Source organism: Aquarana catesbeiana, linkage group LG05 (assembly GCF_042186555.1).
Source record: "Aquarana catesbeiana isolate 2022-GZ linkage group LG05, ASM4218655v1, whole genome shotgun sequence".
Classification (NCBI taxonomy): Eukaryota; Metazoa; Chordata; class Amphibia; order Anura; family Ranidae; genus Aquarana; species Aquarana catesbeiana.
This window is the reverse complement of record NC_133328.1, coordinates 651067455-651186478: the sequence shown is the minus strand read 5'-3', so window position 1 is coordinate 651186478 and position 119024 is coordinate 651067455. Positions and strand designations below refer to the sequence as shown.

The window sequence follows — 119024 nt, the reverse complement described above, 5'->3', positions numbered from 1 at the left end:
CTCCTCCCAATCCCGTGATGTTTTTTTAATTTTTGACACCTTCTGTATGAGTGAACCCCTCAGGTATGCCTTCAGTGCATCCCACATCACCCCCTTCGATGTGGTTCCCGAATTAAGTCTTATAAATTCCTTCAATTCTGCTATTACCACTTCCTGTCTCTGTATTACTTCCAGCCAAGCTGGGTTCATTTTCCATGTTCTATATACTTTCTTGTGTCCCGGGTTTACCGAGACTATAATCAGGGAATGGTCTGATACTCCTCTGGGTTGATAAACTACATTATTTATTACTTGTGATGCTAACCCGTTACCTAGAACCAGATCTATCCTTGACAATGAAGCACAGGAACTCGAGTAGCATGAAAACTGTGAGGCCCTTGGGTTCCGTGTTCTCCAGATGTCGGACAGCCCTGCTTCTTGAAGAAATTGTCTCATCCGAATTTCCTGTTTTCCTTGACTTTGTTTCCCCAGAGGGAATCTATCTACTTTCCTATCCAAGACTACGTTGAAGTCCCCGACCACTATAACTGGTAACTCAGTCTTGTCAATTATAAATTCCATGAGGCTGTGCAAAGCATCCAGTTTAAAAGGAGGGGGGATGTAAATATTAGCCAATACATATTCCAAGTTCTCTATTACACATTGCAGGTACACATACCGCCCTTCTTCGTCTACTCTGCACTGTCTGCAAGTGAACGCTACCCCACTGCCAATCAAAGTCGATACTCCTCTTGAATAGGAGGTATACATAGAGTGGAACTGGTGTTGATATCTTCTATTCCTCAAGTTACTTTTTGTGTCTTTTGTCAGGTGTGTCTCTTGCAGGCAGGCAATTTCAACCTTAAATGTATCTAAACCATCAAATACTGCTGCCCTTTTAACAGGGGAGCCCAACCCTCTAACATTCCATGACCCAATGTTCAGAACCATGATTTATTATTTATATTTATGGTCAGGAGATCCTGTAGTAGGGGGAGCAAAAAAAAAAAAAAAAAAACCCACCCCTAAACCCCCTCCTCTAGATAAAATGTGCCCTATTCCTTTGTGTTTCTGAACAACTAAGGTGCTTATCTCTATTAATAAGAGGGGTTTTTCCCCATCACTTTTTACTTTAGTATCTTCAAGTCCTAAAATTTTACTCATAATTTACATATCACACGTGTTTATTATGACTGTTTTTATATTTTACTAGTATGCCCTGTGTTACCCTGTAAGGGAGTATACTATTTATTGTGCAACAACATTTCCTTATGATCCTGTGATTCAATCGTGTCCTTTTCTGTATCTTCTTACTATATTCATTACCCTCCCCTTCCCACCTCCCCAATCCCTCTCCCCCCCCCCCCCACACCATTCTAGGTCCCCCTTGAAGGCTTTTTTAATGACCGTCACACACTCCTCTACCCTTTCCCTACTTATTCCTTTTACTCCCCCACTCCCCCCCACCCCCCCACCCCCCCACCTTCCCTTACTCCCTTTACCCAAACAAAAACCCATCTCTTATTCTATCTCAACCCTGTGAGTCCCCCCACCCCACTTATACAAAATTATCGCTTTATTCTCATTCCTTCCCCCATCTATGTAAATCCTCTCTAATTCAACCCCTGTTTATTTTGGTGACAGTTGATCTTTCTTTTCCTCAAGCCATGCCCGCGCCCTCTCCGGGGACTCGAAGATCTGACTTCTTCCAAGTGCATTTACCCGAAGCCTAGCAGGATAAAGAAGAGCGTATGTAATATCAAACATTTGAAGGCTTCGCTTCATTCCCAAAAATTCTACTCTACGCTTCTGCAGTTCGGGTGAAAAATCAGGATACATTGATATCCTGATTTCATTATAGGACAGGTTCCCCCTTTCCCTAGCCCTTCGAAGAAGGGTCACCTTATCCTTATAGTTTAGAAATTTCAGTAACAAGGCTCTTGGGGGGCTTCCCTGAGGGGGAGGTCTAAATGGAACTCTATGTGCTCTTTCAATAGAGAACTGCTGTGAAAATGTCTCTCTTCCAAAAGTTTCAATTAACCATTTTTCCACGAAACCTATCGGGTCTGGTCCCTCACTCTTCTCAGGGAGCCCTACTATCCTCACATTGTCTCTCCGAAGTCTGTTTTCCATTTCGTCAAATTTTTCCATGAGCCTTTTTATCTGGTCTTTCTGCGCCTTCATCTCTTGTTTCATTGGGTTCAAGTCTTCCTCCATCAAGCTTATTCTCCCTTCTATTTCTGTCACTCTTTCTGCTATTTTCTTAAGATCGTGGCTTACATGGGATAGTTCTTCCTTAATGTCTTTCATTTGATCTGACATTTCGCTCAGAGATTGTTTACAGGCGTTAATTGCTGTAAGGATTTCTTTAAGAGATGGCTCTCCTTCCGTTATATGAATCTGGGTACCGCTTGTTTCTGTTATTTTCCCCACTGCTCCTGCACCTTTATTTGAGGGATTCTTTATTGTAATACTACTTGTGAGCGTATTCATCTGTCCCTGGCTCTTCCTGTCCGTCGCTGTTTTGCTTTGTACCTGTTTCAAGTTTCAGAGTTTCAAATGTTTCAACTGCAAGTATCCTGCGATAGTCTTTTCAGTATAATATTATATAAGATGGTACAATGCAATACAATATGCTACCGCCCCGTTTCAGGTCACCGGCAAGTCCCACAGATTTTATTGCTTATTTGCCCTTCTTTTCAAGGTAAGGGCATAAGGATGGTATTATGAGATATAGCAGCACTTCAAAGTAAGGGCATGGGGCTGGTATTATGAAACATAGCAGCGCTTCCTTCATTCCCACTTTACATTTAATTTCCAATCCCCTCTCAGGCGACTCACCCCCCAGATGAACGGCTATTTCCTCCAGATTCACCGGGTCAAGGCTTCTCAGTAGCTTCGGTGTCTCGTTTGACTTTCCTTTCAGTGCCGCTCTCAGCGGTCCCAGCGGTCCCAGCGGTCCTTCCCTGCTGACACCTTGACGTCATCTCCCACTGAGAGTGTCCTAGCTCGTATTCCCTCAAGAGTATATCGCGGCTTTACATCCGGGTCTCATACGACTCCAGCGGCACCCGATGAGCGACGAGGATTCCCGAGAATACCCGAGGGTGTTGAAGGGGAGAATACCTCAGCTCCCTAGGTGGGAGAGCACCACTTGGAGGGACAAACGGCAGATGGGCTCACACGTCACCGATCCTCAGCGTCCGCTAGTTCGGGCGACAGATAACTGGGAGCAGGCAGCGGGTAACCGATACTCAGCGCTACGGGTGCATTCCTCCGGCCATATACTCCTGGGGTTTACCAAGCCATAGGCGGGGTGGGGAGAGCTCACACGCCGCTCCTCACTGACTCACTCCTCCATCCACTTCCGGCCCCGCCTCGCCGAGGATGTAGCCCCTGATGTGTCGGCAGGGGGAGGATGTAGCCCCTGATATGTCGGCAGGGGGAGGATGTAGCCCCTGATATGTCGGCAGGGGGAGGATGTAGCCCCTGATGTGTCGGCAGGGGGAGGATGTAGCCCCTGATGTGTCAGCAGGGGGAGGATGTAGCCCCTGATGTGTCACCAGGGGGAGGATGTAGCCCCTGATGTGTAGGCAGAGGGAGGATGTAGCCCCTGATATGTCGGCAGGGGGAGGATGTAGCCCCTGATGTGTCGGCAGGGGGAGGATGTAGCCCCTGATGTGTAGGCAGGGGGAGGATGTAGCCCCTGATGTGTAGGCAGGGGGAGGATGTAGCCCCTGATGTGTCGGCAGGGGGAGGATGTAGCACCCTGATGTGTCGGCAGGGGGAGGATGTAGCCCCTGATGTGTCGGCAGGGGGAGGATGTAGCCCCTGATGTGTCGGCAGGGGGAGGATGTAGCCCCTGATGTGTCAGCAGGGGGAGGATGTAGCCCCTGATGTGTCGGCAGGGGGAGGATGTAGCCCCTGATGTGTCGGCAGGGGGAGGATGTAGCCCCTGATGTGTAGGCAGGGGGAGGATGTAGCCCCTGATGTGTAGGCAGGGGGAGGATGTAGCCCCTGATGTGTCGGCAGGGGGAGGATGTAGCCCCTGATGTGTCGGCAGGGGGAGGATGTAGCCCCTGATGTGTCGGCAGGGAGAGGATGTAGCCCCTGATGTGTCGGCAGGGGAAGGATGTAGCACCCTGATGTGTCGGCAGGGGGAGGATGTAGCACCCTGATGTGTCGGCAGGGAGAGGATGTAGCCCCTGATGTGTCTGCATGGGGAGGATGTAGCCCCTGATGTGTAGGCAGGGGGAGGATGTAGCCCCTGATGTGTCGGCAGGGGGAGGATGTAGCCCCTGATGTGTAGGCAGGGGGAGGATGTAGCCCCTGATGTGTCGGCAGGGGGAGGATGTAGCCCCTGATGTGTCGGCAGGGGGAGGATGTAGCCCCTGATGTGTCGGCAGGGGGAGGATGTAGCCCCTGATGTGTCGGCAGGGGGAGGATGTAGCCCCTGATGTGTCGGCAGGGGGAGGATGTAGCCCCTGATGTGTAGGCAGGGGGAGGATGTAGCCCCTGATTTGTTGGCAGGGGGAGGATGTAGCCCCTGATGTGTCGGCAGGGGGAGGATGTAGCCCCTGATGTGTCGGCAGGGAGAGGATGTAGCCCCTGATGTGTCGGCAGGGGAAGGATGTAGCACCCTGATGTGTCGGCAGGGGGAGGATGTAGCCCCTGATGTGTCGGCAGGGGGAGGATGTAGCCCCTGATGTGTAGGCAGGGGGAGGATGTAGCCCCTGATGTGTCGGCAGGGGGAGGATGTAGCCCCTGATGTGTCGGCAGGGGAAGGATGTAGCCCCTGATGTGTCGGCAGGGGGATGATGTAGCCCCTGATGTGTAGGCAGGGGGAGGATGTAGCCCCTGATGTGTAGGCAGGGGGAGGATGTAGCCCCTGATGTGTCGGCAGGGGGATGATGTAGCCCCTGATGTGTAGGCAGGGGGAGGATGTAGCCCCTGATGTGTCGGCAGGGGGAGGATGTAGCCCCTGATGTGTCGGCAGGGGGATGATGTAGCCCCTGTGTCGGCAGGGGGAGGATGTAGCCCCTGATGTGTCGGCAGGGGGAGGATGTAGCCCCTGATGTGTCGGCAGGGGGAGGATGTAGCCCCTGATGTGTAGGCAGGGGGAGGATGTAGCCCCTGATGTGTCGGCAGGGGGAGGATGTAGCCCCTGATGTGTAGGCAGGGGGAGGATGTAGCCCCTGATTTGTTGGCAGGGGGAGGATGTAGCCCCTGATGTGTCGGCAGGGGGAGGATGTAGCCCCTGATGTGTCGGCAGGGAGAGGATGTAGCCCCTGATGTGTCTGCATGGGGAGGATGTAGCCCCTGATGTGTCGGCAGGGGGAGGATGTAGCCCCTGATGTGTAGGCAGGGGGAGGATGTAGCCCCTGATTTGTCGGCAGGGGGAGGATGTAGCCCCTGATGTGTAGGCAGGGGGAGGATGTAGCCCCTGATGTGTCGGCAGGGGGAGGATGTAGCCCCTGATGTGTAGGCAGGGGGAGGATGTAGCCCCTGATGTGTCGGCAGGGGGAGGATGTAGCCCCTGATGTGTCGGCAGGGGGAGGATGTAGCCCCTGATGTGTAGGCAGGGGGAGGATGTAGCCCCTGATGTGTAGGCAGGGGGAGGATGTAGCCCCTGATGTGTCGGCAGGGGGAGGATGTAGCCCCTGATGTGTAGGCAGGGTTGCTCCTAAATTTACCTCCAAGGTGTAGTTACCTTGGCTCATTGTTAGGGATTAATTGAGTTCACCCTAAATCTGGAATTGCTGCACTTCTCTCTTCTGTCACTATGTGGCCGGGCACTTGGTGGCATTAGACAAGGGCAAAGCAAGGGCAGATTAGGAGTATATGGGGTATCTCAGCCAATGGGCAGGGGTTTTCTTGGATCCCTTGGCCTGCTGGGAGAGCCAATATATTCGGGTGGAGTCAGGTGATCGGGGTTCTGTGCCACCTGGACGGCTGTCTGGGTGGACGTGTGTTGTATTGCCCTGGGCTGCTAGGCCGGAGTTTGGGCCTATCCCGGGCATATATGGCTGCTAGGCTGTCTGAGGGCCTATCCAGAAGCAAGAGAACAGCGTAAGGTTGGGATTGGGGCTTGCAGTCCAACTATAAGTGACGGTTCTGCCGGCCGGAGAACCTGTCATGGTCGGAGGTAGAGGGGAAGCTGTCGCCACTAAGGGACCAACCACCTTATTACCAGGGACCACAGTGAGTAACTGAAACAAGTACCGGAGCAGTATTCTCACCAACCGGGGACGGTGGAGAATTGGGAAAGTGTCAAGCCAGGGACCCAACCAGCGGAGGTGACGCTTGCAGAGCAGCCTTGTGTGTCAAGCCAGGGACCGAGCAGGCCAGCGGGGTGATGCTTGAGGAAGATACTCAGTAAGAAGCAGTGACATCTCCAGCTTTCATATTTAGGGGGGGCAGATGGGGGGACAGGGACAAAAGTAGGGGGGCAACTATAAAATGCAATTTTATATATATATCCCACAACGGGCCCTTTCACATGTTCTGCAGTGAGCTCCCTTCCTCCTGTATTGGGCCCCCCCCAGGGTGGCAGAAAACAAGAGATATATGTCACCAGCATACCAAGAAAATATAAGGGTCCAAAGCAGTGGGAGAACTATCAGGGTTGCAAAGGTTGTCTTGCCTCCGGGCCCTGGTGTTCTGCCACTGTGGGGTTCCCCAGCCTCCTCTTGCTGTCCTGCTCCTGCTATTGACAGCGCTGGTCTGGCATCTCTTGGAATTTACAGGCTGGTCCTCCTGTCCTAAGGACGGGAGAAATCAGTCTGTTTTTTCAGTAACTGAGAGTCCTGGTGGAGTCCTTCCTGCAACTCGCTTTTCTCCCTGCTAATAAGGATGCAGGGAAGGAGCAGATGGGGCGGCCGTGGTTGTGTTAGCGCTTGCATTATGCAGTGTCAGCGAGCAGAGGGAGGGGGGAGGAATCACTTGCAGGAGCTGACTGGGGACGTCTCCCTCTCAATAGAGACCGTGTTACTCCAGCGGCGGCCCGAGTAAGATGCGGCGCATCCACTACGAATGCAAACAAAAAGACATTGCCTTTTTGGAAAAAAAAAAAATGTATTTTTGTTTTTTTTTATTGGGGGGGCACATGGGGGGGGGGCACAGCATAATGTTGGGGGGTCAGGGCCCCCTCTGCCCCCCCTAGGGACGCCATTGGTGAGAAGGTTGGAAGAGCTCAGGAGATCCGGTGGCAGTGGATCAGTAAGTCTAGTGAGGAGAGACTGGGAGCTCAGTGGAGTGAAGATCTACAAGAAGTGACTGTAGAGGAAGTACAGTAGTTTGTTACAACTTGTGTTAGAAGCTGTTATTAGACTGTTGCCATAGGAGACAGATGTGGCATCTTGCTGGGTGCCTGTAGAAGTCTCGGAGTCTGCTAATTCACATGGCAACAGCTAAAGGGTGTCCTGACCCTAAACCCTCTTTCCCACAGTTCTTGCACATTACTGTTCTGTCAATAGCAGGAGGGGTACACCACTGTGTTATGTCCAGACTGGGGGTTTACCTTTGGGCACTATGAAAGCACTGCTCATTCCACATTATCGGGAACACCCCGCAACCAGCTTTTAGAATGGTTAAACATTTAGCTAAAATTAAGACCCAACTCCAGCCATAATTTTTGGTTGGAGAGGAGAAGGGGTGGAGCCTCTTTTGGAATTTCAGTACTCTCATGAAATTCCCTTAAAAGGGATCTCTGTGAACAAAAAAAAACACAATTTCCAACAAAATAAAAAAGATTTAAAAACTCTGTCATCATTCTGCTGCTGCCCCTGTGGGGGAGATTTCCCCTCACTTCCTGTCCAGCTGACGAGTGTCAGGCAAACCCGCAAGGGAAGAAACATTTCCTCTTTGGCATTGGTCTCCAAACTGCAGCCCGGGGCCCGGATGTGGCCTGTTGCTTGCTCTTATCTGGCCCTTGGGGCACTATTCCACCAACTGACCCGAATGGTGGGGCACCATTCCCCCTGCTGACACCATCAATGGGGCACTATTCTTCCAACTGATGCAAACAATGGGGCACTTTTCCTCCCAATAAAACCAATGATGGGGCACTGATTGCAAGGCATTTTCTACTCCCACTGTCCACATTCCACCCCCCCCCCTCCCCCAAACCCTGGACGACAGTAAACTGGCCCTTTCCTTAGAAAGTTTGGGGACCCCTGCTCTATGGGAACACAACGAAGCTCCAATCCTTCTTCAGTCTATCTAAACCTTGTGGTTGGAGTTGGGCCTTAAGAACCCTGTTCATTGCTTTCTTTTTCTTGTTTCCTAAGCCTTTCACACTTTACCCAGTGATTGGAGTTCTCGTATCCCTGGTCTATGACACCCCCAAGTATGGCGGCGAATGTCCAGGATGCTGGGACCTAAAATCTTCTACTTTCCACTACATGTCACTCGCCAAAGACTTACATTAATAGGGTCGGTGGTCCAGGAGAGTGTCGGCAGTCGGAGTGTCTCTTCCCATCGCTCTGGGCTGTAATATGCGGCACTATCTTCTGCACTCTGAATTTATTGCTTTATAATAAACAGTTACTGATTAAGAGTCATTGTGAGCCATTATCAGCCCCATAACCTTTATTACCCTCCTCCATGACTCCAACATTTAATCACCTTCCTAATCCGCAGGGATCAGCGTCTAAGTTAAACATTTGTTGGGAGGGCGGTAAGAGTGTCGGGAAATCAGCGATCTTATCAATTCTGCAATGTCACTGCTAGAGTAGCCGGATTTAACCTTCTACTTGATGGAGACACACATTCTCTTCTCTCTCCCACTCTCTCAGGTGGTCAATCACAGGGATCTCTGGACCGGCTCAGCCACAGAGACCTCTGGAAAGGCTATACCAAGGGGGGGGGGAATACCTGGTCTGGATGTCCAGGTGGCAGAAGAAGTCCTAGGGGTAGGTGCACCCTCTGCTGAACAAAGTGGCCATCCTACTTGAACTTGCTGTCCCTGACAAGTTTGTAGACCATACAAAGTCAACTTTTGCAAAGTGTTTGAGTAGCTTTTTGAAGTTAGACCTCTGGGACAATCAGGGCTGCTGTTAGAAGCCACAGGGCCAAAGTGATGTTACACACGGCAAAACGAGACTCGGTGCCAGTGGCACTTGAGGCTTTAGCCTTTGGGAAACCAAATAAGAAATACCCAACCTATAATCTTCTCCAGAAAATCTGGAACAAAATCAGATACATACAGGGAGTGAGGGGTACACGGAGTTTAGCCCGATATGGTCCAATGGAACTTACCCCGAAATAGCACAGCTACAGCATGGGGGCCTTATGGAAGAGATATGGGGTGATATACATTCGGGAAATTTTTTAAACTGTATTCTACTGCTTTTTGAGGTTCTACAGGATAGACATGGCTTCCCATCCACTATGCGGTTCTACTACATGCAATTGAAACATGCCCTGAAGGCACAGAACAGAGCCTCTGAGTGGTCTCCTTCACCAACACCATTGTTTAACCTAGTCTTGAGAGCTGACAACACTAAGGTTGGTTTCATTTCATTTCTCAATGCTATAATATGCTCCTGCAGAGTTTTCTGAATAAAAACCCATTAAGAATGATGGATAAGTGGGAGAGAGATGTGGGACAGATAGATGGTGACAAGTGGGAGGAGATTTTACAGGCGGTGCCCACGAGCTCGCTGTATGTATCGCAGAGGCTAACACAACTATATCTCATCTTGAGGGTGTATTATACCCCGCATAGGTTACATAAAATGGGTCCCAGACCTACCCCGTTGTGCACTAGATGCAAAAGGGATCATGGCGAGCTGATCCACCTACTGTGGAGGTGCCCGAAGCTTCATTCTTATTGCGGTGGAGTGGTGGATACCATTAACAGGCTAATTCAGATCTCTATGCCCACTGACCCAAAACATTGTTTGTTAAATATATTGGAGATCTTCGAATGGGAGGAGAGCATCAGAACAGCGGTTACCAGGACCCTACTGTTAGCACGTAAGATGATAATGCTCCACTGGATTTCAGAGGACCCTCCCAGAGTTAAGGAATGGATTTCCGCAGTTGGGAATATGATCAGAATGGAGAAAATGGTATATCCACACAGGGGGTGCTTCCAAAACTTTGAGAAGCTTTGGGGTCCGTGGCTAGATGTACCTGGATTGGTCCCGGTGGATCTGGTGATGGGTAGATTGTTGGGTTTGAATGCTGGTTAAGTGCAAGTGTATGGATTATTGGTCAAACTGGAAAGAGAAGATGGGTCACTGGGAAGAACGGGAGAAGCAAAAAGTACAGGCCGGGAATAAAGTGTGTTGTGCCTTATCTATGGTGGAATTACAGCCAATATGTAAAGAGATCTTACAAAATATGCAATGTAACTGTGTATTGTTGAAGCCTGGCTATGTATGCTTATGTTGAATTAAATAAACTTTTCTTTGGATTAAAAAAAAAGAAGCCACAGGGCCCCAAACAGCCAACCTGACAGCCCCCCCCCCCCCCCCAATAAACACAGTTTACTATGCTGCACCTTTTGCCCACTTTCCATATTGAAGGATCCTATATTTTCACACTTAAGGAGCCTACAGTATAGCCTTGAGGATCCTTAAGCATTGGAGTCTTGGCTTGAGTTGTCACAGTTACCCTGCATCTGGATGTCATAGACTGGTACATCTAGAATAGGTTGCTGTAAGACAATTCTTGGGACTTCGAAGACTTCCTCCTATGGTGTTTTAACTTGCCTTACTATTGTGTGCCTTTGCGCTAAACTTGAACTGTGCCTTCTAGTCGCAGGCTAAAATCTGATGACACCAACAACTCTTGTTCCACCCATGACTTTAAGAAACCGTTGAACCTCCCACAGGCATTACTTCCACTCCCAAAACCAAGACACTGTGGTGTGCTCTAGTTCTTCAGTGGAGATGGTACCCCAAAGGTCGTTGGCCCCTGAGAGTACGGTGGAACACGACGTGACAGGATGAGTGACCTGTTACAGAATGCACTGTGTGATCATATTGCCAGACCCCTTCAGCCAACTAGTGGTTCCATCTCTTCGGGTTACAGTTGAATCTCTCATATGCTCTGTTGCCCTGCAGTATGTGCCCTTGTGATGTCTAGAGAGGGACACCACTCCTGAAAGAACTTGCTCTCAAAGCAGGGTCCCTGATCCTATTGTATTCTCTGTGAGTAGCTGTAGGGGAGGCAGAAATGCTTCCAGACCATTTCGGCAGCGGTCTAATTACAAGCACTGTTACTGCAAATTATATAAAGAAGTCTACAATTACAAGCATAGGATGACAACTGTCTTCCGATCTGTTATGAGTAATAAAGTGGACAATCGGTACTTCCAGTGGGGTAACGGTGCCAGGTCAGGGGTGGCACCCTGACTTCCGCCTCTTTCAGCACTGAGCCGACCACACAGAGATCGCAAACTTGTTCAGTCAACCGGAACAGACCCTCACACATGGCTTATCACTTGATCCAGGAGAATGTCTTGTGAAAACCCCAATGTTCTGCTTCCAAGTGCATTCTCCCAGCCACAGAAAGGGCTTGAGCTGTTGACAACACAACCAGCAAGGTCACCAATAAGTCATGGGTTAACATCATTGTGTGGTACAGTATGCTATCTCTCAATACAAGGCTGGACCAGTCACTCAGCAATCTCTTTGTTTCTGGCAACTGCTTTGATCGCTGGAACTGGGCCACTGTTATAATTGTGCTGCCTCGATTGTGGTTGGGGGCAAGCACTGGGTTTTCTCTCTGGGCTCCTGCCCAAGTATACTCTTCTTGTACATTGAAGAGGTTCATCTGAAGACTACCCTTAGGGCTTCCTCCAGTCAAGTCTGGGATTTCTTCCTTTTTGGCTTCTTCATCCATGTCCTCATGGGTCCGGTTTAGAGGATACAGGGCAGGGTCTCTGCCTCCTGGTTGCTCTTTCCAGGGCAATAGAGAAAGGAGAATTCAAAGTTTGCCAGGCAGGCCACCCAATATTGTTCTAAAGTGCCTGTTTGGAGATATATCAGCGGACTTCAGACTTGGCCCTCAGGTGCTGTGCAGATTTGGTGACTGCCCACACCACATCACAACACACCACATCAATGCCAACAGTTCCAGTTTAAAAGAGTTGTCATTCACAGGTTTTGGTTGAATGTAGACTGTGACTGGGGTAGCTAATAAACTTTTTCTGATTGTCTTCTACTTGTGAAAGCGTGATCCCTTGGGTTCTAAGTCTGTTTGTTAACCTTAACAGGGAAAAGGTCAGCAAAGGCCAGTACAAGGACACAACATAGGCTGCTGCTTCAAGAACTCAAATGCTTCCTTTTGTTGTGGTGCGGATTCCACCTGTGTGTCACCCCCTTCTGACCAACTCTGTGTCAGAACTTTTGGATCAGGGCAGAATAGGTGTGCATAGTGCTTGATGAATGTAAAATAATATCCTGCCAACCCTAGAAAAGTTCTGACTTCAGTCCTGGTCACCAGGGGCTTCCACTCTTGTATGTTCTTGATTTCTTGAAGCATTCTTTGCTTGGAGATGACAGGTTTCAGAAACTCAATCTCAGGCTTGAGTTGGTGGCACTTCTTGGGTTTGAGTTTTAGTACATTCTGTGCACCAGTATGCACTAAAACTCAAACCCAAGAAGTGCCACCAGGCCAGCACAGCATCTAGATGGGTAATATGTTCCTCAAAGGTGGTGGTGAACACCACTACATCAGCTAGATGTACCTGCCACCTTCAAGAGAATGATGGAATGGTGCTCTGTGGACATGAACCCGCAATGTATTATGGTTTATCTAAGATATGGTTTATTTAAGATAAACCATAATACTATACAGGTTCATGTCCATAGGGCACCATTCCATCATCCTCTGGAAGGTGGCAGTTGCATTATATAGCCCAGAGGGTATTCTTCTGAACTGACACAACTAACGGGTGATCAAAGCAGTCCTTGTGAGATCTGCCTAGACAACAGAGATCGGGCAATACCCAGGTGAGGTCAAGCATGGGGAAAATTTTGGGCTGTCCTAGAGCAGAAAGGGATCTTTAGTCAGAGGAAGAGGATAGACATCCCTCATGGTAGCAGGATTCAGACGCCTATAGTCCACACAAAAAAAAGGACAAGTGCCATCCATCGTCTGCACAAATATGGGAGGTTACTCTCAATTGTCCCTTGTTGCATTATCTGTTCCAGCATTTGTTTGACTTCTGATGGGGACCCTGATGCAAAAGGGCCTCTGATGGGGACCCGGATGTAAGAAGGAACTCATGGGGACCCTGATGTAAGGGGAAACTCTGGAGGGGACCCTGATGTCCCAACGCACATATTCCTGAGAATGGCTGTAAATGTAAGTGGGTGCTGCAGCGAAAGCGGAAACCGAAGACTTTGAAACAAGAAATGTCACCAGGATCTCCAGAACCAGTCCAAAGCTTTATTCAACGATTACATCAAAGTGGCAGGGGTGATGTTTCTGAGTCTTGCAGGACCCCTTGATCAAGCATGATCACACACTTGTCAAACCCAGCACATTCCCTATATTTCTGGAGATGGATGAAACATTTGCATCTTCAGGAATGTATATAATAGAGAACGTCGGTGGAAAATAATCAGAAATCAAGAAAACCTCTGAGAACAGCACAAGAAAACACAGGAGATTTCTAGAATACTTTCAGATGGTCTTCAGGTTCTAGGTCTGAGAACTTTTTGCCATTGCTCCCAGTGAACAGACAGACAGGTTCTCCTTGGGCATCTGATTCATTATCTTCACTATGACAATATACTGTATATGTGTAGCTGTCTGTTGGGTAATTGTTAAGGATATGATTAAGAGCTCCAATCGAGCCCAAGGTTATCTGCTGCTGTCTCTAATTGGAAAGTGTGGCTATGCATGCATATAAAAGTAAACACTCTTAAACACGCTCAGCACCGTTACTTTTTACACTTCTGATTTATTCAAGGCGGTGCTAATGTTTTATACACACAAATACGTCATTGCTATGTTAGTCTAATAGGTACATCTCATTGGTTAAGATAGAAAAGAAGATGGAGAATCTTCATAACGAGGTTTGGCTGTCCTTGGTTTTATCTTCAGTTCCGCGTTCTTCTGATGTGTGGGATGTAGGGGGTACCCGCCATCTTTAGAAAATATAGGAACAGAGCAAACATGTATACTTATATAATGAGTAAGGAGAAAAATATGTATGCACATTAAGAAAATAGACATTTTCAGATTATTATTATTATTATCTACATCACATTCCTTCACATAATGAGGACCAGTGGTGTAACAATACCCACAGCAAAGTTCATTCTTGTTTTCTGTATCACATCTAGATAAGACTATACTGCACATCAGTGACACATTACACGGGCCACATATTAACCACCAATGTAATGTAATGAATGTAAACACGGCTCGGGTCCCGCAGAGACACACACGCTGGCACAGTTCCAGTTTATGGGTTAGACTTGGAGACTCATTGAGATAAGCAAATCCGCTGCATATTGACCCAGATATGGACTCAGCATTAAAGGGAGGCTTATGGAACCCAACAAGCAGAAGTTCACCAAGTGCCGATCCTGTAAATACTAACATGCACTATGTGCAAACTTTGCTCCACAAGCAACCAACTGGCAATAAACTTTTATTTCTTGTTTTTGAAAATGAAAAATGATTTGCTGACTGTGCTAAACACAAAGCTAATAATTGTACCAAGCCTCCTCTGTATAAAAGCCTCCTCTTCTGTTACATTGGAGGTCCTCCTACCTTCAAACCCATAACCTAGAAATAGTGCAAACTGGGGTGGGAGACCAGGTAAAGGACGACCATACTGGGAGAGGAGGCTGCTCCCTCCTAAATATTCCTCAAAAGTTTGGGGACACAATATAGTTACATAGTTGCATAGTAGGTGAAGTTGAAAAAAGACACAAGTCCATCAAGTCCAACCTATGTGTGTGATTATATGTCAGTATTACATTGTATATCCCTGTATGTTGCGGTCCTTCAGGTTCTTATCTAATTGTTTTTTGAAACCATTGATGACCCCCGCTGAGGCCACCGGCTGTGGAAGGGAATTCCACATCCTTGCCGCTCTTACAGTAAAGAACCCCCTACGTAGTTTAAGGTTAAACCTCTTTTCTTCTAATTTTAATGAGTGGCCATGTGTCTTATTAAACTCCCTTCCATGGAAAAGTTTTATTTCTATTGTGGGGTCACCAGTCCAGTATTTGTAAATTGAAATCATATCCCCTCTCAAGCGTCTCTTCTCCAGAGAGAATAAGTTCAGAGCTCGCAACCTTTCCTCATAACTAAGATCCTCCAGACCCTTTATTAGCTTTGTTGCCCTTCTTTGTACTCGCTCCATTTCCAGTACATCCTTCCTGAGGACTGGTGCCCAGAACTGGACAGCATACTCCAGGTGCGGCCGGACCAGAGTCTTGTAGAGCGGGAGAATTATCGTTTTATCTCTGCAGTTGATCCCCCTTTTAATGCCAATATTCTGTTTGCTTTGTTAGCAGCAGCTTGGCATTGCATGTCATTGCTGAGCCTATCATCCACTAGGACCCCCCAGGTCCTTTTCCATCCTAGATCCCCCCAGAGGTTCTCCCCCCAGTGTATAGATTGCATTCATATTTTTACCACCGAAATGCATTATTTTACATTTTTCTACATTGAACCTCATTTGCCATGTAGTCGCCCCTCCCCTATTAATTTGTTCAGCTCTTTTTACAAGATTTCCACATCCTGCGGAGAAGTTATTGCCCTGCTTAGCTTAGTATCATCTTCAAATACAGAGATTGAACTGTTTATCCCATCCTCCAGATCGTTTATGAACAAATTAAATAGGATTGGTCCCAGCACAGAACCCTGGGGACCCCACTACCCACCCCTGACCATTCCGAGTACTCCCCATTTATCACCGCCCTCTGAACTCGCCCTTGTAGCCAGTTTTCAATCCATGTACTCACCCTATGGTCCATGCCAATGGACCTTACTTTGTACAGTAAACGTTTATGGGGAACTGTGTCAAATGCTTTTGCAAAATCCAGATACACCACGTCTACGGGCCTTCCTTTATCTAGATACACCACGTCTATGGGCCTTCCTTTATCCAGATACACCACGTCTACGGGCCTTCCTTTATCTAGATGGCAACTCACCTCCTCATAGAAGGTTAATAGATTGGTTTGGCAAGAACAATTCTTCATGAATCCATGCTGATTACTGCTAATGATATCATTCTTATTACTAAAATCTTGTATATAGTCCCTTATCATCCCCTCCAAGAGTTTACATACTATTGATGTTAGGCTAACTGGTCTGTAATTCCCAGGGATGTATTTTGGGCCCCTTTTAAATATTGGTGCTACATTGGCTTTTCTACAATCACCTGGTACCATTCCAGTCAGTAGACTGTCTGTAAAAATTAGGAACAACGGTCTGGCAATCACTTGACTAAGTTCCCTAAATACCCTTGGATGCAAGCCACCTGGTCCCGGTGATTTATTAATGTTAAGTTTACCAAGTCTTATTCTAATTCCGTCCTCTGTTAACCATGGAGGTGCTTCCTGTGTTGTGTCCTGAGGATAAACACTGCAGTTTTGGTTACTGAAGCCCCCCCGATTCCCTCGTGAAGACTGAGGAGAAGAAAAAATTCAATACCTTCGCCATCTCCCCATCCTTTGTAACCAGATATCTTTCCGCATTCTTTATGGGGCCAATATGGTCTGACCTCCCTTTTTTACTATAACAGCTTGTAGGCAGGTAGAGTTTTATGCTGCCCTAGTCAGGAGGGTTAGTGGTAATTATGTTCCTGGTACTTTATTTGTGAGCTTTTCTGGGTCCGACCCACTGTTTCTGTGTATTATAAAAGGTACAGGGGTCCGGACCTGAGGGGCTTGAGAACAAGGGAAAATCGGTTGCTGCTGTCACTGTTGCTGGAGTCCATCAAGCTAGCCTGCTGAATATGCAGAGACCGGAGTGCCAATTAGTAAATATCAGGCTTCAGGATCTTTCTACAGCCTTGGGGCAGTGGGGAAAGTACCAGGGCCACAAAGATTGCACTTGCGACCAGGCCCTAGCATTCCACCACTGTCGGGGGGCCCCAGCAGGGTTGCTGGTGGCAGGGCTCTGAGCTGAGCATGCCTCTCTCATTACAGCCCAGAGCCTGCACTGACAGTTCCCCCTCTCTCCAATGGATGGGAGAGATTGGATCTGCCTCTTCTCTTCCCACCCTCCTCCTCTTATGTGTGCACCGTGGGAAGTGTGAAGCTAGGCAGCTAAATTTCATCATTCACACTTCCCACGGTGCACACAGGAGAGGGACAGGAGGAGAAGCAACAGATCCAATCTCTCCTCTCCCATCCATGGGAGAGAGCAGGGAGGGGGAACTGTCAGTGCTGCATGAGAGAGACGTGCTCAGCTCAGAGTCCTGCTGTGGAGGCACGATGGGCACTGATAGGCGGCATTGATGCGCACTGATAGGTGGCACTGATAGGCAGTATTGATAGCCAGAAATGATGAGCACTGATAGGTGGCATTGATAAGCACTAATAAGCGGCACTAAAAGGTTACACTGATAGGTGGCATTGATGAGCACTAATAGGAGGCACTGATAGGGTGCACTGATAAGACTACACTGATAATCAGTGTAAACAATGTACTGACAGACTTGCTGGTTAATGGCTCTCCTTTCCCCGCACAGACTCAGCGTGGGTTTAAGTGTTGTTTACATGTGATCAGCTGATCACATGGTAAAGGGCTGCTGTTATTGGCCTTTTACTGTGATCTGTGATCAGCTGTGGACACAGCAGTCACAGAGTGTGCTGGAGGAGCACCCCAGGGGGCACATAGGAGGCAGGGTTTTGGGATGATGTCCATGGATGCCCTCCTAGAACTGGAAGCCCAAGGCTTGGATGGAAGGGTGGGGGGGGGGGTCAGGGGGCCTTTCATGGTATCTTGCACCGGGGCCCTGAAGGTTCTAGTTACGCCTCTGCCTAGGGCGATTGCTGGGGCCTGTAGTCTGCCCTGAAGATGCCAATCCTGGATACTGCTATCATGGACTCAACCAGTTATGGACTCTATTCTGTGCGGGTATGCTGGGGCAGCTACAAGCCTGAGGTAGGGTTTAGTTTAGGGAAAGACTGCTGCCTTTGTTTGACTGTCATGCCACATCATTTAAATAAAGCTTTTGAAACTTTGTCTTTGCCTAGTCTGAAGTTACTAAAGGGGTGTAATGCAACCGGCACACATAATCTACAGCACAGGTCATTTATACACATTGGGGTATGAAGACAGCAGTATAACAGTTAATAAAGTGGGGAGACACAAATGGTTGCCAAGGATAATAGAGGTTCCACATACAGCCTTTCTTTAAGCGTGTAAATGTGGCACATGGGATAGCTTCTAGCAGGAGGAGTTGTTGTAGTCACTCTTTCTGTGAGAGGTCCGTCTCCCATAGCCACAGGAGCAAATCAGCACCACAGAAGTCCTCAACATGTGCACAGGCACTGAAGAGGAAGAGTTAAATGAAGATCAAGCATAGAATTAGTTCTAAGTGAACGGCTGGACCCCATAGCGTTACTGGGAGTGAGGTAGCGGTGATATGCTGGAGAGGGCATTGGCTTTGCGTGCCCCTCCTAAATGCATCAGTGACTGTGTCGGTGTATAATACATCGAGAGGGCTTATGGAAGCTCAGTCATCTGTTCAAGAAAAGGTACCCCATGTGTAGAGCAGTGACCCTATCTAGGGATGAGCCGAACACCCCCCTGGTTCGGTCCGCACCAGAACCTGCAAACGGACCAAAAATTTGCACGAACATTAGAACCCCATTGACGTCTATGGGACTCGAACGTTTGAAATCAGAAGTGCTCATTTTAAAGGCTTATATGCATGGTATTGTCCTAAAAAGGGTTTGGGGACCCGGGTCCTGCCCCAGGGGACATGGATCAATGCAAAAAAAACTTTTAAAAACGGCCGTTTTTTCAGGAGCAGTGATTTTAACCACTTGCCGACCGCCTCACGCATATATACGTGAGCAGAATGGCACGGGCAGACAAAATCACATACCCATACGTGATTGCCTTCCCGCGGGCGGGGGGTCCGATCGGACCCCCCCCGGTGCCAGCGGCAGTCGGCATTTGGCTAGGAGCGATGAGAGACGAGGGGGGAGACCATCCAATTGTGGCCACCCCCCTCGCGATCGCTCCCAGCCAATGAGGAACATCCCCTGCCTGTGTGTAGTACACACAGGCAGAGGATGTGATGTCATCTCTCCTCGGCTCGGCAGTTTCCGTTCCGGCGCCGAGGAGAGAAGACATGTAAGTGCACAACACCCACACACAGTAGAACATGCCAGGCACACAAAACACCCCCGATCGCCCCCCCCGATCCCCCCCCAATCACCCCTCCCCCCTCCCTGTAACACTGACACCAAGCAGTATTTTTTTTTTTCTGATTACTGCATGGTGTCAGTTAGTGACAGTTAGTGTGGTAGGACAGTGAGTGTTACCCCCCTTTAGGTCTAGGGTACCCCCCTAACCCCCCCTAATAAAGTTTTAACCCCTTGATCACCCCCTGTCACCAGTGTCGCTAAGCGATCATTTTTCTGATCGCTGTATTAGTGTCGCTGGTGACGCTAGTTAGGGACGTAAATAATTAGGTTCGCCGTCAGCGTTTTATAGCGACAGGGACCCCCATATACTATCTAATAAATGTTTTAACCCCTTGATTGCCCCCTAGTTAACCCTTTCACCACTGATTACCGTATAACCGTTACGGGTGACGCTGGTTAGTTCGTTTATTTTTTATAGTGTCAGGGCACCCGCCGTTTATTACCGAATAAAGGTTTAGCCCCCTGATCGCCCGGCGGTGATATGCGTCGCCCCAGGCAGTGTCAGATTAGCGCCAGTACCGCTAACACCCACGCACGCAGCATACGCCTCCCTTAGTGGTATAGTATCTGTACAGATCAATATCTGATCCGATCAGATCTATACTAGCGTCCCCAGCAGTTTAGGGTTCCCAAAAACGCAGTGTTAGTGGGATCAGCCCAGATACCTGCTAGCACCTGCGTTTTGCCCCTCCGCCCAGCCCACCCAAGTGCAGTATCGATCGATCACTGTCACTTACAAAACACTAAACGCATAACTGCAGCGTTCGCAGAGTCAGGCCTGATCCCTGCGATCGCTAACAGTTTTTTGGTAGCGTTTTGGTGAACTGGCAAGCACCAGCGGCCTAGTACACCCCGGTCGTAGTCAAACCAGCACTGCAGTAACACTTGGTGACGTGGCGAGTCCCATAAGTGCAGTTCAAGCTGGTGAGGTGGCAAGCACAAGTAGTGTCCCGCTGCCACCAAGAAGACAAACACAGGCCCGTCGTGCCCATAATGCCCTTCCTGCTGCATTCGCCAATCCTAATTGGGAACCTACCGCTTCTGCAGCGCCCGTACTTCCCCCATTCACATCCCCAACCAAATGCAGTCGGCTGCATGAGAGGCATTTTCTTTATGTCCTCCCGAGTACCCCTACCCAACGAACCCCCCCAAAAAAGATGTCGTGTCTGCAGCAAGCGCGGATATAGGCGTGACACCCGCTATTATTGTCCCTCCTGTCCTGACAATCCTGGTCTTTGCATTGGTGAATGTTTTGAACGCTACCATTCACTAGTTGAGTATTAGCGTAGGGTACAGAATTGCACAGACTAGGCACACTTTCACAGGGTCTCCCAAGATGCCATCGCATTTTGAGAGACCCGAACCTGGAACCGGTTACAGTTATAAAAGTTAGTTACAAAAAAAGTGTAAAAAAAAAAAAATATATAAAATAAAAAATAATAGTTGTCGTTTCATTGTTCTCTCTCTCTCTATTCTCTCTCTATTGTTCTGCTCTTTTTTACTGAATTCTATTCTTCAATGTTTTATTGTTATTATGTTTTATCATGTTTGCTTTTCAGGTATGCAATTTTTTATACTTTACCGTTTACTGTGCTTTATTGTTAACCTTTTTTTGTCTTCAGGTACGCCATTCACGACTTTGAGTGGTTATACCAGAATGATGCCTGCAGGTTTAGGTATCATCTTGGTATCATTCTTTTCAGCCAGCGGTCGGCTTTCATGTAAAAGCAATCCTAGCAGCTAATTAGCCTCTAGACTGCTTTTACAAGCCGTGGGAGGGAATACCCCCCCCCCCCACCGTCTTCCTTGTTTTTCCCTGGCTCTCCTGTCTCAACAGGGAACCTGAGAATGCAGCCGGTGATTCAGCCAGCTGACCATAGAGCTGATCAGAGACCAGAGTGGCTCCAAACATCTCTATGGCCTAAGAAACCGGAAGCTACGAGCATTTTATGACTTAGATTTTGCCGGATGTAAACAGCGCCATTGGGAAATTGGGGAAGCATTTTATCACACCGATCTTGGTGTGGTCAGATGCTTCGAGGGCAGAGGAGAAATCTAGGGTCTAATAGACCCCAATTTTTTCAAAAAAGAGTACCTGTCACTACCTATTGCTATCATAGGGGATATTTACATTCCCTGAGATAACAATAAAAATGATTTAAAAAAAAAAATATGAAAGGAACAGTTTAAAAATAAGATAAAAAAGCAAAAAAATAATAAAGAAAAAAAAAAAAAAAGCACCCCTGTCCCACGCAAGCGTCGGTCTGGCGTCAAATGTAAACAGCAATTGCACCATGCATGTGAGGTATCGCCGCGAAGGTCAGATCGAGGGCAGTAATTTTAGCAGTAGACCTCCTCTGTAAATCTAAAGTGGTAACCTGTAAAGGCTTTTAAAGGCTTTTAAAAATGTATTTAGTTTGTCGCCACTGCACGTTTGTGCGCAATTTTAAAGCATGTCATGTTTGGTATCCATGTACTCGGCCTAAGATCATCTTTTTTATTTCATCAAACATTTGGGCAATATAGTGTGTTTTAGTGCATTAAAATGTAAAAAAGTGTGTTTTTTCCCCAAAAAATGCATTCGAAAAATCGCTGCGCAAATACTGTGTGAAAAAAAAAAATGAAACACCCACTATTTTAATCTGTAGGGCATTTGCTTTAAAAAAATATATAATGTTTGGGGGTTCAAAGTAATTTTCTTGCAAAAAAAAATAATTTTTTCATGTAAACAAAAAGTGTCAGAAAGGGCTTTGTCTTCAAGTGGTTAGAAGAGTGGGTGATGTGTGACATAAGCTTCTAAATGTTGTGCATAAAATGCCAGGACAGTTCAAACCCCCCCAAATGACCCCATTTTGGAAAGTAGACACCCCAAGCTATTTGCTGAGAGGCATGTCGAGTCCATGGAATATTTTATATTGTGACACAAGTTGCGGGAAAGAGACAATTTTTTTTTTTTTGCACAAAGTTGTCACTAAATGATATATTGCTCAAACATGCCATGGGAATATGTGAAATTACACCCCAAAATACATTCTGTTGCTTCTCCTGAGTACGGGGATACCACATGTGTGAGACTTTTTGGGAGCCTAGCCGCGTACGGGACCCCGAAAACCAAGCACCGCCTTCAGGCTTTCTAAGGCCGTAAATTTTTGATTTCACTCTTCACTGCCTATCACAGTTTCGGAGGCCATGGAATGCCCAGGTGGCACAAACCCCCCCAAATGACCCCATTTTGGAAAGTAGACACCCCAAGCTATTTGCTGAGAGGTATAGTGAGTATTTTGCAGACCTCACTTTTTGTCACAAAGTTTTGAAAATTGAAAAAAGAAAAAAAAAAATTTTTTTCTTGTCTTTATTTTCAAAAACAAATGAGAGCTGCAAAATACTCACCATGCCTCTCAGCAAATAGCTTGGGGTGTCTACTTTCCAAAATGGGGTCATTTGGGGGGGGTTTGTGCCACCTGGGCATTCCATGGCCTCCGAAACTGTGATAGGCAGTGAAGAGTGAAATCAAAAATTCACGCCCTTAGAAATCCTGAAGGCAGTGATTGGTTTTCGGGGCCCCGTACACGGCTAGGCTCCCAAAAAGTCCCACACATGTGGTATCCCCGTACTCAGGAGAAGCAGCTAAATGTATTTTGGGGTGCAATTCCACATATGCCCATGGCCTGTGTGAGCAATATATCATTTAGTGACAACTTTTTGTAAGTTTTTTTTTGGTCATTATTCAATCACTTGGGACAAAAAAAATTAATATTCAATGGGCTCAACATGCCTCTCAGCAATTTCCTTGGGGTGTCTACTTTCCAAAATGGGGTCATTTGTGGGGGTTTTGTACTGCCCTGCCATTTTAGCACCTCAAGAAACGACATAGGCAGTCATAAACTAAAAGCTGTGTAAATTCCAGAAAATGTACCCTAGTTTGTAGACGCTATAACATTTGCGCAAACCAATAAATATACACTTATTGACATTTTTTTTACCAATGACATGTGGCCGAATACATTTTGGCCTAAATGTATGACTAAAATTGAGTTTATTGGATTTTTTTAGAACAAAAAGTAGAAAATATCAATTTTTTTCAAAATTTTCGGTATTTTTCCGTGTATAGCGCAAAAAATAAAAACGGCAGAGGTGATCAAATACCATCAAAAGAAAGCTCTATTTGTGGGAAGAAAAGGACGCAAATTTCGTTTGGGTACAGCATTGCATGACCGTGCAATTAGCAGTTAAAGCGACGCAGTGCCAAATTGTAAAAAGTGCTCTGGTCAGGAAGGGGGTAAATCCTTCCGGGGCTGAAGTGGTTAATGATGATTAAAGTAAAAAAAAAAAAAAGTGAAATATTCCTTTAAATATCGTACCTGGGGGGTGTCTATAGTATGCCTGTAAAGTGGCACGTGTTTCCCGTGCTTAGAACAGTCCCTGCACAAAATGACATTTGTAAAGGAATAAAAGTCATTTAAAACTGCTTGCGGGTTTAATGTAATGTCGGGTCCTGGCAATATGGATGAAAATCAGTGAGACAAATGGCATGGGTACCCCCCAGTCCATTACCAGGCCCTTTGGGTCTTGTATGGATATTAAGGGGAACCCCGCACCCAAATTAAAATAAGGAAAGGTGTGGGGCCACCAGGCCCTATATACTCTGAACAGCAGTATACAGGCGGTGCAAACAAGACAGGGACTGTAGGTTTGTTGTTAAGTAGAATCTCTTTGTAATTTTGAACATTTTTAACGTGTTTAGCTCCAGCCAAAAAATCTTTTTTAAGCTTTTTGGAAAACATAGGGAAGGGTTATCACCCCTGTGACATTTGTTTTGCTGTCTGTGCTCCTCTTCAGAAGATTTCACCTCACTTTCTGTCCCAGTGACAAATGTTTTTAGAAAATTTTGGGGGTTTTAGTGAAACAAGGACTGGTGATAAAGCATCAGTGGAAAGGAGAAATGTTTTTCCCATATTAACTCTTACAGGAGAGAATTTCCCTTCCTAGGGGTAGATTTCATCTCACTTCCTGTTGTCTCCTTCCGTTTGCAAGTAGGAGTCGTTTGTAAGTTGGATGTTTGAAAGTAGGGGCCTGCCCTATATACTCAGCAGAAATTTGGGCCTTAGGTGTTGGTGTTGCCACAACACTGTAAGCCCTCACAGGGCCCTGCTGTGAAATATTAGATCAAGAATTGTAATTACATGCCCCTGTTGAACAGGGGCAGAAAAATTAGGCCTTAGGCACTAGTGCTGGTGCCACAACACTGCAACCCCTCACAGACACTCTAGTTGGAACGCAGGAACGAGCCCTGCTGCAAAGAATTACATCAACAATTGTAATTACACACCCCTGTTAGACAGGGGCTGAAAAATTGGGCCTTAGCCACTGGTGGCAGCGCCCAGAAACAAAAATATTCTTACAAGCTATCAGCATGATCATTGAGGAGGAAAAGGATAGTCACTCAGCATAACAGGATAGTCACTCAGCATCAGCATAGGCAACCTTGAAGGGATGTGACATTTCAAAATGAATTATTCGGTTACATCAGCATCAGTTGCTTGGTATCTGGTGGTGATCCAAGACCGATTCATTTTTATGAAGGTCAGTCGATCGACCGAGTCGGTGGACAGACGCACCCTGTGATTGGTTACAAAGCCTCCAGCAGCACTGAATGTGCGTTCCGAAATAACGCTGGATGCAGGACAGGCCAGTAGCTCAATTGCATACTGTGCAAGCTCTGGCCAGTGATCCATCCTCAAGACCCAGTAACCCAGAGGATTTTCGGTGGGAAAGGTGTCCAAGTCAGATCTTGCCCCTAGGTATTCCTGCACCATGTAAAACAGACACTGGCGATGGTTGCTGGAACCGATCATACCTTGGAGCTGCGGACTAAAAAATTGTCTGAACGCATCGGTCAGACGGCCACCTTCTCCACCGCTCCTTCTGTGACTGATCAAAGCCTCAGCAATACGTTGTCCAGGAACAGGAGTTTGTAACCACCCAGTCTCTGGGAATGCGTTGCACAGACCTTTCTGCAAGGCCTCCCAAAGATGTTTCATCCTCTGCTCCCTCTGCGACGGCAAGATAAGGTCTGCAACCTTACCCTTGTAATGTGGATCAAGGAGGGTTGCCAGCCAGTATTGATCCCTCTCCTTGATACCACAAATACGAGGATCCTTACACAGGCTTTGCAGGATCAGGGAGGCCATGCAGCATAGGTTTGCTGAGGCATTCAGTCCGGAGTCCTCTGGGTCACTAAGGACAACATGGTCCTCAGCCACCTCCTCCCAGCCACGTACAAGTCCATGTGTTTCTTGGGACTGTAAATGATCCCTTGAAGACTGCTGCTGAGTGCCAGGCTCCATCTCCATGCTGATACAATCCTCCTCTTCCTCCTCCTCCTCCTCGTCCTTTTCCTGTGTGATCGGCGGGCACGCAGGAACACTGTCTGGATAAAGGGGGCCTTGAGAGGTAAGGAAGTCCTCCTCTTCCTGCCTCTGTTCTGCCTCAAGTGCCCTGTCCATTATTCCGTGCAGCGTGTGCTCCAACAGGTGGACAAGGGGGACAGTGTCACTGATGCATGCACTGTCACTGTTCACTATCCTCGTGGCCTCCTCAAATGGTGACAGGACAGTGCAGGCATCCCTGATCATGGCCCACTGGCGTGGGGAAAAAAAAACAAGCTCCCCTGACCCTGTTCTGGTGCCATAGTCGCACAGGTACTCATTGATGGCCCTGTAAGCCCGGATACCTGCCCAAAAACCGCTGCACCACCAAGTTAAGGATGTGAGCCAAACAGGGCACATGGGTCAGTTGTCCCTGTCGGAGGGCGGAGAGGAGGTTGGTGCCATTGTCACAAACCACCATTCCTGGCTTAAGTTGGCGTGGCGTCAACCACCTCTGAACCTGCCCCTGCAGAGCTGACAGAATCTCTGCCCCAGTGTGGCTCCTGTCCCCCAAGCACACCAGCTCAAGCACCGCATGACATCTTTTGGCCTGCGTATTTGCGTAGCCCCTTGAACGCCTATGGAGCACTGCTGGTTCCGAGGACAAAGTACAGGAAGAGGCCATGGAGGAAGAAGAGGAGGAGAGGGTGGAGTAGAGAGGTGTGTCAGAATCTCCAGTAGTGGCATTTTGGAGGCGTGGTGGTGGAACAACCTCCAACACTACTGCACGCTGTCCTGCATCCTTCCTAGTTGCCAGCAGAGTCACCCAATGCGCCGTGAAACTTAGGTAAGGTCCCTGTCCATGCCTGCTGGACCATGAGTCAGCGGTAATATGCACCTTACCGCTGACCGCCCTGTCCAGCGAGGCCAAGACATTGCCTTCCACATGCCGGTAGAGAGCCGGAATCGCCTTCTGTGAGAAAAAGTGGCATTTGGGAACCTGCCACTGAGGAACCCCACAAACTCACGGAAGGGGGGCAGAGTCTACCAACTGAAAAGGCAGCAGTTGAAGTGCTAGCAATTTTGCCAAGCTAGCATTCAACCGCTGGGCATGTGGATGGCTGGGAGAGAACTTCTTTCTGCGGTGCAGCAGCTGGGGCAGGGAAATTTGCCTGGTACAATCTGACGTCGGTGTACCAAAAGCAGATTGCCCACAAGTACTTGGCTGTGACACACCTAATTCTACACCTTCATTCCTCTCAGTGCAGGTCTCAGAGAGGACTGAAGGTCTAGTGGGGTTGGAAATCTCAGTTGATGAGGAGCAAGGAGAGATCCTCTTTGTTCTTTGGTGTGGGTCTTTTAGATACGCTTGCCAACGAACTGCATGGCAGGTCAACATATGTCTGATCAAGCATGTGGTGCCCAAGCGGGAGATGTTTTGGCCACGCGAAATACGCTTGAGACATATGTTGCAAATAGCAGCGGTGCGATCTGATGCACTCGTCTCAAAAAAGGCCCACACCAAAGAACTTTTGGAATAACGCGCAGAGACAGCAGCGCCCTGCACGTGCGGAGCTTTGGGGTGTGATGCAGTCAGTGTGCTGCCCTTAGGCTGGCCCCTGGAGGGCATCCTGCTTTGTTGGTGATGTGCCTCCTCCTCCTCCTCCTCCTCCTCCTCCTCTCTCCTATCAGGCACCCACGTGGAGTCAGTGACCTCATCATCCCCTCCCTCCTCATCACTGGAGCAAACCTGGCAGTATGCTGCAGCAGGGGGAACATGACTGCCAGATTGCTGTCCTTCTTGGGCACCCCCTCTGTCTGGACTCACGTTACTGCCTTCCTCTAGCTCAGTATCATCATCAGAGCCTTCTAAACGCTGGGCATCCTCCTGGAGCATGTACCCAACACTGTGGTCAAACAGTTCGGGGGACTCCTCCTGAGCCGAGGGAAGAGGCCACGTTTGCAGCTGCTTTACCAGAGAAAGTACCCTGAGCATGAGTGAGAGAGGATGAGGAGGATGAGGACAGCTTGGTCATCCACTGTACCAAGTCTTCCGCATGTTGCGGCTCAACACGGCCAGCTGCCGAAAAAAAGGCCAAGCGTGTCCCACGGCCACGTGCTGATGAGGATGCACCGTCTCCACGACCAGCACTAGACACAGAGCCTGCTTGCCCTCTTTTATTGGCTTGTGACTGTCTGCCTCTCCTTGTTGGCCTTCCAGACATACTATTGGCCTGCAGTGAGATGTAGCTGCACAAAGCTGGGATGTATATATATATACTGATTATACTGCAGCTAGCAGAATCAACTGCCTGCCTGTAGTATTATTAGTATGAGAACACCAGCAATTGTCTTCAGGTACTTATACTGTAGGTGCAACTGTGCAGGGTACACAGTACAGTAACTGGAAATACTGTAAAAACACCTGCCTGTCAGTATATTAGGAAGAGAAGAACAGTATCTAGCTAAACTGAATGCAGTGTATATATATATATATATATATATATATATATATATATATGTATATATATACACACACACAACACCTGGGATGCATATATATACAATACACTGCAAGTGCAGCTAACTGACTCGACCTGCCTAATCTATCTAACTTAAATCAAATGACACTGTCTCTCTCTCTCTCTCTGTCTATCTCTCTCCACCGCAACACACTACACAGGGCCGACGTGCAGGCAGCCTTATATAGTGTGGGGCGTGTACTAAACCCCCTGAGCCATAATTGGCCAAAGCCAATTACGGCTCTCTGTACACACGGCGCTGTGATTGGCCAAGCATGTGGGTCATAGTGCACGCTTGGCCAATCAGCAGCCAGCAATGGACTGCGATGCCGCAGTGAATCATGGGCCGTGATGCGAACGACCGAACACACGATGTTCGAGTCGACATGCGTTCGACTCGAACACGAAGCTCATCCCTAACCCTGTCCAAACTGCCTAGCGTAGCCCAGAAGAACCCTCCCCAGGGTGGACCTCTTACGTGACCCTTGCTTGGAGCCCAATGAGGAGGGAAACATGGAGGACATGAATACTACCACTTAACCCCCCCTACCTAACAGGCTGCTTTCTGCTCCTCTACAGAGCGATGTAGATGCAGGGAATGGAGGACCTCCATCGTCTCTGAACTGGGGGTCACTCCATTATGCAGCTCATCACTGGTCTACGCACTGCCTTAAATAATTCAATAATAATATACTTATACAGCAGAAATTAAAAGAAAACAAAGGCGAAGCTGGAAATAGTATAGAAAGACTATACAGATGAACGGAATGTTACACCAATGAAAGAGTAATGAAGAAGAAGACAGCAAGATGGGTCCAAAGAAGGCTTTGAAGAACCAGAGAAAGGTTGGAAAAGATCCTTTAACATAAGAGATAAGAGAAAGAGAGAAGTGTAATAAAATGCAAGAAAGAATCAGCAGGAATGATGATGGAGATCAAATGTGGAGAATGAACAAAAGTTCAAGTTCAAAGGGTCAGATACAGGCCTGGAGACCTCCCAGAGAAGATAAAGAGAGCCAACCTGACAGATGTCCAAGTCTAATATTATAAGTGATGTAAACGCATTAAAAGCGGTGAGTTTTGCTTACATTCAGACTCAGTGGCATAAATAGAACCTTCATTCTCTCGGTGCAAGAAACCATGAAGGGACCGGGCCGGGGGTCTTCTCTCTAACCCCAGTGGCAGATTGCCAGGGCTCAGTCGCAAGTGTGACCGTTGTGACCCTGGTAGTTCCGCCACCGGCGTCGGCAGTGTAACGGCGATTTCTACCTACCTCACTTATAGCTTTCTGACACACTGTTTAAGCCATATTGTATGTCCATTTATTAATGCTGATTATCATTAAAAGGTAAAAATCAAAGGCCTCACATTTCCACATCAGCAGTTTTTTTTATTTCTGTTATTTTATTTTTTATTACCTTTATGCCATTTTTTTTTATTTGTATTTTTTTTTACAATTTCATTTTTTATTATTTTTTAATATTTTTTTTTGGGCCCTGTTGGGGGGGCTTTGGTGAGATATCAGGGGTCTAAACAGACCCCTGATGTCTCACCTTTGAGACAGAGGAAGGAGATTGAGGACACACAGCCCTCAATCTCCATCTCTACAGCCTCAGCTGCACAGAATGAATGGACAGGTAGAGCTCTGTACAGAGACTTCCCCAATCATTTACGAAAGGAGAACTGTGCCTCGGGGATTGTGCCGGCAAGGGATAGATCCAGTATACCAGTTTACTATTTTTTTTCTACTTTTTTACTGGATCTATCCCTTTCCCGCAAATGCCTGGGGCACATTTCTCCATTTTTCTCCAATAATTTGGGATGTGGCTTGGGTTTCCTACTTTTCTTACTTAAGGCAGTCTAACCACGATTTATTTCCCAATCATTCACAAATGGAAGCATAGTAAACACTGTTATGTTTCAGTTATGAATGGACAGAGTCAGTGATCGGTACAGATCACTGACTCTCCATTTATAAAAGGAAGGGGTCGGTAAAAAGACTCTCCATCTTAACACATCCCCCCCCTCCCGCAGCAGCTGGCAGGAGAGGGGAGGGGGGAACCCGGCAGAGCTGCGGGGGCTAGGAGAGAACACGGGGGGAGGGGGCAGGAAAGAACTCAGGGGGGCTGGAGACAATGGCGTCCCTAGGGGGGGCAGAGGGGGCCCTGACCCCCCCAGTATTATGCTGTGCCCCACCATGTGCCCCCCCAATTAAAAAAAAAAATAATTTTTTTTTTTTTTACAAAAAGGCAATGTTTTTTTGTTTGCATTCGTAGCAGATGCGCCACATCTTACTCGGGCCTACGCTGGAGTAACACAGTCTCTATTGAGAGGGAGAGCGTCCCCAGTCAGCTCCTGCGGGTGATTCCTCCCCCCTCCCTCTGCTCATTGACACTGCATAATGTAAGCGATCAATCAACCACGGGCCGCCCGATCTGCTCCTTCCCCTGCATTCTCATTGGCTGGGAGAAGAGAGAATTGCAGGAAGGACTCCACCAGGACTCTCAGTTACTCAAAAAACAGACTGATTTCTCCCGTCCTTAGAACAGGAGAACCAGCCTGGAAATTCCAAGAGATGCCAAACCAGAGCAGTCAATAGAAAAAATAAGGAAAAAACTGCGCTAAAATATATTGGGGTATATAAAATGTTGGTGAGTGAAGCAGCAATTCTAACAATAAAACATCAATTGTAAATGCAAAAAATATAAAAAAGGAATTGCGCTAAATAAATATAAAGTGTTACATAAATCAAAGCCAAATAAATAAATTTATAACCAAATAACACACAAAGTGAAAAACGTGAAAAATAGATCTTGGTGAAAATTGCATATAGTCCGAAATGTATTAAATCTTAAACTGCAATCAGGAAGTGTGGCTATAAACCACCAATGAAGAGTTAAATATAAAAGTCCAAGTGATCAGCAAATATTCATCCGTGAAAAACAAAAAGGAATCCACCACCAGATATAGAAGGGGTGACTTCTTACCGGATAGCCACGACCCCCCACTACAGAGGATCATAGCTCGCAGATATACCTTAACACTGGCAATGGGAACCCATGTCAGCATCCACTAGGGGTCGTCACGCCATCAAAATCAACAGTAAGCTTGTGGAAGGGGCGTACCATAGAACACAAGATGGAACTCACATAGCGTAAAACCGTAAAAGATAATTTATTCAGAACTCATAAAAGTGAACACTTACAATATTCCAGAAAATACAGAGCCTTAAGTTCGGTCCGTGGCCACAAACGCGGACAAACCCATCCTGCTGGAATGGAGCACAGAATGGAGGTGACGTCAGCGCGTATTCTAGCTCCGTCCTACGCGTTTCATGACATCATCACGTCTTCCAGGGGCATGTGATGATGTCACGAAACGCGTAGGGCGGAGCTAGATGACGCGCTGACGTCACTTCCATTCTGTGCTCCATTCCAGCAGGACGCCCCCTCTCCCTCCCACACAGGCTCCCTGCAGAATGGGGCTGGGTGGCAATTGTGACCTCTGTGACCCCTGTAGGTACATTCCTGTACAGGCTCTAATACCCTGGTGTCCAACCTGTGGACCAGAGGCCACATGTGCCCCTTTGCCACTTATGAGGGGTTCCCACCATCCCTGTGCTGAGTTCCCGGGTCTGTACACCCGCTGTGCCCATTATGAGGGGTTCCCACCATTCCTGTGCTGAGTTCCCGGGTCTGTACACCCGCTGTGCCCATTATGAGGGGTTCTCACCATCCCTGTGCTGAGTTCCCGGGTCTGTACACCCGCTGTGCCCATTATGAGGGGTTCCCACCATTCCTGTGCTGAGTTCCTGGATCTGTACACCCGCTGTGCCCATTATGAGGGGTTTTCACCATCCCTGTGCTGAGTTCCCGGGTCTGTACACCCGCTGTGCCCATTATGAGGGGTTCCCACCATCCCTGTGCTGAGTTCCCGGGTCTGTACACCCGCTGTGCCCATTATGAGGGGTTCCTACCATCCCTGTGCTGAGTTCCCGGGTCTGTACACCCGCTGTGCCCATTATGAGGGGTTCCCACCATTCCTGTGCTGAGTTCCCGGGTCTGTACACCCGCTGTGCCCATTATGAGGGGTTCTCACCATCCCTGTGCTGAGTTCCCGGGTCTGTACACCCGCTGTGCCCATTATGAGGGGTTCCCACCATTCCTGTGCTGAGTTCCTGGATCTGTACACCCGCTGTGCCCATTATGAGGGGTTTTCACCATCCCTGTGCTGAGTTCCCGGGTCTGTACACCCGCTGTGCCCATTATGAGGGGTTCCCACCATCCCTGTGCTGAGTTCCCGGGTCTGTACACCCGCTGTGCCCATTATGAGGGGTTCCCACCATCCCTGTGCTGAGTTCCCGGGTCTGTACACCCGCTGTGCCCATCTATCTGAGCACACCCGGGGGAGATGGCATGTAAATATTTGCAGTACATGCTTGTGAGTAGGTGTCATCATGGAGCATGCATGTCCTCAATGGGTTGGTATGTCACGTGTTCTCAGTCTGAACCTCTAGGTGGACCAAGGATGGGGCTGACAGATTCATAAATGATAACAAAGAGGAATTTATTATAGACAAATAATAATATTATAGACAAAACAACAAAGTTGCTGCCAAATTCTTCTTATAAAAAAAAAGCTTCTCGGGGTACAGAAAATGTCCTCATCACCGTACATAGAAGAATATTGTCTCCATTGTAGGAGGTCCATGTGATGGATATGTGGCCAGTATATGACAAATTTGCCGATTCTCATGTGACAACTGAAGAATAGATGTCAGGCCGAGTCTATGGTTGTCATTGTGGTTCCTGCGCTCCAGGCGGACCTGACGAGGATGAAGTGGCTTGACTCTGCGATCTTCCCATCTTCTGTTCCTGCTGACATATCAGTTCTGAAGGTCCAACGAAACCATCACAGCTGTTCAGTATAAGTCAGGCCCCGCCCACCATACCTAATTATCACTTATAAAAGCCAGATTATGGCTGCCGCGATTGAAGTTTGGGACTGAAGTTCTGGAAATACTTCCAAAGGTCCTCATTTGGATATCTGATGGTTCCGAGTTTTGGTTCTATCAAAGAGAAGGGAAAAGGTTATCGGCTTTAGACCGCTGCAGTCCATACCTGAGCCTATAAGTCTGCAGTCCATACATGAGTCTATAAGTCTGCAGTCCATACCTGAGTCTATAAGTCTGCAGTCCATACCTGAGTCTATAAGTCTGCAGTCCATACCTGAGTCTATAAGTCTGCAGTCCATACATGAGTCTATAAGTCTGCAGTCCATACCTGAGTCTATAAGTCTGCGGTCCATACCTGAGCCTAAAAGTCTGCAGTCCATACCTGAGTCTATAAGTCTGCAGTCCATACCTGAGCCTAAAAGTCTGCAGTCCATACCTGAGTCTATAAGTCTGCAGTCCGTACCTGAGTCTATAAGTCTGCAGTCCATACATGAGCCTAAAAGTCTGCAGTCCATACCTGAGTCTATAAGTCTGCAGTCCATACCTGAGCCTAAAAGTCTGCAGTCCATACCTGAGTCTATAAGTCTGCAGTCCATACCTGAGCCTAAAAGTCTGCAGTCCATACCTGAGTCTATAAGTCTGCAGTCCATACATGAGCCTAAAAGTCTGCAGTCCATACCTGAGTCTATAAGTCTGCAGTCCATACCTGAGCCTAAAAGTCTGCAGTCCATACCTGAGTCTATAAGTCTGCAGTCCATACCTGAGCCTAAAAGTCTGCAGTCCATACCTGAGTCTATAAGTCTGCAGTCCATACATGAGTCTATAAGTCTGCAGTCCATACCTGAGCCTAAAAGTCTGCAGTCCATACCTGAGTCTATAAGTCTGCAGTCCATACCTGAGTCTATAAGTCTGCAGTCCATACCTGAGCCTAAAAGTCTGCAGTCCATACCTGAGTCTATAAGTCTGCAGTCCATACCTGAGCCTATAAGTCTGCAGTCCATACATGAGTCTATAAGTCTGCAGTCCATACCTGAGTCTATAAGTCTGCAGTCCATACCTGAGTCTATAAGTCTGCAGTCCATACCTGAGTCTATAAGTCTGCAGTCCATACCTGAGCCTAAAAGTCTGCAGTCCATACCTGAGTCTATAAGTCTGCAGTCCATACCTGAGCCTAAAAGTCTGCAGTCCATACCTGAGTCTATAAGTCTGCAGTCCATACCTGAGTCTATAAGTCTGCAGTCCATACCTGAGTCTATAAGTCTGCAGTCCATACATGAGTCTATAAGTCTGCAGTCCATACCTGAGTCTATAAGTCTGCAGTCCATACCTGAGTCTATAAGTCTGCAGTCCATACCTGAGTCTATAAGTCTGCAGTCCATACATGAGTCTATAAGTCTGCAGTCCATACCTGAGTCTATAAGTCTGCAGTCCATACCTGAGTCTATAAGTCTGCAGTCCATACATGAGCCTATAAGTCTTCAGTCCATACCTGAGTCTATAAGTCTGCAGTCCATACCTGAGCCTATAAGTCTGCAGTCCATACCTGAGTCTATAAGTCTGCAGTCCATACATGAGTCTATAAGTCTGCAGTCCATACCTGAGTCTATAAGTCTGCAGTCCATACCTGAGTCTATAAGTCTGCAGTCCATACCTGAGTCTATAAGTCTGCAGTCCATACATGAGTCTATAAGTCTGCAGTCCATACCTGAGTCTATAAGTCTGCAGTCCATACCTGAGTCTATAAGTCTGCAGTCCATACATGAGCCTATAAGTCTGCAGTCCATACATGAGTCTATAAGTCTGCAGTCCATACCTGAGCCTAAAAGTCTGCAGTCCATACCTGAGTCTATAAGTCTGCAGTCCATACCTGAGTCTATAAGTCTGCAGTCCATACATGAGTCTATAAGTCTGCAGTCCATACCTGAGTCTATAAGTCTGCAGTCCATACCTGAGTCTATAAGTCTGCAGTCCATACCTGAGTCTATAAGTCTGCAGTCCATACCTGAGCCTATAAGTCTGCAGTCCATACCTGAGTCTATAAGTCTAAGGTCCATACCTGAGTCTATAAGTCTGCAGTCCATACCTGAGTCTATAAGTCTGCAGTCCATACATGAGCCTATAAGTCTGCAGTCCATACATGAGTCTATAAGTCTGCGGTCCATACCAGAGCCTATAAGTCTGCAGTCCATACATGAGCCTATAAGTCTGCAGTCCATACATGAGCCTATAAGTCTGCAGTCCATACCAGAGCCTATAAGTCTGCAGTCCATACATGAGCCTATAAGTCTGCAGTCCATACATGAGCCTATAAGTCTGCAGTCCGTACCTGAGTCTATAAGTCTGCAGTCCATACATGAGCCTAAAAGTCTGCAGTCCATACCTGAGTCTATAAGTCTGCAGTCCATACCTGAGCCTAAAAGTCTGCAGTCCATACCTGAGTCTATAAGTCTGCAGTCCATACCTGAGCCTATAAGTCTGCAGTCCATACATGAGTCTATAAGTCTGCAGTCCATACCTGAGTCTATAAGTCTGCAGTCCATACCTGAGTCTATAAGTCTGCAGTCCATACCTGAGTCTATAAGTCTGCAGTCCATACCTGAGCCTATAAGTCTGCAGTCCATACCTGAGTCTATAAGTCTGCAGTCCATACCTGAGCCTATAAGTCTGCAGTCCATACCTGAGTCTATAAGTCTGCAGTCCATACCTGAGTCTATAAGTCTGCAGTCCATACATGAGCCTATAAGTCTGCAGTCCATACCTGAGTCTATAAGTCTGCAGTCCATACCTGAGTCTATAAGTCTGCAGTCCATACCTGAGTCTATAAGTCTGCAGTCCATACCTGAGTCTATAAGTCTGCAGTCCATACATGAGCCTATAAGTCTGCAGTCCATACATGAGTCTATAAGTCTGCAGTCCATACCTGAGCCTAAAAGTCTGCAGTCCATACCTGAGTCTATAAGTCTGCAGTCCATACCTGAGTCTATAAGTCTGCAGTCCATACATGAGTCTATAAGTCTGCAGTCCATACCTGAGCCTATAAGTCTGCAGTCCATACCTGAGTCTATAAGTCTGCAGTCCATACCTGAGTCTATAAGTCTGCAGTCCATACATGAGCCTATAAGTCTGCAGTCCATACATGAGTCTATAAGTCTGCGGTCCATACCAGAGCCTATAAGTCTGCAGTCCATACATGAGCCTATAAGTCTACAGTCCATACATGAGCCTATAAGTCTGCAGTCCATACCAGAGCCTATAAGTCTGCAGTCCATACATGAGCCTATAAGTCTGCAGTCCATACATGAGCCTATAAGTCTGCAGTCCATACCTGAGTCTATAAGTATGCAGTCCATACATGAGTCTATAAGTCTGCGGTCCATACATGAGCCTATAAGTCTGCAGTCCATACCTGAGTCTATAAGTCTGCAGTCCATACCTGAGCCTATAAGTCTGCAGTCCATACATGAGCCTATAAGTCTTCAGTCCATACCTGAGCCTATAAGTCTGCAGTCCATGCCTGAGCCTATAAGTCTGCAGTCCATACATGAGCCTATAAGTCTTCAGTCCATACCTGAGCCTATAAGTCTGCAGTCCATGCCTGAGCCTATAAGTCTGCAGTCCATGCCTGAGCCTATAAGTCTGCAGTCCATGCCTGTAGTGAGTAGCACTCTCACCTAGCAGCAATAGGGTCGCTGGTTCAAATCCCGACCACAACACCATCTGCCTGGAGTTTGCATGTTCTCCCTGTGCCTGCATGGGTTTCCTCCCACACTCCAAAGGTAGGTTAATCAGGTCCTGTCTATCAATTGGCCCTATAATGTGTATATGTATATGTGTTTGTAAGCACGTCGGGACCCTACGGGGTAAAGGACTGCACTATATCAAGATGCAACTGAACTCAACTCATAAGTCTACAGTTCATACCTGAGTCTATAAGTCTGCAGTCCATACCTGAGTGTAGGAGAAGGGAGTGGGCTAAAGGACAGTGACTGGAGGGGTATGTAAATTGACAGAGACAAGAAGGGTAGGTAAAGGACAGCTGCTGGAAGGGTATGTAAAGGACAAAGGCATGGGGTTACATAAAGGATAATGATTGGGGATTGAGGGGGTAAGTAAATTAATGTAATGTAAAGTACAGACAGGAAGGGTAGGTGATGAACAGGGAATAGAGCAGAATGTAAAGCACAGTGATATGAGGGGTTGGTATAGAGGACATATGCAATAAATGAGATTTTGGAGACCCCTTTAGGGAAGACATGTACTCCCCTATGAACAGGACATGGTGCATACACGGTGGCAAAGCATAGTAATAAAGGCAATGGTCGCACTCAAGTCTTTGTATTTTCAGACGTGTTCTTGAGCCGTAAGATATTCAATGACGTAACATTTTAAAATAAAGAGTATTACCCAAGAATTGATCAATATCCCGGTGATGACCCCCTCTACCCACTGGTTCTAAAGAAGGAATTTTACCAGCACTGTCCCCTCCCGATGGAGATCCTCCAGGATTTTCCCAGATTGGTCAGTCCATTCCCACTCTCTTCTCCAGGAGAACTGGGCTCTTGGCAGTCTCAGTACCGGCTGGTCGGTGGAGACCCCCAGGACAAGACTGTCCATGAAGGTGGGTTTTGGTTTTTTCTTTTTCCTGGAATTGAACCAATAAAGAATAAAAGGAAACATATATTATACATTACCATAATCTGATAATTCAAATGTCCCAATCTGATCCTAAACCAAGCCTGGTCAACCAGTGATTATGTCTGCATTCTTAGACAACATGATGGTGGACTATCTCAATGGTCTTCATGCTGTCTGGGGGGGGGGGGGGGGGTATGAAAATCTTTGTGAACTGAGAAACTGGAATGAAGGGTTCCATCATCTCTGTAATTGGGCTTCTCATGACACCAGTCATGATCAGAAGTGAAGGAACCAATGTGTCTAGATGGGGTCTCCCATTCTTCTGATGGCTGACACGTCTCACTCATAAACACCAGAACACATCAGCGGAGCCGGTCTGAGGTAATATGGATCCCCAAACTCAATATTAGAATACCCCACATAAGCAGCTCCTCCTTCTTACTCCCTCTGTGAACAACGAAGACACTAAAGATGGCACGGAGACTATTGGACTGACGTCCTTCCTGACCTCCCCTGATACAACTTCACACCCGTAACCAGAATGATACCATGTACTCAGAGGCAGTGGATTCAGATTGGTACCAGATTGTAGTCAGAGGAATCCTTAATTGTAATAAATGGTTAAAGGAGATGAAGTCACTGTGTGACGCCCCATCAGTTGGGGTAGTTCCTGGTCACGCAGGTGACACCCAAGGCCAGCTGGTCATTAGCTGTGTTCCACACTGGATGTCACAAGATAGTAGTACTGCGTGTGCAATCTTATCTGGTGTCCTCACGGCCCATGTACCAAGATCAACCCGCGATAACCTCCTGCGTCAATTTTTGTCACCCCGCTGGGGAGCCTGATGGACAAACATAGGGTTCATTCATCCCAAACTGACACCTCATGCGGGTCTTTCACACCCACAGAACACAGAAAAAGCTGCCAGAAATTGTGCAAGAAACGGGTCATGCCGCCAGAACCTGCCAAATCATATAACCGGACAAAGTGCAGAGATAACGGCGGCACAAAGACCGCCTGTCCAAAACAGATAGATGTGGAGGAGAGCAAAAGAGAATAAATCATTAATAAATAAACAAGTACTGGCTACTACGTTGGGCTCTGCAGCAGAGGAGCTGACACTCTAATGTCCCCCCACAGTCACATCCTCACACGCATTGGGGCCCCATTGGTGAAAGAAGCTGACCCTAGCACTAAAGGACTACAAAGCTAACCAGTTATCCACCACACTGCCCTTACTGAGTTATTAATTACAAAATAAAAAGAAAAAAACAATCTAAACTTCCCCTTCTGGTAGCTCTGGGGGTAACACAAGACAGTAATTGCCCCATTTCTCCAGGATAAAGAGGTAAGACACTTACCGGAAGTAATAGAAGAGAACAGTGACCAGTGACACCAGAAGGACACTGACAACGCAGGACAACGCAATCACCACCAGCAGGAAGGCTACGGGAGACAGTATGTTATATATCTCTATAACACCCCAATACACATCATTCTGACCCACCACTTCCCATTATCACCCATACTGAGCAATTACACCCCAATACACCCCGTCCTGAGCCGTCACACCCCAATACACCCCTTTCTGAGCCATCACACCCCATTAAAACCCATCCTGAGCCATTTACAACCCAGTACACACAATTCCAAGCCATACTGCAATATACCACATCCTAAGCCATCACAGCCCAATATGTTCAATCCCATTCTGTCACACCCCGATGCACCCCATCCTGAGCCATCACAATCAATTAAAACCTATCCTGAGCCACCACACCCCAATACTTCCTAAGGTGAGTGAACAAACCCCATTATAACCCATCCTGAGCCGCCACACCCCAATACATCCTATGGTGAGTGAACAAACCCCATTATAACCCATCCTGAGCCACCACACCCCAATACATCCTATGGTGAGTGAACCAACCCCATTATAACCCATCCTGAGCCACCACACCCTAATACATCCTATGGTGAGTGAACAAACCCCATTATAACCCATCCTGAGCCACCACACCCCAATACATCCTATGGTGAGTGAACAAACCCCATTATAACCCATCCTGAGCCATAAAACCCAACATACACCAGCCTAAGCCACCACAGTCTATTAAAAGCCACTCTGAGCAATCACACCCCAATACAGATACCACATCCTAAACCATCACAGCCCAACACATTCAATCCTAAGTCCAATCCCAATACACCCTATTCTAAGTCAACCCATCCTGAGCCAAAAAACCTTATTAAACCCCATCATGGGCCATCACATACCATTAATATCCATCTGGAAGCATCACATCCCAATACACTCCGTGCAGGAGCCACCATACCCCATTAAAACCCATCCTGAGCCATAAAACCCCAAAATACGCCAGGCTTACCCATCACATTTCATTAAAAGCGATCCTGAGCATTCACACCCCAATACACCGGATTCTGGCCCATCACACCCCATTATAATTCATCCAGAGCCACTACACCCCAATACATCATATCTCCAGCCATTATGCCACAATAAACCACATCCTAAGACATCACAGCCCAACACGTTCAATCCTAAGCCATCACATCTCACTTCACCCCATCCTGAGCCATCACACCCTAATGCACCCCATCCTGAGCCATCACATCCCATCCTAAGCCATCACAACCCAGTACACCCCATCCTGAGCCATCACATCCCAGTACACCCTACCCTGAGCAATCACACCCCAATGCATCATCCTGAGCCATCACACCCCATCCTAAGCCATCACAACCATGCACCCCATCATGAGACAATCACACCCCAATGCACCCCATCCTGAGCCATCACACCCCAATGCACCTCATCCTGAGCCATCACACCCCATCCTAAGCCATCACAACCATGCACCCCATCATGAGCCATTACACCCCATCCTGAGCCATCACACCCCTTACTAAGCCATCACAACCATGCACCCCATCCCGAGCCATCACACTCCTTACTAAGCCATCACAACCATGCACCCCATCCTGAGCCATCACAGCCCGGTACACCCTATCCTGAGCCATCACATCCCAGTACACCCTATCCTGAGCCATCACATCTCAATTCACCCCGTGCTGAGCCATCACACCCCAACGCACCTATCCTGAGCCATCACACCCACTATGACCCATTCTGGGCCATCACACTTTAATACACCCCATCTTGAGCCATCACACACCATTATAACCTATCTTGAGCCATTACACCCCATCCTGAGCCATCGCACCTCCATACACCCCATCCTGAGCGATCACACCCCAATACATCCCATCCTGACCCATTGCACCCCCCTACACCTAACATCCAAATACACCCCATCCTGAGTTATTGCACCCCCCTACACCCCATCCCGATCCATCACATCCAAATACAGCCCATCCTGAGCCATCACATTCCAATATACCCGCTTCCTGAGCCATCACACCCCTGTAAAACCCATCCTGTGCCATTGCATTCCAATACACCCTGTCTTGAGCATCACACACCATTAGAACCCATCTTGAGGCGTTACACCCCAAAACACCCCACCCTGCACTACCACATCCCAATACACCCCACAATATTATGTACCCAATGCATGAGTATGGGAACCTCTCTGAGCACCCATACACTTAACTTCCCTTTCTGTAGGTATGGTGGGGAAGGGGGGGGGTAACAGTGTACCAATTGGTACCCTTTAGATGGGCAGTTGGATGGCACTCACCCTCTTGGCAGTTGAAGCCGCCATATCCCAGGGGGCATCTGGAAGACAATAGAGGAAGATACAGGAGATGGTCAGTTGATGGTGGGGTAGGTCCCGTTTGCCCGAATGTATGACGAGATCAGTTCATTCATAATGATGTCATACAACGTCCATCCCTCCACACATTGCATGCAGCATTCTCATCGCCTGTGTTAGCGGTGCTCCTCACAGTGACTGGATCAGGAAATAGTCACACTGCTGTGCAAGACGCCAATATAAACATGTATTGGAGTCCATCAAGAGGCACAGGAATTCAGATACAGTTGGGCTATATGGCCACCTATAGGTGGATTAGACACTGAAAAACAAAAAACTTTAAGCGAGCCCCCTGTATAACCCCCTTCTCTACCCAGAATGCCTCCGTTTTGAATTCCAAAAATGAATCCAACTGAGAGGTTGGTGACAGAGGACTGGGGGCCACTTACAGCATAGGAACCGTCTGGAGGACTAACAGTCAAATCTGAATGGATGAGGTGGGACCCCCTACCAGATAGGGAAACCTGTCAACGCGACCAAAGTGACAGCACTGAGGGTCAACATGACCAGGATGGAGGAGGACACTAGCAAAAAACAGAGGCATGCTGGGTAGAGGCGGGGTTATCCCCGGGCTGGATTTCAATTTGACGGTTTGCCAGTGTCCAATCCCCCTGTAGGCGGCAGTATAACCCAACTGACTGTATCTAAATTCCCGTGTCCCTCAATGGACGGGAACAAGAAGTGGAGAATTATGCTCACAGCAGGACTCACCTCTGGCACTGACCCTCCGTCCTCCAGAATCCGCTCTCACATGCTGCAAGATGAAATCAGCACAATAAGAAAGGGTCAGATTTCTATGAACCCCCCTCCCACCCCCCTCCCCAGTCAGTTGTGTTTGCCCTCTCCCCATACAAATCTGCCATTCTATGTGTAATGAAATGTTGGAGAATCTCTTTATCCTGAGAACTTAGGAAGACGTGAGCCAATCAAACCCCAGCAAGTCAGCTGACCTCAATCTTACTGCCATTGGCCTCCACCAGTGTCACCCGCAGATGAGCCTCTATTCTATTCATATACAGTACAACTTATCTCCATGGGCCTCTCTGGATTCGTTTCACTTGGCGACTGGGGCCTGACCCTCCCTGATTTTATGGTTAAGCCCAGCCCTCTACCAGCCTCCTCCCCAATGGGAAGGTCTCATTGGCCAAAAATGACACCCTCATTAGAAAACGACATGCCAGTGGGCAGGGCTGAGCCAGAAAGTCGGAGAAAGTCATCGGGATCAAGTAACAAAGTGAAGCTAAATCAGAGAGGCACACGGAGGAGGGATTGCAGGTAATGGCGGTGAGAAACGCTATAATTTGGAGTCGAGGTTTACTATACGTGTCCTCAGCTGTGGTTCCTGAGTGGCTCCCTATAGTGTTAATGCTGCCTGCTAGTGTCCCTGTAGTGAAGATATGTAGGTACGTACTGTCCCTAAGTGGCCCTGAAATGATAACAAGTGGGTAGGTACTGCCTGTAAATGTCCCTGTAGTGATGATATGTAGGTAGGTAGGTGCTGCCTGTTAGTGTCTCTGCAGTGATGACATATAGGTAGGTACTGCATGTTAGGGTCCCTGTAGCGATGGCTTGTAGGTAGGCAGGTACTGCCTGTAAGTGTCCAGCACTCACCTCTACACGAGCGGTCACTGGGGTCGAATTTAAAATATCCATTCTGGCACTTGCAGGTCACAAGCCCGGCGTGGCTCTGACAGTCGCTGGAAGAGGAGTCACATAATGCAAAATCACACAGACTGAGACCTGTGGGAGAGAGACAGAGAGATGAGTCAGCGGAGGGTGGCATCAGATATGGGGGGGGGGCATGGGGGCAACCATGAAGGATGGAAGATACAGGGCTGTGTCTGAAGGACCTAACATGAGATAGAGGAGATACTGGGCTGTGTCTGAAGGACATACCATGAGAGAAGGGAGATACTGGGCTGTGTGTGAAGGACAAACCATGAGAGAGAAGGGATACTGGGCTGTGACTAAAGGACATACCATGAGAGGGGGAAGATACTGGGCTGTGTCTGAAGGACCAACCATGAAAGAGGGGAGATACTGGGCTGTGTCTGAAGGACCTACTATGAGAGAGGGGAGATACTAGGCTGTGTCTGATGGATCAGCCATGAGAGAGTGGAGTAACCTACCAGGAAAGAGAGAGGATACTGGGCCATGTCTGAAGGACCTACTATAAGATAGGGGAGATACTGGGCCATATCTGAAGGACTTACCATGAAATAGAGAAGATACTAGGCTGTATCTGAAGGACTTAACATGAGATAGGGAAATACTGGGCTGTGTCTGAAGAGTCAACCATGAGATAGGGTAGAAACTGTGCTGTGTCTGAAGGACCTACCATTAAAGAGAGAAGATACTGGGCCATATTTGAAGGACCTACCATGAAATAGAGAAGATACTAGGCTGTGTCTGAAGGACCTTCCATGAGATAGTGGTGTGCGCAGCCTATGGTATTAGGGTGTGCACCCCAAAGCTCAAGCACACACTACCAATCACTCATGATGTTCAATCAGAAAAGGAAAGGTGCCAGTAAATTACATTTTTACTGGCCCCTTCCCCCACTCATCCTAAAACATCCCGACGGGAGAGGAGGGAAGCTGGCAGTGCTGCGGGGGGAAGGAGGGGGAGCCAGATCAGTAGGGGGAATCTGTTCTGCACAGAGTGATTAGGGTGTGCCTGGGCACACCCTGTGCGCACGCCTATGGTAGATACTGAGCTGTGTCTGAAGGATCTACCATAAAAGAGGAAGGATACAGGGTCATGCCTGAAGAACCTACCATGAAAGAGAGAAGATAATGGGCCATGTCTGAAGGACCTACCATAAGATAGCGGAGATACTAGGATGTGTTTGTAGGACCAACCATGAGATAGGGGAGATACCGGGTTGTGTCTGAAGGACATACCATGAAAGAGAGAGAATATACTGGGTCATGTCTGAAGGACCTACCATCAGATAGGGGGGATACTGGGCTGTGCCTGAGGGGCCAACCATGAGAGAGGGAATATACTGGGGCTGTGCCAGAATGGCCAACCATGAGAGATGGGAGACAACTGGGCTGTGTCTGAGGAGTCAGTGATTTCAGAGAGACGATACTGGGCTGTACCTGAGGGGCCAACCATAAGATAGGGGAGATACTGGGCTGTGTCTGAAGGACATACCATGAGAGAAGGGAGATACTGGGCTGTGTGTGAAGGACAAACCATGAGAGAGAAGGGATACTGGGCTGTGACTAAAGGACATACCATGAGAGGGAGAAGATACTGGGCTGTGTCTGAAGGACCAACCATGAAAGAGGGGAGATACTGGGCTGTGTCTGAAGGACCTACCATGAGAGAGGGGAGATACTAGGCTGTGTCTGAAGGATCAACCACGAGAGAGTGGAGTAACCTACCAGGAAAGAGAGAGGATACTGGGCCATGTCTGAAGGACCTACTATAAGATAGGGGAGATACTGGGCCATATCTGAAGGACTTACCATGAAAGAGAGAAGATACTAGGCTGTATCTGAAGGACTTAACATGAGATAGGGAAATACTGGGCTGTGTCTGAAGAGTCAACCATGAGATAGGGTAGAAACTGTGCTGTGTCTGAAGGACCTACCATTAAAGAGAGAAGATACTGGGCCATATTTGAAGGACCTACCATGAAATAGAGAAGATACTAGGCTGTGTCTGAAGGACCTTCCATGAGATAGTGGTGTGCGCAGCCTATGGTATTAGGGTGTGCACCCCAAAGCTCAAGCACACACTACCAATCACTCATGATGTTCAATCAGAAAGGGAAAGGTGCCAGTAAATTACATTTTTACTGGCCCCTTCCCCCACTCATCCTAAAACATCCCGACAGGAGAGGAGGGAAGCTGGCAGTGCTGCGGGGGGAAGAAGGGGGAGCCAGATCAGTAGGGGGAATCTGTTCTGCACAGAGTGATTAGGGTGTGCCTGGGCACACCCTGTGCGCACGCCTATGGTAGATACTGAGCTGTGTCTGAAGGATCTACCATAAAAGAGGGAAGATACAGGGTCATGCCTGAAGAACCTACCATGAAAGAGAGAAGATAATGGGCCATGTCTGAAGGACCTACCATTAGATAGCGGAGATACTAGGATGTGTTTGTAGGACCAACCATGAGATAGGGGAGATACCGGGTTGTGTCTGAAGGACATACCATGAAAGAGAGAGAATAATACTGGGTCATGTCTGAAGGACCTACCATCAGATAGGGTGGATACTGGGCTGTGCCTGAGGGGCCAACCATGAGAGAGGGAAGATACTGGGGCTGTGTCAGAATGGCCAACCATGAGAGATGGGAGACAACTGGGCTGTGTCTGAGGAGGGTAGGAAAAGGTTCTCTATAACTGCACTACAGCTTTAAATAAATTTCCCCTTTCTACTGCCTTCAGCTTTCATTCCCTATAGTTCTCTGAGAGAATGTAGAGTAAAATGTATATTTTGCAAATAACATTCCTGACATAAGAATTGTTAAAAAGCTCCTTGAGATATCAATACATTTGCCAGTTTTTTGTGTGATATTTCCGGTATCTATAGATATGTCAGTGCTGCTGGAAACTCAGGGCCTCTGCAAATATTCCTAACGTGATTTCTGTTTGTTTCGTAAGACCTGAGAGGGATGGGAAAAGGAGCCAACTACCAAGTCAGCCCCTTATCCCATAGCCTCTGCATATTAGGACTTAGTCAAGGTAGACTTGTAACAGTTCTTGATAACTTTGAAATTTTTGATAATTAATCCAGGTTTCCCATATATTCGAAAAACTGGAGATCCTATCCTGGGTGGTGTATATCAGCTCCTCCATCGCTGCTATATGATTAATACGTGATGCCCATTGAAGGGGTTGATTTGGACCTCCAATGGACCGGTAAACAAAGCCTAGCAGCCTTAATCATATGCATGGCCACCGAGTAATAGTATCTTTTCCGGGGTGTTTTGAAAAGGTGAAGGGGGTACTGTGCTGGTAAAAACTCCAGTGGGAGCGAGGAGATCGCAGTCGTCGCATCGTGCACTTTACGCCAGTATGGCTGAATCAGTGGGCACGTCCACCATCTATGGAGAAAAGTGCCTAAATCTTGTTCGCATCTCCAGCTCCAGTCTGAGACCATCGGAAGAAACTTGTGAAGCAGCTCTGGTGTCTTATACCACCTCGTTGTAATTTTATATCCATTTTCCTGGGTGCTAAGAAAATAAAGTAGATATGGCGCCGTTCAATATCCGTGTTGAAAAACTTCCAACTAAATAGATAAATTGGTGAATATGTAAGTGTTGGTGCAATTAACTTTACAGTGTCCTATTGACCAAAGGAAATGCACATATGATATGTTATCAAACTATTATAAGCAAAGTAAATATCTCTGTGCTGATATACTAAAATCAATGAATTCCCACTAAAAATTACTATAAAACATCACATGATTCTATTTGTGATTAAAAGTGCTTTAGTGCAAAACTTTGTGGATTAAAGTTGAAAATCTAAATTTAAAAGTAAAATTACAAATAAAGAATATAATATGTGCAGTCCTAAAATTTTTAGGTATGCGAAAATAAGGTGCTTCTGTGCTGGTGAAAAACAATATAGTTCACTTTATAAAGGTGATCACAGCATGCATGCTTTTTCCGTGCTCTTATTGTGGCCGCACTCACCGGAACTACCCCCCCCCCTTGGGGTATGGAGCATTCACAGTATCTGCCACTGTGCAGCAATCTGAGGGCTGGATATTTCCTGGTGTGTAAATAGTTGCCAATCTTGACCCAAATTCAGTAAAATACAAAAAAAAGCATTTGCTGCTGACACAAAGACCGGTGACCGGAAGTGATGCAAAAGCGTTTGCTGACCCCGCCCTACGTGTTTCGTCACTCTGATGTCAAAATGAAAGTCGCCTCAGAAAGAAACAGATCGTTCGTGGTGGTTCCGGGGAGAGACGCGGAACACATCCCCAGTGCAGCAAGCCGTGTGGTCTCCACTAGATGCGTTTGAACATTCTGTCTTTGTCCATAGGCCATTTTCCTGGGTGTTCACATACATAGAACCTTTGTGTATATAGAAGTGAATGCGATCCCAGCCGGCTTCACCTATCGCTATGTCCAACTCAGTCTCCCAGAATGCGTGTTCTGAGCATAAAGAAGTATAAGGTTCTCCAAACATTGAGGCGTAAAGCACCAAAATCACATGATCCTGGGGATATGAGCTTGAACACAGCGATTCAAAGACAGTAGGGGCTTTCGTGAAGCCTCCACTGCTCGCTGTATTGTCTAGATAATGCTTTAGTTGTAGGTAGGGCCAAAAAGGGAAAGACTTGGTTTCAGATAATGCTGCGAGTTCCCCTTGCCGGAGAAACCTACCTCTGGAGAAAAAATGTTTAGCTTGCATCTCTGCATAAGGCCACTTCGTAGATAAAAAAACCTTAGCAATACCTGGGGTAAGGTCTGGGTTACCCTTGATGGGAGTGATCGTGCAGTCTTTGGCTGAAAGCGCATGAACTTTACAGGCCCTTTCAAAGGCATGAAGAGTTGCCCCGATCAGAGGGTGTGACTGAATGTTGGGTGATATGTGCTTCTTAGAGAGCCAAGGAGTTAGGCGAAGCTCAGCCTCCGAGATCAATTGGTCAAGCAGTACCCAGCCCTTACATTTGGTATGGATTCTCCAGTCCACTACCCGGGCCAGATGAACAGCCCAGTAATAACGCTGCAGATCAGGAAGGCCAATGCCTCCCCCAGATTTTGGCAACACCAGCTTCGCCCATCCAATTCGTGCCGCTCTGGTTCCCCATAGAAAAGCCCTACACATCCCCTTATATGCTGCGAAAAAAGAAGGCGGCAAGCGGATCGGGATAGTCTGCAGTTTATACAGCAGGCGGGGAAGCACCGTCATTTTGAGGATTGAAGCCCGTCCAAACCAGGAGATGGTAGGTACATCCCACCCATAGGTGTGCGCAGCCTATTGTATTAGGGTGTGCACCCCAAATCTCAAACACACATGAACGCAACCTGCTGTCACAGAAAGGAGGCTCTGATGGTGGGAGACAGTTGATTGGGAGCATATCACGTTACGCCCTAATTACGGTTGTAATGTTTTCCTCCTGTTGAACCTAGCCTTTAATCTAATGGGGGCATTTACACTGCCCACTGGCACCCCCAACCACCCACCTGGTGCTGTCCCTAGATTATCCTAATGCACATGGGGTGATTAGGGTGTGCCCAGGCACACCTGGCACACCCTGTGCGCACGCCTATGATCCCACCTTTGCAGGTCCTGCTGTATATTTTTAAGTTCTGAGAGAAAGTTCTTTTCATATAGGTCTGTAAGTTTACCAGGGAGTTGGATACCCAAATAGGTGATGGCATCTGCTTTCCAACGGAAAGGGAAGTTTGTCTGACATAGGTGTACAAGCTCTGGGGGTAGAGAAATGTTCAGTGCAAAATATTTTGAGTAGTTGATTTTTAAGTTCAAAATAAGTTGAAAGTGTTATAGGACCTGCATTAGATTGGGTAAGGACATCAATGGGGATGAGAGGAAGAGCAGGATATCATGCGCAAAGGCGGCAATCTTGTATTCTCGTTGGTGGACCTCAATGCCTTCTATGTTTGGATTTGCCCGAATGCAGCGCAAAAGAGGTTCCAGAGTAAGGATATAGAGTAAAGGAGAAAGGGGGCATCCCTGTCTGGTTCCATTATGGATGAGGAAGGCATCCGACAAGTGGCCATTGACCTTAACTCTGGCTCTTGGATTGGCGTATAGCTACATCAGTGGTGTCTTTGCTCTCTTTGGGGATCACCGAGATGTATGCCTCCAACAGGCTGCTGGAGGAGCAAGGGGTATCAGATAGTGTGTTGAAGGCCTTAAAGAAACCTGGAGCTAAAAGGTCTGCAAAGCTTTTGTAGTACTGCCCTGTGAAGCCATCTGGCCCTGGACTCTTCCCAGGTATCGTGCCCTTTAAGACCTCCTCCTATTCCTCTGATGACAACGGGGCTTCTAGAGCCTTCCAGTCACTAACAGCTAGCACGCAAGGGCTATATTTGCCCAGAAAATCTCTTATCATATCCAATTGTGTATTTGCTGTGATTGTGCTAAGTTCATTGGAATTGATGTCATACAGTTTGCTATAGAAGGCGTTTCACTTTCCAGCAGGACAATGACCCCAAACACACTGCTAAAGCAACACTTGGGTGGTTTAAAGGGAAACATGGAAATGTGTTGGAATGGCCTAGTCAAAGCCCAGACCTCAGTCCAATAGAAAATCTGTGGTCAGACTTAAAGATTGCTGTTCACAAGCGCAAACCATCCAACTTGAAGGAGCTGGAGCAGTTTTGCAAGGAGGAATGGGCAAAAATCCCAGTGGTGAGATGTGGCAAGTCATAGAGACTTATCCAAAGAGACTTGGAGCTGTGATAGCCGCAAAAGGTGGCTCTACAAAGTATTGACTTTAGGGGGGGATGAATAGTTATGCACATTGACTTTTTCTGTTATTTTGTCCTATTTGTTGTTTGCTTCACAATAAAAACAAAAAAAAATCTTCAAAGTTGTGGGCGTGTTCTGTAAATTAAATGATGCAAATCCTCAAACAATCCATGTTAATTCCAGGTTGTGAGGCAACAAAAAATGCTAAGGGGGGTGAATACTTTTGCAAGGCACCGTAGCTAGGGATTCCGCGGTAACGGCGTAGGCCGCCGCACTACGGTCCGTGGCTTGAGATGCGGCTTGTGATTCAGCGCGCCGTGTGCGGAACATTGCTGCGGTATGTTCTTGCTGGTCTTGGTGGATGAGTCCAGTTGGGACCGGGTGGCCAAATGGCTTCTTCCAGTCATCTTTGGGCCAAGGTTCTCCCACTTATGAGAGGCTAATCAGAAGCTCTGGACAGAGGAGCTCTCCTTCTATGCTGCCATCTTGCTCTGGTGCTAGGCCACGCCCCTTTGCGTTTTATTTTACATGTTATACGGTGAGGTGAATTCACTGGAAGTGTACTGCAGCTGTGGAGTACTAATTAGTATACTTTATAGTTTATTTATAGCACATAACACTTTAGGTAGTTGGCGCTAATTGTCTTTTATACGAGAGAATGTAGACTGCCAGAGTCTGGAAATCTCAGCAGTTTCTTCATTAATTTGTACATTTTATTTGCATATTACTTGGAAATAAATTTAGAATGGAGCTGTGATGAGATCCATAAGAGTTGAAGATTTGCAAAGGCTCTGATGGAAGCTTTTCCCTCTACTGGGCTTTACCTACATTGGGTGCCTGTGATTGTTCATCAGGCTCCATCTCTAAGTATAAAGTAAAACGAATCTCCAGCTAAAACTTGGTTTTCAGTTTTAGATGGAGTGTAGAAGGATTGGAACCTCTGTCGGAGTATTAAAAAAGATATTTGTGGGGTCTTCGAAATGTGTCAACTGAGATCCATCTCGGCCATGTCTTCCTGAGTTCATGGGAGGTCTACCAAGGCATCACTTTCCTGCCTTGATCTCTGACTCCACCACATCCTTTTCCTCACTGACCCCCCCCCCCCACCCCACTCCAGGCACCACCTATACCGGAGTGGCCGGAGAGCCCCAACATGTTACACAGATCCTCCCACATCTTACTCTGGTAGACGTCTGTTGCAAGAAGGGAGATACAGGAGCCATTGCCCTCCTCACACCGAAGTGCCGAGACGGTCAGTTCTTCCCGCAGATCCTCCTCGGTGATCTCATGTAGCATGGAGAAGGAGTGGACGATGGTCATGTGTCCTTCGCTGGGTCTACCAGAAGCACAAACCGGAATAACATGATGACATACAAGAAGGGGAAGGACAGGTCCACACATGATTACAGAGGAGGCCTGGAGGAAATGTACATCCCATGACTTGAAGAGCCCGAAGGGCAGGCCAGTATGACACATGATGGGTGTCAGGATACGTATGGAATCCAGAACAAAAGTCTTTGTTTGTCACGTATGGAATCCACACGCAACATATAGATGCACTACCTAATCACATACTATAATGGGACTTCTGTGGTATCTATCACAACCACAACGTACTGTTAAAATGTACCAAATTTATTAACATATTTTTATTTTTTTTAAAAACATATAACACAAAATATTGATTCATTACACTAATTTCAACCCCCTTTGCTAGACCCCAAACTCATATCCGATATAGTTATTGGGTTTAAAAGGTCACCCGCATCAACAACTATCAATATAAAACATCAAAATAGAAACAATATATTAGTGGTGGGAGGAGCTCTATTTCTTGACGCATTTCGAAGACCACAAGCCCTCTTCCTCAGGAGATGAATGGTCTTGGCATGATGTACAAAGCTCAGTCCAAACCGGTTAAAATTTCATTTATATCATACTGCAGAGACACCAATCCAGTTCCCAAAGCTGGGGACCACACGAGGCATAACGCGTGTCGAAATTCCATTCCTAAAATCAATTCCAGGCAGATCAGATTTGTTAAAAAAGATGGGGTAGGAAGATATCACAGATACGAACATCCAGGGCAGCAATGATGGATATAAGCAGGGTAAAGATCGTTCCTATATGTGTATTAATCATGAATGATCCTCCCTCCCCCCACTTCAAGATTTTCTTTTGCAGGCTTTGGATTTCTGTCTGGCCAGAAATAATTTCTGGTATGATGGGAAATTCTTTCTGCAAATACTTGGAGTGGCCATGGGAGCTCCTTTTGCGCCCGGTGTTGCCAATAAGGGGATTCATTTGTCTTGGAATGCTGATGCTGGAAGCATAGCCTTCCTAGATTTGGAAATATTCAAACAGGGAGACCTACTGACAGGATTGGTTTTATACTGTTAGACAGCTGTCACCAGGGGCAGACTGACCATTGAGCCACTCGGGCACTGCCCGAGGGCCCTGGGCCACTAGGGGGGCCCATCAGGGTTGCCAGCCTCAGTAAAACCAGGGACAGTATGTATAAATCTGTGTTTTTTTTACATCTGTCTGTGTATACTGTGTGTACATGTATGTGTATACTGTGTGTGTGTATACTGTGTGGCCCTATAATCTCTGATTGCCTGGGGGCCCCATAATCTCCTATTGTCCGGGGGCCCCATGAGTTATCAGTCCGCCCCTGGCTGTCACCATCAGCCTTGGCTATCTAATGTCCCCAGAGGACAGTTCATTGGTCTACGGAGGAACTGTACCCTGGATTCGGACTACTCTTCACAGGCGAATGTATTGGCTGACCGCTTTGTGCAAAAGGGTTACCCCGGGGAGCAGATAACAAGTGATATGGACAAGGTGTGGGATTTAGATCGTGCTTCTTTAGTTGCCAATTCAGATAAAAATGAGAAACCCAAGGGCGACTTTGAATATAAAATTATCCTTGGTTACAACATCCAACACAAAAAGTTTGAGAGGATTGTCACGAGGGACTGGGATATTCTTAAAAAGGACAGTGTTTTGGGCACAGTATTGCCCTTACGCCCGAGATTCGTTTACAGAAGACCCCCAATGTTAAGGGACATTTTAGCACCTAGTGTTCTGTCCACCAGATGTTTTATACTGGTTATTTGTACCTGTGTTGTTAAATGGACATGCAAAATGTGTAATTTACTTAAGACAATCATATGTGGTGTGCAGGATCCATCTAGTGTTCCTTTTTTGGTATTGCTGCAGTTCTGTTTAATTGTTTATTGTATGTGTAAATAAGGAAGGTGTCAGCAAGCAGGGAATTCTGGGTAGAATCTTAACAGGAAGTGAACCATCCACCATTCTTTTTAACACATTGCAGGAAGCAAGTCATGTCTTTCTCAATCTATCGCCATCACCCCTTAGAGAACTTAAAAAGTAAGTTTTTATTATCTCATCTTGTACTGTATATCGTTGTTTATGCAATGTAAGCTGTATTGTATGCAATATTATACTTACTGAAGTCTATTTCTGTTATTTGTAGTTTCACCTGGCTTGTTCTAATAAAACTGAGATCAAAGTGTAGCGCTGGTAGATTTATGATCTACCGTCTGATAGGTAAATTTAGTGAATTGCTCGTTAGGGGGAGTTAGATTTGCCACTGTTCCACCTTGGCTGACGTTGCGTGTGGTTCCACACTGACCGGTGGGTGTCGCTGTTACCATTGGCTGGTGTTGGAAGGGCAACGTGTCAAATCGTATGGATGCTTCTCTGTCCCGGAGACAGTTCGGTGGAGGTGGTCCTCCGAGTTGAATTCTGGGAGAGGGTATTTATGGGATAGACGCCATGTTTTGGGGTTCATTTTCAGCCACCTGCTGGCCCTCCTGGCCAACAGGTATGCGTTAGAGTGCTACCTCGTGGTCCTCCGTTCCGGAGGCCCGCGCAGCTGCGGTGCGTGGGTGGGCCCAGAAGCATGTCTGTGGCCTACCACAGCAGCAGAGGAACGATCCTGAGCTGTCTATCCAGAGTGAAGAAGCTGGACAACCGAGGAGATCCCAGGGGAGGACCCGTCATGGAAGGATCATGCAGAGTGCTGGTCTGGAGAGGGGCCTGGTGACTCGGTTGGAGGACGTATCCTAAAGTAGTTCTACAGTATAGTACTGCCGGGTTGGCTTAGAGGTCCAAGTACTGTGTCTGACATTCACTGCAAAAATTAATACATCCTGTGGCAGAGGATCGTACGGGTTTATTTCAAGCAAGTCTGTGGCAGAGACTTTTGTTTCCTGCTACGTACTGGCTGCTAGACAAGTGAGAGAGGCCTATCCAGGCGAGCAAAGACTGTGTCCCACAAGGGGATTACATCCGATTACAATATTCAACTTTAAAGGACGTTCTCAAGAATCCTAAAGAAAGGTATTTGAGCTTTCCTGCAGTTTCCCTCCTGCCTCTTTCCTGCTACTTCCTTCGTTACTTGGTTCAATAAAGCATTGAAAACGTACTCAAGTGTTGGTGCTTATATCGTCCAGAGGTAAACTCAACGGAACCCTAGACCCTAGACTAGTGAAACAGGGGTGTCGAGAGTGAAGGTAACAAGCCCGCTTAAACCAGCAGCTCCATCGAGAGTTATTGCTACAAAAGAAATATGGTATCTACAGTTATTGGGATAAGAAGGTTTAGCTACCTGTCCCAGAGACAGAACACCTAGTGTAGTGGATCCCCCCCCGATAAAACAAGAAAACAGGATTTTCAATTTCCTGTCAGGCTTTTATGCCTGCAGGAAATGTACAGCATGTAAAAAATGCAAATTAAAAGGAGAAAGGATTTCACAGCATCTGTTACGAATTAGAGTTATCAGATTAAAAACTTTATCACGTGCAATACAGCTGGTGTGGTTTACATGTTGCAGTGCGATTGCGGACTCCAATATATAGGTGGAACCTCTAGACCTATGGGAGTCCGCATATCCGAACATGTAAATAATATCAAATGAGGATTAATTACACAAAACGTTTTTATACATTTTTGAATTTTTCACGGCAGGAACAGCAAATGTTTACAGTTTTGGGGTATAGAGCGAGTAAACCCACATTGGAGAGGAGGAAATTTTATTAGGCAGCTAAGCCACCTCAACTGTTTTATATCCAACAGGTAGTTCTTATCATATTTTTTATATTTCATTTATTATCTTTTATAATAGAGATGTTTTTCAGTAAATATAGGTGTATCTGTATTTGATATGTATGTTATTTGTTTATTGCAGAAATGGCAGCGGGATTAGACTTCCGTTTTGATCTTATTATTTTTTAACACGTAACGTTTTAGATTCATGCACTTACCCATATTGAAGTGTATTATGCTTTTGTTTTATAACAATGGCTGGTAGGTAGATAGTACTAGGAGGTGTCCCCTTTAGTTTAGTGAGACCTAGAGATACATTGGACTTCCGGTCCCCCTAACGTTTGTAGGGATATTCCCTACATTCAGGTGTTGATAGGAGTAAGTTGAGCATCGTTCGTTTACCATGGAAGTTCCTCTGACTTCCACTGTTTATAGCCTTCGCTGACACTCTCCGTTAGCCTAAAAGACGCTGGGCGACTGTCAAGCTCCACCCCTCGCTGACGAAGTCCAATCAGGACGTAACGCCGCGTACGGGGGGAGGAGCTTACACACGGACGTCACCTGCTGCCATACTCTGCTCGGAGCTCACTCGATCTGCGATCGCGGTGTTGTGTATTCACACGCTATGTGCTCATGAGCACTTTTTATGTCTACAATGTTTTTCAATAAACTTATGGAGCAATGGCGTCCCTAGGGGGGTGGCAGAGGGGGCCCTGACCCCCCCAACATTATGCTGTGCCCCACCATGTGCCCCCACCCATAAAAAAAATTTTTTTTTTTTTTTACAAAAAATCAATGTCTAAGAGGGAGAGAGTCCCCAGTCAGCTCCTGCGTGTGATTCCTCCCCCCTCCCTCTGCTCGCTGACACTGCATAATGCGAGCGCTCACACAACCACGGCCGCCTGATCTTCTTCACCTGCATCCTCATTGGCAGGGAGAAGAGCGAGTTGCAGGAAGGACTCCACCAGGACTCTCAGTTACTGAAAAAACAGACTGATTTCTCCCGTCCTTAGGACAGGAGGACCAGCCTGTAAATTCCAAGAGATGCCAGACCAGCGCTGTCAATAGCAGGGGCAGGACAGCAAGAGGGGGCTGGGGAACCCCACAGTGGCAGAACACCAGGGCCCGGAGGCAAGTCAGCCTTTGCAACCCTGATAGTTCTCCCACTGCTTTGGACCCTTATATTTTCTTGGTATGCTGGTGACATATATCTCTTGTTTTCTGCCACCCTGGGGGGCCCCAATACAGTAGGAAGGGAGCTCACTGCAGAACATGTGAAAGAACCCGTTGTGGGGTGGTAGTAAAGGGCCCCAGGAGATATTTATATATCTATATATATCTAAATATATATATCTATCTATATATATATATATATATATATATATATATATATACATTTTATAGTTGCCCCCCTACATTTGTCCCTGTCCCCCCATGTGCCCCCCTAAATATGAAAGCTGGAGACGCCACTGTTATGGAGTAAACTTGTGGAGTGCACTTAGATACCTTCATTTTTTATACACATATGGGAACGATCTTCACCCTGCTTATATCCATCATTTCTGCCCTGGATGTCCGTATCTGTGATATCTTCCTGTGGGACAACTATACTATCTGGCTCCACTGAGGACCTTCAAGATACCATCAGGAATTGCAATTATCCCTGTGGGGACACATGTGAGCTTGACCTTGTGTTTACATAGGTCCACACTATCTGGTAAGCGCATTTTTGTATATTTGGGTGAAGCTGATTATGACTGAATACATCATTGGAGCCAATACATTGTTTCTCTGCTGTAAGGATATCTGACAGGAATATAACCTAGATGTGCATTGGACTTTTTTTTATTGGTTTTATTTGCTTCAGTTTTATGAACATTTGTGCTGCACTTACCCCATCTTTTTTATATGATTTTCAGGCATATGTGATTACCTTAAGTGTTCAGCTTGCATTTATTTTAGCCTTTGTATTGTTTGCGCTGATTGCTCTACATTTTACAGATCAGATTTGTTGATAAATATTCAGATGACTTCCAGGTTGTTGGCCAACAAGAGGCACATCTTTGTGTGGATGGACATTTGTGGAGACTTAACCAACACGTACAGATGATCTGGCAGCTTGGGGTTCAATCGTTGGTGCTGAATTTCATTTAAAGCCAATTAATGGTGGTATATGGATGCCAGGAATAAACATGAGGGTCTGGACCCAGTTCTTACTCCTGTCACCTAAAAGATGGATGTAGGACTTGAAGACTTGACTTCAGCCAATGAAGCACAAAATGTGGTGTTGGTGGGTCAGGGGGGTGGGGTTCACAACACAAGGTAGAAGCCACCCGAATCTAGATGTCCACATGAAATTAAAGGGGAAAAAAAACAAAGACAGAGAACCAAATGATCATCTCAAGTTCCCCTTTCATCAGGGCTTATGCCGCGTACACACGATCGGACTTTCTGGCATACTTGGTCCGGCAGACTTTCTGACGGACTTTGTCTGCCAGGTGCGCCGGACTTTAAAACGGATGGACTTGCCCACACACGACTGGAATTTCCGGCGAGCTAGGTCCGCCCGTCTTTCCGACGGACTTTCGCTGGAGTTACGGCGGACTTTCAGAATGAACGGACTTTCCCACACATGGACAAGTCCGTTCATTTTGAACGTGACTCAGGTGCGACGGGACTAGAAAAGGAATTCAATCTTACCGCTTTTATCGGCGAGATTGACACCTTGTGAGCCCCACCGCGGGTCATACCAGGCCCTTAGGTCTAGTATAGATTTTAAAGGGAAACCCCCCTACGCCAAAAAATCGGCGTGGGGTCCCCCCTAAAATCACTACCAGACCCCGATCCAAGCACGCAGCCTGGCCAGTCAGGAAAGGGGGTGGGGACGAGTGAGGCCGCATGCCCTCAACATGGTGGGTGCCTTGGGGGAGGGGGGGCCCTGCGGGGCCCCCCCACCCCAAAGCACCTTGTCCCCATGTTGATGAGGACAAGGGCCTCTTCCCGACAACCCTGGCCGTTGGTTGTCGGGGTCTGTGGGCGGGGGGCTTATCGGAATCCGGGAGCCCCCTATAATAAGAGGGCCCCCAGATCCCGGCCCCCCACCCTATGTGAACGAGTATGGGGTACATGGTACCCCTACCCATTCACCTAGGGAAAAAGTGTCAATAAAACACACTACACAGGTTTTTAAAATAATTTATTAAAAAGCTCCGGGGGGGGTCTTCCTCCAGCTTCGGGGGTCTTCTTCCGGCTTCGGGGGTCCCTCCGGTTCCTTTTCTCCCGGTGTTCCAGTTCTTCGGTCGGCTCCTCCGCTGTCTTCAGGCCGCTCTCTTGCCAGCGGAGGTCCGGACTTCTGGGCTTCTTGGCTTCTTGTCTTCTTCCCTCTTCTCTTCTCCAGATGTTGACACGACGGTCTCTCCGGCTGGACTGCTCTCTGAGGGCTCCGTTGTGACTTATATAGGCGGAGACCCCGCCCCCTTATGATGTCACAGTCCCTGGGCATGCTGGGACTGTGATGTTTTAGGGGGTGTGGTCAACATCACCCGGCGTGGGGTCCCCCCTAAAATCCATACCAAACCCCGAAGTCCGGATCGGGGTCTGGTATGGATTTTAGGGGGAACCCCACGCCGTTTTTTCGGCGTAGGGGCTTCCCTTTATAATCCATACCAGACCTAAGGGCCTGGTATGCCCCGCGCTCGCCGCAATAGGAAAGTTTGTTTTTCCTATTGCAGCGAGCGCGAAATGCAATACACTGCCCTCGCGTCGTATCTGGTCCGTTGGACCAGCATACACACGAGCGGGCTTTCCATCGGACCAGCACACAGACGAGCGGACTTTCCGCCAGAAACTGAGTCCGATGTAAAGATTTAAAACTTGTTTTAAATCTAGGTCCGGCGGGCTTTTGGGAAAAAGTCCGCTGGAGCCTACACACGGTCGGATTGTTCGGCGGACTCTGGTCCGCCGGACCAAGTATGTCGGAAAGTCCGACCGTGTGTACGCAGCATTAGGCTTAATTAATATCAGGGTTGGTTTTATGTGAACTCTATAGAACCTCTTGGAGGACAATTCCATCAGAAGAAATAACCATGCCAGCTCATTTGATAGAGATTCTGGCATCAGGAGTGGCAATACAGTTGCTGGTACATATTTAAATAACAATAGTTCTGGCACTTCTGATACCAGGATTTTCATTACAAGTCAACTAAGATGGCACAGTTATTATTCCAAAAGGGAGTGTCCTCCAAGAGGTTCTACAGAGTCCATTTAAGAATTTCTGACATTAAATAAACATGGTGGCCACCATTGTTCTTCCTCCTGTAGCGCTGGTAAATTTTAATTTACCGCTGATAGGTAAATTTAGTGGGTCACTTATTAGAGGAAGTTAGATTTGCCTCTGTTCCAGCTTGGCCAACGTTGCGTGTAGTTCCACATTGTGCCGGTGGGTGTCGTTGTCACCATCGGCTGGTGTTGGAAAAGCAACGTGTTGAAGCGGATGAGTGCTCCTCTGTCCCGGAGATAACTCGGTGGAGGTGGTACTCCGAGTTGCATTCTGGGAGAGGGTATTTATGGGACAGACGCCATGTTTTAGGGCTCGTTTTCAGCCACCTGCTGGCCCTCCTGGCCGACAGGTATGCACTAAGAGTACCACCTCGTGGTCCTCCGTCCCGGAGGTCCACGTCGCTGCGGCGTGTGGGTGGGCCCAGAAGCTTGTCTGGGGCCTACCACAGCGGCAGAGGAATGGTCCTGAGCTGTCTATCCTGAGGGAAGCCGAGTAGATCCCAGGGGAGGACCCGTCATGGAAGGATCATGCAGAGTGCTGGTCTGGAGAGGGGCCTGGTGACTCGGTTGGAGGACGTATCCTGAAGTAATCTTACAGTATAGTACTGCCGGGTTGGCTTAAAGGTTCAAGTGCTGTGTCTGACTTTCACTACAAATCAATACATCCTGTGGCAGAGGATCGTACCGGGTTTGCTTCAAACAAGTCTGTGGCAGAGACTTTAGTTCGTGCTACGTGCTGGCTGCTAGACAAGTGAGAGAGGTCTATCCAGGCGAGCAAACATTGAATCCCACAAGAGGAGTGTTTTCAACCACAAGTGATCAATCCCAGAGAAATGTTCTAAAGAATACTAAAGAAAGGTATTTGAGCTTCCCTGCAGCTTTCCTTCTACCTCTTTCCTGCTACTTCCCTTGTTCGTTTATTAAAGCATTGGAAAACCTACTCAAGTGTTTGGTGCTTATATCGTCCAGAGGTAAACTCAACGGAACCCTAGACCCGGTGCCGGTGAAACAGAGGGGAGCAGAGTGAAGGTAACAAGCCCGCTTAAACCAGCAGCTCCACCGAGAGTTATTGCTACACTTCTATCAACAACAAAGGATTATGGAATTTTAAGATGATTGCTTGGCATTTTTAATACCTCATGTGGAATACAATCCATGTTATGTCTCTTGTGGTTCTCCTTTTCTAGAACCAAATTGTTTTTCTTCTGCGGAATGATAGGACTGATATTTTAACCGGTTTGGACTAAGCTTTGTACAATATACTAAGACCTCTATTCATCTCCTGAGGAAGTGGACACACGGTCTACGAAATGTGTTGAGAACGAGAGCTCCTCCCACCACTGTTGCATCGCCATTGTTACTCTTTTGACATTTTATGGTTGTTGATGCGGGTGACCCTTAAAATCAACAGCTGTAGATGATATGAATTTGGTGGAGTCGAGTAAAGGAGTTTGAATATATAATGTAATCAACCAATATTTTGTGTTTTTATATAAATATATTAATAAACTTGGTACATTTTAACACTACGGTATTGTGAGACTGTGTCCTGTCCCTCGTGTCCTGTCCCTCATGTCCTGTCCCTCGTGTCCTGTTCCTCGTGTCCTGTTCCTCGTGTCCTGTCCCTCGTGTCCTGTCCCTCGTGTCCCTTGTGTCCTGTCCCTCATGTCCTGTCCCTCATGTCCTGTCCCTCGTGTCCTGTCCCTCATGTCCTGTTCCTCGTGTCCTGTCCCTCGTGTCCTGTCCCTCGTGTCCCTTGTGTCCTGTCCCTCGTGTCCTGTCCTTCATGTCCTGACCCTCGTGTCCTGACCCTCGTGTCCTGTCCCTCGTGTCCTGTCCCTCGTGTCCTGTCCCTCATCCCTCATGTCCTGTCCCTCGTGTCCTGTCCCTCGTGTCCTGTCCCTCGTGTCCTGTCCCTCATCCCTCATGTCCTGTCCCTCGTGTCCTGTCCCTCGTGTCCTGTCCTTCATGTCCTGTCCCTCATCCCTCATGTCCTGTCCCTCGTGTCCTGTCCCTCGTGTCCTGTCCTTCATGTCCTGTCCCTCGTGTCCTGTCCCTCATGTCCTGTCCTTCATGTCCTGTCCCTCATGTCCTGTCCCTCATCCCTCGTGTCCTGTCCCTCGTGTCCTGTCCCTCGTGTCCTGTCCCTCATGTCCTGTCCTTCATGTCCTGTCCCTCATCCCTCATGTCCTGTCCCTCGTGTCCTGTCCCTCGTTTCCTGTCCCTCGTGTCCTGTCCCTCATGTCCTGTCCTTCATGTCCTGTCCCTCATGTCCTGTCCTTCATGTCCTGTCCCTCATGTCCTGTCCTTCATGTCCTGTCCCTCGTGTCCTGTCCTTCATGTCCTGTCCCTCGTGTCCTGTCCTTCATGTCCTGACCCTCGTGTCCTGACCCTCGTGTCCTGTCCCTCATCCCTCATGTCCTGTCCCTCGTGTCCTGTCCCTCGTGTCCTGTCCTTCATGTCCTGTCCCTCATCCCTCATGTCCTGTCCCTCGTGTCCTGTCCCTCGTGTCCTGTCCTTCATGTCCTGTCCCTCGTGTCCTGTCCCTCATGTCCTGTCCTTCATGTCCTGTCCCTCATGTCCTGTCCCTCATCCCTCGTGTCCTGTCCCTCGTGTCCTGTCCCTCGTGTCCTGTCCCTCGTGTCCTGTCCCTCATGTCCTGTCCTTCATGTCCTGTCCCTCATCCCTCATGTCCTGTCCCTCGTGTCCTGTCCCTCGTTTCCTGTCCCTCGTGTCCTGTCCCTCATGTCCTGTCCTTCATGTCCTGTCCCTCATGTCCTGTCCTTCATGTCCTGTCCCTCATGTCCTGTCCTTCATGTCCTGTCCCTCGTGTCCTGTCCTTCATGTCCTGACCCTCGTGTCCTGACCCTCGTGTCCTGTCCCTCGTGTCCTGTCCTTCATGTCCTGTCCCTCATCCCTCATGTCCTGTCCCTCGTGTCCTGTCCCTCGTGTCCTGTCCTTCATGTCCTGTCCCTCATCCCTCATGTCCTGTCCCTCGTGTCCTGTCCCTCGTGTCCTGTCCCTCGTGTCCTGTCCCTCATGTCCTGTCCTTCATGTCCTGTCCCTCATGTCCTGTCCCTCATCCCTCGTGTCCTGTCCCTCGTGTCCTGTCCCTCGTGTCCTGTCCCTCGTGTCCTGTCCCTCGTGTCCTGTCCTTCATGTCCTGTCCCTCGTGTCCTGTCCCTCATGTCCTGTCCTTCATGTCCTGTCCCTCATGTCCTGTCCCTCATCCCTCGTGTCCTGTCCCTCGTATCCTGTCCCTCATGTCCTGTCCTTCATGTCCTGTCCCTCATCCCTCATGTCCTGTCCCTCGTGTCCTGTCCCTCGTTTCCTGTCCCTCGTGTCCTGTCCCTCATGTCCTGTCCTTCATGTCCTGTCCCTCATGTCCTGTCCCTCATCCCTCATGTCCTGTCCCTCGTGTCCTGTCCCTCGTGTCCTGTCCCTCGTGTCCTGTCCTTCATGTCCTGTCCCTCATGTCCTGTCCCTCGTGTCCTGTCCCTCGTGTCCTGTCCCTTGTGTCCTGTCTGCCATGTTCTGTTCCCCATATCTTGTCCCCTTGTGTCCTGTCCCTCATGTCCTGTCTCCCATGTTCTGTCCCTCGTGTCCTGTCCCTCATGTTCTGTCTCCCATGTTCTGTCCCTCATGTCCTGTCCCTTGTGTCCCGTGTCCAGTTCCCCAGCATTCTGTCTTAAATGACCCATCTCCTGTCCCTCTTGGTCTGTCCCCCTGGTATCCTGACCCTCATATCCATTCCCCCATCACCTGTCCTGTCCCCCAGCATTCTGCCCCTCATGTGCTGTCCCCCATATTGTGTCCCGGCTCTCATGTCCATTTCCCCTTATGTCCTGTCCCCGATATCCTGTCCCTTATGTCCAGTCTCCCAGCATTCTGTCCCTCATGACCCATCTCCGGTCCCTCATGTCCTATCCCCCATAACCTGTCCTGTCTTTCAGCATTCTGTCCCTTATCTCCTGTGCCACATGTCCTGTCCCCCCCCCCGTCCCTCATGTCCTTTTCCCCATATTGCGTCCTGTCCCCCCATATCCTGACCCTCATGTCCTGTCCCCCCTGTCCCTCATGTCATGTTCCCCCTATACCTCATGTCCCCCCTGTCCCTCATGTCCTGTCCCCCCCACACCTCCTGTCCCCCCCATACCTCCTGTCCTGTCCCCCCCATACCTCCTGTCCTGTCTCCCCCATACCTCATGTCCTGTCCCCCCCATACCTCATGTCCTGTCCCCCCCATACCTCATGTCCTGTCCCCCCCATACCTCATGTCCTGTCTCCCCCATACCTCATGTCCTGTCCCCCCCATACCTCATGTCCTGTCCCCCCCATACCTCATGTCCTGTCTCCCCCATACCTCATGTCCTGTCCCCCCCGTACCTCATGTCCTGTCCCCCCCGTACCTCATGTCCCCCCCATACCTCCTGTCCTGTCCCCCCCATACCTCCTGTCCTGTCTCCCCCATACCTCCTGTCCTGTCCCCCCCACACCTCCTGTCCCCCCCATACCTCCTGTCCTGTCTCCCCCATACCTCCTGTCCTGTCCCCCCCATACCTCATGTCCTGTCTCCCCCATACCTCCTGTCCTGTCCCCCCCATACCTCCTGTCCTGTCCCCCCCACACCTCCTGTCCCCCCCATACCTCCTGTCCTGTCTCCCCCATACCTCCTGTCCTGTCCCCCCCATACCTCATGTCCTGTCTCCCCCATACCTCCTGTCCTGTCCCCCCCATACCTCATGTCCTGTCCCCCCCACACCTCCTGTCCCCCCCATACCTCCTGTCCTGTCTCCCCCATACCTCCTGTCCTGTCCCCCCCATACCTCATGTCCTGTCTCCCCCATACCTCCTGTCCTGTCCCCCCCATACCTCCTGTCCTGTCTCCCCCATACCTCCTGTCCTGTCCCCCCCATACCTCATGTCCTGTCCCCCCCACACCTCCTGTCCCCCCCATACCTCCTGTCCTGTCTCCCCCATACCTCATGTCCTGTCTCCCCCATACCTCATGTCCTGTCCCCCCCATACCTCATGTCCTGTCCCCCCCATACCTCATGTCCTGTCCCCCCCATACCTCATGTCCTGTCTCCCCCATACCTCATGTCCTGTCCCCCCCATACCTCATGTCCTGCCCCCCCACCTCATGCCCTGTCCCCCCCCATACCTCATGTCCTGTCCCCCTCCATACATCATGTCCTGTCCCCCTCCATACCTCATGTCCTGTGTCCCCCGTTCCTTATGTCCTGTCCCTCATGTCCCATCCCCCCCCATACCTCATGTCCTGTTCTCCCTGTCCCTCATGTCCTGTCCCCCCCATACCTCATGTTCTGTCCCCCCTGTCCTTCATGTCCTGCCCCCCCCATACCTCATGTCCTGCCCCCCCCATACCTCATGTCCTGCCCCCCTGTCCCTCATGTCCTGTCCCTCATGTCCTGTCCCCCCCATACCTCATGTCCTGCCCCCCCTGTCCCTCATGTCCTGTCCCCCCATACCTCATGTCCTGCCCCCCCTGTCCCTCATGTCCTGTCCCCCCCATACCTCATGTCCTGCCCCCCCTGTCCCTCATGTCCTGTCCCCCCATACCTCATGTCCTGTCCCCCCTGTCCCTCATGTCCTGTCCCCCCCATACCTCATGTCCTGTCCCCCCTGTCCCTCATGTCCTGTCCCCCCCATACCTCATGTCCTGTCCCCCCTGTCCCTCATGTCCTGTCCCCCCCATACCTCATGTCCTGTCCCCCCCCCCCATACCTCATGTTCTGCCCCCCCTGTCCCTCATGTCCTGTCCCCCCCTGTCCCTCATGTCCTGTCCCCCCCATATCTCATGTCCTGTCCCCCCCTGTCCCTCATGTCCTGTCCCCCCCATACCTCATGTCCTGTCCCTCATGTCCTGTCCCCCCCTGTCCCTCATGTCCTGTCCCCCCATACCTCATGTCCTGTCCCCCCCCATACCTCATGTCCTGTCCCCCCCATACCTCATGTCCTGTCCCCCCCATACCTCATGTCCTGTCCCCCCCCCATACCTCATGTCCTGTCCCTCATGTCCTGTCCCCCCCTGTCCCTCATGTCCTGTCCCCCCCATACCTCATGTCCTGTCCCCCCATACCTCATGTCCTGTCCCCCCCCCATACCTCATGTCCTGTCCCCCCCATACCTCATGTCCTGTCCCCCTGTCCCTCATGTCCTGTCCCCCCCATACCTCATGTCCTGTCCCCCCCATACCTCATGTCCTGTCCCCCCCATACCTCATGTCCTGTCCCCCTGTCCCTCATGTCCTGTCCCCCCCATACCTCATGTCCTGTCCCCCCCCATACCTCATGTCCTGTCCCCCCCATACCTCATGTCCTGTCTCCCCCATACCTCCTGTCCTGTCTACCCCATACCTCATGTCCTGTCCCGAGTACCTACTCTAATTCCTTATGGGTGAAACGCGTTGGTGAGTGCGGTATGTGGGGTGGACACGGAATGTATGAATTATTCCCTTTGGATTTCATGGAATAAAACAATATGAAGAAGATAAGATGGACGGAGACGCTCGCCTTTTTTTTTTTTTGTGTTTTAAAAAGGTAAATTTAAAAAAATATATATTTAAATCGGATTACAAATTCCAAATCAATGAATTGGGGAATCACAGAACTTCCCGACCCAAACGCTCCACTTCACAGATCCCAGCTCTGAGCTCCCATCCCCCGCACACACTCTACTCACTGCAGGACGGTCACCGATGTGGACAGATATCCCCAAACATTGCCGAAAACAGCACCGAACTGCAAGAGAAGTACAACGTTACATTGTATATACCGGACCCCGGGGGGGGTCACCTCCATATATTATATACAGTGATGGGAGAGGAGCAGCAGGACAACCCTGAAGTCATCATTCTTCTCCTCCAGACCTGGAGTCCAGGGTTCAATCCCCACCACACAGGTCTACATGTCCTTCCTGTGTGTGCGACTTCTTCTAATAAAATGAAATAAAGCTACAGAATTCTAGAACTACCCGAGTGTGTCCGCTATGGTATATGTCAGAGCTATATACATGCAGTATACAGTATATACAGCAGTGTCAATGAGCAGCCAATAATATCTTCTCCCTATAGCTGCTTATATCCAGATCTCTGATTGGAACCCAAAATGTACAAAATCCCAACAGACACAGAAAGGGTTAATCTGGAGTTTTCCTTTAACAATCCCATCCATTCCACCAATCACTGCTTCAATTACTGAGCCAACACTGCCATCTAGTGGTGGAGGAGAGGGAGTGCAGCCAAAACTAAATCGGGTGGCTCAGTGATCTCTGTACAGCACTGCGGTATATGTCAGAGCTATACAAATATATAATAATAACAATAGTGTGTGACTGTGGGGGGAAGGGACATTAGAGTGTAAGCTCCTCTGTATAGAGACTGATGTGACTGTGGGGGGAGGGGACATTAGAGTGTAAGCTCCTCTGTATAGAGACTGATGTGACTGTGGGGGGAGGGGACATTAGAGTGTAAGCTCCTCTGTACAGAGACTGATGTGACTGGGGGAGGGGACATTAGAGTGTAAGCTCCTCTGTACAGAGACTGATGTGACTGTGGGGGAGGGGACATTAGAGTGTAAGCTCCTCTGTATAGAGACTGATGTGACTGTGGGGGGAGGGGACATTAGAGTGTAAGCTCCTCTGTACAGAGACTGATGTGACTGTGGGGGAGGGGACATTAGAGTGTAAGCTCCTCTGTACAGAGACTGATGTGACTGTGGGGGAGGGGACATTAGAGTGTAAGCTCCTCTGTATAGAGACTGATGTGACTGTGGGGGAGGGGACATTAGAGTGTAAGCTCCTCTGTATAGAGACTGATGTGACTGTGGGGGGAGGGGACATTAGAGTGTAAGCTCCTCTGTATAGAGACTGATGTGACTGTGGGGGAGGGGACATTAGAGTGTAAGCTCCTCTGTACAGAGACTGATGTGACTGTGGGGGAGGGGACATTAGAGTGTAAGCTCCTCTGTACAGAGACTGATGTGACTGTGGGGGAGGGGACATTAGAGTGTAAGCTCCTCTGTACAGAGACTGATGTGACTGTGGGGGAGGGGACATTAGAGTGTAAGCTCCTCTGTATAGAGACTGATGTGACTGTGGGGGAGGGGACATTAGAGTGTAAGCTCCTCTGTATAGAGACTGATGTGACTGTGGGGGGAGGGGACATTAGAGTGTAAGCTCCTCTGTATAGAGACTGATGTGACTGTGGGGGAGGGGACATTAGAGTGTAAGCTCCTCTGTACAGAGACTGATGTGACTGTGGGGGAGGGGACATTAGAGTGTAAGCTCCTCTGTATAGAGACTGATGTGACTGTGGGGGAGGGGACATTAGAGTGTAAGCTCCTCTGTATAGAGACTGATGTGACTGTGGGGGAGGGGACATTAGAGTGTAAGCTCCTCTGTATAGAGACTGATGTGACTGTGGGGGGGAGGGGACATTAGAGTGTAAGCTCCTCTGTACAGAGACTGATGTGACTGTGGGGGAGGGGACATTAGAGTGTAAGCTCCTCTGTATAGAGACTGATGTGACTGTGGGGGAGGGGACATTAGAGTGTAAGCTCCTCTGTATAGAGACTGATGTGACTGTGGGGGAGGGGACATTAGAGTGTAAGCTCCTCTGTATAGAGACTGATGTGACTGTGGGGGAGGGGACATTAGAGTGTAAGCTCCTCTGTACAGAGACTGATGTGACTGTGGGGGAGGGGACATTAGAGTGTAAGCTCCTCTGTATAGAGACTGATGTGACTGTGGGGGAGGGGACATTAGAGTGTAAGCTCCTCTGTATAGAGACTGATGTGACTGTGGGGGAGGGGACATTAGAGTGTAAGCTCCTCTGTATAGAGACTGATGTGTGGGGGAGGGGACATTAGAGTGTAAGCTCCTCTGTATAGAGACTGATGTGACTGTGGGGGAGGGGACATTAGAGTGTAAGCTCCTCTGTATAGAGACTGATGTGACTGTGGGGGGAGGGGACATTAGAGTGTAAGCTCCTCTGTACAGAGACTGATGTGACTGTGGGGGGAGGGGACATTAGAGTGTAAGCTCCTCTGTATAGAGACTGATGTGACTGTGGGGGGGAGGGGACATTAGAGTGTAAGCTCCTCTGTACAGAGACTGATGTGACTGTGGGGGGAGGGGACATTAGAGTGTAAGCTCCTCTGTATAGAGACTGATGTGACTGTGGGGGAGGGGACATTAGAGTGTAAGCTCCTCTGTATAGAGACTGATGTGGGGGGGAGGGGACATTAGAGTGTAAGCTCCTCTGTATAGAGACTGATGTGTGGGGGAGGGGACATTAGAGTGTAAGCTCCTCTGTACAGAGACTGATATGACTGTGGGGGGAGGGGACATTAGAGTGTAAGCTCCTCTGTATAGAGACTGATGTGACTGTGGGGGAGGGGACATTAGAGTGTAAGCTCCTCTGTATAGAGACTGATGTGACTGTGGGGGAGGGGACATTAGAGTGTAAGCTCCTCTGTATAGAGACTGATGTGACTGTGGGGGGAGGGGACATTAGAGTGTAAGCTCCTCTGTACAGAGACTGATGTGACTATGGGGAGGGGACATTAGAGTGTAAGCTCCTCTGTATAGAGACTGATGTGACTGTAGGGGGAGGGGACATTAGAGTGTAAGCTCCTCTGCACAGAGACTGATGTGACTGTGGGGGAGGGGACATTAGAGTGTAAGCTCCTCTGTACAGAGACTGATGTGACTGTGGGGGAGGGGACATTAGAGTGTAAGCTCCTCTGGTACAGAGACTGATGTGACTGTGGGGGAGGGGACATTAGAGTGTAAGCTCCTCTGCACAGAGACTGATGTGACTGTGGGGGAGGGGACATTAGAGTGTAAGCTCCTCTGTACAGAGACTGATGTGACTGTGGGGGAGGGGACATTAGAGTGTAAGCTCCTCTGTACAGAGACTGATGTGACTGTGGGGGAGGGGACATTAGAGTGTAAGCTCCTCTGTATAGAGACTGATGTGACTGTGGGGGAGGGGACATTAGAGTGTAAGCTCCTCTGTATAGAGACTGATGTGACTGTGGGGGGGGAGGGGACATTAGAGTGTAAGCTCCTCTGTATAGAGACTGATGTGACTGTGGGGGAGGGGACATTAGAGTGTAAGCTCCTCTGGTACAGAGACTGATGTGACTGTGGGGGAGGGGACATTAGAGTGTAAGCTCCTCTGGTACAGAGACTGATGTGACTGTGGGGGAGGGGACATTAGAGTGTAAGCTCCTCTGGTACAGAGACTGATGTGACTGTGGGGGAGGGGACATTAGAGTGTAAGCTCCTCTGTATAGAGACTGATGTGTGGGGGGAGGGGACATTAGAGTGTAAGCTCCTCTGTACAGAGACTGATGTGACTGTGGGGGAGGGGACATTAGAGTGTAAGCTCCTCTGTATAGAGACTGATGTGACTGTGGGGGAGGGGACATTAGAGTGTAAGCTCCTCTGTACAGAGACTGATGTGACTGTGGGGGAGGGGACATTAGAGTGTAAGCTCCTCTGTATAGAGACTGATGTGACTGTGGGGGGAGGGGACATTAGAGTGTAAGCTCCTCTGTACAGAGACTGATGTGACTGTGGGGGGAGGGGACATTAGAGTGTAAGCTCCTCTGTACAGAGACTGATGTGACTGTGGGGGAGGGGACATTAGAGTGTAAGCTCCTCTGTATAGAGACTGATGTGACTGTGGGGGGGGGACATTAGAGTGTAAGCTCCTCTGTACAGAGACTGATGTGACTGTGGGGGGAGGGGACATTAGAGTGTAAGCTCCTCTGTATAGAGACTGATGTGACTGTGGGGGGGAGGGGACATTAGAGTGTAAGCTCCTCTGTATAGAGACTGATGTGACTGTGGGGGAGGGGACATTAGAGTGTAAGCTCCTCTGTATAGAGACTGATGTGGGGGGGAGGGGACATTAGAGTGTAAGCTCCTCTGTATAGAGACTGATGTGACTGTGGGGGGAGGGGACATTAGAGTGTAAGCTCCTCTGTACAGAGACTGATGTGACTGTGGGGGGAGGGGACATTAGAGTGTAAGCTCCTCTGTACAGAGACTGATGTGACTGTGGGGGAGGGGACATTAGAGTGTAAGCTCCTCTGTATAGAGACTGATGTGACTGTGGGGGGGGGACATTAGAGTGTAAGCTCCTCTGTACAGAGACTGATGTGACTGTGGGGGGAGGGGACATTAGAGTGTAAGCTCCTCTGTATAGAGACTGATGTGACTGTGGGGGGGAGGGGACATTAGAGTGTAAGCTCCTCTGTATAGAGACTGATGTGACTGTGGGGGAGGGGACATTAGAGTGTAAGCTCCTCTGTATAGAGACTGATGTGGGGGGGAGGGGACATTAGAGTGTAAGCTCCTCTGTATAGAGACTGATGTGTGGGGGAGGGGACATTAGAGTGTAAGCTCCTCTGTACAGAGACTGATATGACTGTGGGGGGAGGGGACATTAGAGTGTAAGCTCCTCTGTATAGAGACTGATGTGACTGTGGGGGAGGGGACATTAGAGTGTAAGCTCCTCTGTATAGAGACTGATGTGACTGTGGGGGAGGGGACATTAGAGTGTAAGCTCCTCTGTATAGAGACTGATGTGACTGTAGGGGGAGGGGACATTAGAGTGTAAGCTCCTCTGCACAGAGACTGATGTGACTGTGGGGGAGGGGACATTAGAGTGTAAGCTCCTCTGTACAGAGACTGATGTGACTGTGGGGGAGGGGACATTAGAGTGTAAGCTCCTCTGTACAGAGACTGATGTGACTGTGGGGGAGGGGACATTAGAGTGTAAGCTCCTCTGTATAGAGACTGATGTGACTGTGGGGGAGGGGACATTAGAGTGTAAGCTCCTCTGGTACAGAGACTGATGTGACTGTGGGGGAGGGGACATTAGAGTGTAAGCTCCTCTGGTACAGAGACTGATGTGACTGTGGGGGAGGGGTCATTAGAGTGTAAGCTCCTCTGTACAGAGACTGATGTGACTGTGGGGGAGGGGACATTAGAGTGTAAGCTGCGACACCCACCAGCTTGGTTACCTCTCGGGATATCGTGGTCTCCAGTTGGCCGTCTCCTCGGATTGTCCCGTCAGTGGAGTGGAAGGCGGAGATGGCGAGTCGGGCCGGGAATGTTCTAGCTTTCAGGAAACACATAAATGTCACATTTTATGGGTGGAAAACACTGAGCCTCTATGATTGAAATAACTGAAATCCAATGAATGAAAAGGGGTGGGGCCAGGGACAGTCAGGATGTGGGCGGAAAGAGCTAGATGATGCTGGATGTCCTCCAGCCAGGAAATGAGGCGGGGCTCTGTCTGACTTGCTGCAGCTTCTAATGCACATGGTGAGACGCTGTCAGAAACCATGAACCAGACCCAGACAGAAGTACAGTAAAATCACACTTGTTTATTAATAAAAATAAAAAGGTAAATAGAGTAAGCGTAGTCAAAGCATAGCCAGAGTTCAGTAACCGGATCGGGTAATCAGCCAGGCCAGAGTCCAGTAACCGGATTGGGTAATCAGCCAGGCCAGAAGTCAGGGATCCAAGTGGAGGAACAGCAAGCAGGATGTGGAGCCAGAAGGGATGTCAGCAAAGCCAGTCTTTAAACAGGAACGCAGGAGATGGTTTCTTGTGATGTGACCAAGGCGAAGGCAGGAATGAAGTGAGCTGGAGATCTTTAAGTAGGTGGGACTGACGAGCAGATCCACAACAGCTGGTTAACTGTGGAGCTTGCAATTAGCCGACAGCTGAGCGGCCAGATCAGAGAAGGAAGGGCTGAGCCAGCACTGACAGTACCCCCTCCTTAACGACCCCTCCCCCTCAGAGGATCACCAGGCTTGAGGGGAAAACGTCTATGGAAATCACGGAGAAGGGCAGGAGCATGTACGTCCGAGGATGAGATCCAGGAGCGCTCCTCCGGACCGTACCCCTTCCTATGCACCAGGTACTGTATGCACCCACAGAACCTACGGGAGTCAACAATGGATTGTACTTTATACTCCTCTTGGTTCTCAACCTGTATAGGGCGAGGACGTCGCACTGAGGTGGTAAAGCGGTTGCAGACTAAAAGTTTTAATAAGGAGACATGAAACACATTTGAGATGCGCATACTAGGAGAAAGGTCCAACGTGTAAGCCACTGGGTTAATCCTGCGAAGGATACGGAAAGGCCCAATAAACCGAGGTGCAAACTTCAGTCAGGGAACACAAAGTCGGAGGTTGCGAGATGAACAGCCAGACTCTGTCCCCAACCTGGTAGGAAGGCGCAGGCAGGCGTCTGCGGTCAGCATGGAGTCATTACCTATTATCATTAGCATGACGCAAAGCCTCCTGGACTTGTGCCCAAGTGGAACGAAGACCACTGAGATGCTCCTCTAGCGCAGGAAAACTCTGCGGAACAAATGAGTCAGACAACATGGAAGGTTGGAAACTATAATTAGCCATAAATGGGGACAATCGGGAAGCAGAATTCAAGGCACTGTTGTGAGCAAACTCAGCCCACGGTAATAGGTCTGACCAGTTGTTGTGATGGTCAGAAATATAGCAACGTAGGAATTGCTCCAAGGACTGGTGGCTCGTTCAGCAAACTGAATTCCCAACTTCCCAACTTCCCAAGGCTCACCAAAACCAGGACACAAACTGACTACCCCTGTCCGAGACAATCACCTTGGGTAGCCCATGTAAGTGAAAGATCTCCCGAGCAAAAATGGAAGCCAGTTCTTTAGAAGTGGGCAACTTCTTAAGTGGAATACAACGACACATCTTTGAGAACCGGTCAACCTCCATAAGGATAACTGTGTTGCCTTGGGAGTTGGGCAACTCGACAATGAAATCCATAGACAGGTGGGTCCAGGGCCTCCCTCCATTGGGTATGGGTTGTAGGAGGCCCACTGGAAGGTGTCGTGGAGTCTTACTCTGAGCACACACGGGACAGGCAGCTACGAAGGCAGTTACATCAGCACATAGACTAGGCCACTAGAATTGTTGGGAAATGGCCCAAACGAGTTGATTCTCACCAGACTGGCCAGCTGTCTTTGGAGAATGGTAAGTCTGGAGCACGGCAGTACGGAGACTCTCTGGGACAAAGCAGCGGTCACAAGGTTTCTCAGGAGGAGCATGGACCTGAGCAGCAAGAATTTTGTCACCCAAAGGAAAAGTAAAACTGGTGCGAACCGTAGCCAGAATACGATCAGGCGGAATCGCAGGAACCGGAACTGACTCCAACTTGGAAGTGGAGGAAATTTGTCGTGACAAGGCGTCAGCCCTTACATTCTTAGTAAGAATGAGACAATGTAATTGAAACTTGACAAGAAAAGAGCCCATCGCGCCCTTCTGGGAGAGAGGCGTTTAGCCTCAGACAAGAATGTGAGATTCTTATAGTCAGTAAGAATGAGAACCGGCACAGTGGTACCTTTGAGGATATGTCTCCATTCTTTCAGGACTAAAATGATTGCCAACAGCTCTCTATCACCAATCTCGTAATTGCACTCCGCAGGTGACAATTTCTTGGAAAAGTAGCCACAAGGATGCATAGCGCTCTCAGAGGTAGGACGTTGAGACAGAAGGGCGCCAACTCCAGTCTCAGAAGCATCAACCTCAAGGATAAAAGGTAACGTAGGATCAGGATGTGCCAACACAGGAGCAGAAACAAAGGCAGCCTTGAGACTCTCAAAGGCCTTAATGGACTCCGGAGACCAACTCTGTGGGTTACCATTCTTTCTGGTCATATCGGTCAGGGGCTTGACCAGAGACGAGAAGTTACGAATAAACTTCCGATAATAGTTGGCAAAACCCAGGAAATGCTGCAGAGGACGTAAACCCACGGGTCGAGGCCACTGTAGGACTGCCGAAAGTTTCTCTGGGTCCATCGAAATACCAGCAGTGGAAATGACAGGAATTTAACCTGTTCCCGATGGTACTCGCACTTCTCCAGTTTACAATAGAGATTGGTCTCTCTTAATTTCTGAAGCACACAACAGACATCTGTGTGGTGGCTCTCCAGGGACTTGGAAAATATGAGGATATCATCGCGATAAACCACCACACATAAGTGCAACAAATCCCAGAGGACATCGTTAATAAATTCCTGGAAAACTGCCGGGGCGTTACAAAGGCCAAAAGGCATTACGAGATACTCATAACGGCCTGTTCTGGTATTAAACGCAGTTTTCCACTCGTTGCCCTCCTTAATCCTCACGAGATTGTAAGCCCCTCTCAGATCAAGTTTAGTGAAAACTGTTGCTCCCTTGAGGCGGTCAAATAACTCTGCAATCAACGGGATCAGATAGGCATTCTTATTCGATAAACGATTGAGACCCCTATAATCAATACAAGGTCTCAGTTCACTGCTCCTCTTCTTCACAAAGAAGAGACCAGCACCAGCAGGAGATGAGCATTTGCGGATGAAACCCGGAGAAAGTGCGTCTGCAACATACTCCTGCATGGCTTTATCCTCCAAGACAGACAAAGGGTAAACCCGGCCATGAGGGGGTATGGCACCAGGTTGAAGGTCAATTACACAATCATAGGGCCAGTGTGGGGGCAAACTACCGGCTTGACCTTTGTCAAAGACATTGCTAAAATCATGGTACTCCTTTGGCAGGTAGGAGAGTGAAGAGGTACACAGGACCTTGGCTACCTTCTGGAAGCATGTTTCACTGCATTGTGGTGACCAGAACAGAACCTCAGCATGGAGCCAATCAAAAGAGGGGTTGTGCTCAAGGATAACCAATAATCAATGGAAACTTAGGAGAGGAAATCACTTGGAATTGGATTATCGCATGGTGAAGAGCCCCTACGGCCATGGACAAGGGAACTAGCTCATGAGTCACATGGGCAGGCTGTAGATTTCTCCCGTCAAGAGCCTCAATGGCAAGTGGAGTGTCACGCAGCTGCAGTGGAATCGAGTGCTTTGATACAAAGGCAGCATCAATGAACAGGCCTGCAGCCCCAGAGTCGATTAGAGCCTGTATCTCAATAGAAGGCTTAGCCCAAGAAAGGGTGACCAAAACCAGTGGCTTATCCTTCTGGATAACTGCAGACGACACAACACCACCTAAGGCCGGTCCATGACAGGACCTCAAGGTTCAGGTGTTGCCAGGACGGGTAGGACAAGACTTCAAAAAGTGACCTGCCTGGCCACAATAAAGGCACAATCTCTCCTTCCTCCTAAAGGCTCTCTCATCCGCAGAGAGACGCGTGAAGCCCAAGTGCATGGGTTCATCTTCACTGACCGACTCGGTACCAGGAGGCATGGGAGGTGACGGAGGCATGGGTGGGACTGCAATGGTCAGAGGCAAACGTACAGGAGTCAATGAGGATGGCAAACAAGATCAACCTCTCCAGCTCAGTGGGTATTTCTCGGGCTGCTATCTCATCCTTGATGGAATCCAAGAGACCATGAGAGAAAGCAGCCACAAGGTCCTCATTGTTCCAAGCAACCTCTGCTGCCAGAGTACGGAACTCAATGGCGTAGTCGTCAACAGTTCTCGTACTCTGTTTGTTGGACATGAGGCACTTGGCAGCAGAAGCAGAGCGTGCGGAAATGTCAAATACCCTTTTAAAGGAGGCCACAAACTCTGGGTAACTCAAGACAACAGGTTTTTGCGACTCCCATAGAGGGTTTGCCCAGGCCAATGCTCTCTCAGAAAGAAAAGATATCACGAACCCTACTTTTCTTCTGTCCGTGGGAAACGCCTGGGGCAGCATCTCAAAGTATACTTCAACTTGGTTGAGAAACTCTCTGCATTGAACTGGATCGGCCCCAAATCGCTGGGGAAGCGGAGCGGAACCAGACATGCCTCTTATAGGGGTAATACTCGAGGCGGGTGCCTGCACAGAGACTGGCGCAGCAGCAGGGACGGCCTGCAACTTAGGTTGTACCGGAGCAGTCACAGTGGGGGATTTCAAGTGAGCCGTGCGACTCAGGAGCGGTTATAATGCCATGGCAAACTGATCCACGCGGTGATCTTGCTCATCTAATCTGGAAAAAATATTACCAACAAGTGGATTGACTCTATCTTCTGAATTCATGGCCTTCCCCTACTGTCAGAAACCATGAACCAGACCGAGACAGAAGTACAGTAACCAGATCGGGTAGTCAGCCAAGCCAGAGTTAGGTAACCAGATCGGGTAGTCAGCCAGGCCAGAAGTCAGGGTTCCAAGTAGAGGAACAGCAAGCAGGATAAGTAGCCAGAAGGGATGTCAGCAAAGCCAGGCTTTAAACAGGAACGCAGGAGATGGTTTCTTGTGACGTGACCAAGGCGAAGGCAGGAATGAAGTGAGCTGGAGATCTTTAAGTAGGTGGGACTGACGAGCAGATCCACAACAGCTGGTTAACTGTGGAGAGAGATGAGAGCTGGCAATTAGCCGACAGCTGAGCGGCCAGCTCAGAGAAGGAATATCATCGGGCCCCATGACAGAAGCTCACAGTGTGCAGTGATATCAGTGGAAGCCGTTTCAGTCCAGGGGGAGGAGCCGGTAACACCTGTGCAATGGAGGTCAGATTTAAAGAGCCATTTCACCCAAAACTAGTAATTCAGTTGTGACAAGATAAGGGGTCTATTTATAGAACCTTCGTTGGACGAATGTCACTCACACCTTCCTGCCGGCTGGATGAACTTTCCCCATATTGTCTGTAATATATCCTCTGATCCTCGGCTCCATCTAGTGGCCAAAATATGGTATAGATTCATGAGATGCAACAATCACAGAGTATACTGTATTCTGGCCACTAGATGGAGCCGAGGATCTAATATAGAGAATACGGGGAACATTAATCCAGCCGGCAGGAAGGTGGGCGTGACATTCATCCAACGAAGGTTGTATAAATAGACCCAGAAGACCCCGCCCCACAATTAGCAGAGGAGCCGCCCAACAGCCAATGAACAGAACGGGCTCAGGGGTCTGATTATAAAATACATTGCTCAGTCTGTGCTCTTCAGTCTTGTATTTATATCATCGGGCCCCATTGATCATTATGTGTACCGGGTCAGTCTGTGCTCTTCAGTCTTGTATTTACATCATCGGGCCCCATTGATCATTATGTGTACAGGGTCAGTCTGTGCTCTTCAGTCTTGTATTTACATCATCGGGCCCCATTGATCATTATGTGTACAGGGTCAGTCTGTGCTCTTCAGTCTTGTATTTACATCATCGGCCCCATCGATCATTATGTGTACAGGGTCAGTCTGTGCTATTCGGTCTTGTATTGATATCATCGGGCCCCATTGATCATTATGTGTACCAGAGGAAAGCTCTGCAAAGCCCCTTCACAGAGCAGCAGGAACAAACCCCTCTCCCTGATGATAGACGGACATGGCTGAGAGTCACCGAATGAAGAGGAATTTGCTTTGATATATTACTGATCGACAAATAATAAGCAATCAATGATTACATCTCATAGGATTACCTGTGACACAGCCGAGGTGCGGGTGGAAGTAGAGGCCGAGGTGACAGTGACAGATGCGGGGCCCGGGGCCCGATGTACAGGAGCTGAACGGGGGGCAGTCTGTGTCCCGGAGGCAGGAGATCATATCTGCAATCAGAGAGAGGGAATCCTCACTATATACTGTATACAGAAATGTGTCCCCCCTCCCCCTCACTATATACTGTATACAGCAATGTGCCCCCCCTCCCCCCTCATCCCTTACTATATACGATGTAGCAATGGTGGACTATACTTGTAATATTGTGTGCATTCCCCGTCATTCCTCACCTATAGGATATCCCTTTAATCCTGGGCGCCAGTATCTGTCATCATATTTGTGAGCCCAACCCAATGGATTGTGGGACTAGTAGTCTTTCTGACCAGCGATCCCATTGGATAACCATACAGCCGGACTACACATCCCAGGGATCCTTGCCACCATGCAAGGAACTTCTGGGAGAGACTATAAAGGAGACCGGAGATTCGTCCCAGGCTCTCTCCTTCCTGGGCCTTGCACTATGCACACCTCTCCGTGACAGGGAGAGAGAGGTTGCGGCCCACCACACGGTGTTCAAGTGATTCCAGCCAGGCCTCGGAGGGCCGAACTCTGCCTGCTGTTCATCAGACATCTACACGGCACCAACTCAGCAGATCGACACTACGTTCTTCCACACTCCACACCTGTGGGTCATCGCTGGCAACTTCCTTGACGAATGTCTCCCCCGGGTGATTGTCCCGTCCAGTCATTGGTGAGAGGGCAATTGCCCATCTTCTACAATCTTTCCCTGATTACTTTATTGGAACACTGTGTACAGACAACTCTATCTTGGGAACACTTTACTGCACTTCTATTTGAACACTGAACATAGACACCTCTACCTACAACCATTTCAAGGAGTACCATTGGCCTGTTTAAGCCAGTCAGTCTGTTAATACATCACCGTTCCTTATTGGATATAATCTAATGAGCTCGAACTGCCGGTGAAGACTATCAGGCCTGCACCACGGACATTGCTGTTGTTACTATTTAAAGGGCCCTACACTATCCTTATTCTATCTGATCTCTCATTAGGATCTAAAGGTTGAATCGGCTGGCCTGGGGTTCCCCTTTAGAGTGTGACTACCTGCATTAAACATTTAACCCTTATTGTCCTTACAGGTCCTGCATCAGGTAATTAGACATGTGCAGGATGAAAAAATTGGTTTAGTTTAGTTTCGTTTCGATTCGTTATTTAACTTAATTCGTTTAGTTAAATTCGTTGCATTCATTACATTCGTTTTCGGAATTCGTTTCGTTTCGTATTCGAATTCGAAAAAATTCGACCGCATTCGAAAAAATTCGACCGTATTCGAAAAAAACTATCAAATTCGAAAAAATTCTACCACATTCGAAAAAAACTATCAAATTCGAAAAAATTCTACCACATTCGAAAAAAACTGTCAAATTTGAAAAAATTCTACCACATTCGAAAAAAACTGTCAAATTCGAAAAAATTCTACCACATTCGAAAAAAACTGTCAAATTCGAAAAAATTCTACCACATTCGAAAAAAACTATCAAATTCGAAAAAATTCTACCACATTCGAAAAAAACTATCAAATTCGAAAAAATTCTACCACATTCGAAAAAAACTATAAAATTTGAAAAAATTCTACCACATTCGAAAAAAACTATAAAATTCGAAAAAAACAATAACTGAATTTGAAAAAGTAAACTATATATAACCATTTTGCGAAATTTGAAATTCGTATAGAATGAAATCGAATTCCAATAGAAAAGATTAGGATAGAATAGAAAGTATAAAAGAATAGCATAGAAAAACAATAGATCAGAATAGAAAAAAATATAATATATTGTATTCTAAGCTTTTCTATTTGAATTCGAATTCATTCTGTACCAAATTCCAATTTTGGAAGATGGTTAAATATATATATTATATTTTTTTTCTATTCTGTTCCATTGTTTTTCTATGCTATTCTTTTCTATTCTATTCTAAACTTTTCTATTCGAATTTGAATTAATTCTATGCGAAATTCGAATTTCGGAAGATGGCTTCTAAAATTAGAATTTCGTATAGAATGAATTCGAATTTGAATAGAAAAGATTAGAATAGAAATAGAATAGACTAGAAAAACAATAGAACAGAAGAGAATAAAATATAATATATATATTTTTTTCTATTCTGTTTCATTGTTTTTCTATGCTATTCTTTTCTATTCTATTCTAAACTTTTCTATTCGAATTTGAATTCATTCTATACGAAATTCGAATTTCGGAAGATGGCTTCTGAAATTCGAATTTCGTATAGAGTGAATTTGAATTTGAATAGAAAAGAATAGACTAGAAAAACAATAGAACAGAACAGAATAAAATATAATATATTATATCTTATTCTATTCTGTTCTATTGTTTTTCTAGTCTATTCTTTCTACTCTATTTTAATCTTTTCTATTCAAATTAATTTTATACGAAATTCGAATTTTGGAAGATGGTTTTATATATATATATATATATATATATATATATATATATATATATATATATATATATATATATATATATATATATATATATATATAAAATATATAAATATATATATATAAAATATTTTTTCTATTCTGTTCTATTGTTTTTCTATTATTTTCTATTATATTCTGATCTTTTCTATTTGAATTCAAATTCATTCTATACAAAATTCGAATTTCAGAAAATAGTTATATAGAAATAGAATGAAATCAAATTCTAATAGAAAAGAATAGAATAGAAAAACAATAGAACAGAATAGAAAGAAATATTTTATATATATATAAAAATAAAAAAAACATCTTCCGAAATTGGAATTTGGTACAGAATGAATTAGAATAGAAAAGATTAGAATAGAATATTTTATATTTTTTTCTATTCTGTTCTATTGTTTTTCTATGCTATTCTTTTATATTATTTTCTGTTCTATTCTAATCTTTTCTATTTGAATTCATTCTGTACCAAATTCCAATTTCGGAAGATGTGTGTGTATATATATATTTTTTTTTTTTTTCTATTCTGTTCTATTGTTTTTCTGTTCTAGTCTTTTCTATTAGAATTCGATTTCATTCTATTTCATTCTGTTTCTGTATAACCATTTTCAGAAATTCAAATTTCGTATAGAATGATTTCGCATTCAAATAGAAAAGTTTAGAATAAAATAGAAAAGAATAGAAAAGAATAGAAAAACAATAGACCAGCATAGAAAAAAAATAAAAATAAAAAAAATATATATAAATATATATACCGTATTTATCGGCATATAACACGCACTTTTTTCCCCTTAAAATCAGGGGAAAATCATGGGTGCGTGTTATACGCCGATCCCCTGCGATCCTGAGCTGACAGATCTTCAAAATCGCCGACCGTGATTTGAAAATGGCGCCGAAATACACAGAGCCGGTCCTCGGCTCTTCTCGGCCACTTTCGGCTTCACTTGAGTGCCCCCCGAACCTAGCCAAGTGTACTCGGCTAGGTTCGGATAGCTCCGCTCACAGTCACGCCCATCCCGGGCGGGACTACGAGTGGAGCCGAAAGTGAACGAGAGCCGCCGAGAAGAGCCGAGGACCGGCTCTGTGTATTTTGGCACCGGCGGCACCATTTTCAAATCGCGGTCGGCGATTTTGAAGCTCAGGATCGCAGGGATCACGGGATTTTCAAACTGCGAGCTGCAAGGCTGCACTGGGGCAAGGCTGCACTGGGATAAGGCTGCAATGGACACTGGGAAGGCTGCACTGACAAGGCTGCACTGACAAGGCTGCACTGACAAGGCTGCACTGACAAGGCTGCACTGGGGCAAGGCTGCACTGAGAAGGCTGCAATGATGGGCATTTAAATGTAAGTTTTTTTCCCTTAAACTTCCCTCCTAAAAGTTTTTTTTTCCTTAAAATTCCCTCCTAAACTTGGGGTGCGTGTTATACGCCGATAAATACGGTAATTTTTTTGTATTATTCTCTTCTATTGTTTTTTTATGCTTTTCTTTTCTATTATTTTATATTCTATAATAGTCTTTTCAATTCAAATTCATTCTATACGAAATTCGAATTTCGGAACATAGCTTCTGAAGTTTGAATTTCTTATAGAATGAATTCGAATTAGAACAGAAAATAATAGAAAAGAATAGACTAGAAAAACAATAGAACAGAATAGAAGAAAATATAATATATATATTATATTTTCTTCTATTCTGTTCTATTGTTTTTATAGTCTATACTTTTCTATTATTTTCTGTTCTAATCTTTTCTATTCAAATTCGAATTCATTCTATACAAAATTCAAACTTCAGAAGCCATGTTCCGAAATTCGAATTTCGTATAGAATGAATTTGAATTGAAAATACTATTATAAAATATAAAATAATAGAAAAGAAAAGCATAAAATATATATATATATATATATATATATATATATATATATATATATATATATATATATACATATTCTATTGCTTTATTATTTTATATTCTACCTTATTGTTTTTTTTTTAGAAAAACGTTTTCTGTTTTTTTTTAATTTGATTATGTTTTCGAATTCGATTCGAATTCGTTTGTTTTTTTTTCGGATTTGTTTAAATTCTTTACTTTTGTCATTCGGAAATTTGGATGCATCCGAATTTCCGAATAATGAAAAATTCGTCCGAATTTCGATTCGGAACGAAACGAAATGCACATGCCTACAGGTAATATCCCGTTGTTCATAAATGTGTATTGTACCTTCATACTGTTAAACTGTTCTTAAGCTGTCTTTTGGGGAATTCCTCTACCGAGTCTGGGCTGTTATTCAGAACTCGGTTGATATATTGCCCTCTTTTGTAAATCAATACTACTTTGCTTATTCCAGTAAAAGCTTATATAATATACTGTAAACATTTTGACTTGTGTAACGTGTCATTTAAAAGGTGCTTGTTGAAAGATGTCTGAACCCAGAGTGTCAGAGTGGGTTGGAAGGTCCACAGGGTCATGATGATGCAGATGAGCAGGTAAATCCAAGCAGTCCTCAAGGGGGCCGTGCTACATTTGGGGGCTCTTTTGAGGATCTATTCTGCAGCCGGCCCTAGTCAACCTAGACAAGAGCCCCGACCTGCGTGGGAGGCAGCCTCTGTGGCTGCGGTCACTTGGTGCAAAGCCCAGGGAGCTCGGGTGAAAAGAAGCCCTATTTTAGAGATCTAAGGAAGTGAATGCACTGAGAGGGAGATTCAACAGAGGGTGAGAGCCCTGGTCCCAAGACAGAGGGCCTACATTTTGGATATGGAAGCTGAGCACGACCTGGACCAAGTCAGGGTACTGCTGGAATGGCAGGAAGAAATACCTGTGTGCTTTCAGGAAGAAGAGGTACACCTAGCCAAGAGGGTGACTGCCAGAGTGATCCAGCTTAAAGTGGGGGGAGAGCCTGTTGAGAGGAAACTATTGTCAAGGACCCAGGAGAAGGACTCAGGATCGGTTGGGACAGACTCTCATGGGGTCAGTGCCCCTCCCGTATCCTTCTACACTGATATGAGCTGGCTAGTTGATAGCCTAGTGAAGAATGGATCTGGAAATACCAACCAGAGCTATCGAAGATTTTTCTCAGGGCAGTTGCCGACCCCTACCGGAGAAGATGAGTTTGAGACCTGGATGAATCAGGCTATGGAGGAATGGAGTGTTTCACAGGCCGTGAAGCGACAGCGGCTCAATGAGAGTCTTCAAGGCCCTGCTGCCGATGTAATTCGAAATTTGAGAATGGGAAGAGAACCTGCATTGCTATGGACTACATAGATGCTTTGTATGCCGTATTCGGAAGAGTTGAAACAACTGCAGATCTAATGTACAAATTTAATCACACTCATCAACAAAAGGGGGAGAGTCTCTTTGGGTACATCTCCCAAGTAGACAGAATGTTGCACCAGATTATCCTTAAAAGGGGTATCAATCCCAAGGACGTTGATCAAGCTCGTTTAGACCGGGTTTTACAAGGAGCCAAGCCAAACCATCCCATTGTCTTGAAGTTATTACTGAAAAGTACCAAGGTGGTACCTACACACCCTGATTTGATAAGAGAAGTAAAGGAAGAGGAAGCTCTATTGAAAGAAAAGAGTCAAGGAACGAGAGAATCGAGCGCTACCGCTGTTATTAGGAAGAAAGTAATTGCCCAAACTGTCCATGTAGAAGCAGGTTATTCAGATGAGGACAGTGAAACTCAGTCAGAACCAGTTGGACTGGCCATCCCCGATACTAACAAGCCAATGAGCGAACTCGGATCCACTGAGCTGATGGCTCAGGTAGCTCAAGCCCAAACTCAGATGTATCTAGCTCTAATGCGAGTAATGGAAACCAAAGCAAAGGTCCAGGAACAAGGATTTTACCAAGGAGGGCCAAAACTTTCCAGAGTGCAGGAAAAGAAATGGTACGGATGTGGAGAAGTTGGACACTTCCGGGCAGAGCGCCCCAAAGCTGGAATTAGTCCACAATTACTCATGAAAGTTTTAAAAGCCTTACAGAAGCTACTCTTCCAAAAGCTGGCAGGAAACTTCAGGGGACCTCAGTGAAGGAGCTAGTTGAGAGTCCTGTGGGAAAACTCCACTCCAAAGTTAAGAAAGCACCCAAGAAGAAGAAGGAACGAAAGTCATTTGCTACCTCTTTCCCTCCCTTGCCTGTTAAAAAGAAAACAAGGCCCCCAGGGAAGGAAAGCCGGACACGGGAAATCAATGTACACCCTTCTGAGCGAGTTTTTAAACAGACTCCATCGCCACCAAAGAGGTTGGTTAGGGCTCAGACTATAGAGTCACCAGCTAGAAATCTGCCAAAGGACCTGGTAGGGACTTCTCCTATAGTCTTGATACAAGTAGAGGGCATCTATACTCAAGCCTTGCTGGATACCAGAGCCCAGGTGACGTTGTATCGGGACGTCTATCACAAGTACTTAAGGGACATTCCTTTGTGTAAACTAGAGGAGTTAGAGATCTGTTGTATAGGAACACAAAAATGCTTGTATGACGATTATATACCCATCAAGATAAGCTTTGATACTTCCTTGGCTGGAAAGCCCGAGCCCTTCGACGCTTTGGCTGTTGTCTGTCCCTGACCTCCTGGGGCAGGCCGCAATTCCTTGCTGATAGCCACCAACACCAATCTTGTAGGACATTACTCATGCCGCTGGCGTTGAAGGGTGCTCCCGTAGGGAAGATCCATCCTCAGTTGCGACAGGCTTTTCAGCGAGTGTTGCAAGAGAAGAAGGCCCCCGTAGAACGGGTAGGAAGACTGTGGCTATTAGACACCCAAGAAAATGTGTTGCAGCCTGGGGAAGGAAGCTCTATGAAAGCCACTGTCAAGTTGTCATGGGATCAACCGTGTCCCTATGTGGTGGTAGAAGCTGACCCACTGGAGGAAGATAGCAGGATAGAACTGGTTCTGGAGATCGTACCCACTAGGGCCTTACAGGGAAGCGGGGGTTGAATTTCTGTCAGTGTGAGGCCTCGTATGGTGATTGGGAAAGTAAGTGCTGCCACCCCAGTGACAGGGGACGAAGTAACTCAGAGGGAAAATTGAAGAGAGATCACTGTCCAGTGCCCAAAGCTGTACCCCCAGATGGGAAGGGAGGATTCAAGCTCAATTAGCTCGATGGGAGAATATAATCTCCACGAATGACTTTGATGTGGGTTGTGTCAGGAGTGCCCAATACCAAATTCGGCTAAGTGAAGATAAGCCTTTCCGAGAAAGAGCTAGACGAATCCCTCTATGTGACTTGGAGGACCTTCGAGAATAGTTGGGGGAACTGACACAGTCGGGGGTCATTAGGGAGTCCAGGAGCCCTTATGCCTCTCCATAAAATTGATTTTATTGAAAGTACTAATAAATATATGTTTAATTCTATCAGCTATTTATACTTTAATTCTTGAGAGTAGTCCCGTAAATCTGGGCAGGCTGGTAGGGGCCCCAGTGCATTACTTTACCCAGGGGCCCATGATGCAATTAAGACAGCCCTGCCCCGGCCAACTCTATGATAACCCAGCGGCATCGGACAGTGGGCTCCCTGATCACACGGGAGAGCCTAGAGAATCGCCGGTGGGTAGCCGTAGAATAACCACTTCTGTCCAACCATAGAGATGTGCGTCTTTTGGTGTATTTATTGCAATATGATTCCATTTCACATGTACGCCATTTCTTTTCTAATAATGGAAAATGTTAATCCAAAAAGAATCGGCTGATTATCCGAGAGTCAAAGACTACCGCCTCGCTCTCATCCGAATAAAATGAATGAATCCAAACTACTCTGTATTCATTCATTCATTATGTTATGACGTTGAATTCATGTTTGCCATTCCCATTGTTGGGCGGCGCACATACAAATGAAACAAATGTTCTCAACTCAATGGCGGCCACCCTGTTGGTCGGGTCATGGATGACAACCCCCCCCCCCCGGTGGGATGAGGGTGTGGCTTGTGAGCTATGACCTCAGATGGGAGTATCTACACGCTTCCCCTGTACAGGAGCCAACTGTGATCATGCATTATTGATCTGCCCTTAGTAGGACGGTGTATGGACATATCTACCAACAAAGTGCCGCCATTCACCAAGATTCAGATGTTCTAAAACCAGGGTCTCCAAACTGCGGCCCGGTGGCCGAATGCAGCCCTTTGCTTGCCTTTATCAGACCCTTGGGGCACTATTCCTCCCACTGACACCAATGATGGGACACAATTACTCCCACTGACACCAATGATGGGGCACTATTCCTTCCACTGACACCATTGATGGGGCACTATTCCTCCCACTGACACCAATGATGGGGCACTATTCCTTCCACTGACATTTATAATAGGACATTTAAACCAATGATGGGGCACTATTCCTTCCACTGATACCAATGATGGGGCACTATTCCTCCCACTGACACCATTGATGGGGCACTATTCCTTCCACCGACATTTATCATAGGACATTTAAACCAATGATGGGGCACTATTCCTCCCACTGACACCAATGATGGGGCACTATTCCTCCCACTGACACCAATGATGGGGCACTATTCCTCCCACTGACACCAATGATGGGACACTATTCCTCCCACTGACACCAATGATGGGGCAATGTTACCAATGCCAGGATAATAAACTGGGCCATTGTTTAGAAAGTTTGGAGACGCCTGGTCTAGGAGGATGGAGGACACGCTGGACCAGAACTTTTCTCAGCGCTGTCTTGTCTGTATATAGTATGAGATGCATATGAACATCTCCCAGGGTCAGATGTCCACCATGTACAGATATCAGATGCCATACCTGGGTGGGAGGCTCCTCCTGTTGTCTCTTCCATAGGGCTGGTGGTGACTGTGATCCCCCCTCCGGTGGGGTACAATGAGCCCAGTTCTGTACTGTTATCACTTTCTATAAAACAAAACAAAAATTGAGACAATGAGGAGTAGGGATAAAGGGAGACATTTTGGGGGGAAATTATTTATCTGCAAAATTTGGATTTTCATCATTACTGAAACCTCATCTAAATGAATCTTTAGATTTCACCAAGCTGGTTTCGGCAACATTTGCCTTAAAAAAAAAAACCTCCAATGCAAGCCCTGATACTCCCTCCAAGCCACCCTTAGTAAACAGTAAAAGGTGCTCCATGGAGAATTAAGGGTTCAGTAGCAGCACACATAGTTCTCTCCTTAGCCCCACATGATGAGAGCAGCCCACAAAGTGCTCTCCATAGCCAAACATTATGAGAACAGCACACATAGTTCTCTCCATAGCCAAACATGATGAGAACAGCACACATAGTGCTCTCCATAGCCAAACATGATGAGAGCAGCACACATAGTGCTCTCCATAGCCAAACATGATGAGAGCAGCACACATAGTGCTCTCCATAGCCAAACATGATGAGAGCAGCACACATAGTGCTCTACATAGCCAAACATGATGAGAGCAGCCAACATAGTGCTCTCCATAGCCAAACATGATGAGAGCAGCCAACATAGTGCTCTCCATAGCCAAACATGATGAGAGCAGCACACATAGTGCTCTCCATAGACAAACATGATGAGAGCAGCCAACATAGTTCTCTCTATAGCCAAACATGATGAGAACAGCACACATAGTGCTCTCCATAGCAAAACATGATGAGAGCAGAACACATAGTGCCCTCCTTAGCAAATTTAGGGGCTTTCATGGGAGGGTTTTTTTTTTCATTTTAATTTTTTTAAGGCAGCTGGGTGAACCTAAAGACCTTTAATGATAACAAAAGCATGTTCAAAAGTGAGAGGTCCACAGGGAATTAAATTACAGTAATATGGTCATTATTACAAAACATGGGGAACTAATGGGCAATCGTTACCATATGCAGAAAGAGAAGCAATCATTACAATATGTGGGCAACTAATGGACAATGGTCACAATACGCCTTTCAATTTCTACTAAAATACTACTTCACCCAAAAAAGTTTAAACATTTTGCGATAAATGATGCCCTCAGTGAAAGTTTTGATCTACACTCCTCTTTATATATATTGTTGGATTCATAGAGATTCCAGGTTCTCCATACAGAAGTTTCCACCATGGAGCCACTATAGAGACTTGGGATGGCATACCTGGGCTGGAGGCTCCTCCTGTCTCTTCTGTAGTATTGGTGGTGACAGGGTTTTCCTCTCCAAGGGACAAGTCAGGGTCTGCACTGGCATTATCCATCGATGGCTCTGCAATATACAGTTGTGCTCATAAGTTTACATACCCTGGCAGAATTTATGATTTCTTGGCCATTTTTCAGAGAATATGAATGATAACACAAAAACTTCTCTTTCACTCATCGTTAGTGTTTGGCTGAAGCCATTTATTATCAATGATCTGTGTTTACTCTTTTTATATCATAATCACAACAGAAACTACCCAAATGACCCTGATCAAAAGTTTACATACCCTGGTGATTTTGGCCTGATAACATGCACACAAGTTGACACAAAGGGGTTTGAATGGCTATTAAAGGTAACCATCCTCACCTGTGATCTGTTTGCTTGTAATTAGTGTGTGTGTGTGTATAAAAGGTCAATGAGTTTCTGGACTCCTGACAGACCCTTGCATCTTTCATCCAGTGCTGCACTGAGGTTTCTGGATTCTGAGTCATGGGGAAAGCAAAAGAATTGTCAAAGGATCTGCGGGAAAAGGTAGTTGAACTGTATAAAACAGGAAAGGGATATAAAAAGATATCCAAGGAATTGAGAATGCCAATCAGCAGTGTTCAAACTCTAATCAAGAAGTGGAAAATGAGGGGTTCTGTTGAAACCAAACCACGGTCAGGTAGACCAACTAAAATTTCAGCCATAACTGCCAGGAAAATTGTTCGGGATGAAAAGAAAAACCCATAAATAACTTCAGGTGAAATACAGGACTCTCTGAAAACATGTGGTGTGGCTGTTTCAAGATGCACAATAAGGAGGCACTTGAAGAAAGATGGGCTGCATGGTCGAGTCTCCAGAAGAAAGTCATTACTACACAAATGTCACAAAGTATCCCACTTACAATACGCCAAACAGCACAGAGACAAGCCTCAAACCTTCTGCCACAAAGTCATTTGGAGTGATGAGACCAAAATGTAGCTTTTTGGCCACAACCATAAACACTACATTTGTCAACCAGGCCTATGATGAAAGGTCCACCATCCCTACTGTGAAACACGGAGGTGGATCGGTGATGTTTTGGGGATGTGTGGGCTACAAAGGCACAGGAAATTTGGTCAAAATGAATGGCAAGATGAATGCAGTATGTTATCAAAAAATACTGGAGGAACATTTGCCTTCATCAGCCAGGAAGCTGCGCACGGGACGTACTTGGACATTCCAACATGACAATGATCCAAAACACAAGGCCAAGTCCACCTTTCATTGGCTACAGCAGAATAAAGTGAAGGTTCTGGAGTGGCCATCTCAGTCTCCTGACCTCAATATCACTGAGACACTCTGGGGAGATCTCAAACCTGCCGTTCATGGAAGACAGCCCATGAATTTACAGGAACTGGAGGCTTTTTACCAAGAGGAATGGGTAGCTTTACCATCTGAGAATATAAAGAGCCTCATCCACAAATACCACAAAAGACTTCAAGCCGTCATTGATGGTAAAGGGGGCAATACACCGTATTAAGAACTGGGGGTATGTAAACTTTTGATCAGGGTCATTTGGGTAGTTTCTGTTGTGATTATGATATAAAAAGAGTAAACACAGTTAATGGATAATAAACCTCAGTGCAGCACTGGATGAAAGATGCAAGGGTCTGTCAGGAGTCCAGAAACTCATTGACCTTTTATACACACACACTAATTACAAGCAAACAGATCACAGGTGAGGACGGTTACCTTTAATAGCCATTCAAACCCCTTTGTGTCAACTTGTGTGCATGTTATCAGGCCAAAATCACCAGGGTATGTAAACTTTTGATCAGGGTCATTTGGGTAGTTTCTGTTGTGATTATGATATAAAAAGAGTAAACACAGATCATTGATAATAAATGGCTTCAGCCAAACACTAACCACGAGTGAAAGAAAAGTTTTTGAGTTATCATTCATATTCTCTGAAAAATGGCCAAGAAATCATAAATTCTGCCGGGGTATGTAAACTTATGAGCACAACTGTAAATACTGCAATCATTAATGTTTTCCCTAATGTTTTAGCCTAAGTCATAGCTGTCCACCTAGAGACTCTACAAAAGACCAAAAAGCTCCATAGACCAAAAAAGTCTTAAACATTTCACCCAGCAACTCTCAGGTTTAGGAGAACTGAGGCCCTCAATGATAACTCTGATCTACAGTCCACTCTATATAGTATCAGGTTCATATGAGCATATCCATGTTCTCCACATAGAAATTTCCCCCCATGGGGACACTGTGTGGATATCAGATGCCATACCCGGGTGGGAGACTCCTCCTGTTGTAGGGTTGGTGGTGACAGGGTTCTTCACTTCAGTGGGGAAGGAAAGGTCCGGGCCTACACTGGCAGTGTACATCGATGGATCTGTAATAGAAATACTGTAATCATTACTGTCTTCTCTGCATAATTTATAGTTGTCCAACTAGCGGCTCTCCAAAAACTTTCTGCTTCCTGAAATCTCCATGGATGCTACTAAAACTATAAAAAATAATGATATTGAACCCAGCAGCTCTTGTCTGTAAGAGAAATGATCGTTCTGATCTAAATGAGTTATAAAATCAAAAACGAAGCCAAAGAAATCATATGGAGAAAATAATATGTACCAGTACAAGACTCAGGGGAATGTTCACAAATGGCAGGAGCCTAGCCAATAAAATGGAGGAACTGGAGCTGCTATTACACGAGGAGGCTGTGGACTTCACGGGAATAACAGAAACTTGGTTTGACAGCTCACATAACTGGCTGGCAAACATCCAGGGGTATTCCTTGTATCGGAGGGACGGGGAGGGGTGTGTCTATATATCAGGAGTGATTTACGGGTAGAAGAGAGGAATGACATCAGTGATGGGGCAAGGGGGGAGGTGGAGTCTGTATGGGTGGAACTCCAAAGTGTAGAATTAAGGTGGAAATGAATAGTGGAGGGTATGTTAGAGGCCTCCTAACCTAAAGGAAGATGTGGAGTTGGATCTCCTTTCACAGTAAGAGATGCCAACGAGGCAGGGAAATGTCATTGCGATGGGGGGGGACTTCAACTACCCCCGACATTGAGGGGACAGCGCACTCAATAAAGGCCCACCATTTCTTAAATGTCTTACAGGACAGGTCCCAATGGGTGGATTCGTCGACTAGAAATGATGTATTGCTAGGTCCAGGGCTTTTCTTTCAGCAGGAACGCGGGGGAACGCAGTTCTGGCACCTCCAGCAATGAACGTATGTAATGGAAAGGAGTGCTGGGGTGTGCTGGAGGGTCTATTGACGCTGGATGCTTGGGGAATCTATTGTCGCTAGTAAGGATCTATTTTTGCATGGGGGTCTATTCTTGCTGGGTAGGTCTATTGTTGCTGGTGGGGGGTCAATTGTTACTGGAAGGGATCTACTGTTGAGGGAGAGGTCTATTGATGTTGGCTACTGGGTGATCTGTTGTTGCTGCTGGGGGTCTATTGTTGCTGGGGTGATGAGGAACGAGGGGAGTACAAGAACACTAAACTTCAAAAGAGCCAACTTTTCTAAACTGTGCTTAATACAACAAGATATTAAGTGGGACCAAATCCTTGAAACGTTGAACACAAAGGAAAATGGGAATGCTTAGTGCTTTAAGAACATATTAAATAAAAGTATCACAGAGTGCATTCCGAGGAGCAATAAATATAGAAGAACAAGGGTTAAATCTGGGTGGCTGAACCAATACATAAAAATTAATATTAAGGACAAAAAATGTCCTTTAAAGGAGAAGTACGGGGGAAAGCGTATTTGGCTGTATGTCTCCTGTGGATCACAAGAGTGCAGTTTGTTTTGCACTCCTGTGACCCATTTTTCAGCACAGAACGGGCTGAAATCCGCTTTGTGCTGACGTCACAGAACTCGGTCCAGGCTCATCATCACAACCAAATCCCTGGACCGACACCCAGCTCAGGCTCTCAGCGAACCACTGAGAGCCTGAGGCGGCCGCCACCCACCACCTCCACAGCCCAGCGCTTCAGTGAGTGAGGAGGCAGAGGGGGCAGAGTGGAGAGCTGTGACTGACAGTCACCAGCTCATTGTTCGTGAAGCTCTGAGAACCGAGCGATCGGTGGTGTTCGATCGCTCGTTTCTCAGTGTTAGAGGCGCCCGTGGGACCAATGCTGCATCCACCTAGGTAAGTATGAATCTGAAAAAAAAAAAAAAAAAAAAAAACATACTTCTCCTTAAAAAAGTACAAAGTGGAGGAGTTAGTGTCCGCATTCCAACACTACAAGGAATGCAATAAGAAGTGTAAGAACGCAATCACGGCGGCTAAAAAAGACTATGCGAGACACATAGCGGAGGAAAGTAAAATCAATCCGAAAAAATGTTTTAAATATATTAACAGTAAAAAGGCGAGGTCAGAACACATAGGCCCCACAAAGGACGAGGAACTGATGACAAGGAGAATGCAGCTGTACTAAATTCTTTCTTCTCCTCAATCTTCACACAGAAAAATGAGGGGTATAACAACCATGGCTGTATTGTTAGTAACACATCACAGGATCTACACTTGTGGCTAACAGAAGTCGGAATACGGAAAGAATTAGAGAAGCTTAACATAAATATATCTCCATAAACTATGTACAGGGTTCTTTACTGTAAGAGCAGCAAGGATGTGGAATTCCCTTCCACAGGTGGTGGTCTCAGTGGGGAGCACTGATAGTTTCAAGAAAATATTGGATAAGCACCTGAACGACCGCAACATACAGGGATATACAATGTAATACTGACATATAATCACACACATAGGTTGGACTTGATGGACTGGTGTCTTTTTTCAACCTCACCAACTATGTAACTATGTCCTGGACCGGATGGCTTACACCTGGGAGACCTCAAAGAACTCAGTCAGGTTATATGCAGACCGCTATTCTTAATCTTCATGGACAGCAAACTGACATGATTGGTACCAGCTGATTGGCGGAAAGCCCAAACGGTACCAATATTCAAAGAAGGGCAAAGACATATTCCTGGAAACTTTAGGCCTGTCAGCCTAACATCGATAGTATGTAAACTATTTAAGGAAATGATAAGGGACTATATCCAGGAATTTGCTGATGAAAACAGTATCATTAGTAGTAATCAGCATGGGTTTATGAAGGGTCGCTCTTTCCAAACCAACCTATTAGCATTCTACGAGGAAGTGAGCTGCCATCTGGACTGTGATAGGCCGGTGGATGTGGTGTACCTGAATTTTGCAAAAGCATTTGTTAGAGTCCCCCACAAATGCTTAAAGCGGAGTTCCACCCAATATACAACTAGGTCTTAATTTAATCTGTAAGCTTTAATCTACCAACTGAGGTCTGAGGCATAGACTATAAGCTTTGTTCTTGGATAGAAATGACTACAAGCACTACATTTGTTCTCCCTGGAGAAGAGAAGCTTGAGAGGAGATATGATAGTGATATACAAATATCTCAACGGTGATCCCAGCGTAAGTATGAAACTTTTCAGTCCCAGGGAGAGTAATGCCGCGTACACACGAGCGGAATTTCCGACAGAAAGAGTCCGATGGGAGCTTTTCATATATTCCGATCGTGTGTAGGCCCCATTGGACTTTTTCCGTCGAAAATTCAGACGGACTTAGATAGAGAACATGTTCTAAATTTTTTCCGACGGAACTAATTACTATCGGGAAACCCGCTCGTCTGTATGCTGTTCCGACGTACCAAAAACGACGCATGCTCTGAAGCAAGTACGAGACGGAAGCTATTGGCAACTGGCTATTGAACTTCCGTTTTCTAGTCCCGTCGTACGTGTTGTACGTCACCGCGTTCTGGACGGTCGGACTTTGGTGTGACTGTGTGTAGGCAAGACAGCTTGAGCGTAATTCCGTCGGAAAAACCTTCAGAGTTTATTTCGACTGCAAAACCGGTCGTATGTACAGGTCATTAGAAGACACAGGGCCACATGATGAGACTGGAAGAGAAGCGGTTTAACCTTAAGCTGTGTAGGGGTTTTTTTTCACAGTCAGGGTGAAAAGAATGTGGAACTCCCTTCCACAATCGGTGGTGTCGGCAGGCAGTAGGGATAGTTTTAAAAGACTCTTGGACATGCATCTCCGCTAAAACATTATACAGGGATATGGGAAATTATTTTCTACAGGCACACACATCTACACAGGTTGAACTGGATGGACTGTTGTCTATATTCAACCTTACCCACTATGTAACTATGTAAATCCCATGTTATATAGTATCAGCCTTATATGAGCATATCCAGATTCTTCATATAGAAGTTCCCCCCATGGGGCCACTATGTGGACATCAAATGCCATACCCGGGTAGGAGGCTCCTCCTCTCTCTGCTGTAGCATTGCCGATGCCAGGGTTCTCATCTCTGGTGGGGCAGGACAAATCTGGGCCTGCACTAGCATTGTACAATCATGATGATAACAGCACACATAGTGCTCTCCTTATCCAAACATGATGAGAGCAGCACACATAGTGCTCTCCTTATCCAAACATGATGAGAGCAGCACACATAGTGCTCTCCTTATCCAAACATGATGATAACAGCACACATAGTGCTCTCCTTATCCAAACATGATGAGAGCAGCACACATAGTGCTCTCCTTAGCCAAACATGATGAGAGCAGCACATATAGTGCTCTACACTGAAGAAATGGATGCACTCCAAGATCCATCAAAATTCTTATTTAATGAATGAACATCCCAAGTGTTACAGACAGTTCAAATGGTAGACGCGTTTCACACACTGGCAATGAATAAGCGCACCTGTTAGTGTGTGAAACGCGTCTACCATTTGAACTGTCTGTAACACTTGGGATGTTCGTTTTCTTCAGTGTTGATCGTATGCGGAGGCGAGCCGAGGTGGGCACCCGTGAAATCATTAGGCTTCCTGTCTCACCTGGAGCAGCAAGTTCTTTTGTTTGGACATATAGTGCTCTCCTTAGCCAAACACGATGAGCATCACACATAGTGCTCCTTAGCCAAACATGATGAGAGCAGCACACATAGCGCTCCCCTTAGCCAAACATGATGAGAGCAGCACACATAGTGCTCTCCTTAGCCGAACATGATGAGAGCAGCACACATAGCGCTCTCCTTAATCACACATGATGAGAGCAGCACACAGTGCTCCTCAGCCGAACATGATCACAGAGCAGCACACATAGTGCTCCTCAGCTGAACATGATGAGAGCAGCACACATAGCGCTCTCCTTAGCCAAACATGATGAGAGCAGCACACATAGTGCTCCTCAGCCGAACACAGGGATAACTAAGGCATAGTTTAATAGTGACAGGCCCACACAGGGGATTCAATTATAGAAATATGGTCATTATTACAATACATGGGCAACAAATGTGCAATCATTGCAATACGCAGGAAAAAGCATTTCAATATGCGGGCAACTAATGGACAATGGTCACACTACGCCTTGTTCCTTTCAATATCTACTAAAATACTGCTAAACCCAGCAAAAGTTTAAAAATTTAACCAATCAGCTGTAAGTGATGAGAGAAATGATGCCCTCAATTAAAGTTTTGATCTACACTCCTCTTTATATATTATCAGATTCATAGAGATTCCAGGTTCTCCACACAGAAGGTTTCACCATGGAGCCACTATAGAGACTTGGGATGGCATACCTGGATGGGGGTCCTCAAATGTCTCTTCTGTAAGGTTGGTGGTGACAGGGATCTCTTCTTTGGTGGAAAGGGCCAAGTCTGGGTATTCACTGGCATTGTACATCAATGACAGAGCTGTCCAACTAGAGGCTTGTGGGCAGGAGGCCTACTGTGTGTGTGTAGATAGCACCCGGCTGCCCTGGTCAGGGGGAAAGGATTAATGTTTTGCTGCCTTTACCCCAGTTTGTGCAGAGGCTTTCGCTGGGGTCCAGCCTCCCTCCTGTGATCTATAAAAGGGAAGGTTCCGGATTCTAGGGACGTCTAAGGATCTCTGGGGAAATGCATGGGGAACCTACGCTAAAGACTTGCTGGGACCATTGGTCCGCTATGGAACTCTGTTTATCAGAAGAAACCTAGAACATGGACTTATCTGTTAGAGCACCGCCAAACTTGGACTTTCCTCTAAGAGACTTCACCTGTGCAGGTAACCTGGGGCAGCCACAGTTAGGTTCAGTTAGGGGAAAGACGTTATTTCATGTTATACATGTTCTGCCAAAAGTTCAGTAAAGTTGTTTCAACTGCTCAAGGCCTGGTCTGAAGTTACTCAAGGGTCTCTCCAAGGAACCAGGGTCTGAAATAGTACATTGGGAGTTTGTGGATATCACTGTAATACAAGGTTAGCCTGAGTCTAAGAAGAGAAGGACGTTGCTATGGGTAACCACAGGAGGAAACAGCAACCAGTCATTGGCATGGTACCTGGTTAGCTGACGGGTCCTGCAGTAGCAAAGGAGTTTGGTGTTCAAACTCCCTCCCTAGCTGTCTGTCTCCGCTGGTCTCTAGGAGCGGAACGGCATTTTTTGAGAGCTATGGCCTGGTCACTAGGTACGCAAGGCAATAGTTAGGTGAGAGCATGAATGAGGTCTGTGCTGGCTGCTCGGCAGGACCCTATTCTGTTACTGGGAGTGAGGTAACAGAGGTAGGCTGACTGGTGGAGTGGGCATGGGCTCTGCATGTCCCTCCTAATGCAACAAATACACCTGTACATGTGTGTAGGACAAGGGACAACATCTTCCGGAGAGACTGCGCATACAACACCACACACAAGTGGCTCATCTCTGAGTTGGGGGACTGCCTTAATGTTTGACTCTTCACATGACCGTGGTCCCTGCCTGGTCCTGGGCATTGGTGAGCATGCCTTTGGGGGAGGTGTTGCCCCTGTGCCATGATAAGTGACCCCGGACACCACCTGGCATTGCCCAAAGAACTCACCCCAGGTGGGTAGTCCTCTTATGTGACCCAGAACTTGGCACCCAATGAGTTAACAGGAAGCATGGAGGCAAGGTCCATCATTGCCCACCTACCAATTACCACCCGCAGCCCCCCTACAGGCTCTCCGAAGAATCCATTAGTCCCAAAAGCTCCATGGGCCAAAAAAAGTCTTAAACATTTCACTCAGCAGCTCTTAGGTTTAAGAGAAATGAGCCCCTCAGTGAAAACACTGATCTAGAGTCCACTCTATATAGTATCAGGTTTATATGAGCATATCTATGTTCTCCACATAGAAATTTCCCCCCATGGGGACACTGTGTGGATATCAGATGTCATACCTGGGTGGGAGACTCCTCCTGTCTCTGTTGTAGGGTTGGTGGTGACAGGGTTCTTCTTTTCAGTGGGGAAGGAAAGGTCTGGGCCTGCACTGGCAGTGTACATCGATGGATCTGTAATAGAAATACTGAAATTATATCTGTCTTCTCTGCATAATTCATAGTTGTCCAACTAGCGGCTCTCCAAAGACTTTCTGTTTCCTGAAAACTGTATGAATGCTACTGAAACCATAAAAAGTAAAACTATGAAACCCAGCAGCTCTTAATTGTAAGATAAACAAGACCCTCAATGATCAATCTGATCTAAATCCTATGTTATATAGTATCTGGTTCATATGAGCTTATCCAGATTCTTCATATAGAAGTTCCCCCATGGAGCCACTATGTGGACACCAGATGCCATACCTGGGTGGAAAGCTCCTATTGTCTCTGCTGTAGCATTACCGATGCCAGGAAGCTCCTCTCTGGTGGGCAAGAACAAGTCTGGGCCTGCACTGGCATTGTACACCGATGTCTCTGCAATATAAATATTGCAATTATTATTGTTTTCTGAGTCTAATGCAGTGTACACACGGTCAGACTTTTTGACCGGACTGGTCCGACGGACGCCGACGGACCAAATCCGGCGGACAATCCGATCGTGTGTGGGCTTCACCGGACCTTCAGCGGACTTTTCCAGTCGCAAATCTGACGGACTTTAGATTTGAAACAAGCTTCAAATCTTTACATCGTAACTCAGCCGGACCCAGAAATCCGCTCGTCTGTATGCTAGTCCGACGGACAAAAAACGACGCTAGGGCAGCTATTGGCTACCGGCTATCAACTTCCTTATTTTAGTCCGGTGTACGTCATCACGTACAAATCCATCGGACTTTGGTGTAATCGTGTGTAGGCAAGTCCGTTTGTTAAAAAGTCAGTCGGAAGTCCGTCAAAAGTCCATCGAAAGTCCGCTGGAAAGTCTGTCGGTCGAAAAGTCCGCCCGTGTGTACACGGCATTAGTCATAGCTGTCCAACTAGAGGTTCTCCAAATAATCTTTGAGTTTTGAAAACTTCATGGACCAAAAAAGGTTTACCCAGCAGCACTTAGCTTTAAGAAAAACGAGCCCCTCAGTGATAACTCTGATCTAAATTCTGCTCTATATAGTATCAGGTTCATATGAAAATATTCAGGTTTTCCACATAAAGGTTCCTCATGGAGCAAATGTGCATCAGAGAGATGCCCTACCTGGGTGGGAGGCTCCTCCTGTCCCTGCCAAAGTGCTGGGGGTGACTGTGATCCCCCACTAGGTTGGGGTACATTGAGCCTATTTCTAGACATACAAAAATTGAGATAATGAGGAGCAGGGATGAAGGGAGACATTTCGGGGTTGGGGGTGAATAATTTAGCTGCAAAACTGGAATTTTTATCTTTACTGAAACTTCATTGAAATTATTCAGTAGGTTCACCCAGCCAGTTTAGGGAACATTTTACTGAAAAAAAAACAAACCTCCAATGCAAGCCATGAGACTCCCTCCATGCAAGCAGTAAAAGGTGCTCCATGGAGAATTATGGGTTTAGTAGCAGCACACATAATGCTCCCCATAGCCAAAACATGATGAGAGCAGAACACACAGTGCTCCCCGTAGCCAAACACGATGAGAGCAAAACACATAGCACTCCCCGTAGTCAAACATGATGAGAGCAGCACACATAGTGCTCCCCGTAGCCACACATGATGAGAGCAGAAAACACAGTGCTCCCTGTAGCCAAACATGTTGAGAGCAAAACACATAGTGCTCCCCGTAGCCAAACATGATGAGAGCAAAACACATAGTGCTCCCCTTAGCCAAACATGATGAGAGCAGCACACATAGTGCTCCTCAGCTGAACACAAGGATAACAGAGGCATAGTTCAATAGTGACAGGCCCATACAGGGGATTCAATTATAGCAATATGGTCATTATTACAATACATGGGCAACAAATGGGCAATCATTACCATGAAGAACCTACAATAAAGGCCTATGATCCGCTATGGAATGCAAATTTGCTGGATAAAACCTGGAACTTCTCTGTTAGAGCACTGCCAAGCTTGGACTTTCCTCTAAGAGACTTCCCCTGTGCAGCGAATTTGCATTCCTCAGCGGACCATAGGTTCCAGCAAGCCTTTACTGTAGGTTCTCCATACATTTCCCCAGCATTCCCTGGACACCCCCTAGGATCCAGACCTCTTCCCTTTTATAGAACATGGGAGGGGGACTGGACCCCAGCTAAAGCCTGCGCACACACCAGGGAAAAGGCAGCAAAACATTAATCCTTTCCCCCTGACCTGGGCTGTGCAGCCTTAAACAACATTATAGATTGATGGATCTGTAATATAAAAACTGCAATCATTATTCTATTTTTGGCTTAAATCATAACTCTGTCCAACGAATGTTATTGTCCTGAAAACTCCATGGACACTACTAATCCACAAAAAGATTTACAAAATTTCACCCATTAGTTCTTAGTTATAAGGCCTTCAAAGATAACTCTTCTGATTCTAATTAGTATCAGGTTCATATAAGCATATCCAGGCTCTCCTTATAGAAATCCCCCCCCCCCCCGGGGGGCCACTACTGTGTGGTTATGAGATGCCAAACCTGGGTAGGAGGCTCCTCCAGGGTCTGCGGTAGTGTTGGTAATGACAGGGTTCTCCCCTCCAGTGGAAAAGGACAAGTCTGGGTCTGAACTGGCATTGTACACCGATGGCTCTGTAATATAAATACTGCACTCATTATTGTCTTCTCATCTTAAGTCATAGCTGTCCATCTAATGGCTCTCCAAAAACCTTTTGTGTCCCGAAAACTCCATGAACGCTACTAAAACTCAGCAGCACTTAGTTATAAGAAAAATAAGGCCCTCAATCAAAACTTTGATCTACATCATAAGTAGTATCAGGTAGTATCAGGTTCATATAAGGTTCTGCACATGGGGCCACAGTGTGGACATCAGATGCCATACCTGGGTGGGAGGCTCCTCCTGTCTCTGCCGTAGTGTTGATGGTAAAAGGTATCACCTCTGTGGTGCCGTAGAATGAGACTTGTTCAGCACTGTTGATATTTGTAGATGTCTCTGAAAGATATAATATTCAGATAGGTGAGGGGGTCCTAGATTTAAATAGGAAAGATTAGGTTGGCTCTTTCATTATAAAGTTGTGGCAACCGTGGAAATGCCAAGTCCTGGCATCTGCATCTGTCTTAGTCTTGAAGGTCGGGTCCTTCAGAATTCTTGGAGTTGCTCCAGGAGACCTGCCCAAGATGGCAGCTCAGTTCACTCCCCCATATTATGATCAATGGCTTTTTTCATAACAAAGCCAACCCAAATCCCAGTGCTAGTCCTAACACTAACCGTAACCAAAAAGTCAGGTCACTGCAGCTGCCATTGTATTTCTTTCTAGGTGTAATCAAAAAAGAGAAGCAAGGAAAGGATTCTCAACTACTCCTAAACACCTATCCGGTATTTCCTCTATGGGAAATAATGACCATACCTTGGCCTTACCCTTTATGGGGATTTAACTCCGGTATCACGGATAGTGGATAAATAAGAAATCAGAGATAACAGGATTTGATTGTCCCCTGAGTTGATTATAAATCTCAAAAAACAAATATGTGACAGTCACAAAGCAGCTCTTCTATGAGAACAAACCGGTGATAAAGGTATTAATCTTTATTAGAGACTATCCAAAATAATAAAGTTCTAAATATAAACAATTATCACAATACAACCCTATTCCCAGTACATATTAAAAAGACCTATAGTCTCGAGAGGACATAGGTGGCCACCATATTCTAAATTCACCTCACACAACTCTCACTCTCACACACACATACACCATTAGATTTCAATCGATCACAAGATCGATAGAGATTGTGGGTATAAACGTTAGGTGATCAAGGGAAATTTGTCAATAGAGATGACTAAAGTAGTCTTATGAGTATGGACACTCTCGATCGTGGGTAGTTTAACCAAAATTTGAAATTATAGATGGTATAAAGTGCAGGTGTGGTGAGGGAGTTCCATATAGTTTCCGTAACACTAACTTGTGACAATTGCAGCTTCAATTTGACGATGTATGCACAGTCTGTTTAAGAAACACCAGTAATGGAGTAACACAGCAGGTGGAGCGTAAGGTTTAAGCGGTGTATGAAAAAGTAAATCTGACTTTACCATAAGCTGGAGCGGTGCAGTAGACAGCACATCATGTCAGGTGGCGAAGGCAAAACGTACAATTACCGGCATCCAGGGAAGATCCTCACGATCCATAGATCACTGTCACCGATGCTGCAGGACGGAATCCCGCTCACTACACACAGAGCGGCTTCCTACGTTCCCGATGCTTGTCTTTGTCAGCTGTTCAGGTAGGTTTAAGTCCTCGCTGGTGTTACATGAGAAGCGCCCGCTGCAGAAGCTGCAATAGTCAGGCTCTGATGTTAGTTGACGGACCGATGGAGTCTAGAGAGGTTCAGAGGGCTACTTGGTAAGTGGATAGGTGGCCATCCATAAGTCCTCCTCACGGATACCAACTTCAGATGCTTACATGTTTCGCTAATATGCTAGCTTCCTCAGAGCATGCGCATTGATGTGTTGGCCAGGTTTAAATCGTCCTTTCAATCAGGTAACAATTGATTACACCAGATCAACAACCCACAGCGCTTGAATCATTAATGGTATCATTCACCCGTGCACAGATACACACAGTGCAAGGGGGAGCACTCAAAGTTTAACCCTACACAGAGCTGAGATTATCTCAGATCCTAGGCATAGGGAAGACTGCCCATTCATATAAAGTTGCATCGAACTGGATACAGCAAAGCAGCTAATCATAAGAGAGTTAGAGAGAAATTATCTAAGTTCTAATATACATATATTCCCGTTGTGTACCTGGGATAAAAATTAAGGTAGCAATTCCATAAGCAAGCAGCATCCATATCTACATATAGTACTCATATATATACATGGAGAACCTTTACAGATTTGATTAGAGTTGTCAATATTCTAAATACAACAGGTGACTCATGTAGATGGATGGGGAAACTTCATATACCAGGTAAGGTGGAAATTATCAACATTCAGTAATGGCTTTTGGCAACAGGTCCCAGGGTATCACCACTAACCATAAACAGTCCATAGATAGTGGTCAGGAAAACTACTGCCATCGTCCTAGTATATGAAGAGTCCCTAATAATATGCCCAGGCTACCTCATGAAGAGGCACCTATTCAGTAGGGGATATCTCTTATTGTTCCAAAAAGACTGATAAGTTACATTCGTTGTTCAGGCCTCGTGGCTGCATGCTTTTTAACATAAATATCCACATCTTTTCCTTTTGATATAGCACTTTGTCAAAGTCACCCCTCCGTGGGGGCAGATTTAGTTTGTAAATGCCTTTACACTTAAGGCCATTAGGGTCACCATCATGTTTCTCCAAAAAGTGCAATGATAGAGGTCTGTCATCATCCTTGTTTAGTATACTTTGGACATGCTCGCCAACTCTGACGCCGCTCTGTGTGTAGTGAGCGGGATTCCGTCCTGCAGCATCGGTGACAGTGATCTATGGATCGTGAGGATCTTCCCTGGATGCCGGTAATTGTACGTTTTGCCTTCGCCACCTGACATGATGTGCTGTCTACTGCACCACTCCAGCTTATGGTAAAGTCAGATTTACTTTTTCGTACACCGCTTAAACCTTACGCTCCACCTGCTGTGTTACTCCATTACTGGTGTTTCTTAAACAGACTGTGCATACATCGTCAAATTGAAGCTGCAATTGTCACAAGTTAGTGTTACGGAAACTATATGGAACTCCCTCACCACACCTGCACTTTATACCATCTATAATTTCAAATTTTGGTTAAACTACCCACGATCGAGAGTGTCCATACTCATAAGACTACTTTAGTCATCTCTATTGACAAATTTCCCTTGATCACCTAACGTTTATACCCACAATCTCTATCGATCTTGTGATCGATTGAAATCTAATGGTGTATGTGTGTGTGAGAGTGAGAGTTGTGTGAGGTGAATTTAGAATATGGTGGCCACCTATGTCCTCTCGAGACTATAGGTCTTTTTAATATGTACTGGGAATAGGGTTGTATTGTGATAATTGTTTATATTGAGAACTTTATTATTTTGGATAGTCTCTAATAAAGATTAATACCTTTATCACCGGTTTGTTCTCATAGAAGAGCTGCTTTGTGACTGTCACATATTTGTTTTTTGAGATTTCTTTCTAGGTGAACTGTATGTCCCCCCACAGTCAGTCACTCAATGTTATTATTATTATACATTTTTATAGCTCTGACATATACCGCAGCGCTGTACAGAGCTCACTGAGCCAATCACATCAGTCTCTGTACCAGAGGAGCTTCTCCACTAGGTGGTGCTGTTGGCTCATTCTGCTTTGGTCTCAGCTGAGAGAAGCAACAATTCTGGGGCCTCTCATGCAGGCTTTTCCCAGGCAAGCATGGACCATTTTGAGGAAGACGAAGGTGGAGGCTCTCCAGAGGCACTGAGACCTACACCATGTACTCATTAAATGTAACCCACTGTATGTGATAAGGTTGGTCACCCTTATAGCCGGTGCCCTGAGGCTTTGCACAATAAGCCAGAGTTAGTGGAGGAATTCTTCCGTCTGGATAGAGAAGAGTCTGTGTTGGCGGAGGTTGTACCAGGGGATCCTAGTGTTGTCTGTGGAGTCAGTGTCCCCCCAGTCTGTGGTGTCAGTGTCCTCCCAGTCTGTGGTGTCAGTGTCTCCCCAGTCTGTGGTGTCAGTGTCCCCCCAGTCTGTGGTGTCAGTGTCCTCCCAGTCTGTGGTGTCAGTGTCTCCCCAGTCTGTGGTGTCAGTGTCCCCCCAGTCTGTGGTGTCAGTGTCCCCCCAGTCTGTGGCGTCAGTGTCCCCCTAGTCTGTGGCGTCAGTGTCCCCCCAGTCTGTGGTGTCAGTGTCCCCCCAGTCTGTGGTGTCCCCCCAGTCTGTGGTGTCATTGTCCCCCCAGTCTGTGGTGTCAGTGTCCCCCCAGTCTGTGGCGTCAGTGTCCCCCTAGTCTGTGGCGTCAGTGTCCCCCCAGTCTGTGGTGTCAAGTGTCCCCCCAGTCTGTGGTGTCCCCCCAGTCTGTGGCGTCAGTGTCCCCCTAGTCTGTGGTGTCAGTGTCCCCCCCAGTCTGTGGTGTCAGTGTCCCCCCAGTCTGTGGTTCCCCAGTCAGTGTCAGAAAGTGTGGTTGTCAAGTCTGTGTCCGCACCTAGTGTTTCTCTTAGTGTAGTGAAGGCAGTGGAGGGTGCTGGACCAGCATGTATGGTGGTGCCAACCCCTCCTCCTCGGCGTGGCAGAAGTGCGGCTGGAGGTCAGCAGACACCAAGGGGTGGAGTGAGGGATGGATTGGATGATGGTGGGGGGTGGGAAGGGAATGAGAGTGAATGATGTGGAGGAGGGGGTAATGGGGGGGTTTGGAATCGCACCCTGATGGCGACTAAGTCTCAAAATGTTTCTTAGCCTGGATTGTGTTTAAGTTGAGGTTCGGGGTTTGCAGTTTCTTTTTTTGTTGTCATTAAAATATGTTTCTTTCTATGTTATCTTGTCAGGACACAGTTTTCTTTACTTGCTGATGTAAGCACGCTTGTTTTTGTTTAGTTGTTGTTTATTTTTATGCAAATATGTTTTTATTAATAAGCTGTATGTTTGTATGATTTTTTAATAAACAAAAATGTACACTCTAATGTCCCCTCCCCCACAGTCACTCAATGTTGTTATTATTACACATTTATATGGCTCTGACATATACTGTAGCGCTTGCCATAAATGGTCTATGTAATTCCAGCCTCTAAAATCAAATATAAACTTTAACACAATTAATTAAATTCTGAAGTCTTTTTAACCTTTTAAAATCTGCAGCTTTCATTAAAATATTCCCTGGTGATCCTGCCATGGGGCTCCTTGTTTAGGCACTTCCTGTTATAGGGTGACAGCACTCTGATCCTATTTCCCAGTTGTGCTTCTGCGTTGTCACCCTGCCACATACATGGTGGGGATTACAAGCATTTGTTTCGACTCATTGCTGAGACTTGATCCACCATTGTCTCCAGACCAATGATGTACAGGCCACTTTGCCTGAGGTGCCCCCTTGTCGTTTCTGGCAGAAAGAAGTTTGGTTTCTATTAACATGTAGGGGGGTTCTACACCCCACATGAGACAGATTACTAAGGCCAGGTTTCCCCCTAGTGTCTGTGAAATGTCAAAATTGACCCCGCCCTTCCAGCAGGTTTGGTAAAGCCTCGGGAATCTAGAAAGTTCAAATATATGAGAGTCGGTAACCCAGGCTCACCATTGCACGGCTCAACATCAGAAAGAACTCTCAATTCTCAGTAGCTGCACAAGGTGGGGCCACCAGGCCATTGGGAAGCTGCAACCCCAAGTTGTCCATCCACTCCAACTAATGGAAGGCCCCAGCTTTACTCCATCACAGGGACCACCTTGTGGAACCAACTGCCCCTCCATGGTGCTCTTTTGCAGTCTAACACACACTCATGTTCAGTTTGACTCAAATCGTGGTTTAATGGTTTTACTTCAACAAAACTTGTCAGGAACAATCATAGAGCCATTTCCAATATGGCGGCCTTAGGCAAATCTGAATAGAATATGAGAATATGCGACTTCTGTCTGGCTCTCCTGCACTAAGTGTCAGGAAATACTGGTGGCACTGTGTGGCTCCCTGGGCGGAGGGTTGTTGTTCCAGTGTCCACCAGCAGGTGTCTCCCAGCAGCAATCAGACTCCAGTAATCATTCTTCACCTGATGCTGGATGCTGGGAGGGTATTTAGTTCCTCTTTTATTGTTCCCTTACCACTCAGTGTTTTGCCTGCTAGCCAGAGACTTGCTTGCTGATTCATGCTCAGTTGTATTTCTGATCCCGCCTTGTACCTGTCCCCCTTGTTTCTGATTCCAGTCCTGGTCCCCCCCCCCTTTCCTTGTATCTCCAGTGTCCAGCAAGGTCCATAAAGACATAGAGGAGCGAGTTTGGGGTATAGGAACTTGACTGGCCTGCAAACCGATAGAACACCTTTGGGATGAATTAGAGCGGAGACTGCGAGCCAGGCCTTTTCATCCAACATCAGTCCTTGCTTGACCTCACAAATGCGCTTCTGGAAGAATGGTCAAACATTCCCATAGACACCCTCCTAAACCTTGTGGACGGCCTTCCCAGAAGAGGTGAAGCTGTTATAGCTGCAAAGGGTGGAGCCAACTCAATATTGAACCCTACGGACTTATGCCCTGTACACACGATCGGACACTGATCAAACATTCTGACAACAAAATCCATCATTTTTTTCCGATGGATGTTGGCTCAAACTCGTCTTGCATACACACGGTCGCACAAAGTTGTCGGAAAATCCGATCGTTCCGAACGCGGTGCCGTAAAACACGTACGTCGGAACTATAAACGGGGCAGTAGCCAATAGCTTTCATCTCTTAATTTATTTTGAGCATGAGCACTTTGTCCGTCGGATTTGTCTACACACGATCTGAATTTAAAGGATCGGATTTTGTTGTTGGAAAATTTTATAGCCTGCTCTCAAACTTTGTGTGTCGGAAATTCCGATGGAAAAAGTCAGTTGGAACCCACACACGGTCGGAATTTCTGACAACACAATCCGATCGCACATATTCTGTCGGAAATTCCGACCGTGTGTACAGGGCATTAGACTGGAATGTCATTAAAGTTCATGTGCGTGTAAAGGCAGGTGTCCCAATACTTTTGACAATATAGTGTAGGTACTCCCAGCACTCTGCAGTCCCTATCCTGGACCAGCCAGGGTTCTCCCTCTTTGCCCCAATAGGGAAGAGACAACATGAAGGGATCATCAGTGGTAACATGAATTCTGAACTCTTCTTCGCTGAAGGAGGCCCAGGTCATCAGTAAATATCCCCGCTCCTCTAATGGGCAGCCATGTGCACCTATCTTGTCTTCTCTCTGTCATTAGGTGCTCCCTTCATGACGCAATACATAATATTTATATATCACGTCTGTGCCAGAATGACCATCATATCTCATGGAAATCTGGTGGCTATAATAGGCACTGGCTTCCCCAAGATGGACACCTAGAAACCACTGTAGAGGACACATTAGTCCTCTGTAGGGTTCCCTCTAGTGTCCATAGCACTGTAGTGCTGACTGTGATTCTATGTACTGGTGTCACTCTACAGTGCACCTTGGGGAGGTGGGTGGAGACCTTTGTAATTCAGTGGGCCCGAGAATGGGGAATGGGGAAGGAGTAAGAGCAGAGTACAAAGATAATATTGGTCCGTGTAGTGCACTGCGCCAACACGAATGTAATGGTTACAACTGGGGGCAATGGTTGGACACTTCACAATGAAGAGAGCCTAATAATAATGCACAAACTCTCTTGCAGTAAAGTATGGGGCTAATAGTGGGGAAAGAATAAATGCCCCTGCGTTGGTGGTGTCCGTGGGTGGAAAAAATGGCGCTGGGTCAGTGGTGTCAGGCAGACTGCCTGGGGGTCCATGTCAGTGGAACGAAGGGGAGCTAGGAGGGGAAAGGTTACAATAAACTAAGGAGCCCTGTGTGGCCCTAGGGAACCCGGGGGGTGGGGGGGGGCTGAAGGCCTTTAGGATAAGAGGGGAGCTCTTGTCCATGTACCTGCACAGGGCCACCACAGTCCCAAAAGCATTCTGAAAAGTGGTATATATGTAGGGCAAGGCACACCCCCACTCTGTGTCAATATGTGGGCCGGCAATTGGTGGCTCAGGCACCAATCACAGTATTGTAAACGGTGGGGGGAGGGGTGCAGCTGTGTGTGTGCCATAACTAGGAATTCCCTGGACGCACCCAGGTGCTCCCCCGTCCTCCCCCTGAGGTGGGCGCCACAATTGTCTTCTGCAGCTGGGACCTATGATACTATCACTACAGCGCCACCTCTGCCTGTTGGACATATGCAAGGTGCAACCACCAGAGTGCGCACCACAACCCTTGCACCCCCCTAAGTATACCACTGGTGCAGACCAGTGGACATCACCACCGGAGACATCAATGCTCCTCTGGTTCGGCTCCTCCTATAAGGTAGGGCTGCCCCTAGGTGGTCTCTCAGCTTGGATGAATGTACTATATGGGCTGCTGCCTCAAAGGCTCCCCCCCACCACATATAGACATTGCACCCAGGGCACCTTCCTCTCCTGCCCCCCAAGTCCCGACCCTGGTAACAGGTCATGCTCTGGTTAAGATAGTACTAAATCCAGTATTTTTTAAATGAACTACATTGTTCTTCACCAATTTAGCATTGGCCAATAAATGTTTAGTGACCACAAACTTATTTCAAAGTTCTTTCAGCTGCAGCTCCCTCTGTGCCGCTACCCTGAACTTCCTGTCAGGAAGTGAACACTATGAATGTCATCTAATCCTCCTACTTGAGGCTACTTGTCCCATCATTCCTACCACTGCCATGCCTGCCCCATCTTGTCCTCCCTGGCTGCCTGCGGTCTAAGGCTCAGACAGAGTAGGCACGTTGGGAGGTAGCCCTCCACTGTGAAAGGGTGGCCCCATAGGGCCCTGTAAGGCAACGCAGCCACCCAAAAAAAGGAAGACTTGGGCCGTGATCTTTGGATTGGCTCAATTAAGAAGAAAGGGAAAGCAACATTCAAGGTGTGTTGAGGTCAGTGGCTCATTAACATTTAGGGTTTGGTGACACGTGATCATGATGGCCTCAACCTTTGTCTACTCACAAACGGCAGTCTACTGGCCCTCTGAACTCTGCCCCCCCCCGTGCCCAGGTACTATAGTTCCCCCCAGTACGTCATCCCGAGGTATGACCCCAGAGGACGAGGACTCACCATTTGTGAAGGTCTCCTCCAGGCTGGTCTGCACTTGATACAGAATGAGGAGGACATGGAGCAGATAAGAACAGAACTTGTGGGTCCTGGACACCATGATGGTTGGAAGGGTCACCATAGGCTCCACATCACAGGGTTCCGCATTGCTGGAGGTTAGGAGAAGGAAATGTGTGAGAATGAGCCCTGGAAGTGCCGCAACACAGAGGGAACTCTCAAAATGTCATCCACCTGTGAATGACCCAAAGTTCATTGTCTCCGGACGTGGCTATTATTTGACCAATGAGAACAGAGTCCATTTCTGTGTACCTGTGGGAGGGACAAGAGGTTTGTTCCTCTCGGAGAGTATAGGATGGGTATTGATCTGGAGTGTCACTGTTTAGGAATTCAGAGACTATAGGGTGCATACTGATCTGGAGAGTCACTGTTTAGGAATTCGAAGATAAACATGTCATCAAGTGTCAATCAATGTGATTTGGGGAAAGCGAGCCCAGAAAGATAATGTTCTTCAAAAAAATACTTTATTGATTTTTTTTTTTTAGTACATAAGCAAACGTTTCCATGTGAGTTGCCAATTTCCGAACTATAGACAACCAGCATGCCAGTGAACATAAAAGATAAGTGTGTCACAGACCTCAGATCATCCCAAGTAATAGACCTTCACACCTCATGATCATCCCAAGTAATAGACCTTCACGCCTCAGATCATCCCAAGTAATAGACCTTCACACCTCATGATCATCCCAAGTAATAGACCTTCACACCTCAGATCATCCCAAGTAATAGACCTTCACACCTCAGATCACCCCCAATACCTGGACTTTCACCCTTCAGATCACCCCAATTCCTGCACCTTCACACCTGGAATCACTCCAATTCCTCAGATCACCCCAATTCCTGCACTTTTACACCTCAGATCACCCCAATTCATGCACCTTCATACCTCAGATCACCCCAATTCCTACACATTCACACCTTCGATCACTCCAATTCCTAGGCGTTCACACCTCAGATCACCCCAAATCCTAGATCTTCACACCTCAGATCACCCCCAATTACTGGACCTTCACATCTCAGATCACCCCAATTCTTGAACCTTCACACTTCAGATCACCCCCAATACCTGGACCTTCACACCTGAAATCACCCGAATTCCTGCACCTTCACCCCTCAGATCATCCTGAATACCTGGACTTTCACACTTTAGCTCAACCCCAATACCTAAAGCTTCACACTTCAGATCACCCCAATACCTGGACCTTCACACTCGAGATCACCCCCAATACCTGGACCTTTACACCTCAAATCACCCATAATTCCTGCACCTTCACCCCTCAGATCACCCTCAATACCTGGACCTTCACACTTCAGATCAACCCCAATACCTGAACCTTCACACCTCAGATCACCCTAATACCTAAACCTTTACACCTTAGATTATCCCCAATTCCTAAACTATTAGACCTCAGATCACCCCAATACCTGAACTTTCACACTTCAGATCATCCCCAATGCCTACACCTTCACACCTCCAGATCATCCCCAATACCTGAACTTTCACACTTTAGATTATCCCCATACCTGCACCTTCACACCTCAATTCTCCCCAATTCCTGCACCATCACACCTCAGATCACCCCAATTCCTGCACCTTCACACCTCAATTCTCCCCAATTCCTGCACCATCACACCTCAGATCACCCCAATTCCTTCACATCTCAGGTCACCCCAAATGCTAAAGTTCACATTTCCAGCCAAATTCCTACACCTTCACCCCTTAGATCTCCCTGATTACGGCACCTTCTCATCTCAGATCGCCCAAGTTCATTTAAGATGTATCCAGTCTATAAATCAGAGGAAAAATGGGGGTATGGCTGGGAAATCCTCAACAGATACGGCACCTCATCCCAATAGGTAAAAATTGGTAGATAAAGGTAGGGAGGGACTATAGCGGTGCCAATAGAAAAAGGTCAACCATGAGTACTAAAAAACGACAGTTTATTTTATTTACATATATAGAAAAAAAGACATACACATAGGGCAGTGATGGTGAACCTTGGCACCCCAGATGTTTTGGAACTACATTTCCCATGATGCTCACCTAAACTGCAGAGTGTATGAGCATCATGGGAAATGTAGTTCCAAAACATCTGGGGTGCCAAGGTTCGTTGTCACTGACATAGGGTGTACATACTTATACAAATCTATAATTAATGTGGTAAATGTAATAAAAAAAAAAAAAAAAACAGGACAGGTGTTATAGGCCAGTGATACAGGTAATCAATTCCTACATGTTTCGCCAAGGCATTGGCTTCCTCAGGGAAATGATATAAGCCTGTGCCAAAAATTAGAAGGTTCTAGGTAAAAGAAAAAAATGAAAAAACATAAGATGACAATAGAACTTTGTTTACATTGGATATAAGTCACCATTTACTATTGGATGCATAGCATGGTAACAAACCCACCCATGTTGGAGACCCAACCCGGCAACCCATATACCTACCTCCCCACCCCTAATGGGAGCCAAGCAGGAGAAGGCACCCTAAAAGAGGCAACCAAGGCTGCACCGCATCTATGGCTGTAGGGGGCAAACAGAGACCTAGCCATCAGAAAAAACATTAAAAAAATTATGGTGTTATGCCACGTGGCAAATGTTGGGATAGACATTATCCCAAGACGAGAGGAATAGGGCCAACATAGCCTCAATAACTTACAATTCTATGTTAAAACCAATGTAAATGCAGGGGCGCCTGTAGCAATCTAGCGGCGACCATGCCGTTAGTGGCGGCTCCCTTGCGCATGCGCGGGAGTGACGTCATCGCGGCTCCGGCCAGTCACAGCGCCGGAGCCGCGATACCCGGAAGTCACTCCGGGATAGATGGCGGCGATGAAGGAGAAGAATGAGGGTCGCTTCAGGGGCTTCCATCTCAGGTAGGTTATTCATAATGAGCCAGTATGCTATGCATACTAGCTCATTATGCCTTTGCCTTACAGGGTGTGTTTTTTTTTTTTCCTGCCTTTACTTCCTCTTTAACGCCCTCTGCATTGCAAGCCTAGTCCTTTTACACTCTGATGCGTATCTTTGGCTGCATACCTTTCTTCTAAATAGAGGCCTTGGAATATCGTTGCCGATCGCTACCTCTCTATCCCTGTTTTTGTGATTTAAATACCCCTCAGGGGGACACTTTGGCGGCTTTGTGGTTTCACAAATCATTTTGGTAAGTTTTTCTCCTATATCGGTCACCTTTTATTTCTGTCCACCCTCACAGGCATGTATTTATTTAATGACTGTTTTTCCCTTTTTTTTATAGTTACACACATTGCAACGATCTTCACTTGTATCGATGTACTTCAATCTATTGTGTAAAATATTGCTACAGGCGCCCCTGTATTTACATTGGTTTTAACATAGAATTGTAAGTTATTGAGGCTATGTTGGCCCTATTCCTCTCGTCTTGGGATAATGTCTATCCCAACCTTTGCCACCATAATTATTTTTATGTTTTTTCTGATGGCTAGGTCTCTGTTTGCTCCCTACAGCCATAGATGCGGTGCAGCCTTGGTTGCCTCCTTTAGGGTGCCTTCTCCTGCTTGGCTCCCATTAGGGGTGGGGAGGTACGTATATGGGATGCCGGGTTGGGTCTCCAACATGGGTGGGTTTGTTACCATGCTATGCATCCAATAGTAAATGGTCACTCTATTATATCCAATGTAAACAAAGTTGTATTGTCATCTTATGTTTTTTCATTTTTTCTTTTACCTAGAACCTTCTAATTTTTGGCACAGGCTTATATCATTTCCCTGAGGAAGCCAATGCCTTGGCGAAACATGTAGGAATTGATTACCTGTATCACTGGCCTATAACACCCAGGCCTGTCCTGTTTTATTTTTTAAATTACATGTACCGCATTAATTATAGATTTGTATATGTATGTATACCCTATGTGTATGTCTTTTTTCTATATATGTAAATAAAATAAACTGTCATTTTTTAGTACTCATGGTTGACCTTTTTCTATTGGCACAGCTATAGTCCCTCCCTACCTTTATCTACCAATAAACCAGAGGCTCTGGATGGACAGTTGGATAAATGGTTCTATATTTAGGATGTATCCGGTCTATAAACCAGAGGCTCTGGATGGACAGTTGGATAAATAGTTCTATATTTAGGATGTATCCGGTCTATAAACCAGAGGCTCTGGATGGACAGTTGGATAAATGGTTCTATATTTGGGATGTATCCGGTCTATAAACCAGAAGCTCTGGATGGACAGTTGGATAAATAGTTCTATATTTAGGATGTATCCGGTCTATAAACCAGAGGCTCTGGATGGACAGTTGGATAAATAGTTCTATATTTAGGATGTATCCGGTCTATAAACCTGAGGCTCTGGATGGACAGTTGGATAAATAGTTCTATATTTAGGATGTATCCGGTCTATAAACCAGAGGCTCTGGATAGACAGTTGGATAAATGGTTCTATATTTAGGATGTATCCGGTCTATAAACCAGAGGCTCTGGATAGACAGTTGGATAAATGGTTCTATATTTAGGATGTATCCGGTCTATAAACCAGAGGCTCTGGATGGACAGTTGGATAAATGGTTCTATATTTAGGATGTATCCGGTCTATAAACCAGAGGCTCTGGATGGACAGTTGGATAAATGGTTCTATATTTAGGATGTATCTGGTCTATAAACCAGAGGCTCTGGATGAACAGTTGGATAAATGGTTCTATATTTAGGATGTATCCAGTCTATAAACCAGAGGCTCTGGATGGACAGTTGGATAAATGGTTCTATATTTAGGATGTATCCGGTCTATAAACCAGAGGCTCTGGATAGACAGTTGGATAAATGGTTCTATATTTAGGATGTATCCGGTCTATAAACCAGAGGCTCTGGATGAACAGTTGGATAAATGGTTCTATATTTAGGATGTATCCGGTCTATAAACCAGAGGCTCTGGATAGACAGTTGGATAAATGGTTCTATATTTAGGATGTATCCGGTCTATAAACCAGAGGCTCTGGATGGACAGTTGGATAAATGGTTCTATATTTAGGATGTATCCGGTCTATAAACCAGAGGCTCTGGATGGACAGTTGGATAAATGGTTCTATATTTAGGATGTATCTGGTCTATAAACCAGAGGCTCTGGATGAACAGTTGGATAAATGGTTCTATATTTAGGATGTATCCAGTCTATAAACCAGAGGCTCTGGATGGACAGTTGGATAAATGGTTCTATATTTAGGATGTATCCGGTCTATAAACCAGAGGCTCTGGATGGACAGTTGTATAAATGGTTCTATATTTGGGATGTATAGAGGACATATATTTGGAGCTGGTGATTAAGGGGTTAATGTCGGAGGTGTGATCACAGGGAGGTCCCTGACCCTGTAGCATAGACAGGTAAAGGTGAGATGACACGGACAGGTCATTCCCCTCTCCATTCTTCTCCTGACTTATCACAGAGACATGCAACGAACATGCAGTCATTCCAAAGTCTTGCTTCATCGTGTCTTCTGCATTTCATGCCTGTGGTTATCTATTACCATCAGTCTTCTTTATATTTTCCTAAAATCTGTTTAGATGCTGAATGGTGGATAAATACAACTTCTCTCTATCTCTATTTTTGACATACATATGGAGAAAGCTTGGTGCAGTCCGATTCTGATGCCGCGTACACACGGTCGGACTTTTCGTCTACAAAAGTCCGATAGCCTGTCCGACATACTTCCGACGTACCTTCGGCGGACTTGCGGCAGACTTTGTTACGAACGGACTTGCGCACACACGACCACACAAAAGTACGACAGCCTAGTACGCGGTGACGTACACCAAGTCCGACGAGACTATAAAACGGAAGTTCAATAGCCCGTACGACACCCTTTGGGCTCCTTCTGCTAATCTCGTGTTTATCTCGTGTTAGTAGAAGTTTGGTGAGAGACGATTCGCGCTTGTGAGACTCGTATTTTTCAGTTCGTTTTAACTGTTGTTCAGTCTGTGCTTGTGAGGTTTGTATCTGCTTTTCAGTGCGTTTGGTCAGTTGGCATTGAGAAATCTTTGTTTTATTGGCCGCTCGTTCCTGATTTTCAGGTCGTTCTTCACAGGCCTTGCTGTTCTTCAGTGCGTTCTGTTTAGTGCGTTCTGACCAGCCGACCGTTTTGAAGCCATGTTACCTGTACGTACTCGTCGTAGAGCTCGTGCATTGTATGTGCTTGGTGCTGTAGTTTATTCTTCAGCCCAAGACCAGTCCATGAACAGGGCGAGGAGGAGTTCATGGACCAAGAATTGGTTGCTTCAGCGTGACCAGTTCTGTCACATGCCTTTGCTCCGTGAGATCCGTGAGAATAATCCTGAGGATTTCAGGAACTTTCTCCGGATGACGGACCCCGTTTTTGACCGTTTGTTGGCTTTGCTGACCCCCTATATCAGCAGGCAGGATACCTGCATGAGGCAAGCCATCACTCCGGAGCAGAGGCTGGTCGCTACCTTGCGGTATTTGGCCACAGGGAGAAGCCTGCAGGACCTTAAGTTCTCGACAGGCATCTCCCCCCAGGCTCTGGGGATCATTATCCCAGAGACCTGTTCTGCCATCATACAGGTCCTGCAGAAGGACTATATTAAGGTAAGATATTTTTCTTTTATTAGCATCACATGTTCTTTTATGTAATCTTTGATAATATAATGTATTTCTTGCTTCAAACACTACTTACCATCATTGCAATATAGTGTGAATGTCCCCTTTTTATCCTCACACATGCTGGATTTTTTTCCTGTTATTTTTTGTCATGCATGTATATTTTCCTTCAATAACCTTCCCAGCATGAAGTGATGGGAACATATCCACCTAGTCTACTCATTTGGAATGTATTTTGTTTGAGTGTATTTAGTTTGCTGCTAATGAGCAATTATCTAGATTTCACAACCCCCCCACCCCCACCTAAACTCACTCCAAATAGTTTGCTGCTAATGAGCAATTATCTAGATTTCACAACCCCCACCCCCACCTAAACTCACTCCAAATAGTGTGCTGCTAATGAGCAATTATCTAGATTTCACAACCCCCCCCCCCCCCCCACCTAAACTCACTCCAAATAGTTTGCTGCTAATGAGCAATTATCTAGATTTCACAACCCCCCCCCCCCCACCTAAACTCACTCCAAATAGTTTGCTGCTAATGAGCAATTATCTAGATTTCACAACCCCCCCCCCCCCACCTAAACTCACTCCAAATAGTTTGCTGCTAATGAGCAATTATCTAGATTTCACAACCCCCCCCCCCCCCACCTAAACTCACTCCAAATAGTTTGCTGCTAATGAGCAATTATCTAGATTTCACAACCCCCCCCCCCCCCCCACCTAAACTCACTCCAAATAGTTTGCTGCTAATGAGCAATTATCTAGATTTCACAACCCCCCCCCCACCTAAACTCACTCCAAATAGTTTGCTGCTAATGAGCAATTATCTAGATTTCACAACCCCCCCACCCCCACCCTCGTTAAAATTTGCTGGAATGTTCTGTGGTGTTGATTTGTCTAAAGCAAATATATGTGGCACTTTGCAAAATGCATGTGCACTCTACAAGTGCATTTGTTCCAGTGCTTTAGTAAATGAGCAGAAGCTCTGCTGATTTCCATCATCAAATCATATGCAAGCCTCAAAGTGTTTTCATTAATTGCCCTTGCCTGTGATTGTGTACTCCTTGCAACATGAATGCCTTTTTACATTACCTCATTTACTGTAAGCTGGTTAGCAACTGCACCTGCAGAGTGCGACAACTGCAGTCTTGTAGCCTTTTTAGTCCCTAAATTCCTGCGTGTCCTAAAAGTAATTTTTTTTAGGGATTTCACAACCCCCTAAAATGTAATCAATGTTCCATCAGAGGGGGTGAGCAATCTGATAAGTGTGCCTTTCCATATTAGTTATTCCAGAAGAATTAAATTATTGAATGTTATACTGATGCTGGGGAATAATGTTTTTAATTGTCTAATTTTCTTGCAATGTTAGCTTACAAATTAATTGATTTTGGTTTTCTTGTTTGATTTCCCAGTTTCCTTCAACGCCACAGGAATGGCAGACTGTGGCATCCCATTTTGCCAGCCGTTGGGACTTTCCCAATTGTGGAGGGGCTATAGATGGGAAACATGTCCACATTGTGCCACCACCCCATTCGGGATCATATTATTTTAATTATAAGGGGTTCCACAGTATTGTTTTAATGGCGGTGGTGTCGGCACACTATGATTTTTTATATGTGGACGTGGGGAAGAATGGCCGGATGTCGGATGGAGGAGTATTTGCCCAGACGGAGTTCTGCCAGCGTCTCCAGAGTGGTGGCCTGGGATTGCCACCTGATGAGGATAACGTGGAAGGACTCCCCTTTGTCTTCATTGCCGATGAAGCCTTCGCTCTCAGCAAGCACCTCATGAGGCCATCCCCCCAAAGAACACTCACCCCGGAGAGGAGGGTTTTTAATTACCGGTTCCGCCTGTTTCAAACAGCCATTAATTTGGCGGAATACAAACTTAATTTTATCATTTTATCGTGCTGCATTCTGCACAACTTTTTAAATAAGCATGCTCCAAATTATATAGGCACAGTTGGGCCTGAGGCCGGACAAATAGAAGCCAACCTTACAGGCCTGGATACTGTCCGTACTGGCTTGGCCCCCCAAAGTGCCCGTCAAGTTAGACAGCAATATGTTAATTATTTTATGGGTAGGGGGGCCATTGCAATGGGCCAGGATATATAATTTTTGCCAATAAAAAAATTATTGATGAAATCTTGCATTATATTTATTGCTTGCCTTTCTTTTGGGCTGTCTCCTAGGTTATGGTCGAGCAGTTGTAGTGCCAACTGTATTGTAATTTTAAATGTCTAAATAAGCTCCATTGCCACTGTAAACAACTTTTTTACAATTATAACTAAAATGATACTGAGCCTTGAAATAACAAACCACACATTTATTTAATTCCTATAAGGAGATGTTTTTATTAATGGTTGTTATGCATTCAGTTCTGCATTTAGTATAAAATGTTCATTGACAAAAATAGAATGATATCTTAATAATGTAGCAAAATATAATTATATCTAAATATTTATACCTAAATCCACAAAAAATTTTTTTTGGCTTTTTGTTTTTCACAAACAGGCTTTTTTTTTGGTTTTGGGAAAATCAAGTTTTGTTTTGTGTTTTTTTTTTTTTTTGGTTTTTAAAGCAATTTTTGTGTTTATGTTTTTATTTTTTTAGCAAGTTATTTTTGTTTTTATTATTTTTTTGGAATAAAGTTTGTCTATTTTTGTTTTTTTGGTTTTTTAAAATCAAGTGTTTTTTAATTTTTTTTTTTTTTTTTTAATCATGTTTTTTATTTTTTTTTGGTTTTTTAAAATCAATTTTTTTTTTTTTTTTGTTTTTTTAAAATCAAGTTTTTTCATTTTTTTGTTTTTTTAAAATCAAGTTTTTTCTTTTTTTTGTTTTTTTAAAATCAAGTTTTTTCTTTTTT

At 46.6% G+C, this 119024-nt stretch overlaps 1 protein-coding gene across 8 annotated transcripts; it reads right to left on the bottom strand.

Moving 5' to 3' along the window:
• Positions 1–32782: 32782 nt before the first annotated feature.
• On the bottom strand, positions 32783–109778 carry LOC141145694 (mucin-13-like). Of its 8 annotated transcripts, none has more exons than XM_073632560.1 (17): positions 109514–109778; positions 100638–100748; positions 100277–100387; positions 98060–98170; positions 97658–97768; positions 90716–90820; positions 87108–87212; positions 77812–77937; positions 71430–71539; positions 66088–66146; positions 51213–51367; positions 43234–43362; positions 42334–42376; positions 41548–41585; positions 39187–39271; positions 37660–37831; positions 32783–33303 (listed from the first exon to the last, which is right to left on the bottom strand). In XM_073632560.1, the coding sequence occupies exons 1-17, from the start codon at positions 109629–109631 to the stop codon at positions 33187–33189; spliced, it is 1806 nt and encodes a 601-aa protein (XP_073488661.1). In that variant the 5' UTR covers positions 109632–109778; the 3' UTR covers positions 32783–33186. The 8 variants fall into 8 exon arrangements, with proteins under 8 accessions (XP_073488661.1, XP_073488662.1, XP_073488666.1 ...); XM_073632561.1 differs by having other exon boundaries at positions 71442–71539; XM_073632565.1 differs by lacking the exon at positions 77812–77937.
• Positions 109779–119024: the final 9246 nt, after the last annotated feature.

Bases quoted from the DNA above. Each gene is read 5' to 3' on its own strand.
- LOC141145694 (XM_073632560.1), bottom strand. From the start codon at position 109,631: ATGGTGACCCTTCCAACCATCATGGTGTCCAGGACCCACAAGTTCTGT. The intron at 100,749-109,513 runs GTGAGTCCTCGT...TATATCTTTCAG, and splicing joins GGAGGAGACCTTCACAAATG to AGACATCTACAAATATCAAC. The intron at 43,363-51,212 runs GTAAGATGTGGG...TCTCTCCCACAG, and splicing joins TGCAACAGACGTCTACCAGA to GTCTCAGTCTGTGTGATTTT.